At 36.1% G+C, this 121,896-nt stretch overlaps 4 protein-coding genes across 7 annotated transcripts in view; 3 read left to right on the forward strand and 1 right to left on the reverse strand.

Moving 5' to 3' along the window:
• The window catches only part of LOC129248344 (glyoxylate reductase/hydroxypyruvate reductase-like), a 9,891-nt gene extending 7,546 nt beyond the window's left edge, over window positions 1-2,345 (forward strand). For all 3 annotated transcript variants that reach the window (XM_054887853.1, XM_054887852.1, XM_054887851.1), the window contains one exon: window positions 2,103-2,345. In XM_054887853.1, coding sequence (XP_054743828.1) covers window positions 2,103-2,221 — 119 coding nt within the window. In that variant the 3' untranslated portion in view covers window positions 2,222-2,345. The remainder of the gene's footprint in view (window positions 1-2,102) is intronic.
• A 13,885-nt stretch (window positions 2,346-16,230) lies between these two features.
• LOC129248592 (glyoxylate reductase/hydroxypyruvate reductase) lies at window positions 16,231-19,815 on the forward strand. Its single transcript, XM_054888208.1, has 4 exons — window positions 16,231-16,720; window positions 16,969-17,294; window positions 17,398-17,523; window positions 19,578-19,815. The coding sequence occupies exons 1-4, from the start codon at window positions 16,317-16,319 to the stop codon at window positions 19,694-19,696; spliced, it is 975 nt and encodes a 324-aa protein (XP_054744183.1). The 5' UTR covers window positions 16,231-16,316; the 3' UTR covers window positions 19,697-19,815.
• Window positions 19,780-29,631, reverse strand: LOC129248591 (intraflagellar transport protein 80 homolog). The gene is made up of 9 exons (XM_054888207.1): window positions 29,447-29,631; window positions 26,719-26,996; window positions 26,471-26,649; window positions 26,109-26,336; window positions 25,632-26,011; window positions 21,079-21,248; window positions 20,536-21,013; window positions 20,172-20,463; window positions 19,780-20,106 (listed from the first exon to the last, which is right to left on the reverse strand). The coding sequence occupies exons 1-9, from the start codon at window positions 29,629-29,631 to the stop codon at window positions 19,813-19,815; spliced, it is 2,484 nt and encodes an 827-aa protein (XP_054744182.1). The 3' UTR covers window positions 19,780-19,812.
• A 25,317-nt stretch (window positions 29,632-54,948) lies between these two features.
• Window positions 54,949-121,133, forward strand: LOC129248418 (uncharacterized). 2 transcript variants are annotated; one of them, XM_054887961.1, is made up of 4 exons: window positions 54,949-55,063; window positions 55,387-55,562; window positions 92,797-92,982; window positions 120,427-121,133. In XM_054887961.1, the coding sequence occupies exons 2-4, from the start codon at window positions 55,502-55,504 to the stop codon at window positions 120,639-120,641; spliced, it is 462 nt and encodes a 153-aa protein (XP_054743936.1). In that variant the 5' UTR covers window positions 54,949-55,063; window positions 55,387-55,501; the 3' UTR covers window positions 120,642-121,133. The 2 variants fall into 2 exon arrangements, with proteins under 2 accessions (XP_054743936.1, XP_054743935.1); XM_054887960.1 differs by having other exon boundaries at window positions 54,949-55,562.
• Window positions 121,134-121,896: the final 763 nt, after the last annotated feature.

Consider the following 121,896-nt stretch of genomic DNA (forward strand, 5'->3'; position numbering starts at 1 on the left):
AAAAACTGTGGATGGGTGCCGATTCGAAATCTGCTAGACATCCAAAGAAGTAAGAGTTCAGACAGCCATATCACGTTCTGGCCAAAGCAGGACAGTGGCGGAGGAAGTGTTTAACACTCTCCACCTCCTCCTCGTTTCTACAGCTGCGACAGTAGTCATTTGTGGAAAACCCCACACGTGTTCCACGTGTTCCCATTAGCAGATAAAGACTTGAAAAACATTTAAAGGAGATTTGATAGTAGCTAGGTGCTTTTATTTTGAATTTTTATTTTAAATAACATTACCTTCTCGAAAATCAATCGTCATATCAACTTCACCATTTACCTTTTTTTATCAGCAATAAAAAAAATTTTCAAATGTTTTTATAGTACATTTCTTCAAACCATGAAAGAACTTTTAAAATTTATTTATTTTCCTTTTTTTTTGTTTTGATGACCATCTGCGATCTCTCTAACATTCCCACAACCCCACGCCCATAGAACTTCCAGTGCTTATCAGAAAATACTGATGCTAATACGTTTTTGCAGGTCACCCTCACTAATGAAAGTTTCAGCACTCAAAGAATTTGGCAAACTGACTTTACTGAGACAAGATCAGCCCATGATCGTTTCACAAATATGTAAATTCTAATATTTCACAATAAATTTCCATAAATTCCTAAAGCTGTTTGAGGCTCATGTTATCTGAGTCTAATACGATTTCTCTGTGTTTTGACAGTTCTGCCCATTTTTATTGTTGTTGTTGTAATAGCTCTTCACGCGCTGTCAGTGCGGTGTAGTCATCGATCATCTTCGTCAAGCTCATCTAAAGGTAGACCCAGGAAACATGCTGTTTCGACGGGTTGGGTCCAAAGGAAGAGGAATGTTAGATGAGTGGGTTTGATGGATCATGTGAAAAGATGGTTAGTGTCATGAGGGCTGCCTTCACATGCCGGTCATATGTTTAGGTTCTACATTACCGGAATAACTCGGGTTTTCCCGACCAAGAGCTGCTGCCCCAGTAAACTAGCCCTATCTAGTGTACCGTACCCCCAGGCAGCTGAGGCTCTCCGTTGGACTTTGACGACGGCATTCCGGGACGGGAGTTCAGGAAGGTAATAAAATTAATATCTGGCCAAGGACTGCCACTCCAGGAGCACCCGCGTAAATGTATAGAGAATGTTTATGCTGCTACAACAACAACACTCCCAATGTCGTTTAATGCCTGCCTAAACATTGTCTGTTCCAATAGATGTGCTCGGCTCTGGATCTGTATATGTTTCTTCCTGTTCTCCAAAGTTTTGGGCAAAAAGCATTTGCAATAAGTTTTGGGAAGCCCTGCCTGAGTGACAGTCCATAGCTGGATACGAATCTGAGTCGCACCGACTATGTGGATTCGACTACAGGAGTCACTCGAACTTATCAATTGGTTCCTAATTGAAGCTCTTCATCTGAAATATATGATGATTGTTCCCTGATTCAAATGAATACTTGCCAAGGTGGTGAATGAAGTGACAGTCCTTGGCCGGAAATAAATATGAGTCGTTCCGCTAGCGTAACCTGAATGTTGAGAAAGTCTTTCGAATGAAATTTGTTAATTTAATACTCACATGCCTTTTATATTAGGTAATACGGAAGTGCATAGGTTCGAGTGTCCATGCATGAAGCATCTAAATGATAGCAGATCGCTCCTCGGCAGACAATGGCAAGCCTCCGAGTGCACTTCTGCAATGAAAAAGCTTCTCATAACAATCATTTGCCATTAAGAGTCGTCTCAAATCGTAGGACCTCCCATTTCATCGTTTTAATTTAAAGCAAAACCAGCGTTGAAAGCATGAGAAAGTTTGAAAACAAAAACAAGTCTTGTCGTTTTGACGATGAATGAAATTCCAGGCTTAAAGAAGCTACAAGCGACAACTTTGCAATATGAAAAAAAAATCATAACAAAAAACCAACTATTTTTATTACAGATAAATTTGTTCGGTTGCTTTCTTACAACCCTACGAGACCTTCAAAAGCAATATTTATAGTGCAATCGAACGTTGAAATTATTATTATGAGATGAAAAAAAAAAAAAATTGTAAATAGCAACTATTTTAACTCCCCTTTCCTTTCTCCTTTCAGTTGTTCTCCCTCACTTGGGCTCGGCCACCGAACGCACCCGTGACGATATGTCTGTCATAGCAGCGCACAATGTTTTGCGGGGACTGGCCGGTGAACCAATGCTCTCGCCCGCCTATTAAATGGTTATGGATAACGACATTTTTCCATGAAGCTCCCATAGCAATCCGCTGGGGTGTATGTATGTTTAACTCTGTAAAATATGATGCCTTTTTGTAATAAAAAAATCCATTAAAAAACACTGCATGTTTGTATATAAATTTTCTCGACTCAGCGCGAGTGGAATATCCAAGTAATTAATAGGTGAATTAAGCAAAATGTTATGCAATTACAGCAACCCGTCAGCCAATTGGAAAAAAGGAAGTTATTGTACTTATTTTACAAAAACAAAAAGATACAGTGCTATTTATATGCCGTAATTTCCATAATAAGCAAAAAGTTGGAGCTTGTAAAAAATGTAATACTACTAAAATTATGAACCTCTATGAAAGTTGGTTTTTTAACGAAATTATTGCTTTTGAAATGAAAAAAAGAACTCATGTATAAATATTGAAAAGTTTATTTATTGTGACGGGTACGATTTCAATCTTTTATTACTTTTCTGAGTAACACAGGCAAATCTACTGAAATAGCACTTAACTCACTTGTTACAGAAATCGAGAAGTCAATTTATAATAAAGAATTCACACTGGTAGCCTTCCTTGATATCGAGGGCGCGTTCAACAACATCCTACCGGATACCATAATAAAGGCACTGACGGATATCGGGATCTCTGGCGCTCTGGTTGAGCTCATCAAAAACATGCTCTTGAGCAGACTTGTGATCACAACCCTAGTGACCTCAGAGATCAAGAAAAAAGTTAGCAGAGGAACACCTCAAGGCGGTGTGATGTCCCCTCTCCTATGGGTGCTGGCATTAAACTCCTTGCTAAAGAGCCTAGAGGAGAGAGGACAACACGTCGTAGCATATGCGGACGATGTTGCAATGGTAGTAAGAGGGAAATTCCCCAATACACTTAGAGAAGTCATGCAAGATTTACTAAACATGGTTGAAAACTGGTCAAAAGCAAATGGGCTAAGCGTCAACCCCAATAAAACTGAACTCATCCTATTTACCAGGAAACATACAATTCCAAATATAGCTCCCCCGACTCTAGGTGGAACGGCACTGTCATTTAGTGATGAGGCCCGCTACTTAGGTCTAATACTAGACCGAAAACTAAATTGGAAGGCAAATGTCGAAGATAGAGTAAAAAAGGTGACAATAGCACCATACTCTTGTAAACAGCTGATAGGACTAAGGTCTCTCCCCATCTATCGCATATTGGCTTTACAGAGCAATTGTCAGACCAATCCTAACATACGGCATATCAGTATGGTGGCCGGCTTTAGATAAATTATACATTAAAAGAACTATGGTACATGTACAAAGAATGGCCAGTCTTTGCATCTGCGGGGCCCTTAGGACCACACCCACAGATGCACTAAATATTATGCTTAATATTTTACCAATCGAGCAATTCGGTAAGCAAACAGCTACCAAAGCAGCTCTCAGACTAAGAGAAATCGGCCTACACCGAACGAACCAGGGAGGAGACTCTTCAATTTTAGAAAAATTCCCCTGCATTCCTGGCACAACGGATTTCTGTAAGACCATAGATACCAACTTAAATAAATCCTTCGTCACAGTATTTCCCTCCAAAAAGAAATTGGATAACAGGCTTATTGTTAGGAAAAATGATATAAACATCTATACAGGTGGCTCAAAACTAGACAACAAATTAGATGGAGGGGTTTACTCCGATAAACTCGGATTATGCCAATCATTTCGTCTACCTGACCATTGCAGTGTATTTCAGGCGGAAGTCACTGCCATAAAAGTCAATGAAGTCTTCATTTACTCGGACAGTCAAGCGGCAATTAAAGCGCTTGAATCAAAAACGCGCTCGTCAAAAACAGTTCTAGAATGTTTTAAACTACTAAGTGACGTATCTAAGGGCTACAAAGTGCTCCTTATTTGGGTGCCAGGTCACAGGAATAGAGCTGGGAACTGCAAGGCAGATGAACTTGCACGAACCGGTACAACGCTCGATCTCGAACCGGATAAAGCGCTGATACCCATGCCTATAGCCACTTGTAAATTACTTATAGTTAGGGAAACCATCAAAAAGGTAAATACAAGCTGGCAAAACCTCACAACATGCGAACTAAGTAGACAGACATGGCCGAACTGGAACAGCGGTCGATCGAAGATCTTGCTAAGATTTAACAGAGAAGCTATAAGAAAAATGATAGGTGTATTAACTGGTCATTGTTTAATAGGCAGTCACGCTAGAAGGTTAGGACTCCCGTACTTCGATTTCTGTAGAAGCCGTCTTAATACAGAAGAAGATTAAACAGTCAGACACCTTTTATGTGAGTGTGAAAGCTTAGCTATGAGAAGGCTGTGCACTCTTGATACAGCATTTTTAACCGATGTAGCGGACATAGCCCATCTAAAACTAACGAAACTCTGCTCGTTTATTAAAGCTACCGGATGGTTTAAAAAGGAAAACGTAGGGTAAGGATAAGCTCCAGTGGTATCACAATGGACCTGCGAAAGGTCTAAGTGTGTCTTTATGACAACCACCCCACAGGCAAAAATTCGCTGAATGTTGACTCGCAAATCTTTCAGAGTTGTTAGTTGTTGATGTTACACAATCGTGTAGACACTCACCGAATATTTCTGCAATGCATGGCAAGGCCCATCTGTGAACAATTCACGCGATTGATCCAGCCCAAAGCACACCAAAAATTAAGATTTTATGCAAAAGTAACTCAAATTTGACTTCTGCCTGTTGTCTACTTCACTTTCGGTATTTTTACAGACAAAAGTTATTAAAAAAAAATATTAAACGGCTTGTATACGGTGTTTTTCGTTAGCTGCATGAGAACTATCGATATCGATAACTATGGTTTGACAGCTGAGAATGGCAAACGGTATTGAGGTTTGGTAAGTCATCTTGAATCGTTAAGCGCCAGAAAAACGCTTCTAAACTGTGGAAATTTACTAAAACAAAAAACCAAAAATAAGTAAATAAATCTGTTCGCCTCTCATAGAGCACTTCGACCATTTTATGCCCGGTTTACTTGCTGGTGGCATCAGATGAGAAGGATTGAGGAAGGATCTGGCGAATATTTCTGTTTTGTGTTACCATTTTAAGTTATCAAGCCCTTTAAAAACACCCCATAAAAGTTATCAAAAAATGTGGTGTTATTTGCACTGGTAACATAGAGAAAAACGTAAATAAAATAGATTACTTCTTTTAAACAAAGAATAATTGAATTATTGGTGGGTTAATCTGTAGAATGCCACGTGAAAGACATTTATCCGATGAACAGCGTTGTCTGATTAAAGGGCTAGGCGAAAGTGGCAAAAGTATCCATGAAATTGCTGCTGGAGTAAATCGGCATAGGAATACCATCAGCAACTTTCTTAAAAATCCAGAAACATATTGTCAACTCAAACGAAGCGGCAGGCCAGCTAACATCGACAGCAGATGAAAAACAAGAAATGACTTGCATGGAAATCAAACACCATTTAAGTCTTAAGGTCACCGATAGATGAATACATCAAATGTTGGTCGAGGACGGAGCATTTAAATATTGTTTGCGGGAGCCGATACCAATACTATTAGCACGCCACATTAAGGCTCGTTTAACATTTGCCGGAAAATATAATTTTTGGATTAACGAATTCCGAAAAGTTGTATTTTCGGACGAAAAAAAGTTCAACTTAGATGGTCCAAATGTTTGCCGGAAATATTGGCGGGACCTTAGGCAACCACGGCCAAGCGGTACCGCGGTGGCGGGTCTTTGCTGATTTGGACCACTTTCGGACATGGTGGAAAGTCTCCAATTTGCTGAAATATATGAGGATGTTTTCATTGAGCGGGAAACATATACGGCGGCGACTGGGTTTTCCAGCAAGACAACTCCCCAATCTATACGGCTCGTTTAACTTAGGCCTTCTTATCGTCAAGAAAAATTTCAGTTCTGGATTGGCCAGCACTAAGTGCCGATTTAAACTCAATTGAGAGCCTCTGGGGAATATTGTCGGCTCTTATTTATAAAAATGGTTGGCAGTTTGAGACAATCAAAGACCTGAAAGTTACTTAAGTGGAAGAAAGTGTAAAGAAAGGTATTTATTCTATATCGCAAACCGGTATTCTTAGAAAATCAACTGGGTTAGCAAGGTGCCAGATTTGTGTCTTAATGGCCAAAGAAAACTGAATTAATTTTCAAGTACCAGTCGAATTCCCAGACCGAGAAGGCTGAAGAAATGTCCCAGACAAGACATTAAATACGTACGAGTCATTGGCCCACTTGCGGAAATTTTACACAACTCATTATAAATCCAAAAACTAAATTTTTCTCTTTAAACTTTTTTTTTTAATATACGCAAAGCTTAATGGGCAACCAAAAAAGAAAAGCACAATTATAGGAGGAAGATGGGAATATTATCAGTATTTAAAAACCCATTAACATTCATTAACATTTTGTTATGCCATATGACGCGCCTCTCAAAATAACTCACTCATTGACTGATAACGATTTTTTTAAAGAAAAATGTTAGTCAATTTGTATCTGTTTGCCCGATCTAGAATATTTGTTCATGAGATTGCCTTTTAAGTTGTGTTAGCGAATTTTAGTAGTGTAAATATTGCGCGTCACCATAAAATGGCTCCATAAACTATGATAAAATCGACATATAGACTTTATTAATAAAAGATACACTCACTTCCACGTTGAACAACAGAAGCATAGCCTGATAGCCAGACAGCAATTATGGCTCGGAACTTATGCCAAAACTGGTGCTGAAATGTCTTGATAAACTGAATATCTTAGGCCAGAACTCTCAGGCTCTATGCGATTCAGGCACATAGGAACTACTGGGAGCGATATGTCAGAAATATTAGCCAGGAGAAGGGTGGCCTCCGTATTTATAGGCCTAGAGCCGCTTTGTGGCCTCGCTTATTTAGGAAGTAGAGGAAAGAAAAAGAAGATCAAAGTGGGACAATCTACGGGGCTTATCGCATTCAACTTAAACCGATTTAAAGATTGTATGGAATTAAATAAGAATAATTTTAGAATATAGACATTTAGGAATTTTAAGAGAATATTTTAGATTACATCAACATCTTGATAATCTAGCAATACAGGTATATTCCACTACAACTTACAGGTTCTGTAGGGAGGAAGATAAAGCCACCAAATCTGTCAGGTCGCAGTGTTAAGTTCCCTCACAATGGGTTGGCAACTAAGTAATTGCGGATTTCACTCATAGACGGCTTCAGTTGAATTTTTAGGTTGCAGACGTAGTACAAATGTAAGACACATTTTGCTATTTGGTAGTTGGCAATTCAGCTGTCAATCAGTAAAAAAAAGGTTTTTGATCGGTTGCGCAGTTTTTGTTTGGCATTCGTTGAAAAATGTAAAATCAAAAGGAACATTTTCGTCTTATATTGCCTTTTTATTTCCGCAAAGGGAAAACCGCATCGCAAGCTCATAAAAAGATATATGCAGTTTATGGTGACGAGACCTTAAAAGAACGTCAGTGTCAAAACTGGTTTGCCAATTTCGTTCTGGTGATTTTTCACTCAAAGATGAAAAAAGCTTTGGTGGTCCAGTTGAAGTTGATGACGCCCTAATCAAAGCAATAATCGATTGAGATCGTCACAGTACAATACGTGGTATTGCAGAGAAGCTTCATGTAACACATACATGCATTGAAAATCACTTTAACAACTTGGCTATGTTCAAAAACTCGATACATGGGCTTCTCACGAACTGAAAGAAACGCATTTAACGCAAGGTATTAACAGCTGCGATTTGCTAAAGAAACGTAGTGAAAATGATCCATTTTTAAAATGACTTATAACTGGCGAACTGGTGATGCAAAATGGGTTGTTTATCAAAATATCAACCGGGAAAGATAGCGGAGCAGGCCAGGTGAACCAACTCAAACAACATCAAAACCTGATATTCATCAAAAGAAGGTTTTGTTATCAGTTTGGTAAGATTACAAAGGAATTATCTACTTTGAATTCTTTCCACCCTGATGTCTACATTCACCAAGTAACGAAGTTAAACAATGCAGTTTAAGAAAAGCGACCCGAATTGGCAAATCGAAAAAGTATTGTATTCCATCATGACAATGTAAGGCCACACACATCTTTGGCCACTCGGCAAAAGTTATTGAAGCTTGGGAGGCTTTGCCACATCCATCGAATAGTCCTGACCTTGCACCATCTGATTACTTTTTGTTTCGATCTTTACAAAACTCCTTGAATGGTAAAAATATCAATAATGATAATGATGTCAAATCGTATCTGAATCAGTTTTTTGCTAATAAAAACCAGAAGTTTTACGAACATGGGATTATGATTCTGCCTGAAAGATGGCGAAAGGTCATTGAACAATATGCACAATATATTATATAATAAATTTATTTAGTTCCATGAAAAAATTGTCTTTGATTTTCTAAAAGAAATTCGCAATTACTTAGTTGCCAACCCATTATATCTAAGTAAGTATGTAGGTATTTATAAGTAGGAGGCTTAAACATTCCAAAGCTTTCGACGAGGACCCACTGTATTTCAGTCAGAGGAACTGGTAATTTTAGCCGAGAGGACAAGCAAGGACTGTACCAAGTTGAGTGGAACCGGCTTAAAATTGTTGGTGGTTAATGGATGGAATAAAACTACTGAGGCATAATACCGACTAAGTGTGGATGACAGAGAAACGCCCCAGCGTTTTTTATTGGAGTATTCGTTCTTTACTAGGCTTAGGTAGATTTTCTCTAATAAATATGAAGCTGATCCTATTACTGTCAGGAATACGAGAGCCAATGATATTTCAACCCACTGATGGGAATGTAAAGGTACTATGAGCTCTTCATTAAAATAAACTCATTGTAATGTCATTTGGTCCCTTTCAGCAAAAGGTAGCAGCTCCTTCTGAATCAATTTATCTATTAATAATAGCAAGCTATTCTTAGTAGGCGAGGCAGAAAGTAACGGGTGATACATATCTGTACAATTGTATATTTAAGACCACTTCTTAACCCAATGCGATCCCTGCCTTACTGCTTGGCAGCCCAGATGCGGGGGAGTCTGTTTGCCGGTAGATTAAGGCAACGTACAATAAAAGTCATGTGGGTATAGGTATATCGAAAAACTGCGGTAAAAATCCTTTTCTAGGTGGAACATATAGTTTGGCGTGTTTGGAGGTAGAAAAATTAATTTTTTTAGAAAGAGTCGCAGAAGTTTCTCTGCTGGCTCATATCTATTAACACCCCAGATCGGAGCACCGTAGCATATTATCGACCTTATTCAAAATTTTTTGGAATTATTTATCCAGGGTTGCTTATGCATTTCAGCCACATGGCATTTATTGCAAATTTTGTCTCAGAAAGTTGTTTATCCAAGTGTTTTATGTAACTAAGTGCATAGTTTAACATAATATCAAGATATTTATATTCAATGGCAATACTACCGTACGGCCAAAGACAGCCACCGGGGATTCTAATATAAGCTAACGCAATATTTCACATGACCTAATCAAAATATGATGGTAAACTAACACTCTACACGCGCAACCACAAAGGTATTGACGAAATCCAGAGCAGTGATGGGCATTCCCGTGGAAAACCTCTACTACCCGTGAGAAACCTCTAGTACCGGTCACGTTGCAAGCACGCGGGCTTTGCTTTTCATCTTATCATTAGAATTAAACTAATTTGTAAGTTCAGTTGTAAATGATTTAGCAACCAATAAAGACCGGTCTCATCTGGAACATTTTTTTTTGTTAAACACCGCAGACAGGTAGTTTAACTTATATTCTCTGTAAGCCATAACTGCAGATTTAAACAGATTTACGTTTAGTCCTTATTGCGTACAAAAAACGTATAGATCATCAATCAGTTTTTGAAGATCTATCGGAGAATAGGTATGCAAGCAAAAGAATATCGTCAGTGTACAGCAGTAGTTTGAGCGCATTATCAGCAACTCTAATACCGTATTGAAAAGTGGTACTTAGGTCATTAATAGAGATCGGATTTTTATGCAAATTGAATATTTTATTATGATGAGTTTCTCCCTAGGTGCGAACTTATGCACTGCATAAGAGTCCGATGTCTAGTCATTAAGATACAAGGAAAAAACATTTTCTTATCTATTATTCTATTAATCTATTTTATTGTTCAATTATCTATAATTAGATTAACAGTTAGGAACACGTTTCAAAGTTATAACTAATGTTCATAGTGTAATATTTTATTGTTCAATTATCTATAATTAGATTAACAGTTAGGAACACGTTTCAAAGTTATAACTAATGTGCATAGTGTAATATACGAATAAGGGATGGGCAAATACGTATTTCCAAACTGAGATAGAGTGAAAACAAACTTTGTTTTCGAGTATATCATTTATTATGATAGGTTAGGTTAGGTTAGCCTGGTTGGCAATAAGCCGCGCATAGACCTTTTGGTCCCTAGCGATACCAGATGGAGACCGACCTCTATGAATACCTGAAGTAGACATCATGTAGGATGTCAGCGCTTTTAGCGAATCTAAGTAGGGCTGGGAGCTCCGCTTTAGAGACGTCTTCCAGACCCTCAAACAGTGGGGCTCCCAGGCATTTTAGTCGCGTTTTTAGTAATGCCGGACAAGCGCACAGAAGGTGTTCTAGAGTCTCTCCAACATCCTCTCTGCATTTCCTGCATTTGTCCGTGTTAGCAATCCCTATCTTGTACGCATATGCAGCAAGTAGATTGTGGCCTGTTAGCATACCTATGATAGTTCTGCATTCCTTTCGCGAGAGCGTAAGTACGAATGGAGTCAGTTTTTTGTCGTTAGTTCTACACATGACTTTTGCTGTTTTGCATGTGGTCAAGTTAGTCCACCTAGCTTCCACTTGCCTTTTCATGTGGTCGTCCATTTCGTTGTATATTGTGTTTAGCGGTTTTGGTATGTCGTTCTCTTGTTCAAATGGTAGCCTCACAGCACTTTTTGCTATACCATCTACTATTTCGTTCCCCATAATGCCTTTGTGACCAGGTATCCAGTAGATATGCAGCCTATTGTTTCCGGCTAGCCTTTCTATGGCCTCCCTGCTCCGTCGAACATTTTTGGACTTAATACAATATGAGCTTATTGCTCTTATTGCTGCTTGACTATCTACGTATATATTAATTGTTGAGTTCTTTCTTGTTCTGGAGTAGGCTAGCTCCGCGGCCTTCCCCACAGCAAAAACTTCCGCTTGGAAAATACTGCTGTGGTCTGGCAGCTTGATAGGCTGTCTTATTCCTAGTTTTGAGCAGTAAATACCCGCTCCCACTCCGTCTGGAGTTTTCGAGCCGTCTGTATAGATGTTAAAAGTTCTATGGCCAGGCTTCATGCCTTTGTGCCATCCCTCCTCTTCAATTGTAGTGCGAAACCTTATCTCCCAATTAAAGTATGGAGTCATGTAGTCCGTGCCACGTGAGCTCCACTTTCCTATTGAGCTGTGACCGAAGGTTCTGTAGGTGAATACCCCCGCAGCCATTAGCCTCCTCGCGGATTTCGCTGCCAGGTTTTCCGCCATGAGGTCAATAGGTGGCATGCTGAGTATCTTTTCCAGCGCCGCCGTTGGAGTGGTCTTCATCGCTCCTGTTATGCACAGAGCAGCGAGGCGTTGAATCCTTTCTAGCGGCATTAACTATGTCAGTTTTTTTGTCGCAGTCCACCATACTAAGGTTCCATACAGCAATATCGGTCTGACTACTGCTGTGTAGCACCAATGCGTCAGAGAGGGTGATAGACCCCAAGTAACGCCCAGCATTCTTTTACATGCGTACAATGCATTACTGGCCTTCTTTACCCTCTCCTCAACGTTGTGCTTCCACAGCAATTTGCTGTCCAGTATTACTCCGAGGTACCTCGCATAGTCTTTGAGAAGTAGTTCGTTATTGCCCAGCTTCGGTAGGTTCCACGCCGGAACTTTGTACTTCCTGGTAAAAAGTACCATGTCCGTTTTTCCGGCGTTTATCCCTAGCCCTGCGCGAGATGTCCATTGGTGTATCGTTTTGAGAGTGTTGTTCATCACATTACTGATGGTGTCCAGGTACTTTCCCGTAACTACTATAGCTATGTCATCGGCATATGCCACTAGTTTAGGTGCCCCTCCGTCAAGTTTCTTAAGAATTTCATTTGTTACAAGTAACCATAATAGCGGTGATAGTACCCCACCTTGCGGAGTACCTCTACATGCATATTTGGTGACGCTCGCATCGTTCCACTCCGCTTTTATCTTTCTGCTGGCTAATAGCTGCCCTATCCATAGATAAACCGCGGGTTGCACATTAAGAGACTCAATGCTGTTTAAAATAGCATCTTTTGTCACGCTTTAAATAAGCGATGAAAAAAAAATGTCGATGAGATGGACCACAGATGTGTTATTGAGTTAAGATTCGAGCTAGGAAATGACCAGTTGAAAGTTGGATATTTAGTATGAAATTGGTTATCAAGAATACTTGATTCCAGTGGAAAACAATCAATTTCTCGAAGGTAACTACAACAACAGCTATATGCAATACTGCAATCATTTTCGTGGAAACGAAGTAAAGGGTTTTCCAATAAGAGGTGTTATTTTGATATAAAAAAAAAATATTTTTTTTAATATGAATGATCGGATGATTATTTCATTATAAAGGGGAAGGTATGCCGTTAATAGTGGAAAATAACATCAGACAAATGACCACCGCGACCACGCTTACAGGACAATATCGTTTTCATGAAATTTTCCATAACCGAATTGCAAAGTGGCTGCCCTATGTCCTCGATAGCCTCACGAATTCTATCTTTTAGGTCTTTAATCGATCCTGGGCTGTTGGCGTAGACCTTCTCTTTCAAGTGGCCCCAAATAAAAAAGGCACAAGGTGTTAAATCACAAGACCTCGGTGGCCAATTGTGATCACCTCTTCAAGAGATAACACGGTCCGGAAACTTTTCCCGTAAAAGATCAATGGTTTCGTTGCTTGTGTTGAACGTAGCGCCATCTTGTTATTCAGATCAATACCATCAATTCTGGCCATAAAAAATCGTTAATCATCTCTCGAAAGCGCAATCATATTCAAAATTACACCTGTTTTTGGAAAACCCTTTAAGTCAACATGGTTCATCTACACTCTTCTTCTTATTCTTAGCATCACAGTCCTTGGTGAACCATTGCTTTATTCACAACCTTGCGTCATCTGCCTCTATCTAAGGCTACCTCCTTCCAACGCCGCTCGTTTAACTTTTCAAGTTCAGCTTTCATGCCTTCGAGACATCTCTTTCTGGGGCGTCCTCTTCTTCTAAACACGTGTTCGAGCTATCCTACCCTCTGAGATCTTATAAATCTTATCACAGTTTCGGTTTTTGCCAACAGTTCCAGCTCATGATTATATTATATCTAATTCGATAAGTAACGTCTTGCAGTCTTACAGGTCCATATACTTTTCGCAATATTTTTCGTCTTCAAATACCATTAGCTAATTAATGTCAGTAGTTTTTAGCATCCATAGTTCGCAAGCACGAGGAGTATCAAGGTTTTGTATATCCTGAAATTTTGGTCGCGAAATAATAACTCAGACTGAAGCAACTTCAAATTAGAAAAGTAAGACTTATTTGCTGCTAAAACTCTGTTAATGACATGTCAAAATATCAGCCAATATATTTTGATTCCCACTTAGGAAATTCTTCTACACTCTCGAATGCATAGTATTCGATTGGCAGGTCATCATGCCTTAAACCGGAGCTGGATTGGACCATAAATTTCGTTTTCTCTGTGTTAATTCTTAGCCCAGTATTTCGTATTATTTATTCTAGTATTAGTAAGTATATCATCTGCATATGCACAAAGCTGGAGCAGTCTCCCTGTTTAACTCCCGATATAAGCGGAAATGACTCTGAGCGCTCTCCTTGCGTCATAATTGAAAGCTCAATTAGCTTTAGCGAGATACCTATAGACTGCAGCAAAAATCTAATTTGCCTTCTACAGTCTGTGTCAGAAAAAAGGAACAGCGATTATTCATGAAGTATATTATAAAAGATATATATTTACATTTTTTTTTTACATGAAACTATGTACCAAACTACGAGTCGCAATTACTCTTCTTCGTTGTCGAGTATAGCCTGACATGTTCTTCATGCTTTGAACCAGCATTTCTGCGTAGCTCGTCGACAAACACGACTAGATTTTGCCCACTTGACGTACGAGTTGCTTTCAATCATGGACTGGCCTTCCGGCAAGATGCGTTTTCATAGTTCCCGCAATTACTCTTCTTCGTTGTCGAGTATAGCCTGACATGTTCTTCATGCTTTGAACCAGCATTTCTGCGTAGCTCGTCGACAAACACGACTAGATTTTGCCCACTTGACGTACGAGTTGCTTTCAATCATGGACTGGCCTTCCGGCAAGATGCGTTTTCATAGTTCCCCAGACGTCTAAGGACTGGAAAGGCCAGTCCAATACTGTGACACCATTTTTTTGATTTGTTGTTTCTCAATATGTTTTTCTGAGAGCAGTGATTTGTGGGGCGGTAGAATATGTTCGCGTCCTTCAGTCGACGTTCGATGGTGTTGATACTCACATCTATTCTCTTTTTAGCAAGAACTGATCGTATTTGGCGTAGTCACAAAGAAGGGTCCGCTTAAAAAGTTGGACGATCACTTTATCCTCCGTCACTCGCTTCAAGCCGCGCTCGGAAAAGTCATCAACATTTTTGTACACCTTATACCACATTACAGCCGCGGCGTAAGATAATTTCGGCCCTTCGATTGCGTGCATAAAAATACCGCTTCAAAACGCTCACGTACTACTCACTCATTTTTATTTGGTTACATTTATGGGAAAGTTTCGAACGACACTAACCTGAATTAGCACTGACGTCGTAGCCCGTGAGTGGGACTATTACGCAGCAAAAAGCAGAACGAAATATATCTTGAAGTTAAAAGAAAAACCGGTTCTTTTCTTCTGACACAGACTGTATCTATGCTGTCGAATGCTTGTTTGAAGTCCTCGAATAAGTAAGCAGTAGACGTCAACATCATATTCGTAATGCTTCTCGAAAGTTTGTGTCGCTATGAAACCTTGATCTTTTGTAGACCAGTTGGCTCCAAAACCATCTTAGTAATCATCCGGAATTCGCCCGGAATATTTGCGTATTTTTTCATAAAGAATATTTGTAAATATTTTATACGCAGCGTTTAATATCGAGATATCCCGAAAAATGCAGAAGTTGGCTGTATTCCCTTTTTCCTCTATACTCTGCGCCTACCCAACTCATAGCAATCCCTACCCCGTCGAGATCAGCATGCAAGTAGGCAACACGTCCTTAGTGACCCAAAAAGTAGTAAAATTCTTAGGTATTCAACTTGACTTCAGGCTTACATACTTTCTGGGCCCAGATACGGCATGCGGCTACCAAAGCAGCCAAGGTCACTGGTATGCTAAGTGGATTAATGGCAAATATCGGTGGGCCAACACAGAGCAAAAGAAAGCTAATTATGGCGGATACAAGCTCAATTCTCCTGTACGGCAGCGAAAAATGGGGTCATAGGGAAACAAAGCGAAGCCGCACAGATAGAGACGCAAGAAGACGAGTCTATAGCATGAAAGCCGGCTACAAATATGGTGGACCAAGACGTGGGTGAATAGAATTGGTCCTTTATGGATGCCGTTCTGGGCCCTCCCGAAGTAATATAGAAAGCAGTTCCGGGAAGGATGTGTCCCCAGAAGGGGAGGAGGGATAATTTTAGTGACCACACCACACGACGGTCGCTGTAAGTGCGAAGGCATCCGGAACCCTACCTCACCCAACAAAAAAAAACAAACCTTGCCCCGTTGGCGCATTGTTTTGCGACTGCGCTGAAATAGCCAAAATACACCTTAGTATATTAGCTGTCATTCCAAAGCGGAAATGGAATGTAAAAGTTAAGGAAACTGAACCAGAAGCTAGCGCATTTCCTACAGGGTATGGGTCTCTTCAAAAACATTATTTGTATATGTGACAGTTCATATCATTGAATTCGCTTTGGTTGAAATGTATACAAATTGAACAACAGAAAAGATTTTCGGTGTTGGGCGAGCAGTTTAGTGTCTCATGAGCGACGGCGAAACTATTCAAACTTGCACAAAAAGTCTATCCCTAATATGTCAGCGACACGACGGCTATACAAAGTGCTAGTCTCGCATCCTAATGTGCCCAAGGCGGCGTTGGAGTTGCTCCAGCAGCGTGGTTGCGAGACAATAGTGTGTGAAAGTGTGCCGCCATCGCGCGTCGAAATATTACGCAAACTGCCGGGTGTGGACGCGATTTTCTGGGCGCACTATCAGTCGCTTGACGGAGAAATACTCGATGCGGCAGGCAGCCAATTGAAAGTGGTGTCGACCATGTCATCGGGCATTGACTATGTGGACATGGCAGAATTTAAGCGACGCCAAATGCCACTGGGTCACACGCCAGGCATTGTAAGGAATTCTGTTGCCGACTTAGCCGTGGGTTTAATGGTATCTGCAGCGCGTCATTTTCATGCTGGGCGGCAGGAGATCGAGAAGTGAGTTAAAATGTAAACAATAGTAAATGTGACAGAATATTTAGAGGTGACACCAAAATGTTTTGATTTGTATTTGCGGGGCGTGTGAAGCGAACAGCTGATATAACAGTGACTATGAAACATTTTGTTGCTGGATGAAGCTTTGAAAGCTTACTTTGGACTTGCCAACTTTGCAATTGCAGCGCTGTTAAATATTCTCGCTATATTTATGTTGCTCTTTTTGCTTGCTTTTTCATCTCTTAATTCAGATCTCTTTGGCGCACTGAGCAAATTAACTGGATGATGGGACAAGAGGTGCGTGGTTCGGTGGTAGGCTTTCTCGGATTTGGTGGTATTGGTCAGACGATTGCGAAGCGATTGCAAGGTTGGGAGGCGGCCAAAATGATATACCATACACGCACGCAACGCGAAAATCCCTTTGGGGCGATTCACGTGCCATTTGAGCAGCTGCTGCGAGAAAGTGATTTCTTGATTGTCGCTTGTCCGCTGACTGCGGAGACGCGCGAAAAATTCAATGCCGCTGCTTTTAAACAAATGAAGTCGAATTGCGTGTTTGTGAATGTGGGTAGGGGAGGTGAGTGTTTGAGCGGAAATTAATATTTTTTTTTTAATTGTTGTGAAAATAAGAAAAAATACTTGTACTAAAAAGTTTTTTTGTTTGTTTATAAAAAATACAGGCATAGTTGATCAACCCGCTCTCGTTGATGCTTTGAAATGTGGTGAGATTGCTGCCGCGGGCTTGGATGTGATGACGCCGGAACCACTGCCAGCAGACCATCCACTACTGAAATTGCCAAATTGTGGTAAGACTTTTGAAAATAAAATAAAATGAAATACCATATATGAGGTGAGGCTGTTATGTAATCAGACGGACGCACTAAACCACTTACATCTGCAACACCGGCGAATATTTAGTTTCATTATTTAACGCAGTGCCGCAAGCCTTTTTCTGTCAACTTTTTCAGACATTGGACTTATCGAATGGTCCATGTAACTGGTAGCTACGGCGGACATATGCCGGATATCGTATTCAAAAAATAAATGCCATGAAATAAGCTACCAGAGAACAGTAAAAAAATTAATTCATTTTATCGTTCTAAGTTCTCAAGCTCTTCAATCAAAAACGCGATACTTATTTCGCTGAGATATTAGGCTTCTTTCAGCCTAAACTCAACAGGGGTCGTTCAAAATACCTGCTAAAACTTCACAGAGCGAATACAAGATCTTTGATAGGTGTTTTAACCGGCCCATGCCTAATAAGTAATCTCACCAGAATTTTGGGAGTTCCATACTGCGGTTATTGTAGAAGCTGCTTTAATACAGAAGAAGAGGAAACATTAAGACACCTCCTTTGTGAGTGAGAAGGATTAGCTAAAATAAGACTTTGCACGCTTGGTAGCGCATTTTTAACAAATGTAGCGGATACATCGCATTTAAAACTAACGAAGCTATAAAAACCACAGGGTGATTCAAAAGGCATCCCATAGTGTAAGGAAGAAGTTGCAGTGGTATCACAATGGACCTACGACAGGTCTGGAGTGTGTCACTTTATGATACTGATAACGGCATAGGGAGATATAAAGTAACTGGCGGTATTCAACAAGGCTCGGTGCTTGGCCCAACACTGTGGTTTGTGTCCTCGAGCTTTCTGAAGATGCTACCCTCATTGGGTACGCGGACGACAATGCGTTGGTGGTAGTAAAAAAGCTTCTGGACGTGCTGCAAACTTTATGCAATGATGCAATTGTAAGAATCAGAAGATGGCTTGGAAATGTGAAGTTAGAGTTAGAGCAACTCAAAAAACTGAAATCGTCTTGTGTCACGACGGGTACGTGAAGAGTTAGTGATTACGGTAGCTGACTATGGGATAAGGTCGCAGCCATATATAAAATACCTGGGAGTACTCATTGCCGCGAAAATAACGTTTAAGCATCATTTACAGGCAGTCAATGAAAAATCCGTAAGAATAAGTAACACGTTATATAGACTAATGCGGGATATTGGCAGCCCCCGCGCAAGTATACGGAAACTCCAGTTAACAGTGACGAGCTCAGTGATTCTATACCCAGCACCAATCTGGGCAACACGAAGGCATCGCACTTCGTACACATACGAAACTTAACGCCTTGAGAGTAGCCATTGCCTATCGCACTGTCTCAGACGACGCAATCCATGTGATAACGTGAATGGTGCCTATCGACCTTCTCGCGATTGAGATGTATGTGTTACATAGTACCATTAGGCAGAGACCATCGAGCGCGGCTAAGAAAGAAGAAAGGCTGCGAGTAATTGAAGAATGGCAGATACGGCGGGAGCAATCCGAGATAGGTAGACCTTTGAACTGATTCGAAGAATTTTGTTTCACGCAGCTGCTTACTGCTGGATATGGGTACTTCAAAGTATACCTACACAGGTTCCATCTTGAGAACAACTCGTACTGCCCGTAGTGCCCCGAAGAATAAGAAACGGCGAGGCATATCTTGTTTCAATGCAGGCGGTTCATTAATGAGCGAAATATGCTTGAGAGAGCGTTTGATGAGAACATAAGTGAGATAATCATGAAGAACCTTCAATACGCGGAATATGCTCGGAGAACAAAAAAACAAGTATGTGACATTGGCAGCCACTACTCCTACCTACATATCGAGGCCTCTATCGCGTTATCGTACCATGCCTTTCTATATATCATAAGATATGGATCTCTGGAGTCATCTAGCGGAAAACATTCAGAACTTTTTACAATACTTTATTAATCTCGATTTTTTTTTTACCTTCTATAAAGACTGCCCTGCCTCGATTGTTCTGCATTTCTTTGTTAATTCCATTATTCTAAAGACACTTCAACAATTTTTTGCAGTCGTCATCCCCCATCTGGGCACCCAAACGATGCAGACAACAACTGAGATGGGCCTAACAGCTGCCAAAAATATACTTAACGCGCTCGAGGGTAAACCGATGATCTGTCCTGCGTACTAAATGCCTCTATACATACATACACACACATGTGTATGTATGTATGTGTGAATATACAATAATTTGCATTTGTTGTCACTGTTATTAGCAATTAAAAAGTTTATTACACTGTTTGCATTTTATTCGCTTGTGTCGTTATTTTCACCAGCTTGAAAAGGTAAAAATGCCTTGTCCCACTCATCGCGCTGCAATGCTTTCAAATACCTCCGCCTCTGTTCCAAAACCTTATCCAACAATTCGGGTTCGTACTTTTGCGCCACCTCCAAGGCCCGACGCCAATTGTGCATGCGCAAGCAGAGTGCAACAGCTTCGGGGTATTTTTTGTTATGCAGTAAAATAGTCTCTGCTTCGACTAGACGTCCGAGCATTAGCGAATTTTCCGCCATTTGCTCAGGGCTGGCGGTGGACAATTCCTAGAGAAAATAAGTTGCATAAATGCATAAATAATTATAAGTAGAATATTTTTTCCACTTCAAACCTTGATGTGCTGCAAGTAGCTGACCTTGTCGATCTGCAGCGCCGCCGAATAAGCCTCCTCGCTAATCTGTAATTGATTTTTGCGCGTTGCGATTGCTGCCAGAGTAGCCCAGAGGTTGCCGTTCTGGGCTAGACGACAAATTTTCAAGGCCTGCTGCCACTGGCCCTCCATCAGCGTGCGATGCAAAATCTCACAATAGATATTCACATTGACGGGTAGCAGTGCACCAGCGCAACGGAAGGTGACAATGGCATCCTCAAACGACTCCAATGAGATGTTTTTTCCGAATTCCCTACAGACAATTTTTTCTTACAATCTTTCTTTAAAGTCTTCACATTTGCATTGAACGCCTAACTCTACTCACGTCGCATCCACAGTGACCGTTGTTAGTGCAATCAATGTTGGATCGGCAGCTCCCTCGCCCGGACAGTACCATATGCTGTAACAGGTGTCGTGCACGCCCACCAATATGTTTGTTTCACTAGCCCACATAACGGTTGTTAGCTGTGTGCCAATTTTGTAAATTTCACCACCATTCGAATTGCGTCCGTTAATGCTGCGGTCTGTGTTGCCACTGCCATTGCTGCCGACCGCTGCCACAGCATTTAAACCACTTACGCCACCTACACCACCACCACCACCTCCTGCACCGCTACCACTTCCATTTAAATTACGCGTCTCTGTGATATACAATTCGCGATTGTTATCGATTAGCACGACATACTGATCGTCGATTGTGCCTGCGCGACATGCCGAGATCTCGGAAATTTGGGTTTTTGCACGTAACGAATGCGGATCGTATTGACGTGAGGCGCCTGGCACAAGGTCGAAGATGTGGAGCACTTCGTTGAAATGGAAAAAAGGTCTATGCTATGAGGAAGGAATCATTTTGAATGGGAAAACTCACCTGTGTTATCCGAATTATCGCGTATAGCCAGCACATCCAGTCCCAGCGATACTCCGCGCCAGGTAAGTAATGGTATTTGTGCTTGTAGACCTGGATAGCGCGGATTTAAATGTAGGCGTCCACTGTAGGTGTAGACCCAAATCGAAGTGGCATCTAAGACCATGAAAAATCTGAAATGGGTACATACGGAGGATGCCATAAAAGGTGTAGGAAACACATTAATATCTGCATAGATTCAAACTCATAAGAATGGAGTGAAGCACAAAACAATCGCAAGAAATCCTTTCCTTAAGTAGACCATGGCGCTACTTAAGCACTTATACATACATGATTTATCATTATAGAGAGATACTAGAGGATCGAGACATTCTCTAGCAAAAGAAAAACAAAATTCAGTTACTTTTTCCTCTACAAGAACCAACTCCAGAGGAAAATTGCCCTGCAAGACATTCATGGTTGGACAGCTACCTGTGTAATCTTGTCCTTCCAGTAAAATCTTCTAAAACCTTGACAATAAAAATATTTCCGGTGAATACAAGGTGATCAGATTGGAGGTACTTTTTCCAATAGGGTTCTTTGACAGATCACGAGTGACTACTGTCAAACTAAGTACTACACACCTTATAATATCAGTAGTTGGGCTCTTGGAAAACTCGCCGAGGATCCGCATTTTGGGACCCGAGTTGTGTTCAGCGATGATTCCCATTTTTGGCTTAATGCCTACGTCAAGAGTCAAGAGGCAAAATTGTAATATTTAATCTGAAGAGCAACCCGAAGTCATTCAAGAACAGCCATTACACCATTTGGTGCGGCCTATGAGCTGGAGCAATCATCGACCCATATTTCTTCAAAGACGAGGTTGGTGCCAATGCAACAGAGAATGGCGAACGCTATCGCGCCATGATAAATGACTTTTTTATGCCGGAAATTGAAACCCCTGATCTCCACAACATTTGGTTCGAACAAGACGGCGTTAATTGCCATACAGCCCTTGAAAAAATGGATTCACTAAGTCCTCATTTCGATGAACAATTTAACTCTTACTTCAGACCAGTGGATTGGTCACCAAGATCGTATACTATCACCTTTGGACTTTTATTTGCGAGGGTATGTAAAGTCTAATGGTTATGGAACCAGCTTGAATTGAGGCATTGTCCTCCGAAGTCCTCTAGCGAGTCATTCAAAATTCGTGTTTACCGATGACCCAATTACTGCGAAGTTGCAGCCAACATTTGGAAAGGAATTATCTTTAAAAAATAAATGTTACGAATGGTTTTACACAAAAATAATAAAGAATACCCGACAAATTTGACTTTTCGTTGTTTTATATCAATTTAAAATCCGATGCCTATAAATTGATCATCCTTTACATAACTGATATATAATTACAGGGAGATACTAGAGAGGACTCGAGTTGATATCAAGCAAAAGTGGAGCAATAGTCAGATATCAGATAATCTCTACAAGAAACAAGTCTAGGAGGAATCACCCTCCTAGGCGTGCAGGCCTCCCCATCCACCTCGTAATCCTATTCATTCAGTAAAATCTTCTAGAACCTGTACAAAAAAACATTTTTAAATAGTTAACATACTTCTAATAAGATGGCATGAGAGCCGTAGTACCCAACTCTTTACTTTTAATTCATCTCCGTTATTTTAGATATTTGAAGCACCATAATTTTCTTCAGCTCAGAGGAGGCGTTTGGTTTAGCGGTGGGCGAAGGCAAAACTTGATGATAGTTTCCTGCCAGCAACACAAATAGAGTTTTGAACATACGTCAGTTACTGAAGTTCGGGTCACTCTTGTCGGTTATAACATCGAGGTGGTGTTCTACTTTGGTGGGTAAATACCACCAAGAATATCAGTCATGAGATAAAGCGAAGAATAACTTTTCTCACCATACACAAATGCCAAACACAAAGAAATAGAACGAAGGGTGAAGCTTAGTACGTGTTCTTCTAAGAGATGCTACTAACTAAACATAACCTCGACACGCACCAGTAGTGCATACTTGTATTTTGGACTCCTCTCTTCTTATCCAGCCTCAAAACCACATTCTAAAAGTCATGTTTTAAGCTCCGACCTTCAATTAGGCACCTAAGGTAGGCTAAGGAAAGCAAGGACGCCCGTTAATAAAAGGAAAAAATCAACTTTACTCGTAGATGTCTGCTCTTGATAGGAATAATCGCTAAACAGAAAAAGTATTACGAAGTCTGTAGTTGCCGGCCCGAAATTCTGCAAACGGTAGTAGAGCCATGGGAGAGGAGGACGTAAAATAAAGAGACTTTTGCCATCTTGCGATACCTCTCTAGTGTTTAGGTAAGGTTGGTATGGTTGCCCAAGGAATGAGCACACTTGTACGAAGAAAAAACGGATTCATCGTTTGTGATATCATTTTGAAGGAGGTCGGGGAAAGAGAAAGACCGATGGGATGCCTCTCCCTGCGGGGAGAGGTGGGGCTCGGACGGTTAGGAGGGTGGGTTTATAGTGTGTGGATTACGAACGATGTCTGTGCTGCGTTTGCGTCAACCGCTTTGTGCTGCTAATTAAATGAGTCAGATTTTTAACGTCAACGCCAGCTATATCAGCAGGCGTAGCAAGGAAGTGAAAGCAGCTAGGTTAGGTTAGGTTATGGTGGTAATCGGTCTGCACGACCAACTCACTTAGACCTTACAGGTCCGTTGTGATACCACTGTGCTACACGGGAACCTCATTTATCTTCCTTCGTGGAACCATTTCGTGGCTCTTATGAAGCGTAGTATTGATGCCAACCCCACGGCAGACAGTTCTGTAAGAGAATTAAAAAAGTATTTACCTAGACAACCTGCTCTGATTTTAGCTAGGGCTGGACAATTGCAAAGGAAGTGCTCAACTGTTTCTTCCTCTTCCTCATCTCTACAACTTCTGCAATATTCATGGGAGAAAACTCCTAGTCTCGAGGAATGCCTGCCAAATAGCCAGTGACCGGTTAAACAAGCCACGACCTTCGAGATATTGTCTCTTGAGAGACTAAGCAATTCCTTTGTTCTTTTCTTGTTTATTTGCGGCCATAGTAGCCTAGCTGTTAGACACGTATCTTCATTTCTCCATGACCTATTGGTCTCTTGGATAAAGTGGTTTTTTATTATTAGTTTATTCGTGGCCATGGGTATTCCGATGGTACTTTTATCACTCAGCAGTTGGAGAGCGGTACCCTTTCTGGCTAGCTCATCTGCTTTACAGTTTCCCTCAATATCTCTATGTTCCGGAACCCAAATAAGGCTGACCTTGAATACGTCACTAATGTCATTTAGAGCTGCCCGGCATTCCTGTGCAACCTTCGATCTTAGTAAAGCCGCATTCATTGATTTGATGGCCGCCTGGCTATCCGAGAATATATTTATAATCGTTTTTGTTACGGCGTGCGTATTTAGGTATGTAGCCACTTCTTTTATAGCTAGTACCTCTGCCTGATAGACGCTGCAGTAGTCTGGTAGTCGAACGGATAGTTCCAGTCCTAATTCCTTCGAGAAAACTCCGTAGCCAACCTTATCGTCTAGCTTGGAGCCATCTGTATAAAAGTTTAATTCCCCCCTTCTCCATGGCCTTGTTGTATGCCCCTCCCTTCTTGACGGTATACTCGTATTGAAGAGCCTTGCAAAGGTGAATCTAGTGAAAGCAGCTAAGGAGAAGGTGCTGAGATGTTCCACCTCATCCTCCATGCACCCAGCGCAAAAAGGACTTGAGGTAATTACAAGTTTCACAGCATGCATTCCTCGCGCATAGTGACCTGTGAGAAAACCCACGAGATTCGAGAGCTGATATTTTGCCTATATTTTCAGGAGCAGACCGCAGGTAGTCAGGGAATCCCAATCACCTCACATGTCCCTTGTCTGCCCAGCTCATCCGCCTCACAGTTTCACACAATGTCGCTGTGACCAGGAACCCAGATGAGGCTTATGTCAAAGAATTTGGACGCAATCGAAAGTGAGGTCAGGCATTCCCTGACCAGTTTTGAATGGACCTCTCTACTGTTTATTTTTAGCCCAAAAAAGATTAAGCTCAGCAGGAAAGTAGTCGACGAGGCTGCCGTTAGTAGTTGCCGAAGAAGAGAAAGGCTGCTTAGAACTAAAAGACATGCACTGCTGATCGTTACGAACATCGCCTGGGCCGTTACAGCTTCAATCAAGAAAAAAGAGGGAGATCTATGAAATATATCTCTAGTATCCAATTACCATATCGTCCACTTAGTATAACAATAGCCTATGTGCTCATAGGCTATTATTTTTTTTTTTGCATTTTTGGATTCTCCATCGTCGATTCTATATGTGGTCAAAATTTTGTCAAATTCTAGTTCCACAAAGTGGGTCGAAACGTCAGTCAAAAAATAATAAATATTTACAGACATAACGAGATTTGAGTGAGAGCTACTTTCGACAAAAAGTTTGAAATTCATTTTCTCAAAACATCAAAAAATTTATAGGCTATTTTAATACTAAAGGGACGATATCTCTCTTTAGCTTTATCCGTCCTACTTCCACAATTTTCAACGATACAAAAATATTCACACTCACTTTTTCCCCACCTCGATTACGCGCACATCCGTCCTGCCATCAATAATAATCGGCGTATTGATATACTTTTCATTGTAGATGTGTAATTGATTCGATGTGGCCACAATTAAGTGACCATAACCCAAGCCAAAATTAATGACACGCTCAGGAAAGTCCAAAACATCGCTGCTACTATTCGAAATGTCCTGCAATAGTATAGTTTTGCGGCCTGTAGTTGTAGCCTTCAGATTACGTGAGACCAACTGCCGATCAACAATATAACCAACAACGAGATTGCCGGTGGAGGTGCCACAAGCCACCTGTGTGCCATCCGAGGACCAGGACATAGTGTAGAAAGAGCCAACCACAGGTTCGCTGAAGCGAGTGCTGCTATAGGACCACTATGAAATAGAGAGGGAGAAAAGGGAGACTTAAATATCAAAGTTTGGGTTTTATATTTTTGTCTATCCTTACTAAATATTTTAAAATACTACTTACACCAGCGCTGGAGCACAGCTTTAGCATATTGAAAGAGCCCACCAAGAGCACATCTTTTTCAGAGTTGAAGCATACTGAAGTGATTGCATATTCCTCTGCAGAGCTGGTGAACAAATTAGCGCCTTGTGTATCCCAAATTTTGAAGCGAAAATCTTCACCGCCCGAGGCGATAATATTCGAATGTGTAGACCAAGTGAGTGAGAGTACGAGACCATCATGGGCGCGCCACTGTAAAAGATATAAAGATATAAGACTTTGCCTCTAAAAATTTTAGCTTCATATAATCGTGGGCGGAACGAACAAATGTCCAGCAATATACTATTTATCCATATTCAACTTTAAAGTCAACTGTCCAAACTTACCCTCGTCAACTTGCTATTCGCCGCCAGCGGTTTGATGGACATATAACAACCCTGGCTGAAAACAATTGAGGTGGAATTGGGTGCCCAACGCGCACAACTGATTGGTTCATCGCTTTGTATGACTGTGGAGCGTAACATGCCGGAGCGTGACCAGATTTTTATAACGCCATCCTCACCAGCTAAAGGCATTGGAGAGTAAATAATGCAAAGAAATTAAAAAACTAATTTCAAACGAAAGTTGTGTTTACCCGTCAATAGTCCAGCGCCATCTGGGCTCCAACGTCCTGTACTAATCGCTGCGCTATGTGCGGCAATATTTCGCTCTACCCGCGCGCTTTTATTCAGAATGATAAAGCGACCATCGTTACTGCAGATGAGTAGCGTATCACTACCTTTGCCACCGCCACTGTTACGTCCACCCAAAAGTAGCCAATGCAAATCGGTTGGTATGAAATCATCGGGTAACTTGGCCACTTCTACCATATCGCGAGTGACAACACTCCATTTGTAGATCTGGTGGTCATCGCTTTTGGAAAGAAAAAAAAAATTGTTAAAACAATATCGAATATAGAATATTGAAAACGAGCTGAGTAGTGATTAAGTGCATATAAAGGGTTATTCAATAGGTGCACTCGAATTTTGACGGTCTATAACGGGCATCCTAGCTACAGCTAGCAAATTTGGTGGGAATAATTTTTTATTTTAGAATTTAATCTTGGAATGTTGAACGCTAATATTGTAAATGCAGAAAAATTGCAAAAATATCCTTTTTAAGTCAATGCTGTAATCGTCGGGTCTTCTCTGCCTGTTCTTATATCTGCATTGAAAAAAATATAGCACATATATCTACTTTAATTTTAATATTTTTTTATGAATAAAAACCAACGAAAACCATATAAATCCAAGTTTTAAATTAAATTATAAAAAAATTCAACAAATTTTTGTCAAAACTTTAAACTTTTTTACTAAAAATATTAAAAATTTTCTGGATATGCAGTTTTATAGTCCATTTACAATTTTACTGTAACAAAGTGCAAGTTACAACTCACTACAAAGTACCGTTGATTTTTGACAATTTTTTTTCGCTGAGGTGTCACACCTTTTCTCCCATACAAAGTACTCGAATTTTTTTTATATGGAAGAAAAAGTCTACTCTCCCTCTCTCAATCTTTGCCTTGTTTCCATTTAGGGTCGGCCTTCCTTGTCGTTATGCGCCAGGTTCCTCTGTCCTGCATCGTCACATCAGCAAGGTGCTGCTTTCTTATCTCCCTTTGTATTGTATTTAGATATGTATAGTAGGTCGATTGTGGTATTCCTCTAGTTCTTGTTGGTTCAATTATGTTCAGGCAGAGTTTGACGATGTGGTCTTTGTCTGCCCTCATTACGTGTCCATATCATCTTAGCCTGCCTTCTTTCATTTTCTCCGAGATTAGTGCAATTTTCATAGTTTCTCGTACCTTGATGTTTTTCACTTTGCCCCCGCGCGCGTTATTTCTGTTACACCCACCGAATCATTTTTTCATTTCCGCCACGTGCATCTTCTGGTTGTGCTTAGTTTGCTTTGCCCTTACTGGTCTCACACAGATTATGTGCACCTTTCCCGGAACCGTTAATTGCATTTTCCTGTCACATTAGACGCCTGTCAGCTTGAACCACGCCGCATTATCTTTATGTGCTACATCTTCGTCCATGAAATAATATCCTTCAGTTTAAGAGCACGAATTTTACTCGTTCTTATGACATTGGATCCCAGAGAACGTAGCCTTGCACCAGCAAATGCAAGACACTCACAGCAAAAATACTCTGCGTTATGCGCCTCCTTTAGGCAAGACAGGCAAATCGGGTCCTCAATGATTCCAATGGTGGTCATATAACCAATGTATTATGTCCTGCAATTATACCAACCATCAACCAATATCGGCAATTTCATTTCCTTGCGACCGTATTGTCCTGGACCCCATATATGTACAAGATTATTTTGTATTGAAATGGAATTAAGCTTCTTCTTACATTCTTCAACAATCTGTGAGGTTCGCTTTACGTTCTCCAGTGCCTTTAATGCATCCTGATTGTCACTAAAGACTCCAGTCTATTTCCCGTCGATCCTAGGTATGTGAAACTTGTTGGCTGTCAATTAATACAATTGGCCTCTCGTTGGTCTGTTTCCTCTTTGTCAAATGGTAGGTATAGGTATTCGGTTTTCTTTACATTTATGCGCATTCAGTTGTTTGTCAATATTTCATTCCAAGTGTTAAGCTTTTTCTCCAGGATAGAGAATTAATGAAGCCAATTAAGACTATATCGTCCGCGTAAAAGATATTCTATGGTCGTTTGTCTTGAGCTTTAGCTGTCAGATGATCCATAACAATGTTAAAAATCAACAGGCTGAGTGCTGAACCTTGGTGTCCACCTCCCATCCATGGGAGCCAGGTGTACATAATTGCATGATGGTTTCATGGTACATGTCTTGAATCATTTTCATGTATTGTTCTGGTATTATTTTGGCTCGTAAGGATAGCCACACTAATTGCCTAAATACCCTATCGAAGGCCTTCTCTAGATCTACAAAAACCATATGCAGAATTTTCTTTCTACTTTCTCCGCTGGTACTCTAATTGCCTGTATCGCGTCTGCTGCTGACTTTATGGCTCCAAATCCGCATTGGTTTGGTATTATTTCTGAAGAAAAAGTCTATTACTGTGAACAAAAAAAATTTTCAGAAATCACTGGTATTTTGTAGCCACTTCAAACTTGCAGTTTTATAGTCCATTAATTTTTGCTATAATGAAACGTTGGTCTCAATAGGCTAAAAATTCAATTTAATTTAAAAAAATGTTTACTGTTGTTAAAAAAATTTCACTATTGGATGTTTTCGCCCATATAGAAAAATATTCTAGTATATTGAATATATAATTCTTCTCCTTTTAATCCTTTTTTCCACTAACTTTCTTCATTTGCTTTTCCATATTCACCTACCTCACAAAATAGATTTCCTCATTGCTACTCCAATCCACGCAGCTCAGCGGTGATATGTTGGTTTTCTCATTATTTCCTGTATCTTTATGTCCACTTGCACTTCTTTGTGTTGCCGAATTCTGCAGCCGGTAATCCACATTATTATGCACGGCGGTTCGCTTGCAAATATAAGTTTTTAGACGCATCTCTAAAATATTGTGGTAAATTCTAATGAAACTTTTCACAAACTAAATTTTCTTCAGCGGCTTTTGTTTGTGTTGTCGCGTGGCGTTGCCATGGTAAGTTGGATTCCGTTTCGCGGACAACAAACAACCCTTAGCGCGTTGACTCGACCACCTGTTGAGTGGGGTGTTTGTGGAGAAACTACATTACACTAGTATGGCTTACTAAGTGGCCGCTGTAGCCGAGTGATTTATGTGTGACTAACAATGGGTTGGTTTAGAGTTCGAAGCACACTTTTAATAGGCAATAGCAATCTTCCGAGTGTATTAATGGGATTCGAAAAGCTTCTCATGAAACGCCATATGATGTTCAGAGACGGCTAGAAATTGTAGGCTCTGCCATTTGGTGAGAAAAATTAAGACCGCCGTGCGAGCTCTTTCCCTAAAATAAGCCTTAAAAAAGTTGTTCGTCAGGTACTTTTAAATCTTAAGTTTGAAATTTGGTTTTTTGGGGGAAACTAAGGGAAGTTAAAGAGTAAAGAGCGCAGCGAATAAAGATCCAGCGGTTTTGTTGGCTGCGTCATGTCGTCCGAATGGATGCAAGCTTTCCGGCTCTGAAAGTATTCGATGCAGAACCACTGGTGGAAGTGGGAAGAAGGGAGCCCTCCTCTGCGTTGGAAACATCAGGTGGAGAAGGCCCTGGTTTCACTTGGTTTTTCTAACTGACGCTGGTTAGCACGAGAAAGAAAGCACTGGTGCACTTTGAGCGGTTATCACGCCAATCAAGAAGAAGAAGAACGAGATTCTAGAACTATTTTCAATTATACAAGTATTAAGTTTTTCAGATTCGATTCATACATTTTTAACAAGTATAAAATGGCAATCTTGTCGGCTGACACAACTCTAAGGGAAAAATTCTCCGCACCCCAGATCCTGGTGAGTTTTCAGCTACACGGCACGTTTATAGGATACATCTTATCAGCTAACACTTTCTATAGACGTACAGGCTAGGAACCAACTGTTTTATTAGAGTCTTAGAAATGCACAAATTTGGCTAATTGGCTCGGCATAAGTGAACAATTAATACCTTCATTTCCAAAATTCATAAAAACTCAGATATGCGCCTCTTCATTCATAATTGTGTAACCATAACATAAAAATTACAGTTATAAGCAAAAAGGAGTGTTGTTGTTTTTGTATTTCTACCAATATTTTTCCAATGACGTGAACGACTATTTAACAATTAAAATGCGTCAAAGTTACTGTTTGTGGGAAGCAACAACTTCAGAGAAAGTGTTAGAAAAGAAAAAGCATTTCATCACAAGTCAAGCATTCATATACGAGTGTAGGCATGTATTAGTGTAAGCACATATATAAATAAAAATGTATACATACTTATTTGTATATATCCAAACAAGTGCCACTTAAGCCTATTGGAAAAGAGACCAACAATTTCTAGCCACTGTTAATTATAGTTAACAGCAAATAGAGGTGTTCGAAAAATTGTGATTATGTACCTATATATTGGGTAATCTGAAATGTTCAATATAAATTTGTACTTGAATGTTTCTTGAAATACATGTAAAAATATCACATCGACGACCAACGTAGCCGAAAAAATTGGTGCATGACTATCATTCGACAGGGCTCCGGCATGAAACACCACAAGATAGAAAACGTTTTTTCTAATAACGGTCGGTCTCTCGTCGCAAACCTCCCAGTACAATTCCGTCAAGAAAAACCTCTTCATGAAAAGCCATGTGCCTTTCGGAGATGGCATAAAACTGTAGGGGTCGCTCCATTTGTGGAAGATAATCAAAGCGCCCATCACAAATAGGTGAAGGTGATAGGGTAATATAATAAAAATATAAAACATATATAAAAAAATTAAAAAAACAATATAAAAAATATAAAAAAATAAAAAAAATATACAAAAGAATAACCAGAACTAAAAGAAAATACTAGTAAAATAAAAAAATATAAAAGAAATATTAATAATTAATAATATTAATAAAAACATTTTTCTAATAGCGGTCGCCCCTCGTCAGGCAATGGCAAACCTCCGAGTGTATTTCTGCCATGAAAAAGCTCCTCATAAAAATATCTGCCGTTCGGAGTCGGGTTGAAACTGTAGGTCCCTCCATTTGTGGAACAATATCAAGACGCACACCACAAATAGGAGGAGGAGCTCGGCCAAACACCTAACAGAAGTGTACGCGCCAATTATTTATTTTTTTATTTAAAAGAACATTTTTTTTTAGTAAAAAAAAATAACAAAAATATATAAAAAACAAAAAAAATATAAACATTTATGAAAAACGCAAGAAAAATGAAAAAAATGAAAAAATATATAAAAAATTAAAAAATAAAAGAATATTAACAAAATAAGAAAGAAATAAAGGAAAATAAAAAATTAAAAAAAAATTATGCAAAAATATATAAAAAAAATAACGAAAATAAAAAAAAAATTTAATAAAATCAAAAATAAATAAAACAAATATAAAAGATTTAAAAATATATATAAAAAATATAATAATATTAAAAAAAATGAATAAAATAAAAAATACATAAAACAAATATAAATATATATATATATGCATATTAAATGTAAAACAATATTAAAAATAAAAACGATAAAATAAATATAAAAAAATTAAAAAAAAACCAAAAAAAAAAATTAAAAAAATTTATAATTTTTTATTTTAATATATAAAAAACTTTGACAAAATTGCTTACCGCACTTTTAAGACTATCCAATATTAATGGGCATACTTCAATTACACCCAAATAGTTACTTACACCCTCTTAGACACTGTACAGTAAACAAATGAATGTCCTAATTTAGGGTTGTCAAAGGTGACATGTGCCATAAATTAACAATAGCACGGAAACAAAGGGCCACTAAAAGTCTACATACTTAAAGCTTGAAGTGTTTCCACATTTTCTTATATGCATCTAAAATATAACATAAAAACAGTTCCTGCCTAAATATAATATAATTGTAGCCCAGCTACCTGCTTCAATCGTCCTAAATCGATGTCATGTCGATGCGACAAGCCAACACACTTTAGGAAATTCTTCACGGAAATACCTTACAGAATATTAAGGGTGGAAAGCCAGCGCCCTCTAATTATGCTGCTTTGCTTTTGTTAACAACTTAAAATAATTACCCTGCTAGCGCACTATACTAACCACTTTTTCTTAAGCATTTTATTTGTAAATACCAAATGGAAAAATACGAATAATGCTATTTATAGCTATCGAAAGTCTTCTATCAAACAGACACTATGAAGATTGTAAGAAGTGAAGTTCAATGACTACGTTTATTAGCCCAGCTGCAATGGATGAAAACAAGGTAAGTAGCAGACGATCGAAAAAATTTACCTGGACGACAATGCACGTAATGCGGCAGTCATTGACAATATGCTTACGTGTATTTTTTAATATGGATGTGAAGTGATTTATACTTTCATAAACTTATAGAAAGCAAATGAGGTAAAAATCCTTAGTACGAAGAATTTCATGTAATATTTCAATCAAAATTTTGTAAAATAATATACAAAAGTATACCTTAGAAATAAAACTTACTAGTTTACGTAGCTATTTTATAAAGTTCTTTATTTGAAGTAAAATTTTTTCGTTGTGATTTTGCTTTAAAACCTTGTTCAGATGTTTGATTCGAAAACGATTTCTGCGTTTGAAAAACAACATTTGTTTACTGCTAATCGTGTTTCCGTTAATCTCATTTTTCAAAAGTTTTTTAACATATAAAAATTGTGTCTTGGTTTGATAAAATTTCCATCCACGACCATCCAATCCCTTTCGAAAATTGGGTTCTTAAATTAAGTTACGTATATCTATCGAGTTCGAAGCAGCTTGACACCTTTATCTCGTAAAAGGACACAACACATATTTTTTCTTCAAAGCTCAGGTCCGGATTTCTCATCAAATGGATGATGATTTGAAGACGACCTTCTTCAAGCGGCAGTGTTTGGACACAGCTGTTAAGCGGTGAGAGACAAGGAATTAGGGTGATAGCAGAGCTTATGTCTTCACTGTACCAATGAATGCGTTTTTGAGTTCTTAGTTTTCTTATTTGGCCTGGAGTGAAGATCAACCTTAAATTGTTTTCTAGGGTTTTCCATTTTTTAAAGGGTATTTCATTAAGCGTGACAGGACTTAAGAAAACATACCCACACACTAATTGCAAAGGAAGCTCAAAGATTTTTAATTGAAGTAATTTTTTTTTATTCAAGTAGATTTTTTATTCAGATGTTTTATTAAAGTACAATCTATACAATTAAGTTTTGAATATTGCATCATAAAAATTACCTTCACGGCTCCTATTGCAGAAACGAATCCACCGAACCGAGCGATTTTTCCACTAAATCGGTTCACAAGCAATGAATGGCGCGTTGAATATTCGCTTTTAAAAGAAAAAGAAAACAAAAAAAAAAAATGAAGAAAAACATTAAGAAGAAAATGAAGAGTGTATTTTTAATTTAGACCTTTGTAGTCCCATGGAGTGATTGCGTGTCAAAGTTTCGACTATTTGATGGACTTGCAAACGTAATTTTCACTTATGTTTCAGTGGTTTACTGTACGCATTTGAATATAATTCGAAAAAAACTATGGGGATCCGTCTGTGGAACTTTCAGTGACTACTGAGCATAGTCTCAGCCATTAACGAGCAAACAAAAGGGGAAAGAAATCAAAGGCAAAAACCAATTAATTTTCAACAAAAAATTAAACTAAATATTTTTTTTATTAAAATAGAATTATAAATATGTTAAAAAGAGCTGAAGATATTTCAGTTAAAAAGGATCTATGCAAAATTTTTCCCCATTGAAAAAGTCTCGAAATTATTATATTTTTTCATGGTTTTTCAATTTCAAAAAAAATTTGTAGTAAAAAAAAACCTACAAAAATGTTAAAAAAGCTGAAGATATTTCACTCTATGCCAATTAAAAAAAAGAAAATTTTTAAAAGACTATGCCAAACTTTTCACCATTAAATAAGCTTTTAAATGATACAAATTTTTTCATGTTTTTTGATTTCTAAAAAATGAAATTATAAATAAAAAGAGCTGAAGATATTTCACTTTGAAAAACTCTGTGAAATTTTTCAACATTGAATAAGTCTCAAAATTATTAAATTTTTTTCATGGTTTTTCAATTTAAAAAAAATTTGTTAGCAAAAAAAATTTTTGACAAAAATTTTAAAAAGCTGAAGATATTCCACTCTATGCCAACTTTTTTAACAATTTAAAAAAAATTAAAAAAAAAAAAAAATTTTGAAAAAAAAACGAAAAAAAAGAAATTTTTAAAAGACTATGCCAAATTTTTCACCATTGAATAAGTTATAAAATTATAAAATTTTTTTCATAAATTTGATAAAAAGAGCTGAAAGGTATTTCACTTTATGCCAAAGTTTTTACCATTGAATAAGTCTCAAGTTTATTACACTTTTTTGAGTTCTTTCACTTTGAAATCATTTTTTTAGAAAAAAAAGATTAGAAATATATTAAAAGAGCTGAAGATATTTCAGTTAAATGCCAAATTTTTCAGCACTTATGTTTTTCAATTTGAAAAAAAATTTCACGAGCACATAGCTCCGACCTTTTGAAATCAGATGTTGTCAAGATCAATTTCTCCCTACCACAAGATATGGTGGCGCGATAACTGTATGTCAAATATTGAGCTCCTCAGCCGAGGTAGAAAAAGGCCAGTTGAAATTGAGGGTAAATGGAGGGGGACTATTCGTACTTTGCGAAATTTTGCAACTGACATTAGCAGAATGTTGTTAGACAGGAATCTACAAGACTCACGTCGTAGAGGTCAACCGAAAGAATTTTGGAGACGAGGCCTGTACGATGAATTCACAACAGCTGAGAACACGCTGACATGCACGCAAATAAAGCTTAAATCTAAAAATTGATCCAAATGGAATTGATTTGTTTTGGCACTTTGCGCGCCCATCCGGCGCGCTAGGAAATAATAATAATAGAAACATAAGCCATTTTTTTAGCAAAGCACTACGGCACTCCATGCTTCCAAACACGGAATTTTCTTGTAAAATATTGTTCTTGTTTATGTTTTTGTTGTTTATGTTGTTTTTGTTTTTTATGTTGTTCTTGTTCATTAATTAAAGTGCATATGCAGCCAGTTAATTGGCAGTAAAGTAGACAACTTTATTAATTTCTATTAAGGATTCGGGATAGGTCGGAGCGTATGAGCAACTTTCGTTCACATCATTGGCCCCTATTATGAGTTACATTCGATCTTCGATATTCGCTGGTTGTCGAAGATCGAAAATCGAATGTCAATTTGGTATTATGAGCGGTGCAACCCTATCGAAATTTTCGTTGTTTACCGAATTTAGAGTCGAATGCAATTTTGCTATCGATTGTGTAGCGTATTGAGGGAAAACTTGTTAAAGTGTAAGTTGTTTGCGATTATTTATGGTTTTATAGTAACCAAATAATAAATATATACTAATTTTGTTAATTTTATGCAGGTCGAAAGTCGTGAGTACCAAACAACAATTAGAAAGGCGAATCCACAATTCGCAAAAGGGACTTGCACCAAAGTTCAAGCAGCAAAAAAATGGGAGGAATTTACAACGGAGCTGAATTGCTTGGGACCTCAAGTGAGAACGGCAGCAAAATGGATTAAGCTTAATAATGGTTTTTTTTTGTGATGTTTATAGAAATACATTTTTATTTTCCCTTGGTAGGTATGGGCTGAAATACGTAGAGGAACTGAAATATATATTTTTTTCGAATGACGAATGAATAAAGAAAATTTATAACAAAAATAAAACAAAACTTTGGCGTAGGTTTCTATTTAATACTTTTTAGATTTTTCTATAATATGCTCAAAATTTCATTTCTTATGTTTTCTACTTCTCCGTTATTTGACTCCACTTCAATATCTTCAGCATCATCGTACACAGTGGGTTGAGCAAGTCCTAGCATACCTTCATTACCAATACTCAATTGGTACGATCCCTGAGCACGAAATCGCAGAACTGTGTCTAGCTTTAAAATATTTGGAATCAATTTGGCCCAGGTGTACTGCTGCAACTGGTTTTCTGTACTGGACAGTAGGTTCACAAACGCCTCTTTAGATAATCTAAAATTCTTTAAAAATCTGTAAGGAAATTTCTGTAATATTAAGTACGTCAACACATTTTAAAAATTCTAAATTTACTCAGTGGAAGCCATTTCTAGGGGGTTGGATGCGTCCCTCAACTGTTTTCTACTTCTAGCTAGTTCCACTAATCTTTCATCGTCCGATGAATCGTCGAACCACAACTCCGTTGTACTCATTTTCACAAAAAATACTTTTTTTAACTTTTAAAAATGTTGTTAGCAAAGAATTTCAACACAATCGGTTTTTCTTTTATTTTGATTTGCTGTATCAGCTGAGAAAAAATTATCTATTGTAAATGCGTCGAGCGATCGAAATTCACAATAGTCCTATTCTTCAACGAATGAGCACCATAATACCAAATGAAAATTCGTTCGATCAGCACTTTCGACTACAGTCGAAGATCGAATGTTGCTCATAATAGGGGCCATTAAGTCACTTTACCTTTTAACAATACAAATTCGCACGATTTTCCATGAACAATTTTAGTTTTGGTAATTTTGAACAAGAATGTAGTACCTTGTATAAAAAAAACTTTCAAATTGAAATTCCAAATTTGGTAAAAAAATTTTATAAATGAAGAAAAAATTGTCATCAACCTTTTCAACTTTTTAACCAGAATTTATAGAAAACTTCTGGGTATGCAGTTTCATAGCCCATTCAATTATAGTAAATAAAGTGTATGTTTGAAGTCATTCAAAAATCGCATTGATTTTTCAGAATTTTTTTTTTCTTTGCGTGCGATGTTGACTATTTTCTTCCATATATGTGGTACCAGAATACTTCTGATTGAAAAGTTGAAAATTTTCAGGACAACTTTCTGAAGTCTGCTAATTTTTTTGAATTTTATACAATGTTAAAAACTTTACTTTATAAGGAATAGTGCAAGACGTACCAATCGGTTCGTACTGTAGGTGACAATCGAAAAAGTTAGGAAAACTACTACTCGAAAAATATCGAAAGCATTAGTACAGATATTGATACCTTGCTCGGTGCAGATTGTATGCAGAATATTTTTTGCAACTAGACGAGTTATAGCTGATTTTAGATTGATTAATTTTTTTTCAAATTGTGTCAAAATGTTAGCGAAGGCATCATACCGATGATGTGCTACTGATGGCAAGCCACTTTACCTAAAGTATCTTGGATGGGCTGAGGTGGTAGCGGAGAATTCGCAGAAGGTGCTACAAATCTAATCAGACTTACTTACTGGCTGTAATATAAATAAACTCATGAAATTTTCTATAATATCATCTACCACATTTCCACGTTCCAGTTTATGGTATGACGAGCGGCTGAATAAATCCGGAGAATTTCGAACCACGCCTGATAGTTGAAAGCGGCTATTATTCAGCTATTAGATTTGTTATCGATTTTGAATTAAATGACACTTGATTGTATATTACCACTACTGTGCATACACGCCCAAACATATCTTTGTGTGTATGTGTTATAAGGATACACATACATATACGAGTGCATACATTGAAATGTGTAAGTTTGTTACATGCAATTTAAGGTGTGCTGTGGAAATATTTTTTGGTATTGAGTTTGATCAACGTTCAAGCATAAACACAAATGTAGATTTACACACATCAACACATATTTGGAACTTCAGAACTAAAAAAAAAATGTAGTTCATTATATAAAAAATGTAGAAATCAAAGTTTGAAATATTGCAAAATTCCAAAAAAAAAGTATTAAAAATCAAATTGTCATCAAACCTTTGTATTTTTCAACCAGCATTTATAGAAAACTCCTGAGTATACAGTTTCATAACCATTTAAATTTTGGTGATAAAGTATTGGTTTGAAGTCGTTCAAAAATCTCGTTGATTTTCGTAACATTTTTTATTGTTTTTTTCTCATGCAATGTTGACTATTTTCTTCCATTCAAAGTTGAAACTTTGTATGACAATTTTTAGAAGTTTGCTAAATTTGTTGAGTTCTGTACACTTATTTTCTTTGCTAAGTGTCTCGTCGTAGCCAAAAGGGTGGGTGAGTGACTACTATTCCGAATTAAAAGAGAAAGTAGGTTCGAATCTCGGTGATACACCGAAATGAAGAAAACATTTTTTCTAATAGCGGTCGCCCCTCGGTAGGCAATGGCAAATCTCCGAGTGTGTTTCTGCCATGAAAAAGCTCCTCATAAAAATATCTGCCGTTCGTAGTCGGCTCAAAACTGTAGGTGCCTCCTTTTGTAGGAACAACATCAAGACACACGTCACAAATAGGAGGAGAAACTCGGCCAAACACATAACAGAAGTGTACGCGCCAATTATAAATACATATAAGTGTCTCGTCATGCTTCCTATTCAATATGTGTTAAGCGTCTCTAAACGTCTTACGGTTATCCTGCAAGTGGAAGATCCAACAGTTTTAAGACGCCTCGAAACTGTCTAGGAATATTTATATGAATATGAGAAGCTTCTTCGTGACAGAAATGCACTCGTATGCATGCCAACGCTCTTCGCATTTTAGTAGAACAATCAGTTGAGTGCCGCTTCCCTTTAAGAAGGCATTCGACGCAATCAAACGAGACTCACTATGGCTGGTGTTGAGTAGAAAAGGAGTTCTCGCTAAGAGAACTCTGAACGCCAAGCTGGCAGTGCTTCACAACGACACCAACAGCCGCCCATTCAGCACCAACGCAGGCGTAAGGCAACGTTGTAACCTGTCATCCCTTCTCTCCGCCATCGTCCTAGACAATGTTATGAGCCAATTGACCCTGCACAAAAGAGGTGTCATATGGAGTTATACCAGATATTTTGAGGACCTGGACTTCGTCGACGACATCTTCCTCCTCTCCCACAAACTCACTGACATGCAAGCGAAGGCGGCTAGACTAGTTACGCTGGCACGCACTCTCGGGTTGGAGGCCAACAGCGCCAAAATCAAGGCTATGAGAGTCAACTAGCACAAAGCAAGACATATAATGGTTGACGAGTGCCCGGTGGAATTTGTCGAAAGCTTCTGCTACCTCGGCTGCACTATCACGACAGATAGCGAAGGAGATGAAGATATCAACTGTAGGCAAAACAAAGCAAAGGAGGCGTTCGGGCGAGTGCATACAGTATGGGCAAGTTCGCAAATCTCCAGGCGTGTTAAACTGCCCGTATTCAGCTCACGTGTGAAGTCAGTGTTGTTGTATGGAGGTGAAATATGGCTGGCCTCTAACACCAACACACAGAGGATACACCCTCAGCAATGACGCGCTGTTGAAATCATTGAGTGAAGAACCCATCCTATGGCAAATTAAACGCTGAAAATTGTGATGGATAGGTCACATGCTTAGGAAACCTCCAGATAGCATCACGAGAATGACACTAGCCCACAGGAGCCACAAGGGAGCTGAGGTCACGGTCGGGCAAAGAATACTTGGAGAAGGTCCATGTTGCTCGAGCTAGCACGTCAACATCACATGGGACGGCGCAAAAACCACAGCCCAGAACCGTGTTCGATGGAAGAGTCTTGTCGAGACCCTATGATTGCTAGCGCAGTGAATGCATGCTGAAAGAGTATCTGCTATTCTGTAATTTGATATTTCATGTTTACATGAGACTACGAACTCTGTCTCAACCGAATGGTAATCACGCACGAACCCACTGTGGGCGCCTTAAGCATACAGGTACACAAAAACATACTCGCAAATACACCTTTTAATTTTTTATATATATAACTCAGCGCTTTGTTTTATGTAGGGCGTTGCTTATGTTACTTTTTAAATATTTCCTCAAAGATATTTGAGTGTGTTTATAAATCTATACAAACCCATACGAATATATATTTACTTCTATTTCTATTCTTAATATTTGAGGCGCATTAAAATAATGGCTACGGAAATGACCACACAAGACTGACATGGAAATATTTTCTTTTCCTAATGCACCTTCCACATATCTGCTATAAAAAATTCAAGTTGGACTGCTTTTCCCTTCTTTCCAGAATGGAATTTGTGAAGAAGTTAATTGATTGGGCTACAAGCAGGCAAAGGTTGCGGACACTAGGGGTGAGCTGGTAAATATACTCACGACCAAGTTGTGGGTTTGTATTATAAATACCTTTTTTGACCTTTATTCAGTTGGCTGCCTTTAGTTCAGAGCATTATTTCGTAACTACACGAAGAAGTAGTTTTAATTAATGCTATTTCATTTGTTTGATTGCTGAAAAAGAACAGTTAATAGTATGCGGGCAACTCTATTTTATAGCAAAGCTGTGTGCATACGATTTATTTATTTCTCACTTAAATCGAATTTTGTTTTTATAAAAATATATCTCATTCTCTTGCACAAATCGTATGAGTCCGTGCCTTAAATTTTTCACAAATTAAATTAAAGAAAAAACAGATTAACAAATTTTCATAAAAATTTCACCCTTTTTAATAAGAGATTTTAGATAAATATGGGATAGGCAGTTTTGTAGCTTATTGAAGTTTGCTGTAAGTTTGAAATGACTCAAAATTTTCTTTGATTTTTTATAATTTATTTACTGACGTTGTTGGGTATTTTCTTCCATTCAAAAAATTTCTGAGCGCTCGCTATTATTACATCTGCCACCCCTAGATCTCTTCTGTAAATACTCAGCGGCCTGTTCTGCTTTAAGGCTCAGAGCAAGCTCGCAATGGAAGACTATCACACATGGACATTCAACCATCTTAGACTCCTATACGGATATACCCAGTTATTGTGACTATCACCCTCCCATTCTCTGTTTCGAAAGGAATTTCCTAATGAAAATCCCGTTAAGATTACCCAGACGGATCTAAAATGGACACCGGTGTAGGATAAGGGTTATATTCCGAAGAGCTTTCCATTAGTGAATCCTTTAAACTACCGGATCACTCTAATGTTTTTCAAGCGGAAATAAACGCTATTCATGAAGCCTTAAAATGGCTAAAGATAAACAGAATATCATCAACAGATATCTGCATTCTATCAGACAGCCAATCTGCTCTACGGGTCCTGGATGCATTCCAAATAACATCACGAAGTGTCTTACATTTTCGCCAGTCTCTTAATGAGATGGCCGAACAATATCGCATTATCTTGTGCAGGGTTCCAGGCCACAGAAATATACCAGGGAACTGTAGGGCTGACCAACTTGCAAGAGAAGGTACCTGTATGCCAGACATAAGTAATTTTAGGGGGGTACCTCTCACAACTTGTAAGCTTCTTATTAAGGACGCACTAATCAGTTCTGTAAATCAAATATGGATTAGCGTCAATACCTGTGAAATTGCTAGGCAAACAAGGCCTAGGCTAAATCCACGTCTGTTCAAGAGTATTATAAAACTGAATAGACTTCAAATTAGGACCTTAGTAGCGGCCCTCATAGGACATTGTCTCATAGGAAATCATACAAGGAGATTTGGCGTTTACAGAAAACCAAGAGTTGGAAACAATTCAACACTTTTTTTGCACATGCCCGACTCTAGCCAGAAGCAGGAACCGATATTTAAGATCCTACTTCTTAACGAATTTAGATAATCTATATACTTTAAGTATCAAAAACCTTTTACACTTTGTCAAAAGCTCAGAATGGTTCAATATGAAAGGGAAAATGTAACCCAGCCCCCGCAGCTCACAACAAACCCATTTCGTAGCTGTGTTTGTAGACCGTTGAGCGATCGGCACACACGCGGAAAAGCTAGGGTTACCATTTAGCCCCAATCCCAGAAGCTGTGTGGACCTTTCAGAGAGGGAGACTGTTGAGTACTTTCTCTGTAAATGTCCGGGTTTGACAGCAAGACGATTATGGTCACTGGGCCCTTTTTTCAACAGCCTGGGGTAGTGCACCAACCTAAATGCCATCAATCTTCTCCATTACACCAACAGCTCTGGCTGGCTGTGGATGTCTGCAACGGATGAAAATGCCGCTTTACAGTGTCCGGCACTCAAAGAGTGACCAACTTCAGACCGCTCGCGCAGCTGATGCTCGGGTTAGTTGGCTAAATGACAGTCCAGAGTATTGTTTACAAGCGCATTAAACGCGAAAAAAGAAAATCAGTGAACGTAAAAGAGTTATTTCATTATATTTGGCTGGAACATCACAACCAGCGATTGTTCGTGAGCTCGAGCAACTTAAAGTAAGTAAAGATTTTGCTTGTCGCACCATTACTCCTTACAATGTTACTGGTAGCATCGCAAAACGTCATGGAGGTGGACATCAAAAAACCGCAACGTCACGAGAAATGGTTCAAAAAGTGAAGAAGCGACTTGAGCGAAATCCCCGACGAAGTGCCAATCAAATGGCGAAAAAAATGAAAATATCTGACAGTAGCTGTATACTGAAAAATGATCTCAAAGTATAGTCTTACAAGATCCAAAAGGTGCATGATCTCACACCAAAGCAGCAGCAAGTCAGACTTGAGAGAACGAAGGAGTTGCTTCGCTTGGCCGAAAGCGGTCAATTTCCGAATATTGTGTTTTCGGACGAGAAAATTTTTCAAATTGAGCAATTCGTAAACTCCCAAAACGATGGGGTTTATTTGACCGACCGTTCATACGAGAATTTGAGTCATCAATTGGCCACCAGAAGGCAGCACTCGCCACAGGTAACCGCAGATGGGCTCTCTCCCGTCGTTTTCATCGAGCCTGGCGTCAAGGTAAATGCAAAATATTATCGGAAAAGTATTTTGGAGTTTGCTTTGAGACCGCGGGCAGACAAACATTCTGGTGGCAGACCATGGACGTTTCAACAGGACTCGAGTTCGAGCTCGAGTGAACCTTGAATGGCTAAAAAACAACGTTCCGAACTTCATAACGTCCACACAATGGCTCTGAAATTCACTAGGCGTGAGCCCGATGGATTATTCTCTTTGGGCCATTTCGGAGAGCAAGTTCCGAACAAAAAGATTCACCAGTCTCGAAGCGCTGAAAAAACCCATTGTCCGCGAGTGGACCAAAATACCTGCAAGTCACATTCGGGCAGCTTGCCATTCGTTTGTGGACCGTCGCAAGGTCATCGCCAAGGCAATAGGTGATTATATCGAGCAAAAGTAAATTTATTCTTAATTTTGTATTATTTTCCCATATTTTTTACTTTGAATTGAATAAAAATAATTTTCCGAACTAAATTTGTGGCCTTTTTAATTGGTTACACTTCGAGTGTCGGACCGTGTAGTGCTACTTGGGGAGTGCTAGGGTGCTACTTCAATCATTTCACCTACCTACCTACCTAAACAAGTCATTCAAAAACATAATCAAACGATTGATACTCGACAAAATATTATTCAAAAATGGTTTTAAAAACTTTATCCTGAGTTCAAGTGGTTTTAGTACAACATTTTTGTTGCTTTTGAATTTTCTTAATTTAATGTCAATTTTTTTTTTAATAATTTAAATACAGCCGACGGTGCATCCTGTGATCGTGAAAGAAAGTGAATTTGTTTCCAAATATAGACCTAAAAAATGTCACTTATGTTCTTTTAAGTCTAACTGAAAATTTTCTAACTTATCAATCCTTTTATAGCGATTGTTGGTATTGTAAACAAAGAAAATCAGAAAATAGTCACGCCTTCAGCTTCCTTGCAAATGACAAGTTTCAAAAAACCCGACTAACAAAGAAAAGTCCGAATCTCGTACACGCCTTACCATTGCCTCCCATATGTGAAATAAAAAATGTAAACCGTCACACAAAAAATAGCAATATAAAAAATTTCAAAAAAAAAAAAAAAAAAATTGTATGTATTTCAACTTCCAATAAGCTAAAATTTGTTCACATAAATCCAAATAAAAACTTTACCCATTGAGTTTTCAGCTATTTCAGCTTATGCCCACAGCACCTCCAACGAATAGTCAGACTGATTGAAGTCACATAAAGCTATGTCACATACTTACATACATATGAACATAAAAATCATGGCATGTAATTAAAAATTGCTTCCACGTGTTCGCTTTTCCACAGCCTATGGTTAACCACTCGTATAAAGGCGCAATTTGTTTACATCATGAAAAAATATTAGTATTTCTTATAGTCAAATCAAATTCAGTTTGAGCAAGAGGAAGACTAATTTTATTTGCCCTTCTTTATATTAATTATAGTACACATATTTATATTTCCAGTAAAGGGTGAGAGAAAGGGACAGGAGAAATGAAAATTCGGGTGCTCGCATTTGCCTCTTAATTACTTGCAACATTCATATGCGAAGCGGTCAACTGGCGGTATGACAAAAAAAAAACATGAATATATAGATTAAGTGTTTGCCCTCAAGACACAAATAAAGAAAATGTCATTCACCTATTAACACAACGAAGAAGCATACAAACATACACAAGCTGAGATACTTAAGTTGGCATAGCATAGCATAGCACAACAAGCGACATTTACTATACAGGGGGCCCTTTTGTTGATTCTGAAGTTAACTGGAAGATTTAATTTTTTATGAGTTTTTATTTTACTTTTTGTTGGTTTTACCATCATCAACAATATGCATAATGCGCGTATGTTTTTGTGGAAAAAAAGAATTTTATTAAAAAAAAAATTTAAATATATGAATATAATTTTATAGTTGAAGGTCTCAGTAGCCAGCGCTGTATTAATATAAATAATTGTATTAGTTAGTTTTAGTTTTCTTAGCAGATCCATCATTTTTAATAAACAAAAATAAAAAATACCTCTCCCTGCCCCTTTTCTTCGTCCATTCTTATGTGATTTATTTTTCCATTTCATACATATTTTTTCTCGTCCATAATACACAAAAACATGTGCTCGTTAATTTTTGATAATTATGAGCAGCTGTTCTAGTTTTTGTTTGACTGTTCCGCACATATCACCGATAGGCAAGCAGAATCCATTTGAGGCCTAAGAAATGTACGTTTAGTGAGATGTATTATGTGAGATGTAAGTACTTGTATGTGAGAATGTATTTTGAATAATTTTTTTTAAAGAAGACTTTTTCCACAGTTTATAAGGAAGTAATTCTTAAATTTGTGGATACTTTCCCTAATTTTCCATAAATAATAGGGGATATTCGTTTAAACGCTTAACTGCCTCCTAAACTTAGAATGTCTCGTAAATTCACTACCTCGTAAGCAACGAATCAAACTCCTCTTTTACCTGAAAACGCTTTGGTTTTGGCTCATAAACGATCGCGCAGAAATCAGCATTATTCGTGATTGACAGGCCGAAAAATTATCAGGAAAAATTACAATTTAAAGGTTAGGTTAGGTTAGGTTAGTTAAATGGCAGCCATAGCTTAGGGCACACGTGGACAAATATTCAAAAATTCGTCCGTTGTGATGCCATACAGGGGAGAGGAGAAAGGAGAAGGGAAGGAAGAAGGAGCCTTGGATTAAAGGATAATGACCATGAACTTACAATGACGCCGACGGTGGCTGACTTACGTTCGTAATTAGCCTCAACAAGCTACTTGTGAACTTCACCAGATTTTTGATATTTAGACCCGCCTTATCCGTAGGCGTAGCGAAAAAATCAGAGCCCAGATGTCTAAATCTTTGCCAGATGAGAACAGGGCAGCTGAGTACAAGATGTTAAGACGATTCCACCTCGTCCTCAAGACAACTTCGGCAGAACGCACCAGAAGGATCTCGCGACCTCGCATGTTTGCACACTAGCCCAGCGCTCGCTGAGTTGACTTGAGGCCCATCTTTCCAAGAGTAGACCACAGGTTCTTAAGGGAAATCGAATTCTCTCATTTCGAAACCGTAGCAATTTTCTTCTATGCCGCTGTGACCGGGAACCCAAATGAGCCTGATGTGGAAGTATTCGGATGCAATCGAGAGAGAAGTCAGACATTCCAAGACCAATCTCGAATGCAAAAGCAATGAGCCCAAGGCCCTAATTTCCGTGCGGCTATCGGAGTAAATACTTACTTCCTTAACGGTAATTACCGAAGAAATTAACCAATCCCCTGCTTCCTTAATTTCGGATACCTCCGCTTGTCCGGAAGCCTGAATTTGAGTTTGATGGGGAGCTCCTTACAGAATACTCTCCCACCAATCCTTCCGTCCAACTTCGAGCCATCCGTGAACATGTTTGCCATGCCTTGCTGGCAAATGTTACACCCCGCCCCTCATCCCTTGAGCTCGGACGTAGCGTGGGTGTAGAGTGATGAAAGGAGTAAATATTTATGACAATTACAAATGAGTATTGCTATCTGGGAGTAATAGTATTTTGAGACCTCCAATAGGCAGATATCTACAGCCAGCCAGAGCTATTGATGTAATGAGAAGATTTAGGGGATTTTCGTTGACGCACTGCCCCAGGCTGTCGAAGAAAGATCGTCTATCTGTCAAACCTGGACATTTACAGAGAAAGTTGACGACAGTGTCCCCCTCTTAAATCCTAAACTTAGTGCGTATGTATGGCTTGGAGTCCACACGACTTTCTGAACTCTCTGTCTATTGTACTGGCCTCACAGGGTTTTCGAAAAAGCAGATGAAGAAATGGGGCTCCAACTCTTCTGCGCTTTCCAGAGAAATAAGTTGTGAAATTCCCCTTAAACCGATGCGGGTGACCCGGGAGGAGGTCTGTGAGTCCAATTCAGTTCCCTTCCTGGGAAGCTCATCAGCAACTTCTTTTTCCTCCATGTTCCTATATCTTGGCATCCAGATCATGCAAGTGTTGCCTGCACAGCCACAAAATATAACTTTTTTCTGAATAAAAAAATCATTTCGAGTGATGGAAATCTATATTGCTTGCTTGTTTGTATACTGCAGCTGTCTAATTCACAAGTGTCTGAATGATTGACGCACGACGTCATTTGCAAAAATTAAAAATCTCTTGATAAGTTGATTAAATTTGTGCCACCTTGTGATTGACAGCTTGTTTGTTCTTGTTTGTGGAAAAGTGTCCTTTTGCAGTTCGGTAGCAGTTTCAGCGTAAATTTCTTGCATTCAATCAAACAACGAATATAATAAAGTTTTAGTGCAGAGAGCAAAACCCGAAAAATTTCTTAAAATATACATACGTGCCTACATTTATGGAAACGTACTTATGAGGAAAATCAGTTCTGCAAGACCCCGTCAATGCGTTAGCGGGCACATAACAGGTGGTGCAAAATTAATCAATTATGGAAAGATTTATAATATTTGCAAATATCGTCCTACGACAATCATATTTGACACTTGTGAGCTAGACAGCTGCAGCATACAAACAGACAAGCAATGGAGCACGTAAGGGTCAAAATAAAGATTTCCGTCATTCAAAATAATTTTTTTGTTTTAGTAAAAAGTTGAATGGTTAATTTGGGCCTCCCTTTACATGCATCCTTACGAATATATTGAGCCAAAATACTAATAACTAAATAACCAAATGCAAATGAACCTAAAGCGTTTTACATCTGTAACTTTTTTATAGCCCAAAACAGATAAAAATATTCTAACATATTTCGGTACTTACAATCTATCCTCTATACATCAACAAACAACAGGCAGAGCAGCAACATCATAGTTTACTGTAATGAAAACAACAACATCAAAGTCAATGGCGCACAGCAAAATACGATTTTGCCAATCAACCCAAAAACCTCCGAACGCCAATGGTAAAAATAGAACTAAGCCATGCTTAAAAGTAGTGTTGCTTGTGCGAATAATATTCGCGACACCAAGTCAAGTTGATTCAAATCTCCAAATGGGTGTAGTCTATAGATGTCTTTTGTATTGCTTCCACAGCTTGCATGTATGATACGCGTGTGTACATATGTGTGTATGAGTATAAATACCCTGCAAGGAATGGCACTACTGCGCGCCACTATCGGGTATCTGCCGAGCGTTTCGAATCGTGACTAGTTGCGCTCTTTCTCTTTTCAAAATAACAAACTCGTGAATTTTGTAGAAGGATGCCTTGGGAAGTGTCGATTGTTCCCAGTTGCACTTATTTTGCGATTGTTTGAAAGCAGTGCTAAATTGGGCTGAACTGATGTATGTAGTTTTTTTTAGTTAATTCGATCTGATTCAACTTTTCACTATATTATTATTATTATTATTATTATTATTATTAATATAATTAAAATTATAGATTAATCTAATATAAAAGCTCTAGCTACCTGGGCCATCGCCGTATCACTATATTATATCAACATATTTAGGTATATAAAGAGAAATTAACATAGCCAGAGCTACTGTCGTTGTCGCCTTAAGATGGAAAAAATTATTATTTTTTATATATTTTATATAAATATTTTCTCGAATTGTTGCACATTTAATTTTTTAAATTCATCATTTTATATTTTTATGTTAAACTAGCTTCACTTGTGCATAAAACTGAATACATAAATGACTCAACATAATTTCCTACAACGTTTCTCCATAATCTGCACATATCTGTTATTTAACATAATAATGAAGAGTAACATTATCATTTGCACTTACCATATAGATGCATACATATGTACGAGTGCATGCTTAACAATTGCTTGGTGCTGTATTCCGTTTGCAATGTATGTATAATATTCCGTATGCATTAACAGTTGTAGAGCGAGCGCTCTCATTTGATATTTACAGACGAGCTGCACTGTTATGTGGGTATGTACGCTAGAAGGCCTATGTTCCACATACGAACCACGTGAAAGTATACATATCATATATATATATATATATATATGCTAGATTTTATAGGACTCTCAAAATCCTTGAGAGCCATATTTAAGAAAACATTTTATATAAGACAATTAGAGGCCCATACAGGAGCTACAACCAAAATTTCAAACCGTGTCCATGATCTGCACATATTTGATATTTCAAATAGTAATTAACAATAACATTAAGGGGGAGCCTGCTTTAGAGGATTCAAAAAATCGATTTTTTCGTGGATTTTTTTGGGAAGAAAAGAAATATTCGATTGAAACGAAACTTTCTGGTTTTATTGTTATATATTTCAACAGTCTTCTCAATTTTTTTCATTAAAATATATTCATATTAGCCTGGTACAAGCATTTTGCCGGGGCGCCTCGGATGTGCATGTGTCGTGCGGCGGGAAAGATGCAGGTCGCAATTTTCATCTGAAACCAAAAACCCAAAAAGTTTTTATTTTGGTATAGTATAGCTTCTAGTTAAACCAAGAAAATTGAACAAAAAGTGAGAAATTCAACAATTTTTCGCTAATTAAAAACAAAAATTAATTTTTTTGGGAAAAACAAATTCACTTTAGATTGTTTAAAAAGTGGGTTAATCATAACTTTCTTAAGGTTTTTTAGGTTCAACAAGAAGAGAATTTAATTCCGAATACAATCAATGTTATCTCGCTTCAATAGGACGTTTAACATTTCCATATCTTTCCCGCTAATTAGGAAAAATCGCAAAAATAAAAATCCGAGAAATCGCACCTCGAGCGATCCGGCCGCTCATATACCTGCTCGACGCTTGCTCACAATTTCTTCTGTAACTCCGAAAATATTTTGAATTTGCTTCTGAAATTTTGAGGACACATTCTTGGATAGTTTGGGAAGACATTTATGCAAAGAAAAACAAATCGATTTTTTGAAGCCTCTAAAGCAGGTTCCTCTCTTAACATTAACATTCATATGTGAAGATCCTTATATACAGCCATCCAACAATAACACCAGATATCACTTGCTTTATGCTATATTTCGTGTGTATTAACAGCATTAGGGCGCTCGCGATTTGCAGTTAAACCGTGCTGTAATGTGAGCCTTCGCTCTTCATTTTTAAGAAAAATTTCAAAATTTTTTTGTTTGCCTAAGAAGCGCATCTAGGATCCATAGCAGAAATTTCAAAAAAAAATTATTGCAGCCGTTCTCAAACTTTACGGACAGCGAAAAACGGCACTCAAAATATAGCATAAGTAAAGCCCAAATTTTACACAATACGAGTAATAAAGTTTATATAAGGTGGCACAAAATTAATCATCCGATGAGGTTTTTTGAATAAATTTTTTATTAAATAATTAAGAACTAAAATGCTGTTGCTACTGTAACCATAGAAGTTGTCACAGCACTCCGCCTCCGTCGTAATGTACGAGAAGAGCGATCACTTATGTTCAATTATCTGTTGGGCTCCGAAGCAAGATAAGTCGATAAGTGCCACGGGAGTAGCACTGGTTCGTAATGGCTGAAATGTTACCAGTTCTGTACTAGAAATTTGTTTCCCTAGTTTAGGTCTTCTCCGCAAGGTACTACAAGTGTATCTAGTTGATGGTGTGTACTATGTACATTCATTCAAAAATCCATCGGAATGCGATGGCAAACAGTCAAAGTGACAACAGTCAATGTAACGGACAATTTTTGTGCAACAACCGCAATTCCAAGGCAAATGCATTGAGATCTGCGTACAAGCATTCATTCCCACGAATATGCATACAAATTTTATATAGACATACATACAAATATATCTACTTATGAGGGCATATGCACGCATATTTGTGAGTATTTGACAACAATGCCGTCAATGAAATCAGAAAACATCTACCTACAATGGCGCTGTCTGTCTGCGTGAATGCTCTTTTCTTGTCAGCACTGACTTACATACATATGCCAGCGTATATACATACATACCGACATATATACATGCAATATTTAAATATAAATATTTCTATCTTACAGTCTATTTGCTTGACTTTTCGCATAAACGAACTTTGATGCTGATAGTGAAAATGGCGATGATGAAGATTGTAGATACAATACCACGAGTTTTTTTGCCTGGATGATGGTTCTTATTTCAGTTTATTAACATTGGAACAAAATGTTTTTGAAAAGGAAAATTCTATTTATCCCATTTGAAGGAAGAAGAAGGATAGGAGACGGTATAGCATAGATTAGAATGGAGGGACGGACAGGACGGGATCGGATAACATAAAATTGGGTAGGACTGGATAAGATGGCATAGGAAATAATGGTATAAGATAATGTCTGTTTGGATGAAGCCATGTATTTTTACTAGATGAGGAATGTAGTAAATTTTTTTTTTCATAAAAACTCTTATCTACAGAATAGCATTGGTTGTGATTTACTCTTTTTCATTAAAGTTGTTTCTGGAAAAAACTCTTAGTTACGTCAAAAGATGGATTGAGAAAGGCAGGAGGGCTTCATATTGGTTAAGGTCAGCGAGAAAAAATATGCATTATTTTCAAATTTTCAATAAATACTATAATCCAAATCATGTCGGCTATTTTTGTCCATAAACAAAAAATATGTCGTAAAAAAATATGTCGAGCATGCAGTTTTATAGCCAACTGAATTTTGGTATTTATTTATTTTATTTATTTATTTAACTAATGAGGCTGTATCTGTAAGACTTTTAAGTATTTTATTAGACATCGCTGCTGAAAGTTATAGAATTCGAAATCAATTATTTTTATACGATGCAAACTTAAAACTAACAATTTTCAAAACTTACTATTTAAATTTACCTGTAAATGGTAAAATAAGAATTCATTTCTGGAACAACACCAAGACGCACACCACAAATAGGAGGAGGAACTCGGCCAAATACCTCACAGAAGTCTACGCGATAATTTTTACTGGCAAAAAATTAAGCAAAAAATATTAGAAATAATATAAAAAAAAAATGTATATAATGGGTTTTCCAATAAAAGGTGTTATTCCCGTAAAAGATCAATGGTTTCGTTGTTTGTGTAGCATGTAGCGCCGTCTTGTCGAAAATAAACTTTGTCCAGATCAATACCATCCAATTCCGGCCATAAAAAATCGTTAATCATCTCTCGATAGCGCAATCCATTCACCGTAACTTTTGCTCCAGGTTTATTTTCGTTGAGGATAAAGAGGCTTTTCAACAACTCTTGGATTTTCTGAGCCCCACATACGACAATTTTGCTTGTTGACGAAGTTACCGAGGTGGAAATGGGCCTCATCACTCAAGATGATTTTTCGATGGAATTCCGGATCATTTTCATGCATTTCAACGACCCAATCAGGAAAGACGCGACGTTGTTGATGATCGGCCGGCTTGAATTCTTGTGCTAACTTAACTTTATAAACCTTAAGACCCAAATCTTTATGCAAAATACGGTGTAATGACGTTTGTGGAATGCCTAATTCCAAAGAACGACGAGGAATGGACAAACACTTCAACACTTTCGGGTACAACAACAATATTTTCGGCTGTTCTTAAGCGACGTGCACGGGTTTTATTCTTCACATCACTAACTTGTCCCAACAGCTCGAATTTTTTCACCAATTTCTGTATTGCGGTCCGACAAGGTGCTTCACGATGATCAAAAAATGTTCGAGTTTTACGAACCGTCTCTGCCAAATTTTCACCATTTGTATAGTGAATTTTAATAATTTAAATGCGTTGTGTAAACGTGTGTCGTTCCATTTTTATTAATGGCGTAATTTCTACTTGTCAAATATCAAAAAATGACAGCTTCAAAAGTGACATCTACCGAAATAGCGGGCTATTCAAAAAAACACCTGTTATGGGAAAACCCTTTATTAAAAAAATATTGTTTGGTCCATTCAATTATGTACTCGAATTCACTGTGAAATGTAATATTCAAACAATTTAGCAAAAAAAAAAAATAGTAAAAAAACATTAAAAAACAATAAAAAAAAAAATATAAATAAAAATTAATTAGTAAATATTAAATAATGTAAAAATAAAAAAATAAAAAATTAAAGAAAAATAAAAAAAAAATTAAATGTTTTTTGGTCCATTCAATTATTTACTCGAATTCACTGTAAAATGTAACATTCGAAAAATTTAACAAAAAAAAAATAATAAGAAAAAATTAAGAAAACAAAATTAAAAAAAATTGAAAAAAATTAACTATTAAATAATTTAAAAACTTTAAAACATTAAAAAAAAATTAAAAAATAAATAAAAAAAATAAATGTTTTTGGTCCATTCAATTATGTACACTCAATTATGTCGTCGAATTCACTGTAAAACATTTAAAAATACCACTGTAAAACACATAAAAAAAAATTCTTTGGTCCATTCAATTCTGTACTGAAATTTTTCGAAATCGCTATAAAACCTGAGCATTAGAAGAGTTTTCCATTTTTCTCTATGAAAATCAACCTTTTTCTTGCTGTTCAGCTGGATATCTGACTCATAAAAAAAAAAAACAAATAACAAAAAAAAACAGATTTAATAACAAATTGTTCTTTGGTCCATTTCACTATCTACTAAATGTATTAACTTTTTTTCGAATTCGCTGTAAAACACATTATTGAAAACAAAAAAAAAAAAAAAAATTAAAAAAAAAAATATGTTTTAAATTTCGTTTGATCCATTCAATTATGTACTAACTTTTTCAAATTCGCTGTAAAACTTAACGTTAAAAAAATGAAAAAAAAAAATGTTTTTTGGTCCATTCAATTGTGCACCAAGTTTTATGAAATCGCTATAAAACCTAAGTAAAATCAAAGTCTATCAAAATGAACCTTAGTAAATCCTTCTTCTTCTTTGAAGAAATCGTTCAGCTAGATATCTCAAGATAATTCAAGTTTTAATATTTCGGTATTCAAAGCTTTTCGGACACGAAAACCAAGTTATTCGGTCTAAAGTCGTGATAATTGGCCGTAATACGACTTAATGGTGCACGGGATCTAATATAAGTTTCCCTTAAACACACTTTCATACATCCACTGATATCAGAGTCAACATTCCTTAGGAGCAAAAATAGAATACAAAATACTAAAAGAAATACTAACGGTGCAATAGCTACTGTCTTAGCCAAAAAAAAAAAAAACAAAAGTCTCACGCAATGCTAACAATTTAATAGTGATGAATTTTCATCATGAAATCCACATCATGAGCTTTTAACTGTAATTAAAGCACGTTCCACTAAAAAGATGAATTTACTTAAGTTTTATGCCGTGGAGCAAACAAAGCTTGGGCTAACTTCGGGTTTTTAATTTGAGTTGCAACTTTAATGCTGTCGGCAGATAATAGCGATCGCATTGCAGCCCTAAACAAACCAACGGAATTATCAACAGCAATGCAAGCATACCGTCACTCACACATACAACATTCATGCATATGCATGTACAGCTAACTATTATATTTAAGTGTGTATTTGTGTCGTTCGCCACTTCCCATTCGCCCGCTGTACGTGCCACACGGCATTAGAGGTCACACACACACACGAACACATCCACGCGCATACACAACTACATGGGCACAGAGTCAGACGCTTCGCCTCAATACACTTAACTTCGATTGCAATGAGGGAAAAGCTAATCGCCATCAACACCAACAAACGCACGCACTTGGCTGGAGTAGAGTGGAGCATTTTCAGTTCGCTTTTAGTGGTCGACGAGTGCAATACCTACGACTTGTGGAAGCCAACGAATCGAAGAGTCTGCAGTCAGTCGTTTGGCAGTCAGTGAGCAGCATTGTCGTCGTTCGGTAGTGTTTAGTGGTTAGTTGTGAGCAGCGCGCGAATTTGGAAAATTAAAAAAAATTAAATTTTGAAACATAGTTTTTTTTTGTCAAAAATAAAATTTCAAAAAAAAATATTTTTTTTTATAAAATAATTTGTGTGAAAATATCTTTGCGTTGTAGCAGATTAAACAAAACAGATTTTTTTTTTAATAATTGCCAATTTTCCAAGTGCTTCTGGCTGCAATTTTTGATTTTCACACACAAAAGTGTTTGTAAAATTGTGTGTGGGCGTGTTTTTGTTTGCGCCAAATATACAAAGATATAAAATTATAAATACAATTTTGTTGCATTTATTTGAAGCGTAGTGAGCTTGCCAATTATTAAGCAACAAGTGCCTTTACATACTAAAAATACTCAAAAGATTAATAAAAAAAAAATCCTGAACAATTAAAAGTCTTTTTTAAAAGCAGAAAATATGTCCACCTCAGCTTATCTCCTGGCGCTACTTTTAGCACTGGCATTGGGCAGCACAGCAGGTGAGTACTTACGTCGGCTATCGTTTTGGGCCACTTATGTTATATTTCATATGGAGGTCATTAATTAAAAAAAAATTATGATAGTGAAAGTGTTAAGGCCGAATTTCTCCGCTAATTATCATTAGTATCTGCATCTTTTGGTTGTCCTACGTTACCCGAAATACAGATGGTTTTCGTGGAAAACGTTTTTTCAAAGCAGCAATACACTCGGAGCCTGGCCATTGAGGAGTGAACTCTTTTAAATATAAATATATTTTTTATAATTTTTTTTTATATTCTTTATAAGTTTTTGTTTACTTATTGTTTTTAAAGGACAATTAATTGATTATTTTTGGTTCTTTCTCTTTTTTTTTCAAATGAAATTCTTCCACAAGAAATGAATTTTCATATGGAATAAAGTGCAAAATTCTCATAAATCTGAATAATTTTTTAGCCGCTTAAAACTTGCAGTTTATTGTATCGAAATTTAACGAATATAAAACTGCATACTCGAAATTTTTTTTCATTTATATTAAAAAGTCTAAAGTTTAGATAAAAATTTATTTGGTTGGTTTTTAATTTTGTATAAAGTATGAAAGTTTGATTTATTTGGGTTCGAATAAAGAATCCAAAAGATTTTTGAGCCACTTAGAACTTCCACTTCTTTCTACCAAAATTCAATCAGCTATAAAACTGCATTATCAAAATATTTCTGAAAATAAATATTAAAAAGTCTAAAATGAAAATTTTGTTGCATATTTTTAATTATTTTATAAAGTTTAAATGAAAGTTTTGTTGAATTTTTTTAAATCTTAAATGAAAGTTTTGTTAAATTTTTCTAAATTTTAAATGAATATTTTTTTGCATATTTATAATTTTTTTATAAAGTTTAACTGAAAATTTTGTTGAATTTTTCTAAATTTAGAATAAAGTTTAAATGAAAATTTTATTGAATTAAAATTAAATTAAATGAAAATTTTATTGAATTTTCCTAAATTTTTTATAAAGTTTGAATGAAATTTTATTGAATTCTTTTAAATTTTGTGTAAATTTGAAATGAAAATTTTTATTGAATTTTCCTAAATTTTGTATAAAATTTAAATTAAAATTTTGTTGAATTTTTCCTAATTTTTTATAAAGTTTAAATCACAATTTTGTTGAATTTCTTTAAAGTTTAAATGATAATTTTGTTGAATTTTTGTAAATTTCGTATAAATTTTAAATGAACATTTTTATTGAATTTTCCTAAATGTTGAATAAAGTTTAAATCAAAATTTTTCTTCAATTTTTCTCAATTTTGTATAAAATTTAAATTCAAATTTTATTGAATTTTTCAAAATTTTTTTAAAGTTTAAATGAAAATTTGGTTGAATTTTTCAAAATTTTTTATACAGTTTATATTTATATAGTTATGATTAAAAAATGAATAATATTAACAAAAACAAAAATTCAGTTCGAAAAGTAGTGTACATTTATATTACTCACTACTGTAACATACATACATATCTGTATATTTGCCTACTTGGCACGACACCACATTTCATCCTCCAATTACACGCCGCTTCAGTGCCTCAATTCCATTTGTGTTTGTCTTTCTCTTCTCCTTCCGTCACAATGCCAAATCCGCTATTCCATGTCACTAATCACTGCGTTCTTCTTCTCGAATTACCTGCCATCCACCCACTTCGCCGCATGACCACATCATCTCCTCACATTTTTTGTTTACCCCTTCCGCATAGTACGCTTAGCTGTGCAAATAAAAGGGTTGCATTTTGTTCATATATTATCTCGGTTTATTTGTATTTTTATTTTATTTTTTTTCGACTTTTGTTGTTGTTTTTTGCATTTAGATTGGCGCCCGTGCATAAATGTCCGCTAATTATGAGTTGTGCCGCTTTATATTCTAACCGAATAAATTTTTAACCTTTTCCCTCTATGGCTGCCATTCCGTATTCTGTTGCATTCGTATGAGTTCAGTGAACTGTTTCCGCTTCCGTTGTAGGGCATCACTTGGCACTGGGTCAAAAGTGCAGTTTAATGTTTGATGCGGATTTTGAAATATTTAAACTGAGAAATATTTAGAAATTAAAGCCTAGAATTAAACTGGTAACAAATGCGGCCAGTATATGGAAAATGATTGAACGAAAGTTTTTCAACTTTTTTTCAAAGGTTTTGGTAATTTGCCTATAGTTTTCTACTATTATTATTATTAAGCTACTGCAAAATGTGATCAAAAGAGATCTATTTGTGGAAGAGTACCTCAATATTTTAAGGCTTTTTGAAAATTTAGCACATTTTGAGGTTTTTTGTTCCGTAATTCTCTGCCTAGTGCAGGACATTCACAAAGAATCTGCTCTGAATTTTCCGTATTCATTTCACCGTATCGGCAAATGATGGTCTCAGAAGGTCTAATTTCGTTTAATACTTTGCTATAGAACAACATGTGAGAGATGTGATCCTACTTTCTCGTATCAGACACGCGATGTCTTGTTTTGGCCTAAAGTGAAAATCTCGTATCCATTTCGATATTGTTTTTACGAACGAGAAAAGCGTGCATCGAAATTGGCACACACAATTGTCGCTCGATTCATTAGTCAAGGAATTAAGGATATCTCAGGCGACAATTTCTTGCAAAGTAACCAGTTAAAATCGTAATTCAACTCTGCTGAGCAAAGTAACTTATCAGAAATTGCTCTATCTAGAGTTAGGACACTTTTCGCTTCAATATAATTTCACCGGTTTTCAACGAATTTCCTCTGCTCCCACTTTCCGAGAAATTCGTTAATATGGCCTTTTGTAAGTCCACAGAAAGGCTCAGGACTAATAATTAGAGGCATTGTCGCCTTTTTTTTGACTCGATAGTCAATCATAGTCTAGATTAGATTAGATTTGTGGGGTTGGACAGGTCCCAGCACTCAGTCATAAAGACCATTGTGCTGCACCCAGGAAAGATATTACATGGATGTTAAGACTGAAAAATTTGCTTGAGGTCATCAATGGTTCCCATGGTAACCATATGCTGATCTCGGACGTTGCACCCTGTGATTATATCCACCAGTACTGTCAAGTCCTTCGCTAATTTCCTGCTAAGTTCTTTCACAAAGCACTTGGCTTGGCTCCAAAGTTGAATTGATGCGGGATTCATTCCAGGGCTTAGAGGAATGCTTGCAGAGCCTTCATTAGCCAGTTCATAAGCCAACTCGTTCCCTGTAATACCACAATGTTCAGGCATCCCTTGTTGTGTTTTGCAACACTCTTTAGTCTTACATTCACCGACAAATTTCGAAGAGCGCCGTGGGTTAGCAGTCATGAAGCCCTCCCGCAAAGTCGATTGCTTTGAAAACTATGCCTGCTTGAAAGTCACGATTTCTAATATCAATTTACGACGCTTTATGAGTTATCTTGCTCTCTACACGACAGATCGTGTCTATGGAATTTAATTACCTGGAGTATTTTTGAATGGTTTTAAGAAAGCGCAATTAATAATATTTCGAGGCAAAAGCTTTGATACAGCTAAAATTTATATTTGGTATTTCGTATTAAGATTTTGGCTATCTGCAAAAATTCTTTGCAATTCTTTTCAGTTTTCTCAATAATTTGATAAGCTGGGTAGCGAGGATTTCTACCCCATGATTGCTACTAACCACCCGATATTCTTGTTCCGAAATATATATTTTAGAGACCATAGAAACTTGTGATTTCGGTCTCTTATTTCATTTCAAATGCGTGCCGTTATTATTATTATTAGTTGTTGTCTGCCGAGGGGCAGTAATAACTTTATATATCACTTTTGTTGTCTCAAGCACGAAGATTTGAACCTACGCACACCCGAATAGTAGTCACGCACCAACCCATTCGGCTACGGTGAATTCTTTACAACTCTCCAAAAGTGGCTGCTTGTCAAGCGATGTGAGCATTCACAAAGCCTAACAAGGCTATGTATTTCATGTGCAAATATTCCTTTAAAATCTTTTCGATTTATTCTTTGCTAATCTGTTTTATTTATCATTCTTCACTCAGTCAGTACTAGTTTTGAGGGTTGTTGAAAATTTTCTTCTGTAACTATCGTTTACTACCAGACTAAGAGGGGGTTATCTTCAGTGATATCTCTTCCTTGGTAAAATAGTCGAGCCCATATTTTTGGCAATGTATGGAGGAGTGAAGGCCTCAAAAACTGATGACGTTTCTTCATATTTCCGTTTTCTTCATATTTCTTAACAAGAAATTCCTTTTTTTAACAGGAAATTCAATCACTGCCCGGTACTCACAATTTCGAGAATTTTCGTTGACGTAGTTTGTTCCTGCGTTTTTCTTTAATAACTTTTGATAAACCAAATAAAAATGAAGGTCACAAAATTAGTGTTATCAGTACCTTTATGACGAGCCGTCGCTAGATACCTTAAGCCCGAGATTATCAGCCACCCCTCTTAAAGCAATCAAAGAGCAAAAATAAAGCTATTCCATATGTTGGATTTTTTTTAAACAATCATAAATACCTGTCACTGTCATTTCTGAATTGGTAACCTCATTGTGAGGGCTTGGGCGGTTTTAGTTAAAAATGCCTCCTTTAAGAATCATCTGAAATCAAAAAAATCAAATAATTTAGTTAAAGTATGAGTTAAACTTCCCCCCAACGTTTATTTTGACGATTTATTTTCATTTTCAGCCATTTGGTAGTCGTTTGAAGTAAACAGTGATTTTTGACGAAAAAATGCCGCCATTTGTAGGTGTAAAACTACCTTAATATAAAAAAAAATGGCGAAAAAAAACGTTGGGGGGAGGTTTTCTATATGTAAAATATGTGTGCAAAATTTCAAAAGGATCGGGTGAGTAGTTTTCAAATGCCAATGACTACGCACTTTAAAAAAAAGGTTCGAGAAAACCGCGTTTAAAGTTTGTAACGGACTACGCGCGCAACTGCTGCGTCTCGGCAGATGTTTGAGGCGGCTCGGCTTTATGCTCTATAACTTAAAAGGTTTTGCTCGGATTGACTTAAAATTTTAACACGGTATTTTTGAAATAGTTTACTACAATAACATGCAAAAAAAAATCGATTTTTATGCCTTACCCTCCCTTAAACCAACTGCCCATTATTTTATAGTTGATAAGGAGGGACTGAAACCCCGTCAACCTCTTTTAGCTCCCATTTAATTTCATAGGCTATTCCATATGTTGAATTTTTTTTAAACAATCATAAATACCTGTCACTGTCATTTCTGAATTGGTAACCTCATTGTGAGGGCTTGGGCGGTCTTGGTTAAAAATGCCTCGTTTGAAACCAACTGTCCACTATTTTATACCTGATAAGGAGGGACTGAAACCCCGTCAACCTCTTTTAGCTCCTTTTTAATTTCATCAATAATTTTCTTTGTCATCATTTGTTTGCTCAAATATTTCATATGGTTTTGTTTAAGTCTTTTTGTATTTTCCATTTAATAAACTTAAAAATTTCCAGCCAATAAGAATTCTTGTTCATGTGACGTCATTGAATGAAAACAAAGTTGCAGTTAAAATTTAGGTAAAAACTAAAAATAGGTCACCTTGCGAAACTTATCACTACCAAGGCAAACTTCACCGCGACATCCTGCAAACCATCATCCGGAGTGCCAAATAAAATGAAACGGAAATGGAAATGAAAATCTATGCCCAACGAGTTATTGTTCAGGGACATTGTGGCGCGATTTTGTGCTAAAGGAATAGTTCGATAAATGAATAATCGAGGATATTTATATGCACACGGACATACATATATTCAAATCTACATACAAACATACAAACCTACATACATACAAACCCACACATACATACCTGCACACAAATATACATGCAAGTATTGTGACACATGACAGCATTTCAAAGTTATGCAGAAAAGCACATGAAGTGGAAAATAAAAAAATAATAGGCAGTTAATTTGGATTTCTATACTTTTAACAATCGCCGCAAAAAGTCGCTTGCTTGAGAAATTATATGTTTACATATGTATGTATGTACGTATGTGTATGTACTCGTAAATGCCGCTAAGTACTTTTTAGTGAAATGAGAAAAAATTCGTGAGCTATGCAACGAATTCTGTGAACTAAAAAATTCCTTAACGAAAACGCAAGTATGCATGGGAAATTAAATCCATCAACAAAGTAGCTGAGGTTCAGGCCTTGGCGTGGCTATCAGCAGATGACCTTAAGTGACACACCCAGTGAAACTGAAAGCAAAAAGCAAACAGCTAACATCTTCTACATACAAAAGACATTAAAAAGTGGCGCCAATCGCAAATCACGTGAAAATAAAGAATTCAACGGTCAAAGTATTGTTGACCTCATTTTTTTATTTTGTGGTACTAAACCTTTTATAGACTTTTACGTACTGCAGTGGAATTCACGTGGAATTTAATTAAAAATATCAGCAGAATTTTTGAAGATTTTATGCAAATGCAACAACACACAATTTCTGATATCGTATTTGGTGATACTGGCAAATATTTCCATTTTAAAGTTAAAGTAAAGTATTTCTTCAAAACAAAAACTGGTTGACAGAATTTTTAGGCTTAGCTTCTGAATATCAAATTTGAGTTTCTTTTAAGTTATTAATAATGGAAATTTTTAAGAAAATTACTAATTTTTTTTCATCATTTTATTGTAAAGTATAGGTATATAGCGGGTCCTTCAAAGTGACGTCAGCAGTGAATAATTTCTAGACGGTACTTTTTTTATGTGGTTTCAAAATGAATATAAGTACATAAACGTTGATGCTGGCAAAACGACAAATTTGAGATAATCGGCTCAACTTAAGCCCTAAAATTTTCGCCCTTGGGGAAACATAGGTCTAATGCAAAGATTGCCGCGGTTAGTGAGAATGTTGATCAGAATCCTTCCACATCGATTCAGCAATTAGGGATTCCACCGAAGCAAATTACCACAATTTTTGGCTAAAGATCTGCTCTTGCTTCTTAGATAATTCAGTTCGCACCAGATTCGGGGTAAGCTCATCATACATTGTTTTTTTTTGAAAAATTATAAATTAAAAAAATATTTTTTGTTTTGAAAAATTAAAAACAATATATGAAAATAATATAAAATTTTTTTTTTTGAAAAATTAAAAATAAAAATACAATTTTTTTTTGGAAAATTAAAAATAAACATATTTTTTACAAAAATTAAGGGCAAGTTCATCATACGTAGTAGGCAAGCAAGTAAAAAAATTGTTTTTTTGGAAAAATAATAAAAAATAAACAAAATATTTTTTTGTGGAAAAAATAATAAAAAAAAGTTCTTAAATATTATATATACACACTTAAACGTGTTTTATTTGGTTTATACATCTAATAATATTTTTTTAGAAAAGAACCTAATTTTTTGTTAGAATTTTTTCAAAAAAATTGTAAATGATGTGTACCATTTAAGGAAAATTGTATGGAAAAAATTGCATTTTATTTTAATTTTTTCCCAAGATTATACATGTGCATACAAATAAAAACATTTTTACCAAAAAATAAAAAAGAAAAAAAAATTTTTTTGCAAAAATTTTATGGAAACATTTTTTTGCAAAAATTTTATGGGAAAATTTTTTTGGAAAAATTGTAACCCATATATAATTTTTGGAAAAAACCAAAAACTAAGAAACATTTTTTTGAAAAAGTTATATCTGAAAATTTTTCTTTGGAAAAACGACTAATTGCTTGTTAAAAATTCTTCTCAAAAATTATATATGGTCAACATATTTAAAAAAAAAACTTTATAGAAAAAGTAATATAATATATGTTTTAAGTTTTGTCCAAAAAGTGTATATAAAATAATATATTAATAAAAAAAAAACATTTGTTTTTGGAAGGTTTTTCGTAAAATTTTTTTTTATTTTTTGTTAAAATTTTTTTTTAAATTATATATACATCCTTAAAAAGTTTTTTTTTTTAAGTTATATCTGAAAGTTTTTCTTTGGAAAAAACATAATTTTTTGTAAAACTATTTTCCCAAAAATTAAGTATGGTACATATTTAAGAAAAATTTCATGGAAAAACTAGTGTTTTTTCCCCTAAGAAAAAGTTTCAGATATAAATTTTTTTTTTTAATTTCCAATGTTTTTTCGGAAGAAATTATATGTACACGCCTTAAATATTTTTTTAAGTTATATATTTACAAATTTACAAACTTAAAAAAGATGTTTGGGAAAAAAATTTAATGTTTTTGTAAAAATTTTTGGGGAATTTTTTTTTTTTTTGCCAAACGACTTTTTTTTCTGTTAATGTTAATTTTATATCTATTATATTTTTTTGTTAAAATTTTTTTTTGCCAAAAGCCTTTTCTTGGTTATTCCTAATGTAATCTTTAAATGACCTGATATATATCGTGAGATATGGCTCACTAAAAACAATTAAAACTTTTTACTTCAATTAATACATACATACACATACCTATTTGCTCGTAACTTTGTGATGTCGACCTTGCTATGCCTGACTAAGGCTGTAATCTATTTCAAAAATATTTTTCATTCCCTTTCTTTCTCATTTTCAGCGGAAAATATTTCCTCCACCCATGTCACGCCATCACAAGTAGATAGATAATTATTTCGTGGCCGTCATGACAGTCTCAGAGTTACATTTAAATTTTCCAGATTTCGATAGAAAATTTTTGGTTTCTACAAAAACACCTAAAACTATTTATTTAAAATAGTATATTAACTTTTTCTACTGGTAAACTGTTGCGCTCACTAATGGGACACTCCACACACGACATATTCACGCACACTTATGAAAATAAAGCATTTCCGTCAATTGTTTTCGCTTAGCAAAATATTTTTAATTACATATTTTTCCAGAATAAAATTTACTAATAAGAAAGAATCTGTAAATCTGCTATGATTACGGCAACCAGAAATTCAATTAAAAGCGGCAGCTATGTAATTATTAATTAACGTCCAAATGTGTATTTATGTAATTACGGCAGATTTTTGCCAGCGAATGTCAACACAGTGATTGCTAGTAAATACCGAGCAGCTAACTAAATTTGCCTCGTTTAGCTCATCAGTAGGTTGTGAATGATGTGGCTGAAAAAATTTATATGTAAAAAAAAAATGAAATATCGTGCAAGTCTCGGTCTGAATTGGGTGGGTGGTTATTATTACAATCTTATTATTAGTGCATTTGTATATAATTACGTGCATATATGTATATGTAATTAAATGTGTATGTGTGATGGTGTAGTATGAGAAGAAATTTGACTTAATTTGCATGGGAATGTAAATGCGTAATGTGTGGCAAGATGAGCGAGTGGGCGAGTTCTTAAGTTAATAAGTGCATGAAAGGAAAAATCTGTGGACATAAACGATAATGAGCAGAATGTTCGAAATCAAAGATGGCATATGTATCATATATACGCATTAGGGTGCACCCACTATCCAAAAATAAAAAAGATCGGAGCTATTTTTCCATCGAAATTATAAATAATAGGTCCATTTTTTATCGCCAGTGGCGATGCGATGCAACAAACCTTTTTTCTTCTGCCGTTCAAGAAGCATCTCACACGTCACCAAACTTCTCTCGCTTTCCCTCTCCATCAATTGATGTGGCACCCAGTTACCTGCCTTCTGGACCATTCCCATCACGTGCAAACGGTTACCGACGGTTGATCTGTCAACATCCAACTCTTTAGACATATCATCAAGGGTTCGACATGCGTCGTTGATGGAGCGTGACTTTCGAGCTGCACTTTTCTTTTAAAGGTAATAATGAAGCATGACTTCCCGCAAGTGCTGTTTCTGGAGGTAAAAAAATAAAAAAAGTCCATTTTTCCCCCGCAATTGTAAAGTATATTATATTTTTAGACCTCTGACTGATATATTTAAAAATATTGATAAAATTTTGACACATTTTTAAGCAACCCTCTTAAGCTCATACTCCGGTATCTCGCGAGGGGATTTTTTCAATAAAATTAAAATAATACATTTTTAAAAACTAATTTTATTCAGACTACATTTGGATGTCAACGTGGCCAATAAGCCAGAAAAAATGGTGTTTTCCGCCTTTAATTATAAAATCTATTAAATTTTGAGGCTTCTGACTAAAGATTTTGAGATTTCTGAAAAAAATAATTTGTAAAAAGTAAAGGGCCTTTCAAAAGTCACGCCTAGTTATCAGTAGTGAATAATTCCTAGACCCTTTTATGCCATCTTTGACATATTTCAAGTGGACTGATGCGTAATTTTACACCATAGAACATCCCGTTAAAATTATTGAAACTTGTTCTAAAAATGGTCGATCTTTAAGAAGGACATATCGCAAAATTCGTGATTTTTTGGTGGAAATAATCGTCCCAATGAGTCGACAATTCAAAGCTTGGTGAAAGAATTTCAAGAAACTGGTGCTATCGAGGATTGAAAATGAGCTGGCAGACCATGGTGAGGTTTTTTGAAAAGTAAAGTCTATGTGAATAAGTCAAAAACAATTCCAGAGTTGAAACACAACATGCGGATTAAGATTGTTGAACTCCTGCGAGTTCTTGAATGAGCGTGTCATCGTGCAGCTGTGCTCATAGTGGGTATATAAATAATGTTATTTTTTACAAATAATTTTTAAGATCAGTATTTTGAATAAAAAAATAGTTAAACCCGAAAGAATCTGAATTTTTACACATTTTATTTAAACAAAAAATTAAGGCGCGTCTTTTCAAAGACCCTTTACTTTTTAAATATTTTTTTATATTATTTGCCCGAAATGTTTTTATCAGAAACCTCAAAATCTAATCGGTTCTAAAAATCCGTTGGAAAACCCGCCACCCTAATGCTCATATTCATCCTACTCTAAGTAGCCCACACGTTGCAACCACCATTGTCAGTTTATTAGTGAAATTGTGCATGATTACAAAATGCTTTAAAATAAATTATAATCATTTTGTGCACAAAGCTGTAATTTTGTTTCTAATTAACATTTTCGCTCATTTTTCTTCCTCCTGTTATAAATAAATATTTCATTGCATTTTCGAAAATTACTATAATTTCTTTACTGCATACTTGCTAAGCTAATCGCCAATGTGCGTATGTATGTGTGCAGTGTCTTGGCTTGCTGCAATTTTTCTTTAAGTGCGGGAAATTTTGCACTTGCTGGCCATGGGTAAAGTTTTGGCAGTCAACGTACGCTGTAGCTTTAGTACAGTTGTTGTATTATGTAGGTATATGTATGTGTGTAAGTGCATATGTATGCATACATTTATGTAATTATTTGCTTGGCAAGTGTGCAGACACTGCCTACTTCATAAAACATGTTGCGCAAACTCAAATACAATTGGCAGCACTCGTACATGTCTTCATATATCTATTTGTACAGTATGTGTGAACAAAAACGGACCTATAAAGGGATTTTGTCAAAAAATAGTAAAAAAAAAGAAAAAGCAATAAAAAATTAAATAAACAAAAAAATTAAAAAAAATTTAATTAAAAAAAATTTAAAAAAAATTTACTTGAAAAAGAATTAAAAATAAAAATAAAACAAAAGTCTAATGACAATAAGCAACGAAAGTAGCGAAAAGTTTTCAAATTCTCAACTAATTAAGAAAACCTCTTGAACAAATTTAAGGTAGGGTAGAAGTCTGAAGCCTAACCTCAATAAATTAAAACCTAAGAGTATTCAGAATCGAGAGCAAATTGCCTTTGAATGACAGAGTAACGCTTAATAACAACAAAATACCTGTACACCAGAGTCAAATCTGCGACTCGTTTGCTTTTTTTTCTACAAACTACAGCATAGATTTCAATGGCACTGCTACTACCTTATGGAGGGTATCCCCATTCTCACGTATCGAAAATCAATACATACATACATAATTGGCGCGTACACCCTTTTTGGGTGCTTGGTCGAGCTCCTCCTACTATTTGTGGCGAGCATCTGGATGTTGTTCCACAAATGGTGGGGCATACAGTTTTAAGCCGATTCCGAACGGCAGATATTTTTATGAGGAGCTTTTTCATGGCAGAAATACACTCGGAGGTTTGCCATTGCCTGCTGAGGGGTGACCGCTTCTAGAAAGAACTTTTTCTTCATTTGATGTTTCACGGAGATTCGAACCCACGTTCTCCGTATTCCGAATGGTAGTCACGCACGAACCCATTCGGCTACGGCATTCGGAAATCAATACTCAGGAGTATTTCAGGCATAAAGAGTAGTTTGTTATTATTTTTATTATAATAGCATTATGAGGAAATTTAACACTACGACTTGAAAGTTCTACCCTGATTCAGATTATTTCTCTGAGCCCAACTTCTTCAATGAATTTTAGTATCCTATTTTATTGAGTTAAGAAGTATATACTAACAAATTTATTTACTGGTGAAAATATAAAAAAAAATCTTCCATTTTTGCATTACACTGAAGGCCTCATTTCTTCATGATTGGGGCAATAACATTTACGCGATTCTAACCGAGTTTACCAAATCGCGCAAGTCGTTTCTTTCTCGTGCTACCCGGCACCAGACACACCAAGGAAAGCCAAGTCCTTCTCCACGTGATCTTTCCAAGTTCGGAGAATCGATTTTCACAAACTTCTCATTCTCTCTCTTCAAATTGTTCACCAGCAAAACCAATCGCCAAAAACGAGCTAATAGTAATCACTTGATCTCAGGTGCGCTCTATAAAGTACAACTCGCGACAAATCGATAGCAATTCAACATTTGAACAGTTCAGACTATTTTGTTCATTATTTTTTCTCACAAAAGTATGACTCAATGTGGAACAAAATCCATTTGAATTGAAGTTCCAAACTTTGCTCTAACCTAAAAAACAAAAAATTCCACAAACTTTCCATCACAATTCCAGGGTTTTTATGGTCAATTTCGAAACAGGTTCTTGGCATGCAGCTTTAAGGCTTATTAAATTTTAGTCCACAAAAATGCAAGTTAAAACTTGCTGATTCTATATAATTTTTTCCTCCTGATGGTGTTGTGCTCTTTTTTACTACTAAAAAAATTTTTTTGTGTTATCAACATTTTTATAATACCTTTACGCTTGTACTACTGTGGACAAAAAGTAAGGTGAATTTATTTGTCAAACTTCGCGAGATTAAAATTTGGCTCTAGTTATTTTTATCATGAGTTGACAGCACTGTTAATAACATCTGGGCCAACTTTCATTTGAATGTCATTATCAGTAATATATTTACGCTTGTGTTTACCAAACGACCAAGAGTGCATTTTTCGATTTTTACAATGTCTGATTTGATTGAGCAGAGAAGTGCCATCAAATTTTGTTTGCGGAATAAAATTTCGGCTGCGGAAACGTTTAGAATGTTGCAGAAGGCATTTGGTGATTTGACCATGTCGCAGAAAAATGTTTATAAGTTGTACAAAGACTTTAAAGAAGGTCGAGAACGTGTTGATGACTTGGAGCGCTCCGGACGACCATCGACGTCAACAGATGTCCAACACGTCAATAAAGTGAAGGAGTTAGTGCTCAAAAATCGTCGGTTGACTGTTAAAGACCTTACTGATATGATCGGAATATCAGAAGGATCTGTGAAAACCATTTTGAAAGACCATTTGGGCCTAGTCAAATCTCGTTTGGTACCGAAAACTCTCAATTTCTCGGAAAAAAGTCTTCGCGTTGATGTGTGTGAAACAATGCTTTCAGACTATCAGGACAAGCTCAAATGCATCATTACGGGAGATGAGACATGTATTTATGCTTAAGATCCTGAAACAACCGACCAATCAAGCGAATATCGAATATCGAATAAAGGTCATGATGACAGTTTTTTCGATTTTCGTGGTGTGGTGCACTATGAATTCCTTCCACCTGGCCAAACTGTTAATAAGGAATATTATTTGAGCGTTATGCGTCGTTAACGTGAAGCAATTCGACTAAAAAGACCAGAATTATGGGCCAACAACTTAATTCCACTAAAAATATGCACTTATTTATGAATTTTTTTTGGAAAGATGATTCATGTAAATTTATTTATCCAATTAGTATACTGTAAACTCATATTTCAAAAATATTTTCAAAAATTTTCACAAGAAAATATACTAAATTGAGCCGTTGACAGCAGATCTACGCAGACGTCTCGAAAAAAAGGCAATTTGCCGTGGACAGTTTTTCTCAGCATCTGAAATCAAAAAATCAAAGAATTTTCATTAGGTAATCAATTGTCCGAGGTAACCCTGTCGAGTTTTTATTTTCAATTTTTTTTAACATTTGAAGTACGATTTTTAGACGATAAATCGCATAATATTGTTTATTGTAAAATAAATAAAAATTGAAAAAAAACCTCCCAGGGTTACCTCGGTAATTATGTAGAAAAAGTGTGTACAAAATTTCAGGAAGATCGGTCGAGTAGATTCAGAGAAAAAGTGTCCACCGACTTGAAAAACGTCGTTTTCCAGAAAATCGATTTAAAGCTTTCTATAGCAGGTAGCCGAGTCGGAGCGGCCAATGGTTATAATGCTCTAACTTTGTGAGTTTTGCACCGATTGACTTAAAATTTGGACACAGCATTCTTGAGATTATGTACATTCATTTTCTCAAATAAACCAAAATCGATTTTTTTTACCCTAAAAACCCCACCCCGCCCCTTAAGCCGGCCATTTCTGGGTGACTGAAATGACGAAACCTATATTGCGCATGATTCCTATTACATAATCATGACTATGAAAACGTTTCACGTTTTCAAACGCCCAACTTGGGTTTTCGCCTTTTCCGAAGAAAAAAAGAAAAACTTTCAACAAATTTCACTTTCCAAACAAACTGCATATAAGTCTGGACTACAAAATTCACTTTTTATTTATACAAGTTTACATTTTTGGGGGATATGGGACTGCTATTCCATATATTATTGCGGGCTCCAAATGATTCTGGGATCCAAAAGTGCTTATCACGTCATGGTTTTGAGAAAATTGGATGTAAATCATAAGATGAGTTGGTAGCTCATATTTTCTAAAAAAAACTGAGGTGCTGAAAGCTTCAATCTATATTCGAATTAAAGCTTGAATCTTACACTTAATAGCGATATAAAAAAAATAAATAATTGGCATGTACACTTCTGTTAAGTGTTTGGCCGAGCTCCTCCTCCTATTTGTGATTTGCGTCTTGAGGAAATACACTCGGAGGCTTGCCTTTGCCTGCCGAGGCGTAACTGCTATTACAAAAAAATGTTTTCGATCATTTGGTGTTTCATGCACAGAGATTCGAATCTTCGCACTCCCGAATGTTAGTCACGCACCAGCCCTTTCGACTACGGCGCCCGCGATATATGCTAGTCCAAAAAAAAAATTAATATATCTTTTAATAAAATGAGGTTAACCCTTTGTCCCGAAGTCCAGTGACTACGATCGAGCTGAAAAATATCTGAACTAAGCTCGTAAAAAAAAGTTACTATTAGGGAGTTTTCGGAATCGCTGATTACAAATCTACTATCAGGTTTTCAAAATTCAAGTTCTATATAAAAAATAGCCATGTAGAGCTGTATAATTTTATATAAACAAATAAAAAATATTTGCATATTTAACATTAAACCCAACACAACTTATTTGAGAACTGTCTATATTTTCAAACTGTCAATGCATATATTTGAACACATTTGTGTATGTAAAAGTTAAAAGGTATGATGAGCAAGACGTCTTGTCGTCCGTCCACCCACTAAACGATAACTTTCTGCAATAAATAGGCCAATTTTCTTCCGACAGCTCAACATATGGCAAAGTTCAATGCACTCGCGCCATCGGTTGCACATAAAATGTATGCCATACATATTGAGGTTTGCTTGAGCGTTGTAAAATTTCTGCATTTGAATAAATAATATTTTACCGCCTTCGATATGTTTGTACAGTCAGAGGCAGTGTGTTCACGCTACTAACTTTTGCACCCATTCATGCATAGATACACATAAAAACGGGTATGTCTCCCCATAGGTAAAGTGACAAAACTATTGGTGCCAAGTATGGCAGAAATACTTTCTGATACAATTTTATGGTTTACTAAATGCAGTTTAAAATAGTTTGGATACTTTCTTAAGGCAAGAATTGAATGGAATAAATTTCGATTATTTAAAAACTTTACACCGTTCTAAAAAAATTCAGATTTACTTCAGTAATGTCGACTTTCTAGATTGTACACCGAAAGAGCATTATTGGCACTTGGCGCTAACAAAGTAGTAGCCCAAGATTTTTTTTCTATCAAAGGATGGCCACTGTGTCATACAGTTTCACTTATAATGAGGTTTTCTTCACATATATAGGGTTATTCCATAGGTGCGCTTCAACTTTTTTCCGATAGGGAGGGCGAACGACGCAATATTTTTTATTTTTCGCTTGTCATTTGTAAATTTCATTAGTATACATTTCATCATGGAACGCTACAGACTTGAGCAACGATTGCAAATCGTGCAAATTTTTTATGAAAATAATCGTTCTATTGCTGCTACTTTAAGAGCATTACGGCCATTTTACGGTCCATTTAACAAGCCGTCCCGTTTTGGGGTTATGTGAAGTCATTGGTCTACAGTAACAAGCCGGCGACGATTTGTGAGCTCAGAGCTAATATTGAACGCGAAATTGCTGGAATTTCGGCCGATTTATGCAAAAGAGTGGTCGAAAATTGGGTTCAACGATTGGACTTCGTAAAACGTGCACGCGGTGGGTGATCTGAATCACTGTGATCTGAAAGATCTATTGCGCCCTCTTCATGGAATCAGAGTATATCTCTGAGCCCAATTTTCTCAATAAATTTTAGTATTAGTCCTATTTTATTGAGTTTTATCGCCTTCTGGCAAAATATGTTTCGGTGGCTCTGTGGCATATGGCACCTTCTCTTTCAAATCACATACCAGTGATAACCTTATCATCAATAATAGGCTAAAATTCAATTGTTAACATCTCTCGAAATCGTAAACCGTAACCGCATTTTCAACCTAATTTTTTGAAAAAAAAAAACTAGTCCAATCACGTCTCCAGACTACACCGCACCAAACAACGGCTTCTTATCAATTGGTGATGAATTTTCCGAATTTTCTTGTTGACGTATCCTGACAAATAAAAATGAGCTTAGTATGAAAAAGGTATTATCTCATATATGTAAACCAAACAATCATGAAACACATTTTGCGAATCTCCTGCGAAGTGAATGGTTGGTCGGCTACAATTTCTGCGCCAGTAGCATTTTGTTAAGCTTCCAAACGACCCGCATTTATATTCGGCCATGAACTGTCACTCCAGTAGTATTTTCCGCACAACAACAACACCAACCACAACTCAATTTATCGCCCAAATATTAATAGCGGCCGCTGAGAATACGTTTATATTGACCAAAAATATCAAGAATTTTACAAAACGTAACTTTTATAGATCCATTATTTATATATTGGATTTTTATTACTTTTTATTCCAAATGGAGTACACAAAGAGACGTATTTGCTGGCAGAGTTCTATAACCTGGAAGATTTAAAAGCCTGGAAGTTTCTGAAGCCTGAATCATAAAATTCAAAAAAATATTTTAAAGTCGGTTTTAAAATACCTACATACAAATTGAGAAACATTGAAAGTAATTCAAAATTCGTATTTCTTCTTACTATGGTAAGTTCCCACGCAAGAAAGGTCAAGAAAATAGTCCAGGCAATGTATAATAGAGACTAAAGACTTGTCACTATTTAAAGTTAGAGTTTAAGGAAAACGCTTTTAAAGCCTTTTTACGTTTTATTTTGTAAATATCTAACTTTCGCACAAAATTTCAACTGTAAAACTCCATAGAAACGTTTGCTTGAATATATTTTCATTTGAAAAATTTCCCACAAGGCATTCTAAAAGGTCACTTTAGAGACAGTAAAGAGTTAAAAATGAGAAAAAAATTATAATTTATAATGCCATCATTGCTCGAAAATGTCAGGCGTGTCCTAATGAGATAGCGAAATATTTCTGCATCCATTTTATTTGGGTGATAAGGCATAGTGACATATAAGAAAATTGTTAAGCAGTCTAAGTAGTGAGCGATGGGACTTCGTAAAACGTGCACGCGGTGGTCATGCAAAAGAAATCGAATTTCATACTTAAATGTATATGTTCAAACTCGATAATAAAAAAAAAAATTGTTACAAAAGTCAAACCGTTTGTGTTTTATTCAAAAAAGTTCAAAAGTTGAAGCGCTCTTACTGAAAACCCCTATAGAAGAGATGGCGGAAATTTCCATTAGAGTATTCGTTCCATGTGAATTGATTGCTGGGAAAAGCTGGAGACGTACATAAAAGTTACTGCGATGGCTCTACATGACTATAGTCAAGGCTATGATTTCCTACAGGGCAGCAGCCTGGGAGAATTGTATGATGAAGTAATCTGTAATAAACACACTAAAAAGGTTAGAAAAGATCTGCGTTACAGGAGATCAATGGAGCCACGGTAGCAATGGAGGTTCTTCGAAAACTCACACCTCTTTATATTCATATCCAGTCCCAAGCGAAGAGGGCTATACTAAGAACAAGCAGAGCTACTATTTATACAGTAGATCGTCAAAATCGCAGGATATTTGATGTTCTTGCTGAACTAAACCCTAAGATATCCTGCCATGTTACATGCTGCTACTGATGTTTAGTTTGTCAAACGCTTCAAGACTGCAGCGGGCAGTAAAAATACTTGGGAAGGGTTATCTACAACCAACAAGATAAACCAGAACATAGTAAATTATAGCATGGTACACGGATGGATCCCTCGCGGAGGTAAGTTTAGGGGAAGATGCCTGCGAATTGGGGGAAAAAAGAAAGATGTTTGTACATATATTTCAAGATGCGCTCACTCTAACATTGAATCCAACAATAACAATAGAAGCATAGGCTCCCAACTGTTTCCAGGTTACAGCAAAACTGATGCTGAAATGTCTCCATAAACTAAATCTTAGGTAAGCACAACCAGATACGTTTTCTCTGGGTTCCAGAGCAAATAAGGAGTTACCGGGACCGATATGTCAGAAAAATTATCCAGGAAAGGGACGGCCTCCACACTTATAGGATCAGGGTTATTATTTGGCCTAGGAGAGGTCACAGGAAGTAGAGAAAAGTCAACGAAAATCAAACTGGGACAATCTACCTGGCTTATTACATTGAACTTAAGGAAGTTGAGCTTAGAGAAATGTGCCAAACCCGTGAAAAGGATACAACAGATCTTTTATAAAACATATGGGCTAAAAAGTCCTGGACATAGCTAAGAAAACAGATTTTTTTTGGAAATATAAAGCCAACACGTTCTTGTAATATCTTTACGATGTCAAAAAACTCACCCAACTTCACTTTCCGATCATTCAAAATGATTTCGTTTTTTAATTTTTTTGAAATTTTTCAGGTGTTATCGCCTCATTTGGATGCCCACTGCATAATTCATCATCGGTGTCTCCACGACCATATTTGAAATCGGCAAGCCATCGTTTTATTGTTGTTTCTTATGGGGCGTAGCCCGCATAATACTTTTCAAGTCATTGCTTTGCTTGGACGGTATTTTTTCCCATTAAGAAGCAGTGTAAAATGAAAAATTAATTAAATTTTTTTGTGATCCTTTGTTTTGAAAATAACAAAATTAGTGTCACTTTAAGCACAATAACTCACGAATTAGTGAATAGAATATCATGCACTTTTAGCAGCTGTCTTTCTAAGGTATGTGTTAGTAAAAATAAAGTTTTCTTTCAGTAACGTCGTTCGGTAATTTTTTTAGGTGCCGAAAGCAGTTTTTGTACGTCCTATTAAAATAACTATTTTAAAATCTTGTCAACCTTCAAACCTTCTCTTTCTCCCATATTTCTTATCTATACTTTGTAATAACAAATCGAAGCGGAATGGAAGAATTCTCGCACATAATCTTTCACTGGTAGAAAATCGGCGCTCAAATGCTTAGGAATTTTGTCATTTGCGCTCCAACGTAACTCCAGCTAAATCATCTTGTGAAAATTCGTAAAAATCTAAAAACATATTTAATGGATTTTCATTCCCCTATTCACCTAAAATTTGATCAGCAAAAAATTTTCCATTTCATCTTGTTCATCATCTATGATTCCACACCCAATCTCTCTCATTTACATAAATTCATGCACACATACAAATAGAGAAATTTGCATTAATCTCAAGAATTCAAATAAACGTTAACCAGAAATTTTTTTCACTAAATCGTCACTGTTCTGTTACGATTATTACAATCACTTTTTTGTGCACCAGTAAAGCAGCAATTCTAGTGACTACAACAGACACAGTCGCCGCTCTTGCAGCTACCATTTGGGTTCCCATATGCGATATTGTGTGCATGATATGCGTTAGTATGAGTATATGGGGATTGGTGTGCATATTTCAATAGTCGTGAAAGACTTACGTACCCGCAGTTTCATATTCAACCAGCTGTGCAACTGTGATATAGGCGAACCACTTAAGTGAGACCGCAATTTATGACAGAAATATGAGCAAACGGACATTAAGTGACCGCACAGAATAGACCTGCCGGAATAGATGTCTGTCAGCTGCCTGAAAGTGAGTGTTTTCGCAGTGCTATTAAGCTGCTTTCATAAAGTGTCCTTAGGGTGTGTCACACATAAAACGTTCTATATATCGATTTCATTTTCCATCAACGCTTCGATTATTTCAAATGCACAATAAATTATAGAAATGAATTTAAAGCACTCACAGGACATAATCGTATATATAGAATGGTTCGAACTAAATCAATGCATTTAAAAGTTTTTTTTTTATTGTAATTATACCTTGCAATATAGCCGTCAAGTTTTCACTCCTAAAAGGAATTTACTTTGAAGGGCTATATAATTAGCTTGTTTTACAAACAATCCAAGAATTTAATTATAAAGGGGTTTTCTACAAGAGGTTAGTTTTTGAAATCGAAATAAGAGAAAGAATTCAGATAAAAATAATTGGAATTTTTATTGTATTAGAAAGCGTAAGGCTTAGCAGTTATAAATGAGAAATGATATCGTACAGATGCCCACTAAGACCACGTTTACAAATGTCGATACTTTCATCAAAATTTGCAATGATTTTAAGGCAAAATGGCACTTGTAGTTTTATGCCGCCTCCAAACGGCAGGTTGTTTTTTATGAGGAGCTTTTTTTATGGTAGAAATATACTCGGAGGCTTATCATTGTCTGTCGAGTGCCGCAGATAACCGTATTTACCATTTTCGAGTTTTGATTCCTGGCACTACCGAAGGCCGATCGCGAATCAACCCATTCAGTTACAGCGACCGCCCCACAAAAAATAATCCAGTGGTGTTAATCGTATGTTCAGGGCGGTCAATTAACAGCTGAATTTCCTGAAATTATGCGATTGGAAAATGTATTTCGCAATAAATTTATTGTTTCGGTAGCTGTGTGGATGTGGTTTCTCAGCAAGCTATACTTCAATTCTTTAAATTGATGCAAATTCCTCTAATTGTTTGTGTGCATGAATTTATGTAAATGAGAAAGTTGGGGCGTGGAATCATAGATGATAATTATAGATGAAATAAAAAATTCGTAGCTGCATACAATTTTAGGTGAATAGGGAAACGAAAATTCATAAAATATTGTTTTACATTTTTACGAATTTTCGTAAAGTGGCTTAGCTGAAGTTAAATTGAAGCGTAAATGACATTATTTTTAAGCATTTCGCGTGCCGATTTTTCGACCAGTCAAACGTTTTTTGCGAGAAATCTTGCATTGCACTTCCATTTGTATTAAAAGGTATAGTTAAGAAATGTGGGAGAAAGATAAGATTTGGGGGCTGATAAGATTTTTAATTATTGATTTTAATTGGAAGTACAAAGATTGCTTTTGATACCTTAAAAAAATTCCAGAATTAGGGCCAATACTGGAAGAAAACCTTTACAGTTACTAGTATTACTATTATTATTATTATTATTAGGTGATCTGAATCACTGTGATCTGAAAGATCTATTGCGCCCCTTCATGGAATCAGAGTATATCTCTGAGCCAAATTCTCTCAATAAATGTATTTGTCCTATTTTATTGAGTTTTATCTCCTTCTGGTAAAATATGTTTCAGTGGCTGTGTGACATGCGGCGTACGTTAAAACCACATTAAATTGATATCCATATCATCAATTATAGGATAAAATTCAATTGTTAACACCGCTCGAAATCGTAATCTATTAACTGTAACCGCATTTTCAGTCCAATGCTGAAAATAACAACTAGTCCAATCACGTCTCCAGACTACAAAGCACCAAACAAAGACAAGTTAAGCATGCAACGGCTTCTTATCAATCAGAGATGAGTTTTCACAAGCCCAGTATTTCTTGTTGACGTATCCTGACAAATGAAAATGAGCTTGGCATGAAAAAGGTATTATCTCATATATGTAAACCAAACAATCATGAAACAAATTTTGCGAATCTCCTGCGAAGTGAATGGTTGCACCAGTAGCATTTTGTTAAGCTTCCAAACGAAATATTGAGGCAAAAGAGGCGATGTGAGCGTTGTGGATAGCCCCAATTGTTGAAACATCGGCGCATTACAAATTCGGAACGACCCGGTGAAACACGTGGTTGTATCAGGCTGATCGACTCAAATGTCTTGACCCACTGCAGTTGGTTCTACGTTACCGGAACAACCCGCATTTATATTCGGCCTAGAACTGTTACTCCAGCAGCCTTTTCCGTACAACAACAACACCACCAACAACTCAATTTATCGACCAAATTCTTAATAGCAGCCCCTGAGAATACCTTTATATAAACAATTTTACAAAATGTAACTTTTATATATTAGATCCATTATTTATATATTGAATTTTTATTACTTTAATGCTGTTGAAAACAAAATCAACATTAAATATTTCAAGTGTTTTATTCCAAATTAAGTACAAAAAGAGACGTATTTGCTGGCAGAGTTCTATAACCTGGAAGATTTAAAAGCCTGGAAGTTTCTGAAGCCTGAATCACAAAATTCAAAAAAATATTTTAAAGTCGGTTTTAAAATACATACAAATTGGGGAAAATTGAAAGCAATTCAAAATTCGTATTTCCTTGCAATGGTGAGTCATGAAATGTCAAGAAAATAGTCCAGGCAATATAAAGGGTGGTTAAGTTTTAAGGGCCGGTGTTGATTTTGAATAAAATACAAGCTTTTTAGGAAATTATTATCATTTCACTTTATTGTGATAATATGGGTATGGTTCAATTACGTATGGAACAAAATATTGGCCAAACTGCCGCCACGGCCTCGGCGGCACACTTCCATCCGATGGTCCAAATAATTGAGGTTCTATACCGTTAAGTTGCCGAATTATCTCATCCTTTAGCTCTTGAATTGTTGCTGGCTTATCGACGTACACCTTTTCTTTCAAATAACCCCAAAGAAAGAAGTCCAACGGTGTCAAATAACATGATCTTGGCGGCCAATTGATATCGCCGCGACGTGAAATTATTCGGCCATCAAATTTTTGGCTCAAAAGAGCCATTGCTTCGTTAGCTGTGTGACAAGTGGCAATGTCCTGTTAAAACCACATATCGTCCACATCCATATCTTCCAATTCGGGCCATAAAAAGTTCGTTATCATCTCACGATAGCGAACACTATTCACAGTAACTGCCTGACCGGCCTCATTTTGGAAAAAATATAGCCCAATGATGCCGCCGGCCCATAAACCGCACCAAACAGTCACTCTTTGTGCGTGCATTGGTTTTTCGACAATCACTCTTGGATTATCATTCGCCCAAATGCGGTAATTCTGCTTATTGACGAATCCACTGAGGTGAAATGATGATGAAAATGATCATCACTGAAGATGATTTTCGTCGAAAATTGGTCATTCACTGTTGCCATTTCCTGCCACCATTCTGTATCTTTCAATGGTTAAAATTGAATTAGTCTGAAATTGAGAAAATGTCAAATGAAATGTAGAAAGAAAATTCACGTTTGGGTGTGGTTTGCATTCAATATCGGGCCTTGAAATTTACCCACCCTTTATATTATAATAGAGATTAAAGACTTGCCACTATTTAATGTTAGAGTTCAAGGAAAACGCTTTTAAAGCCTTTTTACGTTTTATTTTGTAAATATTTAACTTTCGCACAAAATTTCAACTGTAAAATTCCACAGAAACGTTTGCTCCAAAATATTTTCATTTGAAAATCTTTCCAAAACTAATTCTAAAAGCTCACTTTAGAGACACTAAAGAGTTAAAAATCAAAAAAAAAAAATGTATAATTTATAATACCATCATTGCTCGTAAATGTCGGGCGTCTCTTAGTGAGATGGTGGAATATTTCTGCATCCATTTTATATGGGTGACAAGGCATAGTGACATATCAGGAAATTGTTAAGCAGACTAACTAGTGAGATAAGGCACTACCGCTCGCCTCAGATGTCTCCTCTGTTACTCTCTTGAGTGGCCTGTCACTAGTTTTAGATACTGTGGCTCATCGTTCTTTCATGATACAGATGACCTTAGAGATATGAGTGGAAGCCAGATCGATGGGTTTGCACTTAAAACAAGGTGCACTTAACACAGGAGTAGCAGGTAAACTGCGACTGTGGTATCACAATAAATCGGCAATGGTCTAAGTGAGTTGGTATGGAGTCAGGCTGCCACTTATACCTACTTACTTATCTTTCTTTCCAAAGTTTACCTTAGTAATATTGCTTTTGAATAAAAAATGAGTTATAAATTTGCTATACTCACATTACACACACACACATACATATACATATGCATGGGCGTAAATTTGTTTTATTTGTATAAAATATCTGAATAAATTTTATTCAGAAAACCACAATAACTCTATTAACAACAACAAAAGCTCTTAACACTCTTCGCTCTTACTAACGTCCACAGCAGCGCCAGTGAATCGTTTCCATTGAGCGAAAGTTGTGCACGCCATATGTCGAGTGACAGTCACCGCATGATGAGAGTTCAACCAAACTAAACGTGGAGGGCCATGACGTGTAGAATAATGCGATTTGCGATCCAACGATCCTTTGGCCAGGTCATTTTTCCGATAAGTGCATTCGATCCACAACCAATTCCTAGCTTTCATCTCCAATTCCCTGGCCACACAAAAATGTATCCACATTTTGAATAAGAGCCCAACAGCGAATATTGACGTAGCTGTGGGATAACTCAAAGCTCACTCGATCAAACAAAGTGGCTCACTAATTGATAGGCGATTGAAAGAGTCGATATACAAGCAATACTTGCCATCTGTTTCCAAATGTATGTATGTGTGTGCATACGTCTGTTTGTACGAATAAAGTTTTAAGCATTTAGTTATTCATATATGTATGTATGCATGTAAGTTTGTGTGGCTGCCAGCATATCGCTTTGGAAAACAGGCATAACAACCTGTTAAGCAAGCAAAGTGGCTACATTACTTTAAAACTCGCCGCCGGTTTTGAGCCGGTATATCAATGCAAGAGATGAATGAAACAAAAATAAAATAACTCTGATTTCTTACACTGGCTCTCTTACATTTCCAACGTTTTCATTTCAATGAAGTATGAACATATTTTTCAAAACAAAACATTCACACTCTGACATTTTTATAAGCTTCTTGTAAGTTGTCTAGCAGACCTGCCAAATATTTCAACCGCAAGGCGAATCTGTCAAATTAGTTTCTAGCCTAAGAGATTCAAGCAAATGGGTAGTTTATGTACCACAAAGTAATAAAATACGTTTTCAAGTATTTACATATACATACATACATACGCTTATACATTTCCATGGATATGCCTGCACTCGCACTTACCCAAGATTGTAGTTATACCCACTCGCCTCACTCGCCTTCCTGTATAAAATTTCATGCATTTGCCGTGTAATCTCAACGGCCAATCTTAAGTTCACATAGAACTGATTAATTTAAATTTTAACGTGCCACTATATCATTTCCCAGTGGTTTATGACACTCAGGCTAAAGCTATAACATAGCCGACTACTGTAGACTTGCTCGCCGCAGAGTAAATGAACTGAGTTGTGGCACATTGCATAGTAAGTGGCCACTCGGAGGCTGGTGGTGATAAATTTGTGTGTCATTTATGCGTAAGCACCCGGCAGGGAAACAAATATGAAAAAGTGACACAAAATTTCTGGCACGGAACTAATGTCAGAGATCGCAAAGACTGACCTAGATTATGTTAGGTTAAATGGCTGCCCTAGCTTGTGGCCCACTTGGACAAATATTCAAAATTCGTCCGTGGTCATGCCATACAGGGGAGAAGAGAAAGGAGAAGGGAAGGAAGAAAGAGCCTTGGGATTAAAGGATGATGACCATGCACCTACAATGACGCCGACGGTGGCTGATTTACGTTCGTAATTAGCCGCAAAAAGCTGCTGATGAATTTCACCAGGTTTGTGATATTTAAACCCGCTACATCCGCAGGCGTTGCGAAAAAAATCAGAGCCCAGATGTCGAAATCTTTGCCAGACGAGGTCAGGGCAGCTCAGAAGAAGGTGTTGAGATGATTCCACCTCGTCCTCAAGACAGCTTCTGCAGAACTTTGTACTAAGTGCGAGAGCGACATTTGTCTTAAGAAGGTGACGGTGCCAAAGCCGAAGAGTGAAAGCAAACATAGTGCGTTGCTATGGCTTTTGATACAACAGAGCTCGTGCATTAAACTAAATTTTACGGGCTTCGGCGTTGTTGAAGCTTTAGAGAATTTCATTGATTTCGAGGCTTCAAAAATTGGTATAGAGTTACGCTACTCTACGCTAAAAGAAAACACACCAGACGCTTGCGCTGCATCTTGTATCAAAAACAAACTATCCGGTTCCCAAGATAGATGTGAATACAGACTATAAAATACGGTCTAAATACCGGTCGCCCCTCGGCAGGCAATGGCAAACCTCCAAGTGTATTTCTGCCATGAAAAAACTCCTCATAAAAAATATCTGCCGTTTGGAGGAGGTTTGAAAACGTAGGTCCCTCCATTTGTGGATCAACATCAAGACGCACACCACAAATAGGAGGAGGAGCTCGGCCAAACACCCAAAGAGGGTGTACGCGCCAATTATATATATATATATTTCATTTCATATATATATACCCTACATTTTCCATACCAAGTCGGAGTACTCTCTCTGGGTAACTGTCACTATGTCACTATACCCCGTCACCCATATAAAATATATGCGGAAATATTTCACCATCTCATTAAGAGACGCACGAGTAATCATGGAATTAGTGGCAACCCCACTAAGAGATTTTATAGCCGCTTGACTATCAGAATAAATACAGATTTCCCTAAGGGTAGTCACATTTTTGCTTAGCCAGACAGCTACTTCCTTAATGAGTGGAATTTCAGTCTGAAAAACGCTACAGTGATTAGGAAGACGAGACGATACTAACAGCCCTCTACCTCTGGACCCAACCTGTCCAAAGAGCACGTAGGTAGGCAAAGGTACCGTTAGATGAGCTAGACGAACACGACCGGTAACTATATCACCCTGACAGGGTTTAGTAAGCAATTACAGGAATAACAACAACAACAAGCCGGAACGCTTAATTTTGTCTTCTTACAGTAGACGCCAAAGTCAACTTTACCGTCAAGCTTTGAGCCATCAGTAAAGAACCGTAATCAATTTTCCGATTAGGCATATTGTCAACCCAATCACGTCAAGCTGGAACTCTAGTACTACATAACTTATACTCAACCTTTTTCCCAATGTACAATGTAGAGAGTATGAGTTTTCCTATATATGAGTTTTCCCAAAGATAAGTTCTTGACTAAAAACTATGATTCTCTTGAGAATAAAATTTCGCTTCTCATAGCACATTCAAGAGAACCATAAAACGCCGCAGCCTTGTGATCATAGATTTTGACACATGTTTTACCTAAGTTTCAACAAAAAATATATGTACTTCATTTCTTAATCTAAGCCATACAAGTCAAGCTGCCAAACTTCGTACAAAATTCAGAAAATTTCATCGCAGTGTCCAACTTTTTAATCAGAATTTGTATACAACTTTTGAGTACACAGTTTTATAGCCAATTTAATTTTAATATAATATAATGAATTGAAGTTTGAGGTATCTCAAAAATTGCGATGGTTTTGGAAAACTTGCTTGGTTACGGTATTGAACCTTTACTTCATACAAAAACCTCTGCTTCATATATGGAAAAAAATTGCACTAGCATCAAACAATTTTTATTTTTAATTGAATCACCGGTTTGTGACAAACAGTGGACCTGAGCACAGCTAATCATTTTGACACTTTCAGGCTTTCTAGCGTTGGCGAAATTTGTTTGTTCGGAAGTTTTTGTCTAATTGTCTATGACCTTAGCTCTTTGCCGCCAATATTACTTAATGAAGTAAATATTAACTTTGATGACATAGTAACTAACCTGGGTTTCAGAATAAATTCAAGATTATCATGCGTTGACCATGTAAACTTTGTTGTAAACAAGGTATATAATATTCTTAGAAAGCTATATTGTACTGCCTACTTACTGCCACGGCAAACTAAATTAAAACTTGTTAGATCACTAATTGTTCCTCATGTATCATACGCTGAATTAGTATATTGCAGGCTTGATAATAATTCGAAACAAAAATTGCAAACCGCTTTAAATAATGCAGCGCGTTTCGTGTTTGAAAAAAGGAAATATGACCATATATCTATCTACTCAAAACAGATTCTCGATCATAACCTCTACTCGTATCTCAAAATACGCTCTCTTTTGTTCCTGCATAAATTAATATACACACAAAAACCATTGTACCTGTATAAAAATATTAAACAATGCCAGTGCACCCGAACATTGAATCTAATTGTTCCGACTTACACTTACTTGGAATCAGAACGCATGTTCTTTGTTGGTGCCATAAAACTATGGAATTCTATACCAACTACAATAAAACTTATAAAACAAGCAAGGTGCTTTAAAACCGCAGTTTCTAACTACTTCTAACCTTAAATCCCCATTTCCTTCCCCATTCCCACCATCTTTCTCTTCTTCTCACTTACTACTCTAAGTTTTAGTCTATAAGTTTAATAGTTAAAATAGTATTAAATCTAAGTAGCACTTCTATGTATACCATCCTCGTATTATAGAATTATAAGAAGATGTACTACCACAAGACTCTGTCTTACTATGTACAAAACAAATCAAATAAATTGCATAAATTTCGGTTTTAATGTGTAAGCGCTTGACTTGAGTCACTGCTTAAAATTTTGCGATTTCTTCCAATTCAAAAACTAAATTATGAGACATTTTAAGTTAAAAAAATAGTTGTACAATTTTCAAATTATGTTATAAGCATTAAAAAAAGAGATTAAAAATTACTTTTTTGTACAATAATTTTTTTTTTTCATTTGTGTGCTTCAAAAATCTGATCATATTCTGAATAGTCGATTCTTACATCACTAGCAGCTCGAGTTAGCCTACAGTTTTGTTTCTCATAGTATATTATTTTTTTTGTACTCTTATTTAAATGGTGGTATAAAAATCCACATATTGCCAGGGTATTCCGCTTGTCTAACATCACTTGTCTGTCCGTTATTACGGCAACTCCTTCTTACATTACATTATGAATTTTCAAAACGCCGGGAAGGCGCGTACGCCATACCCAACTGTTGTTTTGCGATTCATAGAGTTAATTGCTGAATTTTACACTGGAACGGAACTATCGAAAATAATTACGCACCAGATAGCATCTATGTCTTTGACCAATAACATTGTGCAACAAAATTAGAAAAAATGCAATATTTGTACAATATTATAAAGGGTTTTTTAATAAGAGGTGTTATTTGAAAAGAAAAATGCTATTTTTTAATATAAATGACCGGATGTTTATTTCATTATAAAGAGAAAGGTATGCTGTTAATAGTGGAAAATAACTTGAGGCAAATGACCACCATGACCACGCTTACAGGACAATATCCTTTCCATGAAATTTTCCAATAACCGAATTGCAAAGTGGCTGCCCTATGTCCTCGACAGCCCCACGAATTTCATCTTTGAGGCCTTGAATTGACCCTGGGCTGTTGGCGTAGATCTTCTCTTTCAAGTGGCCCCAAAGAAAAAAGTCAAAATCACAAGATCTCGGTGGCCAATTGTGATCACTTCTTTGAGAGATAACACGGTCCGGAAACTTTTCCAGTAAAAGATCAATGGTTTCGTTTCTTGTGTGGCACGTAGCGCCGTCTTGTTGAAAATAAACGTTGCCTTATCAATACCATCCAATTCCGGCTATAAAAAATCTTAATCATCTCTTGATAACGCAATCCATTCACCAATAACACCTGTTATTGGAAAACCTTATAGAATAAAAACCATTAAGCAAATTTTTTAGTTTTATAGCTCAAATTAAAGGCTGAGACATAAGCAACATAAAAATTTAAAAGTATTGTATTTAAAATAGTTTTAGGTGATTGCAGTTATGGTTTTTGCCATAATATTTTAGAATTTCAGATGAATTAAGAATTTTAAACAGAGAGGGGTCAAAAAAAAAAATAAAAAATAAAAATTAAAAAAATTACTGTTAAAAATGTTTGGTAAAATTCGTATTTTCTCATAAACCGCACCTTTCCGAAAAATATCATAAGACCACAAAAAAAAAATCAAAATTATTTGGATTTGATTGCACTGTGTAATTGATAGTTATTAAGAGATCGCCATGTAAAATTCAACTGTCGGTTGTATGAAAAAAGTAAAACAAGCTAAGCAGGTTACCACCAAAATTCACTAGGAGTACGGGAGTGCGGTACTAGTGCATCCATTTTCCTACAGGGTTTGCTTTTGTATTATTTACAACATTGCTTGGCTATATTTTCCTCAAAGATATTTACATTTCCAGTTTATGTAATAAAATGCGCCAATGCATTCAAAGCGAATTTCATTCAGCCTAATACTTCTTCTTCTTCTTAATTGGCGCGATAACCGCTTACGCGATTTTGGCCGAGCTTAATAAAGCTAAATTCAGCTAACACTACTGAAGCTAATAATGAATAAATTTTTCATCTAACTAGAATTTTATTTACCCCAAACAATTTGAATTCAATACTTTTTCTCTGTGCCTGAGTAAATCTATTTTCTTGTTGAGTGTTTGGAGTAAAATATCTTACATTTCATATCAAAGCGAGCATAAATTAACAGTAAAATAACTAAAAAACGACTACTTTATAAGTAGTTAAATTTTAATTAGTTTAAGCTCGATATTTAATCTTAAATCGAGAAAATGCGCGACACCGACAAGGAAAAAATTATAAAAAATCAATGGAATTTTGAATTTAGTTTAATTTAATAAATTTAATAAGCTATACAACTATTGAAAAACCGTGAAATTGGGTAGAAAACTTTAGTAATTCTTCTGATTTTTCCAAAGAAATTTGGAAATTGGATTTATGTGTTTTTGTTAGAGTAATGAGCATTAAAAAACATAAACAAATAAATAAAAAAAGTCAAAACTGGCAAAAATATTGATGTGCTAGAGTTTTGGGATCTGTAATACTTACCATTTTTTTCTGAATAATAAATAAATGTATTCGTTACTGCTATTTAAGGGGTCAGATACCTGTCAAATTTCGAAAAAATTTTTTTTTTTTGTTTTCATAAAATACAATATAACCCTTAAGAATATGTCAAACAATTTTTAGAACGTAAATTTATGTATTTCTTATGTTATAGATCGTCAACCGTGACGACTCTATTCTTTGCGTTCGAGCGCTGGGAGAGGTTGAATTTTCCTGTATTCGAAATTTAGAAACGTTTTTCTCAAAACTATATTTTTCGAATTGGCGTACACGGTAACTCGAAAAGTTTTTGACCGATCTCCCTGAAATTTTGCACACATCTTTTTTATGAATTTACAAGTTTTCGAAAATTTCCCGAAAAAATTATTTTTTCAAAGCAAAAATAGTAGGAAAATTCGCTCGCGATTTTTTTTTATTTCCATTTGTTATTAATTCATATAGAAACTATGACATCAATAAACAAAAAAAAGGTTTTTTGTATGTAAGGTCACCGACGCCGATCCTTAAATGCCCGCTGATTGTGAAACTCTGCTGCGACCTTCCTGGAAGAATTGAGTGTACCTACATCCGCTATTTTAAATGAATTATATAAAAAAAAATTTATATTATTTTAATGTATAAATAAACTGTATGCCAATTTTGAAAAAAATATATTGACTTCTTTATTTTAAATAATTTTAATGAAAATCAGGGAAAATATGGCCGTTCACAGGTATCTGTTCCCTTAAATAATGAAAAATACATAAATTGTTTTTACACATAAATAAAATTGTTGATGCTATTTGGCATATAATTTGATCCTACTCGTACAATACAAATATACCGGTCACATTTCAAAGTCGTGTTTTAAATTGTATGGGAGCCAACGGGAACACACTTTTTTCAGCACAAGGTGATTATGCAAAATCTTATTGATGCTTGCCATACTTAAGGCAAAGGATGCTCCAAACTCAAGGTATATGATATGACGATCTTGCTCAATCATTTCGTGCACAGAATCGATATTTTCTGACACGACAACTGACTTTGGATGATCTTCCTGGAACTCGTCGGTGAGCGATCAGTGTCTAAACACAAATTAATTCTACGTTTTTTTTTTAAGTGCTAACCGCGATGAAGCTACGCTTGGGGTGTTTGAGAGTAAGATTCTGCGTAAGATTTTGGGACCTTTGCACGTTGGCAATGGCGAATATTGCAGGCGATGAAACGATGAGCTGTATGAGCTTTACGACGACATAGACATAACGCAGCGAATAAAGATCCAGTGGCTACGTTGGCTGGGTCATGTTGTCCGAATGGATACAAAAACTCCGGCTTTGAAAGTATTCGATACGGTACCAGCTGGTGGTAGCAGAGGAAAAGGAAGGCCTCCTTTGCGTTGGAAAGATCAAGTGGACAACTTGACTTCTCTTGGTGTGTCCAATTGGCGTCGCTGAATACATACAAGTTTTTATTTTAAAAATTTTTCACAACAATACCTCCCCTCAAGGGTGTGTTTTGATAAAATAAAAAAAAAACTTGAAATTCGGGTTTACACAAACTCCTCCGAAATCATTTACTAGCATTTTGAGCTAAAAATAATTAAAATCGGTAAAAAATTACCTTCTCTAGGATTTATGAATAAAATTTGTTGAAAAATCTCCGTTGGGTACACCAGTTATTTTATTTTACTTTTTGCAAGGTGGCGCAAAATTAATCACTTTATCGGGAGATTTATAATTTTTGACACTTGGGAACTACAGAGCGACAGTATATAAACAAACAAGCAATCGAGTAAAGGTGAAAAAAGTTTTCATCACTCACAATATTTTTTGTTTTTATTTATTAAAAAAGTTATGCAAAAATTAAATAGAATGGTTAATTTTGCGCCAGCTTGTACTTGTTCTCATTTTTATTCGCATTACCTTTAATATTCAGCTCAAATTTTGCCTTACATTCCAACTCTCCATTTCAAATAAAAAAACACGCACACAGTACAGTCACTTCGCGCCATTAGCAATTAAAATAATTAGTGATGAAAAAATGAGTCGCATTTATTTGAGTGCCGCATACGCCCTTTTTAAATTAAATTAATTCCATTTTAGCTTAACATTTCCAGACCAGATTTGCATTACAATTATCCGCTTTTGTTTACGTCTAAGCACCTGTAAGATGATTATCCATTCAAGCTGACAGCTCATTTATAAGGGTGGGCAACCGCCGTGAAAATAAAAGTGTAGCGATATGAAATGTTGAGGAGGGAGTCGTGTGCAATAAATTTAATATTTTTTTTTTGTTTCACTAAATAGTTGATTTACATTTTGTGTCGAGTTTTTTTGCCTTTGCACGCATCAGTTAATTTTTTGTTAGAATTGTTTATTAATAAGAGCGCTCTGTGTTTTAATATAAACATAAATCACAACCTTTTTTTCAAAACGACAGCTTATGCAAGTGAATTAACGTTATGAGTGCATTTCACGAAAACCGGGCGGCATAAATTATTTCACTTATTCCAATTAATAGCTCAGTAAGTTTCAGATTTGTATATTAATTCAATTCTTAAACCTCAACTGGTGACTTAAAGATTCACAACACAATCAGTGGCGTAGTCGAGAATGCTGAATTTTTTTGCAAAAACAATATCTCAATGTTATGACTAAAGAAATGCCTTGATTATTGACAGCGACTTTGCATTTACGAATGACACTTCACAGACTAGCAAAAAAAACATTTAAGTCTGTCTGGAATCGCATAACCATTTGCCGGCTGTTCGTTGGAGAAACTCCATTTTCGGGCGGGATGCATTAATAGTAGTCAAGGGATGGCAATGAAAGTTCAAGGCAATAACAATATGTAGATTTAAACTAAATAATATGCAAGTTGGCTTTTATACGGAGAACTGCCCTCCATTGAGCAAATCCTAACCCCCATAACTCTCTTTGAACTACCGAAGAAGAAAGTATTTTTTATGCACCAGAAAATGCACCGTCTGACGAATGCTTCAGTGCTTCAAATATATTTTGAAAAATGGCGCACGCTTTACGGAAATCGGGGTTTTCATTAAATATGCTTTAGCTCTACGAGGCGACATTTGCGCCAGCCAAAGGGGTCTTTTTAGCAGTTAAAAGTATCTGGATGACCGAAAAAAATATACTTACAAGTCAAAACGCTGAAATCTTTCTTGTTCACTAAACATAATTTGAAACAAAGATGCTTAAAATTCTACAACTGTTTGAAAGAGAAACCAGATCTTTTGAAGAAAATTTCAGCACAGCCAAAGTATTTTGAGAGCGCTTTGACAACGATTACTTTTGATGAAGAAAACTCGGTTCTGGTTTCATAAAATTGTATAATAAGAATTTATTCGAAGTGAAATATTTATTTTTTCGTCTTGAAACATATTTTACGAAATTGAATTTATTAACTATATATAATTTTATTAAAAAAATCTCAACCTTTTGTCACAAAAAAAGAAACAAAAAGATCTCGCTAGTCTAGAATCAAAGTTTTGTTCACTATTTCGTGTGGCTCACTTCGAATGCCTTTCGCTAGACAATTATTATACTAAATGAAGAATGCTAAGTGGATATACTAAAGCTTTTCAGCAAGAATATTCAGCGAAAGCGACATTGTAGACATCATATTGGTTATTTCTTTATCGCGACACGGCACCGACTCACACCCTTCATTTTATATGCTACCAGTTATCGCTAAAAGCGATGTTAATGAAATTCCAAAAAGCTCCACATTTACCTGACTTAGGTTAGGTTAGGTTTGGCAGCCGCATCGCACATAGAGACAACGATGCCACTTAGGCCACGAAATGGGTCCGTTGTGAGCCGCGGGGGTTGGACTAAACTTCCCCTTCCATATTGAACCATCCTGAGCTTTTGACAAGTCGTAAATGGTTGTTGATACCTAATTCGTTAAGAATTTGGATTTTAAAAATCGGTTCCTGCTTCTGGCTAGAGCTGGGTATGTGCAAAAGAGGTGTTGAATTGTTTCCAACTCCTCCTCATTTCTGCAGCTACGACAGAAATCATGCGCGTAAGCACCTAATCTCCTTGCATGATTTCCTATGAGACAATGTCTTGTGAGAGCCCTTACTAAGGTCCTGATTTGAAGTGTACTCAGTTTTATAATACTCTTGGACAGACGTAAATTTAGCCCTGGCCATATTTGCCTAGCAATTTCGGAGGTGTTAATGCCAATCCATCTTTTATTTACAGAACTGATTAATGCGTCCCTAAAGAGAAGCGTACAAGTTGCGAGAGGTACCTCGATAAAATTACTTATGTCTGGCATACAGGTACCTTCTCTTGCAAGTTGTTCAGCCCTACAGTTCCCTGATATATCTCTGTGACCTGGAGCATAAGACAATACGATATTGTTTGGCTATCTCATTAAGAGATTGGCGACAACGTAAAACACTAATTGATATTATGTGGAATGCATGCAGGGATCGTATGGCAGCTTGGCTGTCTGATATAATGTAGATATCCGTTGATGATATTCTGTTTATCTTTAACGATTTTAAGGCTTCATGAATAGCGTTTATTTCCGCTTCAAAAACACTACAGTGATCGACAGTTTAAAAGATTCACTAAGAGAAAACTCTTCGCAAAATAACCCTGATCCTACACCGATTCCATTTTAAATCCGTCAGTGTAGATCTTAACGGGTGTGTTGGGTGTTGGATCTTCCTTAAATTATTCCAGTCTAGAAGGGATTTTCGTTAGGAAATTCCTTTCGAAGCAAAGAATGCGAGGGTGATAATCACAGTCACTGAGTATATCCGTGTAGGAGTCTAAGATGGTTGAATGTCTATGTGTGACAGTCCTCCATTGTGAGCTCGCTTTGAGCCTTAAAGTGGAGCAGGCCCCTAAGCATTTGCAGAAGAGATCTAGGGGATCCGACTTACCTCTACATAACTTATTCTGGTTTCCTAGACTTAGGCTGCTAATTCTTGTAAAGGCGATTATCTTGCTTTTACTTACATACGCTGCGTTAAATAATTATAGCACAAGGATTTATTAATAAGTCTTTACAATTTATTTAATTAAAACTCTTAAATAAAAAAATTAAAATTTAATTTAAAAAAAAACCAAAAACAAAGTTTTAATTAAATAAAATAAAAATAAAATTTATATTCAAATTCAAAAAATATGAAAAAAATAAAAAAATTTGGAAAATAGAAAAATATAAAACTAAATTAAAATCAAAAAATTTAATTAATAATTTTTTTCATATTTTTTTAAATATATATATTTTTTAAATATATTATATTTTGATATTAATTTAAGAAAAAATCTTTTTCCAACTTAACTTTTGTTTTAATTTTTTTGGTTTTAATAAATTTTTTTTTCATACTTTTTTATTTTTAAAATTTTATTTTTATTATTTAATTTATTTCATTAAACTACTTTTTTTGTTTTCATATACACTTTTTTTTCTAATGTTTTATAATTTTTTTTAAATTTTAGTTTTAATTCGCACAAAGTGTGAAACATAGATTTATACGATTTTTGTAGTAGTAGAAACTATATTTCAACACACACATTTTTTTTTAATTCATCTAAATTGCAAACTTTTTAACCAGAATTTACATAGAACAATTAGGAGTACGCTGTTTTACAGCCCATTAAATTTTGGCACAATATAGTATTCCAAGTACAAATTTCAAGTAGAGTAAAAATCGCGTTGATTTTGGATGTTTGGTGTTGGACGTTTTCTTCCATATAAAAAAAATCCCTTTAAGGATTAAAACCTACTTTAAGCTTCATGAAGTGCATATGTATTTCAACTAGTATTTAACTCGAACTTAACTTGATTTAATTTAAAATATTTAATTTTTTCCATTACAGTCAATGCTTTATTAAAATGTTGGCGCTGCTCAACCGATGTTTCCAATGGCGGCTTCTGCGATGATCCCTTCGATCCCGAATTCATTTCCGATCAACAGCGCTACTGGAGCTATGTGAATTGTTCGTACTCGGCGGGTTATAAATCGGTCAGCGCACGACCAGTTTGCAAGAAACTAGTACAAGAAGGTGAGTGAGAAGGGGTTGATGGAAATACTCATCAGGGTAATACTTTCGACAAAATAATTTAAGTCGACCTAGCACGTGCTACCTGTTAATACCTGTAATTGCTGAGTTGTAATGCCATACGTTTTCCAACTGCTTGATGAGAGTCTTTGTGAAAATTTTTTTAATCAAAATATAAAATAAAAAAAAATTTTAAATATATAAAAATACAAACAAGAAAGTTTGTTTATCCAAAACAAAAATGCGCTAAAGTCAGACAAGTCGATTTATCTGAACTCCATAGTTACGAGTGTGAAGAATTCAAACCAATAAAAATTGTTTAGTAAATTTTTATGAATTAATATGCATAAATAGGTAGCCGCTAATAACACATATAAAGGGTTTCCCAATAAGGGCAGGTCGCTGTTTAAAAAACAAGTTTTATATGGAGGGATATCAGCCCTAAACCTGTTCACCTTCAAAGAATAAATTCAGCATCGAATTCGGTTAGTAATACACTCTGCCAAAAAAGTACCCGAAATTGATCATTGAAAGGCCAACTTACAGGAATTGTTAAAATTAAAAAAAAAAATGGTGAACCTATTAATAAAAGCTAATAATCAGAAAAGACCAAATACATCGGAAAAGACCAGATTTGTTGAACAAATTTCGGTTTGGTCTGAAAATATCATGCATTTTTCGTGAACACATTTGTTCAGAAATCACTTTATCAGTCATCTGATAGGGCTCTGGGTTACGATTTTTTCAAAACTAAATTATCAATTTTACGAGCGCATTTTCAGTGATAAATGACATTAAATAGAAATCATGAAGAAAGGTGAAGTCAGTTGCTGGAAAGGTGTATGAGAAATCTTTTTTGAGTATTAAATTATTCTTTGCCATAGATAATCGAATGAATTTTCTGAAAGAGTCGTACTTTGAAGGCGATCTAATAAACTTAAGTGAATAATAAATGTGTTGTGCTTTACTGACTAATCCCCAGTAGTTTTATGACAGAATATATTTCGGTTTATGTATAATTCGAATATGCAATTTCTAAACAATCGATTCCTAATCAATCAACTATAATTTTTGTAATGCTGCCCTACAAAACTTAAAGGTTATGCGTGGGCGAAGTATGCATTGTCAGAGTAAACATTACAAATAAGCAAGCATACCTACGTACCAACCTCGACCTTTTAGGAAGAAAAGAGGAAAAAGTAATTATAAATTATTTCTTATTAGCAGCGAATATTGTTTATAAACAAGCAGCAGAATGCGCATGCGTACGTGATGAACATTTAAAACTTGCGGTAGTTTTTGATTTATTTTTATTTGGCTTTCGAGTTGTAAAAGTATTTAGGTCTAATTTATGTAAGGAAAGCATTTTTGATTGACATGAAAAATTTATGGCCCAATGACCAAAATATCAAAAGTAAATAACGAAAATATGTATGCAAGTAGTTGTAAAAAATGAAGGGCACTCTTTTTAAGCCTAAACATTTTTAGAAATTGGTTTTGAATTTCGTCATGGCAGTACATGCCAAAAAAAAATAAATAATAATTAAAATGAATTAGTTAAAATTAGTAAGCAATTTTGAGCTAGTGCTGGAGATGGCAGAAAATAATATGTTACATAGCAATTCGTTTATTGATTAAAATTTAATTTATTTATTGTAAATGGATTTTCCTATCAAACTAATGACTATAGGTAAGTTTGTTTGAGTTTATACGAGCGACCCAAAGTAAGTTGAAAATTTAATTTTAGCTCCTTAGGGAAAGATATAAGTAATATTTTCTGATCTATGAGGCTCCGAAAAATATAGTACTTAAATTTACACATACAATTATGCAAATATTTTACTCTATGGGTCATACTAGGTATACCAGTATACCTTGAAACCGGAATTTCGGCATGCAATAGAAATAGATTTTTTTTCAGTAATATTGAAGGCTTTCTCTAGCATAGTTAGAATGATCCTGCTCGACTCAACCCGATAACTTTTTGAACTCCCCTTGTGTAGAGTAAGATCGGGTATTGTGGACTATTCGGATAATGTGGTCAACGTCTGTATTTTTCATAATAACGAACATTGATGAGCAATTGATCAAAATATTTTGTAAAGTGCGGTCGATTTGTTTTTCAGTGGCGTGTAATATTAATGGTATTTTTTAGCAAGTGATTATTTTTAGAGTGTGAAAGTTCAGATAGAATTATTAAACTATTCTGCATTTTTTAATGCGGTAAGAAATTCTTTCTGAATTTGTAATACTTTTTTCTTGTAGGTGGTACAGTGGCTGATGTGGGCTAGTCAGCATCGGGTACTGTGAACTAGTAGCCCACATTACTCCAATAGTATTTTCCTAATTCTCGTTAATTTGCCTGTTTTATATTTCCCAATTATACATATTTAGATAAGCTAAAAATGGAGAAATAAGGAAATGGGACCCCGGTTTGATGAAAAAAGCCATTTAGTTGTTAGGAATGAGGAGATGGGCACACATTTTGCATCAAAGACTTTAGATGTGCCGCGTTTTACATTGCAAAGAATGGCAAGGAGTAATGCATCCCCTAGCCTGCTTTTAAAAACCCCACTTGGATGTAAGACAATACTGGACGAAGCCACAGAAAAAGACCTTGTAAAGTATAGATTAGAAATGGAATCAAGACTTTGCGGCTTCACAAGACACGATAATCGTTCCCTGGCGTTTCAATTGGCGGAAAGAAATAAAGTGCCAAACAAATGTTCGGTCCTTAGGAAATGTGCAGGGAAAGGTTGGCTGTATGGACACCTGCGCAGGCACAAAAAATGAGTTTAGTTTTCGCTCTCCAACGGGAACGGCTTTTAATATAGCTATGGGTTTACCAAAAGAAAATGTAAAAATGCTTTTAGATTTAATGGTGGTTTCAGTTTTTCTATATGAAAATATGAAAACGATTATATGAGGGTATATTTTGCAATAAAATGTTAAGATAATTCAATATGTGTTAGAAAGAAAAAAATCGCTTTTTCATTACGATTATTTTGGCAGATCAAGGTAAAATAAAATGATGAAACACCAAAATTAAGAAAAACATTTTTCTAATAGCGGTCGCCCCTCGGCAGGCAATGGCAAACCTCCGAGTGTATTTCTGCCATGAAAAAGCTATCTGCCGTTCGGAGTCGGCTTAACACTGTAGGCCCCTTCATTTGTGCAACAACATCAAGACGCACACCACAAATAGGAGGAGGAGATCGGCCAAACACCCAAAAAGGGTGTACGGGCCAATTATATATATGTGTAAAATGGTGCCCACAATACCCGACTTTGGTTGGTTGGTTGGTTTAAGGGTGACCCCGCATCGGAGTGCCACATAGACCGCAAGTTGGGTCCGTTGTGTTGCCCTAGAGCTCATTATTTTAAATGATTTCCCCACCTAACCGAGATTTTTATTGTAGATTTTGGTCAAAGATATTAATTCGTTTCGAAAATTTGATGAGAGATTCGATTTTCAGGTCCGAGAGTACTGAAAGATTGTCAATTGTTGGAGAGCCTAGAAGAGCGAGTCGACTTCTGGCAAGACCCGGACAACTGCACAGCAAATGTCTGCTCGATACTTCCTCATCTTCGTCCTCGCAGTATCTGCACAGGTCGTGTTGAGGAACCCCGAGCCGACGTGCGTGAGTGCCCAAAAGGCAGTGGCCGGTGATAAGAGATGTTATATGCCTTAGTTCGTGTTTCGAAAGACTTATAAGGGTTTTTGTCTGTTTCAGATTGTAGGATGGCCAGATTTGTCTGATCGTAACGCAAGTAGTTTCCACTCGCCACCTCCGATCAGCAATGCTGTGAAATTCTCGATCGATGAGCATTTTACATGTTGAGAGCGGAATGTGGATTGTGGGTAAGTTACTAACATATGATTGCGCAGCTCCAGCTCTTGCGAGCTCATCAGCTTTGCAGTTACCTTCGAATCCACTGTGACCCGGTATCCAGATAACTTGGACAGAATTCTGAACACTTATCTCGTTAAGAGATAAGAGACAGGATCGAACCACATCTGAGTGGGTATAAGAGGAGCTGAGTGCTCGAACGGCCGCTTGACTGTCGGTGAAAAAGCGGATATCCTCTAGTGATATTCTATTTTCTAAGAGAGTTTTCGCAGCATACCAGATAGCGCATACTTCCGCTTGGAATACGCTACAGTAGTCGGGTAATCTAAATGATAGATTGATGTGAGGGGAATTGGAAAAGATTCCAAATCCCACTTTGCCGTCTTGTTTTGAACCATCTGTATATATAGTCAGAGGGCCATCGATTTCGGTAAGATTTGTCTTCCATTCTTCCCTAGTTGGGAGTGAACAGGAGAATAGCAAGGGTGGTGATGCAAGACCCGACTTTACTCTATCTTTTATTTTAATTTAATAACAATTAAATTAAATACGTCAAATTTAATTAACTGCTGTACCTATTTATACAATTTAACTTAATTTAACATAATTTCATTTTATATTATTTTACTTACCTTTTTTTCTTTTAATTTCATATTTTTTCTATTTTTCAATTTTAATTTATTATTTATTTTTTATTATTTATTATTTGTTATTTATTATTTGTTATTTATTATTTAATATTTTTCCTTTTTTTGTTAAAACATCCCATTCTTTGGTAGACACTTACACAACTTGGTGGCAGCTTAGCTCTAAGTCAGATGTCTCCATTGTTGTAATAAGTTTTTAGCTATCGTACTCTAAATTAAAATAGAACTTATAGGTGAGGGTGTAAATATTATAATAATAAATATGTATAACTAATTTACTGAAGGAAAATTCTTATGATGTGGCAAGATTTCTTCAGAGCCGCGTTTTGAAGGTCATAGATAAGGTGCTTCTCCAATTTGAGCTTCTTGAAGTTTTCCGTCAGATTTACGTGAACGAGTCCGTGAACCGATATGATCAGTGGCAATATATATTAGATAAAGACCTTTCTGAGTTTCCACTGCCGCTTGATGTCAATCCCTAAATCGGAGTATTTGCTGATTTTCTCTATGTAGGTTTTATCGATGAGATGCCAATGTCTATGACAGAAGCAGTGTTGTCATTATTATTTACCACAAGTATGTCAGGTTTATTACGAGTTCTTGTGGTGTTCGTAAGGGTTGTTCTGTCTTAATAGAGAAGCATGCTATTATCTTCATGCACTGGTTCTGGAACATATCTGTCTTGCCTGGGTGTCTTCTCACGGTGAAAATCGTACATTTGAGAAAGTCAAAGGTGTATAATTTTTGCAACATCGTTGTGCCGTTTAAGGTAGAAAGAGTTTGTGTATAGAGTACACCCAGCTAGAACATGGTGTAGAGTTTCGCCGTGACCGCCAGATCTACGAAATATGTCTTCCGGAGCATTGGGCTCTCTGATGATGTACTTTACATAATTTCGCGTGGGTACTATCCCATCTTGCATAGCAAATATATTGATTAGCCATAAGCGCGACAGTTTCGCGTCAACATGCGGGCTTTTCAACTCGTTGTGATATACGCCATGTATGGGCATTCGTGGCCATTGTTCAACTTTGTCCATTTTTGTTGTTGTGTTCCTGCTGTTAAAGTCATGCATCATTCTGAGAGGTGCAAATTTGTGATCAGCTGCACTGACTGCATTGTGAACTGCAGAGTTTCCGGCCTTTCTACAAAAGTAATTTCTAAGTTTCAGGATCAGCTTGCCGTGCAGTGCTCCGACGTCAATTGCACCTGTACCTCCTTCCTTTTTGTTATTTTATTTTAATTTATTTATTTTTGTTTCGCTTTTTATTTTATTTTACCTTATTTTGTTTAGTTTGTATTTTATTTTATTTATTTTTGCTTTACTTCGCTTTATTAATTTCATTTTCTGTTTAACTTAAATTTTTTCATTTTCTTTTATTTTATTTATTGTATATTTTTTAATTTAATTTGATTCTAATTTCTTTTATTTTATTTTATTTAATTTTATTTAATTTCATTTCCTTTCTTTTTGTTGTTTTCTATTCAATTTAATTCCTTTTAATTTATTTTATTTTCCACTTTACTGAATTTATTTACATACATATCTAGAAAGCAAACGAACTTTATCTGTGTAGGTTGAAATTTGGCGAAAATCAGCCAAAAGAAGACATTCTATGCTTAAGTGTATTAGAGAAAGATACCCAAAATCTTGAAAATCTCCATAAAAAAAATTTCGTTCAAAAGAGTCGGGAATAGGCTTAACTCATTTTTATATTACTCCGTAAATTTTTTTTATGTTTTACTTCCCTTAATTATATCTTATTCTAAATATTAATTTTTATAATTTTATTTTAATTGACTGATTTAATTAAAAAAAAATTGTATATTATTTTGTTTATTTTACTTCATTTTACTATAGTTTATTTAATTAGTTTTATTTTATTTTTTTGTTTTACTTTATTCCACAGCATCCACTTGGTATCGCTAGGGACCAAAAGGTCTATGCGTGGCTTATGCCTTAACTTAGTTAATTTTGTTTTGTGTTTTTTTTTGTTTTTAATTTAATGATTTTAGTTATTTGATTTTTAAGCCATTCTATATAAATTTTCTTAGATTCAACTTTGTTTCCATTTATTATATTTTATTCAATTTTATTTATTTAATTTAATTTTAATTTAATTAATTTCTTTTTCTCCTATTTTTATCTTTTATTTTAATTTATTTTTTTTTACTTCAGTACTTTTTTATTTAGTTAAATTTTTTCATTACAATATGATTTTATCTCAATTTGATTTATTTTATTTTCCTTTTATTCTTTTCGTCTTTTTTGAATTTTTTTTTTTCACTTTTAATATTTTTATTTCATTTTCATTTTTTTACATTTACATTTTCATTTATATATTTATTTATTTATATCAATAGTACAAAGTAAGTCTAAGGTCTTTTAATAGTACTTCAACATTAGTATATTCTTGTATAACTAGAATGATTTTAACATGAAAGTTTCTTAGTCTAAATTTATCCACCAGTTCATTAATAAGTCAATCCAATTTATGTAACTTAACTATGGATAAGTTCGTGCGGTTTTACAACAGATGGCGTAACTTGATTATTATTCCATCGATCCACATTTCCAAACATTCATTGGAGAGCTACTGTCGTAAGGCACAAACGTCAGGATAAGTTTTTTATTTGAAGCGTAAACAACAATATTTTTACCACACTTGAAAATGTCGAATTTCGTGCCAAATAATGTGTTTTTGCGGGGAATTCTTCTTCATTATTTTAATATGAAGAAAAAAGCAGCCGAAAGTCATCGTATCTTGGTGGAAGTTTATGGTGAGCATGCTCTAGCTGAGCGAACGTGCCAGAAGTGGTTTGCACGCTTTAAAAGTGGTGATTTTGGCCGCGCCGCCAAAGTTCATGGATACCGAATTGGAGGAATTGCTCGATCAAGATCCGGCTCAAACGCAAGAAGAGGTTGCAAAAACTTTGGGAGTTGATCAATCAACCATTTCCAAACGTTTAAAAGCCATGGGAATGATCCGAAATTCAAATTTCGAAAAAAACCGCACGAACTTATTCATAGACCAATAAAATAATAAGAAGATAAGGCTTTGGAAAATAAAAGAGGAATTTAGAAAAGAAAAACCAAAAGTAGTAATTAAAAAATATAGATAGAAATTGAATGCCCTAATTCAAAGCAATCAAACACTTTGAAAGTATAATATGTAATTATAGACTTGTGTTCTGTTGACAAATCTGTTACGGCCAGCCTTCACAGTGTCAGGCAATGAGTTCCATACTTAAACAGCGTTACTGAATAATAATCTAGATGATGCTAAGTAATTATATGTTGGAACGATGAATTTGTTGTGTCTGCGAGACCTTACTGGTATCAACTTCTCTGTCAGGTAGGGAGGTGAATTGAACAATGTAAATATGCAATTTCTAGCAGACAAATATGGTAACTGTTAAGGCAACAGCCCAGTAGCCTTGCTCGCCAGACAGATATATGATCATGTCTACCAATCCCATATACATACCGCGTGGCATAATTAAATGCCACATTAAGTTTAGGGCAAGATGTGGAGTCAAGTTTGCTGAATACCACCTCAGAGTAGGTAATGAGAGGCATAATTAACTGGAGAACTAATTTGCGCCTTGTTTTCTCTGGCGAATGTTGCAGAGACTCTCCCATATACATACCGCGTGGCATAATTAAATGCCACATTAAGTTTAGGGCAAGATGTGGAGTCAAGTTTGCTGAATACCACCTCAGAGTAGGTAATGAGAGGCATAATTAACTGGAGAACTAATTTGCGCCTTGTTTTCTCTGGCGAATGTTGCAGAGACTCTCCGCTTACGCAATGTAGCATAAATATTCCTCACAACCCTATTTATATGGTCAGCACAGGGAAGTTTTGTGCTAAGAATAAACTCCAGATTTTTTGCCTTATCCATAAAGCTAAGGGAACTAGGGATATTGTCAACATGCACCACACTAACATATAGGTAACACATACGACTTTGACGTGTTCAAAAATAAAGAGTTATCATTAGCCCAAATACAATATAAACAGCAGACAAATCACTGTTTATTTTGAAACATAGTTCTTCAACGAGACCAATACGACGGAACAAGTACAATTGTATATCTAACAAAAATACTGAATTAAAGTAGACCAAGGGTAGACCCTTGCTGAACACCAGTGTGTGCATATCTAGACGGAGTTGTTAATTTACTGGTCTTGACCTTCTGCGCTCGGCCACCAAGGTAGCTGGCCATAAGCTTCACCGCACTGTCTTTGAAGCCGAAATAGTGTTTAAGCTTCAAACATAGCAATTTGTGATCCACTGAGTCAAATGCTTTAGAAAAATCAAGTAAACAAATTAGAAACAAGTCTCCGTTGTCAAAACTAATTCTAATATCGTCCAGTATCTTAACCATTGCTGTCGAGGAATTGTGACTTTATTTGAAGCCAGATTGTAGTGGAGAGAGCAGACGATTGTCCTATACAAATGATGATATGTGGGCAGTATGCTGATAGGTCTATAGCTCCCAGCATAAATATCATTTGTCTTTTTTGCGACTGGGGAAACTATAGCCTTTTTCCATACTGCTGGGAAACATGACCTAGTCAAGCAATGGTTTATTTTATGGGCAAGGGATCCTATTATAAAGGGTGTTTTTTTTAGAGGTTAGGTTTTCAAGATGAAATAAAATGTATATAATTTAATGTTATGGCCAAGAATTTAGCTTTATTATAAAGATAAGGGTTTGCCATTATGTTTTAAAAATGATTTCGGGCAAGTGGCCGCCGCGGCTGGCTCGAATAAATTCCAGTCGAGAGGCCCAATTTTCGACCACTTTTTGCAGCAATTGGGGCCGTATGTCAGCAATAACGCCCCGAATATTCTCTTCCAAGACGTCAATCGTCTCGGGCTTATCTGCGTAGACAAGCGACTTCACATAGCCCCACAAGAAATAGTACAGCGGTGTTATATCGCACGATCTTGGAGGCCACGCCACAGGTCCACGGCGCGAGATAATGTGCTCACCAAAAGTTTCCTTCAATAAATCGATTGTTGCGTTGGCTGTATGGCATGTATCGCCGTCTTGTTGGAACCAAAGGTCGTCCACATCAACATCGTCCAATTCAGGCACGAAAAAGTCATTAATCATGGCTCTATAGCGCTCTCCATTGACTGTAACATTATGGCCGGCTTCATTTTTAAAGAAATATGGACCAATGATTCCCTTTGCCCATAGAGCACACCAAACAGTGACTTTTTGAGGATGTAACGGCGTCTCAGCAATGGCTTGTGGATTATGCTCACTCAAAATGCGACAATTTTGCTTATTGACATACCCATTCAACCAAAAGTGAGCTTCATCGCTGAACAAAATTTTCTTCGATGCCTCGCGCGAACCGAACAATTATTTTCGTAATAAATTTGCACGATTTGCAAACGTTGTTCAGGTGTAAGTCTATTCATTATGAAATGGCAAACCAAACTGAGCATAAATCAAGTGACAGCTGTCAAAAAGACCATCTACGAAAAAAGTAGTGCCAACTTGAAAACCTAACCTCTAAAAAAACACCCTTTATATTGGATGCCAAATTTTAACGAGATGTCATCTTTGCCTACAGCATTAGACTTTATTTTGGATAAAGCTTTCAAGACATTTACTTCACTAACTGTCATAAATTGAAACTGTTGCACAGTTTGTTTTCTTACCAATACTAATAAAACAGTCATTAAGTTCATCATCGTGAATCTTTTATTTAATTATATACTTTTGTTTAATTTTACCTCGTTATATTTTATTTTAGTTCAAGTTCTGATTTTGATTTCGATTTTATTTTGCTTTATTAAAGTTTTAGCTTTTTCACTTTTTACTTTTAATTTTTTTAAATTATTTATGTTTTTTGCTTGTTAACTTTTATTACATTACAATTTGTTTGGTTTACTTCATTTAATTTTTATTTTTTGCTTTTACAAATTTTGCTTTCTTAATTTTAAGGTTTCGTTTTAATTTTCTTTTTATTTATGTCTGTCTCTCTTTATTTACTTTTTAAAATTATTTAATTTTTTTTGTTCTGTTTCACTTCATTTTATATATTTTTTACTTTTTTTCAACTTTATTAGTTTTTTTACTTTTCGCTTTTACTTCATTTTCTTTCATTTTGTTGTCTAGTCTTTATTGTTTTTATTTTATTTTATAACACTTTAGTATTTTTTCGTTTTTTTTCTGTGTTCAAATATTTTCACAAATTCCAAGTTTAACTGTCAAATTATGTAGAAGCAATTAACCCCTATTTGGCGCGTCGCGCTGTGACCAAACACAGACGTGGCGGAAAAGTAGAACTCTGTAAATATCAAAGAAGCACTGCTGTGTGGATGTCCAAGCGTTCATACGTGTGTATGTGTAAGTATATACGTATGTATGCACGTACATATGTTTGTATGCATGTATGTATGTAAGTATGCACATGAAGGCCTAGTTTAGCCATCTACAAATTGATTTGGCATAAAAACCGTGGTGGTGCCCAAAGTCAAAATCAGATGTGACATATTTATGTGTGTGTGCGTCGCCTATTCAAAGTCGAGTAATTCCATACACTAATCTGCACTTTGCTGTCGAAACGTCAAAAAAGATTAAAATTTATTGGACTGAAAAGAAATGTATGCAAAAGAAACGACAACATGGCTTGGGTGCAATTGGCGTCACTGACACTGACACCCGCGCTCCATGGCTCCGTTTCCATAGTGAATGTGTGCATGTGTGCAGACACCTTCAAACTCATACAACTAAACAAATAAAAAAACATTGCTTCAATAAAACCGAAATATTTTTCTTTGTGACTTTTTATCACCTCACTATCAATATGCAACTAGTACACGCCCCACTCCCCCGCCACCGCATCATATACAATCGCAGCTCTCGACTATCGGCTCTCTGTGTTTGCTCAGAAATTTAGCCATGCATTATCCAAGGGTCGCCCGCCGACACTCAAGCCACAAATTCAGTTGTGTTGCTAGCTGCATGTGGCGCTAATTTGTTACAATTTATTGCACCATTTCGCCAGCAACACTGTCGCAAGCCGCGGTGTCGGTGCTACAAATTCGCTTTATCATCGCCAAATCACAGAGTCGTGACACCGGCTCGCCGCCTCCGCGGTAGTTGACGCGTTCGCTGTTGATTTGTGGAAACATTTGAAAAAATAAAAAATGTGGCATTTTGTGCGTATGTGTGTGTGTGCATGCAACGAAATTCGCATGCAATGCTTGTTGTCGCGCTGACTTGTTGCTGTCGGCGTGCAATGCATTTTGTTGATTGCCCGTTGCTTTTGTTTGCTTGTCTGTGTCTTTTCATACTTAACTTACTTTTGGTTGTATTTTTGTTTTTTTACCGCTGCTTTGTTATTGCAGCAATTTCCATTTTATCGCACATGCAACAAATTTCTGTTTTGTATCTTCATTGCATTCGTTATCCACACGCACACATACACACCTACCTGCCATATATTAGCGAGTGTTTGCGTCATTTGCGTGACGTTGCTTAATTCCCTATGTGCAATCAGTTATTACCTGTTACGCTTGGTGGGCATTCTGGCGACATATTTTGAAGTAATTTTGGATTACTTAAGTCAATGGAAGGGCTTTGCGTAACAAATAATCAAACAAATGGGCTGCACTGAAGGGAAATCGGTATAAGTAAGCCACGGCACAACTGAAGCTTTCACCTCTGTAAGATTGCAACTTTAGCTTCTTTCAACTAAATCAGCGAAGACATGACTAACATCAACCCTTCTGCAACTCTCATAGATTAAAGCGATTTTCACGAGAAGTAGGCGAATTTATGTTTTCTTTGATCCCACATCGGCCTTCCAATACTTTCTTGTTGGGTTTGGCATATGAATACCGAAATGAAAACTTCCAATTTGAAAAAATGAAAGCCTAGTCTGTGTTGAAGTTAGACGCATTTACAGTTCACAGTTCGTACCCGGCACGCGTTACTACGTCCAAAAAAACACACACACGTATTTTGAGAGATTTAAAATCGTTTTTTTACCTATGCATTTCTTTACTTTGTGCCAAGAAATGTAGATAGAAAATTTTTGAATTTTTAATTTGGTGTAAAAAAATATATGTACATTTTTTTGTGTTCCAACTCGCGAACAGACAACGTAGAGTTGGCCGTGGGAAAAACACGAATTCTCCAAAATCAAAGCAGCGATTTTGAATGGTTGTCCATGAGCTTTGTTGATGGTGGTTGCAACGGCAAAACGCGAAATAAACTGAAGCCGCTTGAAGTCGAAAAGCATAGCGCAATAATGGAAATGCAGTAAATAATTAAAATGATTTTATTGTTTTTCAAACTATTCTCCTTGAAAGCCAATGTACTGCTGCATTAGCTTGCAACAATTTTCACAGTCTTTTTAAATTCGGAAGTGGATAACTCCAAAACAAGGAGCAGTTTAAAGGCTCCTTCAGGCGTTGAAAAACTTTGACTTCACATTTTATTTTCTCTGCTTGGTAACAAAAAGTAATTATTGGTTGCCAAAGCAGGACTATAAGGCAGATGAACCATTAGTTCGATATTTTGAGTGCTCAGAAACTCTTTTGTGTGAGCCGATACGTGTCTTGTTGAAGTACGACTCGTCTTCGGCGATCGATTTTCCTTAATTCTCTTCTGACAAATAAATACAATAGTTATGTACCACTCAGAATTAACGATTTTAAGTTTCTCTGGTCTTACATTTGTGACATGACCAGTCTTTCGAAAAAAACAGGCGACCATCTGCTCTGAGGTGCTTTTGCTGCGAACAACTTTTATTGGATTAAGCTCGTCTGGGAACACCCTTACTGTCACCTATTTCTATATTTCCGACTCATATGCATACGATTTGATCCAAGCTTCGTCACCGACCCCTTAGAAGTACTATGAACCTCCGTAGCTGAATTTCTTTAATATTTCTCGCCGCCAAACGACACGAGTCGTTTTTTTGGGCAATTCAAATTATGTTTCGATATTCAACGAAAACAAATCTCCTTGACGACCAAATATGAAGAGTGATCAGATTGAAGGTACTTTTCCCAATAGGATTTTTTTTACAGATACCTCGTGACCACTGTTAAACTAAATAAATGTGTTTTCAGTATTCATTGACATTTCTTCATGGAAAGACTTACGCATCAACGACGTCTACAAATCGTAAAATTGAATTGTGAAAATCGACGCTCTGTGAAAAGTGTGCACTGTGCGCTCAAAGCAACTTATGGTGTACTTAATAATTTAGCGATGAGGCCCATTTTTTACTTAATGGCTACGTTAATAAGTAAAATTGAAGTATTTCAGTTGAAGAGCAACCCGAAGCCATTGCATCCATTGGAAACGACCTTTGGTGTGGTCTATGGGCTGGAGGAGTCATCGACACATATTTCTTCAAAGGCGGAGTTGGCACCAATGTCACAGTGAATGGCGAACGCTATAACGCCATGATAAACGACTTTCTGATGACGGAAATTTAAGCCCGTGATCTCCACAACAAGTTTGCCTTGGTTCCAAGCAGACGGCGCTACTTGCCGTACTGCCCGTGAAACAGTGGATTTACTGCGTCGTTTGCTGTCTTTTCGGTGAGCAATTTATCTCCCGCCTCGGACCAGTGGATTGGCCACAAAGATCCTGTGATTTCACATCTTTAGACTTTTATTTGTGGACCGAACCGACGGAAGTCCTCTACCGAGTCATTCAAAATCGGTGTTTACGGATGGTGGAATTACTGAGCAGTTACGGCAACATTTGAAAGGGATTATCTTTGAAAAATAAATGTCATGAGTGGTTCTACACAAAAAGAATAAAGATAACCCAATTTACAATTCGATACCTCTAAATTAATCACCCTTTATATATAATAGTTCTAGCATAAAGCCAAGCTATCTATCTTTTTTTCAGTTCTCGAGTAAATCATAACTACCTTGTACTCATTTGTACCGTGTATTCATGAATTTATTTTATTTAATTAACTCTCAAACTAGTGCTTTTGGTCCATAATTGAAGTATTTTTGAACTAGTTTGAGACTGGTATATTTCTGATAGAATTTTTTCATTATCCTTTTAAGGTCAAATTAGTGTTTTTGGTACGTAGTGGGACTAGTATTTTTTTGTCTATTTTGAACTAGTTTGTGACTGGTTATTTTTGATACATTTTTTTAAATATCCGTTGTTGGACTAGTATTTTTGTCTCCTTTTTGACCTAGTTGGAGACTGTTATATTTCTGATTGAATTTTTAATTATGCTTTCAATTTCAAACTAGTGCTTTTGGTTCGTAGTTTCACTAGTATTTTTTTGCATATTTTGAACTAGTTTGAGTCTGGTAAATTTCTAATAAAATTTGTTAATTATCCTGTTAACTTCAAACTAGTGCTTTTGGCCCATAGTTGAACTAGATTTTTTTGTATATTTTGAACTAGTTTCAGACTGATGTATTTCTCATAGAATTCTGTATTATCCTTTTAACCTCAAACTAGTGTTATTCGTCCATAATTGGACCGTTTTCTTTGGGGTCACGTGAAAGAGAAGGTCTGCGCCAACAGCCCAGGGTCGATTCAAGACCTCAAAGATGTAATTCGTGAGGCTATCGGGGACATAGGGTTATGGAAAATTTCATAAAAAGCATATTGTCCTGTAAGCGTGGTCGTAGTGGTCATTTGCCTGATGTTATTTTCCACTACACCTTCCTCTTTATAATAAAATAAACATCCGATCATTTATATTAGAGAATAGCATTTTTCTTTGAATACCAAAATAACACCTCTATTTGAAAAACCCTATATTAAAAGCGACGACTTAAAAGTAGTTTCGATTAAAAACTGAAACTAAGGCGTCAACTGACGTATGCAGTCTTCACGTAGATATAGGCAAATTTGTTTTAGTGGTGTTAAAAATCTTAATTTTCTTTAAATATCAAAAAATGCTAACATGTCACTTTTTTCAAAATCCCCATTATCTTTCATACTTTCTACAGTACGAGTATATCCAATGTTGTACTTCAATTTAAATCTAATCAATTTAAATCAATCCAAAAATTTAGGTTTAATATTTTTGCCATCGTTTTTCATTTAATAGTCATGTTAGTTTCATCATATAAAAATCATATTCTGGCTTAGGGTTTGTACAACGGAATAGCTCAAATTTTACGAACCCTTTTACCCTGAAATTGTTGTTAACTATATTCGTTCGTTCCAGGTTAAAATACGCCGCCCTTATTTGGAGGCCATATCATAAATGTTTAATCCACTGGATCGCACGTGTACAAAGTTATCGCTGAAAGTTGTACTTAAGAGAATAAATAAAAAATAATTATGTAATGAAATTTGTACTAAGATTAGTAAATGTTATTGAAACTGACATTGGTTGCTCATTTCTGCTTCAAATTATTAGCTTTCTTACTTCTTCTTCTTCCCAGAACTCTTCGTAGTGCTATTCCTTTCTAGCTAAATAAGTTCAATACGAATTATGTTCGTAATGCTCCTATTGAGTAGTCCATAATGATCGTAGCATACCATAGAATTTGCCTATTGCACTATAGATGGAGTTATTCCAAGTCAGATATCTATTAATGGGTTATATACAGTTATAATTTTCAAAAAATCGATTCTTTTTCTTAATGTCCATATATTTAAGAATACACACAGAAATTTTAATATCGTTCCGGTGAATATTTTCGAAGTTACACGCAAATTTTAAAAAACGTTTCAAAGTGCTTGAAAGTCGGTGACAACCATTACTCGGAAATAACTTAACCGATTAGTCTCAAATTTTGGCACGAGCTTCTTAAATATAGTACAATATATTTTTTTGTAATTAATCGAAGATATTTATCACCAATAAATATTTTTTTATAAACAATTCAAGGCCGAAATTTTGGTCAAAAATCGATTTTTGTTTTGAGAAACCGCCTTTTTGTCAAAAAGATTTATTCTGCTTATTCCTTCAATTAATTACTAGATTTAACATATCTTTAACGAAATCTGTTTGGTTTTTTAATTTCAGAGGATCCAATTCAGAGATATACCCGACTAGAATTACAGTGAGGCATGCCAAAGAATCAGTTAGGCCCGAATTAGGCAGGCCTTACTGAGGCACGCCTCATTATTACCTTACCAGGCCCACGTTAGGCAAGGCAAAGATTGGCATGCCAGAACAATGCCAAATTTGGTTGTGGTCACGAAAATCTGTGGCAGTGTCTCACTTAGGCATAAATTGGAATCCCTAACTGATTTGTAGAAGGGCATCCGGAGTATTACCGAAGTTCGGTTTTTCTAACCTGCACCTAATGAGGCAGATGTGAGGCGATAACTTTCGGGGCTTGGGCCTAGTTTGGCTGCCTTATGAGGCGCAAATTTGGAAAGCGGTCTGCCTTATTTGCGCCTAATCCCCGCCTTACCAAAATTTCTAGTCGGGTAGTGGTCACCGCAAAACGTCTTTTTTGAGAGCGGCTCCTGGAGATCAGCTATAGCTCCTTTCCACATAAATATTTTTACTAATACCAAGTTTTAAAATACAGTTAAAAGATAACACAATATGGAAAGCAAATTTTAGATGAATAAATCTAAAATTTTTCCAAGAAAAAGTTCTGGAAAATTCGCTTTTTTCGGCCTTTTATTTGTATATAACCTCTTAAAAGTTATTCCTAGGTTCTTTGGGGCACCCACAAATTTTCTAATATACTATAAATTGTTCAGTTTTACTTCATTGTAGTCGACACGTTAAAATGTCTTTTTGGAAATAACGACGCACTGTTGGTTGTTCGTTGCCTTTAGGAGCAACCCATTAACGCATTGCCACTGGTTAACGTTTTCTTACTCAGTGTTGAGTTTATGAAGACGTTCATTGATGGGCACGAAAGGACAATGGGCATCATCGGCATAAAAATGAATATTGCAATATTTTAGCACGTTTGAAAGATGATTGACGTCTACTACAAACAAAAGCGGGCTAAGGATAGAACCGTAGCGGACACCCTTAGTTTTAGACAAATAGCATAAGCTGTGACTGGCACATACAGCTTGCGTACGATCACTAAGGTATGATTTTATTAAGCTCAATGCTGGTGCTTAAAAGTTGGATCATTTTTTAAGTTTCGAGTCAAGTAGTCCGTGATCAACAGTGTCGAAAGCTTTTGAAGCGTTAAAAAGGTTACGAGGTTGTTGTGAATGTTAAGTCCGATATCAACTGAAGTTTAAAGGAATAGTCTGGTCAAATACTAATTTTTTATAGATATTTTTAGGATTTTTTTTTTAAGAAAATAAAATGCGATAGTTTTGATTTTATAGCACGATATTATTGACATCAAGTAGTATACAAAAACAATTTTTTTTTTTAATTTTTTGTAATAGGGTGGTTCCAAAAAAGATAGGTGGCTTGTCAACAGGATTTTGGCTCTTCGGGACATCTGAAACGAAAAGCTTAAACTGATTATTCTATAGATTTGTCATTTTGGCAGGTGATACAATGGGATTTTTTTTTTAAATAACAAAATGGCAGACTTTTGATAAGAGGTATGTTTTTTCGGATGGAAATCAGACTGTAATATGGAAAGTTAGGGCTGAAAAGAAACGAAAGTAGCACCTGGCAGAATGACAAGCCTACAGAATAATAATCAGTTTAATCAGATGTGAGTTTGTAATTTAATTATGTACACATACGTATATATTTTCATTATTCTTAAGTTTTAGTAGTCAGCCTGTAATAATGTTTTCTTGACTTCTTGAAATACATAAATAATTAAAATAAATAAATAAATAAATTTTAGATTCTATGAGAGGTAATTCCTAGAAGAATCACGAGATAAAGAGTCTAAAATAATTTTCGAAAGTCTTGCAATCAATTGGCGGTAAACCACTTAAAAATATATATTTTTGTTATAAAAGTTGCATGTCTTCTACTAATTGCATGCACATACAAATCTGTATGCACACACATATTTACATGCATGTATTTATGTACTTAGTTCAGCTTGTCTGGTTCAACAAGAGCTCCACGTGAGAGGCAAAGAGGCTCAAGCACTGACAACAAACCACTTTGACCAACTGCAACAAATATTGTAAATAGTCTCGATTGCTATCATACGAACGCGCGCTCGTCCACGTTTCGAGTACAATGTGCCCCTCTTCCACTTAATAGTTACAAAGGACTGTTTTTAATTTTTGCACTACTAGTCAACTCTTTCTATTTGCCTACTTGTCTGTATTACGCATTTCCGAAACTTATTTAAAAGCCATAAAATTAACAGCGACGACGCAATAAAAGTTGCAGTTGAAAAGCGCCAAACATCGTGCCAAAGATCACAAAAACGATTAAGAATTTTCGTAATTTTCGATTCGGCCAATTCGCATTTTGCGAACTGAAATAAAAATAAATAAACTGAAAAATAAAATTAAAAAAAAAGCAATAAACTCAAAAAATAAATAAAAAAATGAATTAAAATAAAAAGAAAATGAAACAAAAAAAAAAAACTGAAATAAAAAAATAAACTGATTGCATACACGTTTTCAGTTAGACTCGCTCTTTTCTGTTTTGTTTTTTTTTGTTTCTTGTTTATGTTTTCTTGACCATTCAATTTACGACTGCCATTTGTAAAAACAAAAACACAAATTTTATGGGGTTTTTGACGTTTTTTGTGATTGGTTTAAAATGAAAATTCGTAGTAAAAACGAAAGAGCATGCAAAACTCAAAACAAAATGGCATGAAAAAAATGCAGCAACTTGTCTGCGACAAATAAAAATAAATGCACCATATCGTACATATACATCTACGCTTTGTATTAAGAAAAATGCGTTAAAAAAAATAAAAATAAATAAATAAAAAACATACATGGCATATTGCACTGATACATATGTTATAAGCGTATGTGTGTTGTGGCAGTATGTACACAACCGACCCGACCCAATAACATTTCAATGCAGCAAACAGCAATACAATTATTTATTTTTACCAAAGTAATAAACAACAGCAACTGAACAGAAAACAACTTAAATCACAACACACGCTTATGCAGCAAAAGCTACTTTTAGTTTGCTTTTTTTTTTTGCTTTTTTTGGCTCCAACTTATTTCACTTTTATTGCGTATGCTCCGCATGCTAATCAAATGTTGCTCATACGCCCAGGATATTGTGGCACTTGAGTCAAATAATAAAATAAATGCAAACGTTTATATGCACACATACATATTCCCATATGCAGCAGTGTATTTAGATTTGTGATTATATATTTACTCTGCATTTTATCTCCATTTTAGATGTGTGTATGTATGTCACTGGGCGATGGGTGCAGTGATAAAGTCCTTTATGGTCATTGGGTTGGGTACCCTTGTGGCTGACAGAAATTTCAATGCGTGATAAGTAATTTAATACCACTTTTTTAAATTTATTTGAGCATTTTTAGATTAATGGCCTCACCCTCCAATCCAGCAGTTGATCGTTTGGTCTCAAGGGTGTGCCATATCAGTGATTTATTTCCATGCTTGGATCGGCGGTGAGGAAAGACTTCGTCAGGGAAACATGCACAAGTTATGCAGAACGCCGTGTGTGGGTTTTTGTATATTGTATTTATATTATGTATTTACATATACATAAGCACAGAAATTGATTGTATTAATAGATTGAATTGGACTACTGCACTCTGGGAACTCCTAGTCTGCAGTCTGGGAACTCTAGATTAAAAGTACCATTCGCAATGTAGGAAAAAAATTGTCTCAGCTAAAATCTCCTATTGACTTAGTAGGATTGTTCTTTTGAAATTTTTTTATGTTTATTTTTTTATTAATTTATTAATATTTCTTATTAGTTCTGTAAAAGCGTTGTATAATTGTATCCAGGTAGATACTTATGAAATGAGACTTTTTTCAATTTCAAACGTTTATTAACAAAAAATGGTTACAAATTTAATCTCCGAAATAATAGCCATCGCTAGCGCCACATTTTTCCCATTTCTCAGGCAATTTTTGGATGCCGCGCCAAAAAAATCGGCCATCTTTGGCCGCAAACCAATCATCGAGCGATTTTTGGCTTCTTCGTGAGAATTAAAGCGCTTCTCGGAAAGTGCGTGGGCCATCGATGCAAACAAATGATAATCGGAAGGCACCAAGTCTAGTAAGTAAGCCGCATGCACCATCGGTTCCCAATCGTATGTCTCCACCAATTCCCGGGTCGCTCTTGTTCGATGTGGCCGTGCATTGCCATCAAGAAAAATTACTTTGTGACGCCGATCGGCATATTCTGGGCGATTTCGGTATATAGCGCTAATTGTCGTTGGTAGCGTACACCGTCAACTGTTTCATCTGGTTTTAATTGCTCGTACCAAATCATACCACGCTGATCCCAGAAAACCCACAGCATTGCCTTGTGGCCGAAGCGATTTGGTTTGGCCGTTGTTTTTGGCTTGTGGCCGGGCGGACAATACGATCATTTACGCTTGGGGTTGGAGAAATACACCCATTTTTTATCACCCGTAACGATTCGATGCAAAAAAAACTTCCTTTTGAACCGGGAGAGCAGCATTTTCAAGTGGTTTTTCGGTTCTCTTGCTGCCTTTCAGTCAGTTCATGCGGCCCCCATCTTCCGACCTTTAAGATCATGCCCATGTCTTTGAAACGTTTGGAATTGTTGTTTTGGGTCACTCCCAACTGCTCTGCTATCATTTCTTGTGTTTAACCATCATCTTCATCCAACAATGCTTGCCATTTGGCGTCCTCAAACTTTTTGGGTGGCCGGCCACGGTCCTCGTTCTCCACGCTAAAATCACCATTTCGGAATTTTTTAAACCATCTGAAGCACTGTGCTCTACTTAGAGCATGTCCACCATAAGCTTCTATAAGCATTTGATGAGCTTGAGAAGCATTTTCCTTCAATTGATAACAGAAAATCAACGATGTCCGCAAATCGTAGTTTGAAGGCACGAAATTCGACATTTTTAAGAGCGACAAAAATGCATTGTTGTATGAAACGTAACAAATAATGAACTGAATGTTGTTGACAGATGACAGGCGAAAAAAAACAAGATATTTGGGAAGGTTTAAAAATACTCCTGGCGACATCTATGGACTAATAGATAGCTGAAAGTCTCATTTCATAGGTATCTACTTATAGCTTATGTGGTCCTATGCTCCACACTGGAACTCTAGGAATTTATGATGATGATGTACTTATACTAAATGATACTAATTTTCATTTGATCCTTTAACTTGTTTTAAGACGCATTTTATAATAAAATCGCTTGGCATAAGCTATGCTACCGTTGTGCATTTTAATCGTTTTTCAAAAGAATTCAGCCGAAGTAAGCTGGGTTCTGCATTATTGATAAGATTCTTTAGTCACTGTTTGGGGGCTATGGCAAATTGCTTCAATACTTCAGTCACAGCTGGTATGCCAAAATCACAATGAAGGTTATTCCTTTCCTTTTAAAAATGTCATAAAATTACTGATCCTTCCAGAATATTGATCAAAAGTTTGATGAAGAATGCGCGATCAGCCTGTGTCGGAACATAAGCAGAAGCATACATCCTACGGTGTTCAGTAAGTTTTGTGGTTCGATAAGAAAGGGCGTTGCTACTAGCTTAATTTGTTTTTATGCTATTACAATTTTCATATGAACGCATGTGAACAACCTAGTAACTATTTTTATACACAAGAAGTCATAAGCAAAATTATGAAAATATTTTGATATTAGGGATACTATAGGTATAAAGCTACCCCTTACTAAAGCAGGCGACTACTGCGACCGACTAGGTAAGCCAGACTGATCGAGAATGCGTAAGACTAAGCACAATTTAAATTTAATATAACAGCAAAAGCGTTCATCCAATTATTGTTTGGTGAAGCCTTTAGTCGAATTATCATATCTGCTCGAAAAGAATACCGCACCGAATCGTTAGTTTTAGTTGATATCACTTGCAGCATTTTTCAAGCAGTGTTGGACATTTTATACTACCACTAAATTGCACTATCACTAATTTTTTAGTGGTAGTTAAAGTAAGGGTTTCATTATCACTTAATCTTCAATTCACTAAATCTGCTTATTTCACTAATTATAGTCCTATGCCCATATAGTCCACTATGCCCAACGCTGGTTTCGAGCATGCCATTTCATCGATTGCATATTCTTTACTATACAATTTTCAGACTATATCGTCGGAGACCATCCAGTTAGTAGTTAAATAGCATTAGATTTTCCTTACCGGAAATTCATGGTATCTTCATTAGAGTCCTTGTGTTCCCTTGTAAGAGTTCCAGAGTTCCCTTGTAACATGCTCTTTCGTAAGAAATTCTTTAGTTTCCTGCTTAATCAACTGCCAAATGCATGAATAGATGTCTCAAGTATTGTAAGATAGTATTGAAATTCTTAATTCTGGTCAAGTTTAATAGATTGCAAAGTTTGGCCATCTGAAGAAAAATTCTGAGAATAACTTCGGCTCCCACGTCACCGGCGACTCGGCGACAGAGTTCTGTCCAAGGCGAATCTATTAAAGATGGTATTGATTTGATCTCTTCTTTCGCCATGCCCATTCAGAAGTCACCATAAAATTAAATGACGAAAAGGTGATCTATTCGCACTATTGTCGTATGCTGCTAACTTCAACTTCACGTCGGCTGTACAAAATAGTTCGTCCTATTCTTTTTATTTTCTACTTTCTTTTGACGTGATATTCAAATGCGCAAAACGTTGTTGTTGGTCTAGTGCCACCTTAATTCTGCCCACGCATTTCACACGCATCCTTTCGCTCGCCCTTTCAGTCGTTGTTCAGACGGCAACTTAGTAAAAGGGGCGAAAGCTGCTTTGCTTTTTTTTCGTACATCACTTGCACAATCCCAGTTTTTCATAGCCTCGATTACGTCAGCAAACCAGCTGATTCCTGCAGAATCGCTGAGAGCGGGTTAACGACCTGATGTTGGCTACCCCTCCTCATTCTTCACACCGTGACTTCTGTAGCTAATTAAAACAAAAATTATTCAATTCATTTTAAGTCAGCAAACTCGAATTCGCACTTGATTGCCATAATTTATGCATAATACCTAACTGTACCATGTCTTTAGTAATTGCAGGCAGCAAATTGCCGTAAAAATTACTAATACTCAATTGTGAGCGCATAAATTATTTTTTCTCTGACCAAACTAGATCAAAAGCATGAAAAATATAGAAACAAAAAATTATAAAAAGAAAAAATCAAATCAAGACGCAACTCAGCGTTCAAAGGTGCCACTTGGAAAAATAATTAAGTTGTTGTGCCACTAATGAGTGCCATAATCACAACAACATGAATTGCAATCACAACTTCAATCGACAGCGAAATATCAACAAGCAGACAACGGCAAAGCGTGGAGCTAAAAAGTAATAACCAACTGACGGCTGAGTGAGAAAAATCGCAGTTTTTTTCGGGTTTTCGGGGTATTCTTACTTAACGCATAACTTTTGTTGGTGTTGTTATATTTCGACTGCATAATTGGCAATTGTCTGCAAATATAAAATAGTAATTATGATTTTTGGTCGCAAATGTCAATTCGTCTTACGGCGTAAAAATTCAAGCCGATGGCAAATGACAACTGATGTGCTTCCTCAAATGCGGCAAGATGTTGCGCGAGACCTGAAAAATAACTGTACGATTTTTTGTAATTTTCCTGCATTTATTTTGTTTTTTTGTTTTCTTTTAAGTTATCTTATTTTTATTTTTATTATTTTTTCACTTTTAATTTTATCATTTGCTGTCGTTGCAATTATCTCACATTACACGCAATCGCAATAACTAACTTAAAATGCAGTAAAAACACACACGCACACATACACACCTACGTAGTCGAACGCATCGCAATCACTTTGTCGGTTGTTGTTGATCGGCTTTATGGAGTTGCGTTAACAGTTTCGCCCATTTTGGCCAAGACAAGTTGCAATTTATGGTCGCAAGCTAATTTTTTTCCAACCCATTTGTTTTTCACTTAAAAGTAGAAATAAATGTTGGGGAACTGCAGCTATGTAAGATGTCAGTTTGAAGTTTGTCACGAGCATTGGTGAGACAAACATTTAATTTATTTGAAAGATGTTGAAAATTGGTGGATACACCGAAATAATAGTTGCTTAGTTCATAGCAGCAAAATGCAATAGAAGAAGGTGTTATATCGGGTGTTTTTTTAACTGCATGAGAGCTATCGATATCGATAACTATGGTTTGACAGCTGAGAATGGCAAACTGTGTTGGCATTTCTGTTCAGTATGGTTTGGCGGGTCATCATGAATGGTTTAAGGGCAGAACAACGGTTCCAAATTGTGAAAATTTAGCTTAAAAAAAAAGTCTGTGTGCAAAGTTCATAGAGTGAAGTGCTGAAGAAGACGCCGAAATGCTGATCCGTTGTCGCTTCAACACTCTTTTTTTAAAGGATCTCGGCTTACGTGCCTATAAAATGTAACTCGTGAGAAAATTGTAGTCGAGTGGTTGTGCTTATTTGGATTTATCATTCAGATTTATTGGAAAAAATTGGACTGATCAAATGGAATATGTAACTCGTAGCCAGGAAGTATGTAACTCATATTAAAAAAATAAATGTCATGATATTATTTTTTTTCCTTGTTCACTCCTTTCGGGAGCATAGGGCCTTGATAAGATTCTTACATCGTACACTTTCCCGTGCTGTTGTTTTTGCTCCGTCTCATGAGATGTCGGCATCTGCTATTTCGCAGAACATCAACCTTCTCCATGTGTTTTTTGGTCGACCGCGACCTCTGCTCCCTTGCGAGTTCCACTCCAGCGTCATTCTCGTTCGTTAATCTTCACAGTGCGTCGTTACTGATGATGTTTGGCCAGAATATTCTGCAGTTGATGCGGAGGCATTTGTTGATGCAACTGCTGCAACAGTTTGCGAAATTCAGCTTGCTCGTCTCTTAAGGAGCGTTCGATATCTTTGAGCCTGCTTTGCATGATCACAGCTACAAATTTGTAGATGGTGTTAAAGTACTTTATGGCTCTTAAAGTACTTTACATTTCTTTCTTTCGGCTTATTGTTGAATATGGAGCAATAATATGGAACTCATATTACGCGAAGCACTCTGATAGAATTGAGAGAAAGCAGAGAAAATTCACCAGATTCGCTGTGAGTAAACTGTTCAACGGCGGCGATATCCCGGAGCACACCTCAAAAAGGAAACTTCTTGGCCTCCAAGAAGGGTTGCTATTTTGATTTTTTCCATTTATTTTGTCTCAAAATTGTAACCCTTTCTTTAAAATAATCTTAACTGTCAATTGTTCTCCGCAGATTTTGGCATCCTAGGAGCCAAAGGCAAGAAATAAATACACTTTTCTCGTTGTTTTTGTTCCACTGGTGCTACCTGTTTAAGAAGCCTTGGGTGGAAACCAATAACTTACTATGACAAAAAAAAAAAAAATAACACTCGAACATCACTTAATTCCTTTTGGTGGTTAGGTCTCGAATTATTCAAACAGCTATAAAATTTCATTTTCTTCAGATATTTTCTTTAATTCTATTTAACTGTTTGACGCCAATTTTTTAATGCCAAAAACAAATATTTGCATATTTTTTGCTTGTAAAATTTCCAGTCCAATGGCATTTGAAGTGTCACTTAACATACGCCATATGACGGCACACGTGACACAAGTAGGCATTCACATTTGCGTTTGTGTTGTATTTGTATGTAACATATTTGATATGCCACTGATGTATAATATGTATGTCCCAATGAATAAGTGCTGGGATTAAGCCAGGTTTTCTGAGAGCAGCCTACGCCGAAGGGGAAATGAAATACAGTAAAACGCAAATTTACAAAACGAAAATTAAAAAATTATCTATTTTACATGAAATTTGTTTTGCGTGTGTGAGTAGGTGTGTATATGTGTGACAATGTTTGCTAAGCCAATTTATTTGGACACTTTTATGTTGCATAATTAACCAATTTGCATATAAATGACAAAAATAAATATTCTTTGACATCAAGCATTTGAATGAATGAAGGATCAAATGAAGGAATAAAAACTAATAACTATTTATTATTGATTTTATGGCTTGAGTAAATGGAAATGGAGGAGAAGTGAACTGAAAAAATTTTGAAAAAAATTAATAACACTAGTCTACAAGGAAAAGTATCCGAAATAATTTAAACTAATATCTGCTTCTCTGTCCATGCAAAATTCGGATTGATAACTAAAATTAATTTATTAGTTTGAGTTTTTACGATAATCGTATCTTTCGTGTTTAATGGAACTAGGCCGACAAAATTTAACCAACATTCAGACCCAGAAACCAGACTATATATTTCCGAAGGTTTATGATGCGCTGAATCCAAATCTGGCCTCAGAATTGCTCTATCAGCTCTGGTTTTCGAGATATCCTAACCTAAAAGTGCAAAAAATACAAAAAAAACATGAAAATTTCAAAATGCGATATCTCTGCGAAAAAAAATGATATTTGAGCAAACAAAACGCCATTTGAAAAAAGAAGGATTGTATTTAAAGATGCCATCCTTTAATTTTGGTGAAAGAAAACATCTGCAAGGCTACATAACCTCAAATATGGGCAAAAATGGGGTTTTTTGCACTTTTAGGTTAGAATATCTCGAAAACCAGAGCTGATAGAGCAATTCTGAGGCCAGATTTCGATTCAGCGCATCATAAACCTTCGGAAATAAATAGTCTGGTTTCTGGGTCTGAATGTTGGTTAAATTTTGTCGGCCTGTGTAATTTTGAGATTCCTACAATTTTGAAAATTTTAGTTCGGAGTTTTTTAAAGTTAAATATCCTCGGGTTTTTTTAACACTTAGAGTTTTTTGGGTAGAAAAAACAAAATTTTGCACTAGAGTGAAACTTTAAAATAATGTCCATCTTCTTCAAAGTCCTTTAATTGTTTAACTATAAAACTTTTGTTGTTGTTTTTTTCATTGTTTCCTACCACAAATAACCTTTTGCTTCTCACTTTCTCTGTGTTTTCTTGCAGTTTATGGAAAACGTGTAATTTCACGCTCTTGTTTCTACGAAGACTATGACGACTCCTCTGATCGCTGCGGGCATGAAACGACCTCATCCTACATTAAGACCGTTTTCTGTCAAACGTGCAGCACCGATGGCTGCAATGGCGCTGCTGCTTTCTCACCTTATGTCGCGTTAGTACTGCTACCTCTGGCCACATTGCTAATGAAGCTGCTAAAATGAAGATCATCGAAATGGGCGCCTAGTTGAGGCTATCGGAGGGAATAGTTTGAAATTCTAAAGTAGCAATGCTTTTATTTGTAAACTTAAATGAAAAACTACAATTATTTGTATTAGTACGCATATTTTAATTTAAAAGTTTAAGTAAACTCTAGTTTTAATGCTAAATTAGAGAATTCGTTTTGCTTTAAATGTATAAAATCATTTACGAGTTTGATAATTTTCCTTATAGTTAAATTATTTGCGACTTAAGCTCGTAATATTTTATTTACAAAGTAATTAAGTGCTGAATTTTTCTAACTTTTCTTCAAACATAATTATTTTTGAAACTATATTTAACAAAATTCGCACAAAACTGAAAGTGAGTAATACTAACTTCTGGCAATTTGCTGACTTTAAAATAGAGGTTTGACACAATTAAGAAATTAAAAAACAAAACAAAACAGGCAACAGTAATACAAAACTTCATCATTTAATGCTGAATCTATCAACTAATATAAATACAGAATAACGGTTTCCAATACATTGCAAATTTTATTGTAAGAGCCCAGCTAACCCAGTATCTAAACTCAGATGCGGAGAATGAAGTATCTTTATTGGGGCTATTCATAAGCTGATGCCCAGTGGCACAAAATTATTATCGTTTGAATCCAATTGTGCAAACATTTGAATTATTTGAAAGTAATAATACAGCAATCAATGAGAAGACTCCCCAGTAAATGACTAAACTATGCTGTATAAATCAATCGTTTCCAATGAACCGAAATATCAAACACAAATTTATATGATACCCATTTTGAGGCAGAACCTTGAATTTTGTGTCGATAATTTTATATTAAATAATTTTATAATTAAATATTTCTAAAGAAAAGCAATTATACTAATATCACCTTTGTCATAAAATTTATATTTATATTATTATTATACAAGTAAATGGAAATAAGTAAGTGAAATGTCCAAATAAAGTGAGTGAATATAAAAGGAAAGCTATTTTAATTTTTCTTTTCAGCACAGTTTTGTTTTTTGGGGGTGCAAGGACTCTGTTTGTAAAACAACTTTAAAGCGCTAACCACAAATAGGAGGAGAAACTCGACCAAAGACCAAACAGCAGTGTACGCACCAATTGTTTATTTATTTCACTTTTACTTTTTAAGGGGCTCAGTATATGTAATAAATGCGCAACTAAAGTGTCCGACCTTTCTAAGACTTCATTTAAGTGCAAACTTATTATGCTCCGAATCCGTGCGAAGCAGTAACT

This window comes from Anastrepha obliqua, chromosome 5, assembly GCF_027943255.1.
Source record: "Anastrepha obliqua isolate idAnaObli1 chromosome 5, idAnaObli1_1.0, whole genome shotgun sequence".
Taxonomy (NCBI): Eukaryota; Metazoa; Arthropoda; class Insecta; order Diptera; family Tephritidae; genus Anastrepha; species Anastrepha obliqua.

Excerpts from the sequence above, each read along its gene's own strand:
- LOC129248592 (XM_054888208.1), top strand. The coding sequence starts at position 16,317 with ATGTCAGCGACACGACGGCTATACAAAGTGCTAGTCTCGCATCCTAAT. Across the intron at positions 17,295-17,397 it reads TGTGAATGTGGGTAGGGGAG|GCATAGTTGATCAACCCGCT; the intron begins GTGAGTGTTTGA and ends TAAAAAATACAG. Across the intron at positions 17,524-19,577 it reads ACTGAAATTGCCAAATTGTG|TCGTCATCCCCCATCTGGGC; the intron begins GTAAGACTTTTG and ends AATTTTTTGCAG.
- LOC129248591 (XM_054888207.1), bottom strand. The coding sequence starts at position 29,631 with ATGCGTCTAAAAACTTATATTTGCAAGCGAACCGCCGTGCATAATAAT. Across the intron at positions 26,997-29,446 it reads GAGGAAATCTATTTTGTGAG|CGATGACCACCAGATCTACA; the intron begins GTAGGTGAATAT and ends TCTTTCCAAAAG. Across the intron at positions 26,012-26,108 it reads AGCTGTGCTCCAGCGCTGGT|TGGTCCTATAGCAGCACTCG; the intron begins GTAAGTAGTATT and ends TCTATTTCATAG.
- LOC129248418 (XM_054887960.1), top strand. The coding sequence starts at position 55,502 with ATGTCCACCTCAGCTTATCTCCTGGCGCTACTTTTAGCACTGGCATTG. Across the intron at positions 55,563-92,796 it reads GGCATTGGGCAGCACAGCAG|TCAATGCTTTATTAAAATGT; the intron begins GTGAGTACTTAC and ends TTTCCATTACAG. Across the intron at positions 92,983-120,426 it reads CAAGAAACTAGTACAAGAAG|TTTATGGAAAACGTGTAATT; the intron begins GTGAGTGAGAAG and ends GTTTTCTTGCAG.